The sequence below is a fragment of the Cibotium barometz genome, chromosome 42, assembly GCF_041138505.1.
Source record: "Cibotium barometz isolate CiBa-2024 chromosome 42, ASM4113850v1, whole genome shotgun sequence".
NCBI classification, from domain to species: domain Eukaryota; kingdom Viridiplantae; phylum Streptophyta; class Polypodiopsida; order Cyatheales; family Cibotiaceae; genus Cibotium; species Cibotium barometz.
Window position 1 is genome coordinate 22,379,774 of NC_141087.1, and position 144,179 is coordinate 22,523,952.

Below are 144,179 nucleotides of genomic sequence, written 5' to 3' on the forward strand. Positions count from 1 at the left end.
TTGCTCTACATATGGCTGCCTTCCATTAAACAAAGGTAGGAGCGAATCAAACATGTCCTCTAAGCATACATTCTGCTATTTTTTACATGAAAGCATGGGCTCAACTGAGTTTACATTCTGCTGTTTTTTACATGAAAGCATGGGCTCAACTGAGTTTTCGACAAAAACAACATCTCTACTTACCAAAATCCGCTTTGAGGCCGGATGGTAGAGTCTATATCCCTTACTTTTTGAACTGTATCCCACAAATATGAATATAACTGCCTTATCATCAAGCTTATTACGTTGTTTCTCAGGCACAAGAGCATTAGGATGACAACTAAAAACATGCAAATGAGCCACAGAAGGCTTCCTGCCATGCCAAGCTTCATAAGGAGTTTTAGACTGCAAGGCCTTGGTACGGCATTGTTCAACATAAAGTTTGTGCACATAGTTGCCTCTAACCAAAAACCATGAGGTAAATCTTGGGCTCTCACCATACATCGTGCCATCTCCATGAGAGACATGTTCTTCCTCTCAGCCACACCATTTTGCTGAGGTGTGTATAGCACTCTACATTGATGCCTTATGCCTTTTTCAACCATATATGCATGAAATTCCTTGGACATGTACTCCCCCCCCCCCCCCGATCTGAACAAAGGGTGCCAACTTTATATTCACATGCATTTTTAGCCATGGATACAAAGTGCATAAAGCACATAAAAACCTCTGACTTCTGCTTTAATGGATACAAAGTGCACATAAAAACCTCTGACTTCTGCTTTAATGGATACACCCAATTATACCTGGAGTAATCATCAATAAAAGTGACGAAGTAGAGATATCCCCCAATAGATGGTGTCCTCATAGGACCACATACATCACTATGTATAAGCTATAATTTCTTAATAGCTCTCACAGATCCATCCTTTGGATATGATGCCTCATGCATTTTACCAAGAATACACATGTCTAGCAGGGGTCTTAAGAGTTGGCAACTCAAACACCATATCATGCCTTTGAAGGCGTAACAAACTGCCATAATTCAGATGGCCAAATCGTGCATGCCATAACTCTGCATCACTCATAGCACGAGTCATAGAGACTGGAGCAAGCATCATGCTGCAACTTCTTGTATAGGCCATGAAACAAGGTACCTAAGGCAATGATAGAATGACCATCATCTCTATTGTGAACTGTACATCTGTCATCCACAAATTTCACCATCAAGCCTGACAAGGCTAAGGCTAAAACAACTGACAGCAAGTTCTTCTTAATGCCTGGCACATATAAAACTTTAGAAAGAAAGAATTCCCAATCTATAATTGTTTTGTTTGTTTTGAAGGTGAATTTTATATTGGAGCTAAGCTTACATCTTGCAAGTGTTATGTGACTCCCACATGTATAATGAAAGAGAGCATCATCCTTGGGGAGGGGATGGATTATAACCATTGATTAAGTAGTAAGTTGGCAGAAAAGAACTGTAACACTTGAGCTTCCCTGTGGAATGGTTATGGCACCCCACACCTATCAACATCCCAAGTCGCATCCTCCACTTACAAGCCATCACCTCAGGTAACCCCTAACACTCAACATTATTCTCACCTCGTTGTGTCAACCACCACCCCCTCAAACCACCATGGAGATCCAAAACCTTGGCAGCAATGACCTCCAAACCTCAACCTCAACAACCCTTCAAGAGGTCACAAAGAAGGAGTGGATACCAAAAGTACCTTGGCTAGCCAAGGAAAGTACAATGCCCATGTAAAGACCAATAGCCACCATTTAGCTAGAAGCCTACTCATGAGCAAAGCTCTGCCAAGCGAGAGCCCCATGCCATAGAGTTTTACCCAAACCCTAAGCCTCATTGGATCCCTATGAAGATGTTAGAAATTCAAGGCTTTTATGAGGGAAACCCTTCTATTTGGGACTTAAAAACGTCATGGACCACACCCTAATCTCCAAATCTAAAGAGAGTTAGCATGCAACCTTTGAGTCGAGCCCAGTAGTAGCCGACATTTTGTTAAGTCCCAAACAACTTGTTAGAAGCACAAGGCTTCTACAAGGTAACCCCTACATTTGGGTTCTTTAAAGTCAAGAAAACTAATACCACAAGGCTTCTACAAGGTAACCCCTACATTTGGGTTCTTTAAAGTCAAGAAAACTCATACCATAAGCCTTTGCAATCATGTTATTAAGTTCTAGACCAAAGATAGAGTGGAGACCAAAAGCCATGCCTCTGATGCCAACCCCAAAGCTTAAGTAGGAATGGAGAATAGTGGGTTTCATCTCAACTTATGTGTCAACACCAACTTCAAAGAAGTCGAAGAAGTTTGTGGACACACTAAGCAGCAAGAGGGAATATCTTACCCATGTGCAGTGGCTTTACCACAATATCAATTTCCCATTAATGAGAGCCATCCATAGTGCCAAACCCTAAAGAGTGTTGTGCATGCACTTCCTCCAAAAGAGAGTAAGAGAAAAGATGATAAAAAGATCAAAGAAGAAAGAAAAAGAGAGAAAGAGAGCAAGAGAGCAAGAGAAAATAAGAGAGAGAGAGAGAGAGAGAGAGAGAGAGAGAGAGAGGGGGGGGGGGGAGGGACGGAGGCAAGAGAGGCCTTCCCCCAAGAAGAGAACCTAACTAAGGTGAAGAGCCATTAACACAACGAAAGTTGGCAAGAGCCCAAGATTAACCAGGCTCCACATCTCCCTCCAAGGTGCAAAAGATGCCCATAATCATGCTAATCAAATGAGGTAGAGATGCCCAAGTCAATGTAAAGCTACACGCCATGGAAATCTAACATTTCACCTCAAAGCAACGCAACCTCTATAATGGTTCGCTTATTTCTACCAACATCGCCATGCTTCAAGCAAGTGGTCACCCACAACACTTGAAAAAGAGGCTTAAAAAAGCACCTCGAATCCATTTTGACGAGGTCCGACAAGTTGGTCATGGTCTGTGGTTTACGTATGTACCTATCATACGAGGTGTCCTAAATACTTCCATTCTCATGGACAACCCAACCTCATTCACACATACCTTATCGGTAGCCCCGTTACACATTAATAGCCAATTCCCTCTCTTAAACCATGTGTAAGAGCCGAAGACAATAAACAAAAAATATCCAAGAAAGCAGAGTTTTGGAGTTTTCACTAGAAGAACCTTCTACACAGGCACACCTTTTGCCTAATGCCCATGTACGTCACCTATAATATCCACCACAGGCTCTACATGTAATAAACACATGGGCACTGTTGTTTCATGAACCTACATGAGCCAACCATCTAGGTACATTTTTGAATGGGGAGACCATAGCTACGTGTGTAAGTCTAGCCCATAGTATGACCCATCACTTGGACCTTTCTCAAATCAAGAACCTTCTACCATCGTGGCCTCTCTTCAACCACACCACCCATTTGATCCACACTACCTCTATCCCAAGTGCTCAACAACACCTAATTCTTTGAGCCACAAAGGCCTCTAGCTCCATTGTAGTGTGGGCACAACCATGCATAAGTCCGCTCTGTTATGCCTCAAACAATCTAATAATCTTAACTCCCCAAGAAAAGGGATGTGTTAATCCAATTCTAGGATTAACAAGAGCTATCACCATTATCTTACATCAAGGAGTCATGGTAGATACACCAAAGGGTTATACATTCAAGATATGAAGCAATAGTGTCCAAAACTACAACTTGGACGTGCACCCGTAATGGTGTGACAGAGTATTTATGGCGATTCCCGCTTCAAGAGCGTGTGGTAGCAAGTTAGGATGAAGTCCTAAGTAATGTACTTCATGGATATATTATGAGAGTAGTCATTGTAATAGCATTAGGCCTCTTATGAGCCTAAAGTGCCCGGCGGCGGACCACCATAGTTTAAGTGAGTGTGAACACTTATGGCCATGTATATAAGTGAATTTCTCTCAAAATACAACATACTCTCCCATTATGCAATTGAGTCTTTCTCTTGCTAATCCTCTTGCTAATCTCTCTCCCCTAATGCATGCTAGTGAGTGTGTGTGAGTGAAGTGAGGTGAGAGGAGGGACGAGGACCTGTAGTGTAACGCGGCGGTGTGACAACGCTTGTGGGAGACGCGGTGGAATTGCTTCTCAAGGAGTTGTAGAGCTTGGAGACCTCAAGGGTTATGAGCTCGGCCATTGGAAAGATCCTCAGGACAGTTACGGTTCACCAAGTAATCTCTTTTTGGATGTAGGGTGAGCCTTAATATTTTTGGCACCGCTCGGGGAGCCATCCCTTGGCTTTTTCCATTATTTTGTCTCTAATCTACACATAACCCATTGCATATTATCTTGATATGGTTTACCATGAAAAAGATGTGTATTTGATGGTGATTTGTGCGAGACTTGGTGTAGAATAGCTCTCTTTTTTGTTTTTGAGAAGAATGCTTTTTGCTTAATTTTTAGATTAATTTATTATTTTTGTTGTTGTTTTGGTGGTTTTTCATGTTCTTAGGGCTTTCACATAGTTTGTATTAGGCTTAGTTTGCATCCATTGCATCAAACAATGCAAGAGAAATGTTAGCTCTCTTTAGTTTAAATATAGATCTAAGATCATTAATTCTAGTTTGATTGTGTGTTTTTTTGTTTAAATTGTTTGGATTAGAGTGTTAAAAACTATTAGGAGCAGCTTAATCTTTCAAAAAATTTCTTAAAACTATTAAAAAACCCTTGAATTTGACTAATTTCTCTTAATGGACTGGTTTTTGTCATTAAGGGTGATTAATCTTGTTTAAGAGGCTGTTCAAGAGGCTAAAATTTTAGAAAATGTGTTAATTGGGGTCTAAATTGATCATATTAGTAGTCGAAATTGAAATTTTTGAGTGTTTTGAGAGCATCTAGATGCATCAAAACACTTAATCACATCAATTTTTTGATCAATTGGAGAAATTTTACCTTAAAGAGGAGACTATAATTAAGAGTCTAATTAATCTCCTAATTTAGATTAATTTATACAATGGTTGATGCACAAAGATTAGATTTTTCTTGCTCTATCCAATGGTGTGCTCAATTGTGTGAATTAATTAGGGATTAGTGGTTAATTAGAGTCCTTGATTAGTGTAAAAGAGGGAAAGATTAGTGGTTAATTAGAGTCCTTGATTAGTATAAAAGAGGAAAAGATTAGTGAAATGATTAATCTTGGATTAATCCTTAATCACTTTTTAACATGACTGATTAAGGCTCATGAGCATTCAATGAGAAGATGCTCATGAGTTGTCACTTTGTCCATTTTGGGGGTCATTTATGAAGGGTGTAACGGATGTCATTTATGAAGGGTGTAACGGATGTCATTAAAAGGTTGACTTTTTTGATTCCACTTACCTTTTTTTGAAAAATGCCCATATCCCTTTCATTTTAAATTCAAAAAATCCCCCCTCCCAAAAGGAAAATTCGTATTTGCCACTAGACTCAAAAAAAAATCTCCACATGAATAGAAATCCGACGTGAATGGAAATCTGACGTGAACGAAAAAACCACGTGAATGGAAAAATGAAGTGAACGAAAATCCAACGTGAATAGAATAATGACGTGAACGGAAAAATCACGTGAATAGAAAAATGACGTGAACGAAAATCCAACGCGAAAAAAATAATCAAAATTTAATATCCACGTGAAGTCCGGTTCACACGTGACAGCGTAAAACAGCAGTTCACGGTGGGGGAAAAAATCAAAATTTAATTTCCACATGAAGCAGACCGGTTCACGCGTGACAACATGAAACAGCACTTCATGCAGGAAAAAAAAATAAAATTTAATATCCACGTGAAGTCAGGTTCACACGTGAAAAGTGTTTCACGGCGTGAAACAGCAGTTCACGTGACAAAATTAAAAAAAAGTTCAAAATTTAATTTCCACGTGAAGTCCGGTTCACGCGACGGTGTGAAACATTAGTTCACGCAGTAAAAAAAACACCCCTATTTGAAGGCCCTTATCTCCTAAACCGTATATCCGATGAAGGAGCTCTAGGGCTCATCGGAAAGCTCACATCGAGCTCTTCGACTTTGGACTGGGTCATCCAAAGTCAAAATCGATCAGCTTGGCCTTCGACAAGCAACCTCAGAATTCGAGGCAAAAAAACCACCCAAAAATCACAAAAAATCGTAAAAAAAATAGCGCGAAAACAACGATGCGGCCATATACGGGCTACTTCTTAAGGGTCTAAACGACAAAATCACAGACAACTTTAGGAAACAAAGTCATAATACTCCAAAAAAATATTACAACTCTCTCATACATAGTTTTTCAAAAGTCTTTTTGGAACACTCTAAAAAACGTGCTGCGCAACATGGAAAAATAACTCAGAAACTTTTTTCATCTTGAGACTGATGAAAAAGAGGTTTTAGGACCTCCTCTTCCATCTGGGAAGTTCCTAGCATACACTTTTTTCGAAAAAATATCTCAGAGGTCGTTCACGTGCGTATAGCGCCTAAGCTAATTAGGGCAACGTAAAAAAAGCGAAAAAAAAATTATAATTGCTCATTAGGAACATTTAAGCACTCTGGACGGCCACAATAGAGGGAGTACCAGGGATTACACAAGGACTGAACCCAATGGGCTGACATCTTCAAGCCATTGAGATCTACGCCACAAATACACCTCCCAATGCCATTGGCCATGCCTATAAAACAAGCATGTCATTGGGTTTTACACCCCCTATGACTTCAATCCCACCGGGCTTTGGTTCCTTGCCTAACATTCTCGCAAATCCTACAAGTACTAACTGTTTTCTAGATGTCCACACCTTGGACATACTGAATAGTCTAGGAAGGGGGGTGGCCCAAGGACTCAGTAAGTCTCTTCCAACAAGAGCACTCACATAATATAACCTCAATGACTCATACAAAAATACGGCAGTACAAATTTCTAAAATTATGGGCAAATACGACGGAACAACAGACCCTGTTCAATTAATTCAAATGTTTGAACAGAGATGTTAGGCCTTTGGAAATCCCAACTGCCCCACTAAGGTACATGCGTTGAACTTATGCTTAGAGGGAAAAGCTAGTCGAAAGTTCATCGCATTGATGCCGACGATCAAGACCAACTTCAAAACCTTGAAATTAGCCTTTATACATGGCTTTTCCAGACAAGGTAATCGATGGAGTGCAGTAACAGAACTCTATTCAATTGAGCGAATTCAATTGAGCGTCAACCAAATGAATCCATTAGAGACTTTATCCTTTGAATAAAACTCTTGGACTTACGTTGTGAGTCATGGGAAAAATTAAACGATGTTCAATTGCGGAGATGTTTCATGATGGGCTTGAAGAATAACAGCTTACACAACTTGATCATTGTATCCAATCAGGAAACATTCATTCGAAAGAAGTAATACATTTAGATGACAACATACTAGAAGATGATCATGCTATGAGGTGTTCCTCATCTAAACCAAGTGAAGCAATGGCAAAAGAAAGATTGATCTCGAAATTGACATTCCCAGAATTTTATGTAGCCTTGCTTAAAACATTATAGCAGACATCTGTAAGAGAGGATGTAAACCTTCAAAACCGAACATCCTTAATGCCTATAAAAGTGACGAGCGAAATGCCTTGTGTTAAATGCAATCACTATGACCATCCCAATCCTCATTGTGCATACAAGGCACCTGTTTTTCTATATTGCATATATTGTAAAACCTTTGACCATGATACTAAAAAGTGTCCCGCTTCATCCACAATGGACTCAAAACCTCCATCTCCCGTGCACCAAACAGAAATAGTCCAAAGGGTAGAAACTGCTCAGGAAGCAGTTAATCGGACACATGTGTTTCTATTGTCGTGGACCTCACAAGGTGGCAGACTACACAGTTTGGAATACTTCCATGCCCCTTGTGAACCAATGTGTGAACGATGTGGCATAGATCACATGTTCCAAGATTGCCCGAGACGAGTTGCAACTTGTCTCACAAAATACAACTCTTAACATCTTAATTATACAAAATGGGCAATTGTCCACAGTGCCATTGAATGTGCTTACACGTTTACAAGCCAAGGCACGAGAAACAAAAGGAAAGCAAAAGACAATACCTCAACATGGGTAGAAGAACATGCTTTAAAACAGAACCCAAAAGAGAAAACAAAACCTTCTAAATTCAAGAAAAACAAAAGACAACAACCTGTCGAAACCAAGTTCAAGTTAAAAGATAGGGAAAAGGAGTCTGTAGAGGACATAAACCCAAAAGGGGACATAATCCCAAAAGAGCCAAAACCTTTACATGATGCAGATGTATCCACCTCAAAGACCACCACATAAACCTCAACACCCATACGTGCGACACAGGATACAAAAACCCAAAAGAAAATTTGATCTCGTCGCATGGGTAAACATAATGAATAACTGGCATACAAAAGAAAGTCAGAGAACGAAATAAGTTCTAGTACATCACTAAGTGGGCATGAGACAATTTCTTACTCTTCCCTCAGTGTACCATATAGACCAATGGAGAAACTAAAACCCACCCAACCACCCAAATGGATAATAATGATCACATGACATATACAGAATTGAAAGAGCAAACGTGAAAGTCCAAGACATGAATCTACAGACGTGAAAGTCCAAGACGTGAATATACAAACGTGAAACTGCTGGGACTGACATGGGTCATGAATTTACAGTTGTGTTTGCACATGCTTAGAATGGATCATTTATCATTTCCAGAGGGTGACAAGAGCATTGTTATTTTGTTCTTGATGTGCTCTTAAGTCTCCGTATTTGATCTTGAATTTGTTGCTGAAATGATGTCGAGGCAGTAGGGAAGATTGCTGATTATTTGCTTGAACAGACAAGCTCTTGTGTTGGTTCTGAATGCACATGCTTAGGATGGATCATTTATCATTTCCAGAGGGTGACAAGAGCATTGTTATTTTGTTCTTGATGTGCTCTTAAGTCTCCGTATTTGATCTTGAATTTGTTGCTGAAATAATGTCGAGGCAGTAGGGAAGACTGCTGATTATTTGCTTGAATAGACAAGCTCTTGTGTTGGTTCTGAATGCATGAGAGTGGTTTTGTTTGCTTGCTGTTGCTTGGGCCTCCATTCCAGACATGGCATGTTCAAATCTTGTGTAAAGGTAATCCTTTTAGGATGGGCTGTGAGTGTTGGTTGACCTAACAAATCCTATAGCTCTAGGGTCATGAGATTGTGTTCTTGTGTTGGATAAAGCTGTGCTTGAGTTGTGGTGATTTTATTTGCAATTTCCATTCTAACCAAAATCCTAGGAATCTTTTCAGTAAGATATGTTGGAAGTTCCAGATCGTGTAATGTTTCTTCCTCCCGTATAGCAATTGTACATTGCATGCAGGAGTGTTCAAGGTGAGTGTTTGCATGGATTCATCTAGTGAATACAACGATTCACTTATCCAAGGTCTGCCACAATGATGACATCATACTCAAGGGAATCTAGGGTGACATGAAATTTAAATTCCATATCTCCATCGATTGTTCGAGTAGTGTATCTAAAGTAACCTGGAACTTCAATGTTTTGTTCATTGGTTCCTTTTGCAAGACTATTGCTTGTCGGGGTGAGTTTAGGTTGTCCCAATGACACCTAAGTGTTAATTGTGATGATGTTATGACTTTCATCGAGGGCTAATCAATGCGCGTTTGCACTGAACATCATTGCCTGTAGGGAAATCCAACCATACCATGATAGAATCTTCCAAAGGAACCATGGGTGTTTCGGTTATTGTTTTAGCTTTAGATCCTGTGTATGTTTCATATTCCCATTCATTTTCATTCTCTGTTTGGGTCTCAGCTTTTGTAAGAGTACCCAATGCGTACAATGGCACACTTGGCCCTCTGACAATTCTTAATGAGGGTTGTTTGGAAACTTGCAAATCCTGACAGTCTTGTTTTACGTAGTTCGTTATGTATAACTCAGGTTGAGCCATTGAAGGTGTAAGTGTTGATATCACGCTGGCTTCATCATGAGAGGAGAACATTTCTTCGAATAATGAGGTTTTGAGAGACTGTTTTAATTTTGTAAAGGAATTATCGAATTCCTTATGTGCTTTCTCAAGCCTATAATTTGTACAATCTGTCTCAAATGACTCTTCTGTAGAGAGTATGTCTTCCTCTTGAAAGGGAAAGTGATACTCCTCTAGGCTTTGTATCTTGGTAGCTGGTGTGTAGGTTTGGCATTATGAGGCTCAATCACAACAACCGGCGACCCTGTAAGACATTTAACCATGCTAAGCATGCACTCGAGCTCGTTTTTTGCGTTCTACATATGTAATGTGATCATTATTATCCATTTGGGGTGGTTGGGTGGGTTCTAGTTTCTTGATTGGTCTATATGGTGCACTGAGCGAAGAGTAAGAACTTATCTCATCCTCACTTAGTGATGTACTAGAACTTGTTTCGTTCTCTGACTTTCTTTGGATTGTCAGTTTTTCACTATGTTTACCCATGCCACGAGATCGAATTTTCTTTTGGGTTTTTGTATCCTGTGTCGCACGTATGGGTGTTGTGGTTTGTGTTGTGTCTTTTGATGTGGATGCTTTTGCTTCACATATAGCTTTTGGCTCTTTTGTGTTTATGACCCTATTTGGGTTTATGTCTGTCTCACAGACTCCTTTTCCCTGTCTTTTGACTCGACCTTAGTTTCGATAGTTTTTTGTCCTTTGTTTTTCTTGGTTTTAAAAGGTTTTGCTCCTTCTTTTGGGTTTTGTTTTAAAGCATGTTCTTCTACCCATGTTGAGGTGTTGTCTTTTACATTTTTTTTTACTGTTTGTCGTGCCTTAGCTTGTAAGCGTGTAAGCACATTCAATGGCACTGTGGCCAATTCAAAAAAGTCAACCTTTTAATGACATCTCTTACACCCTTCATAAATGACCCCCAAAATGGACAAATTGACAACTCATGAGCATCTTCTCATTGAATGCTCATTAGCCTTAATGAGTTATGTAAAAAAAGTTATTAAAGATTAATCCAAGATTAATCATTTCACTAATCTTTTTCTCTTTTACACTAATTAAGAACTCTAATTAACCACTAATCCCTAATTAATTCACACAATTGAACACACCATTGGATAGAGCAAGGAAAATCGAATCTTTATGCATCAACCATTGTGTAAATTAATTTAAATTAGGGGATTAATTAGACTCTTAATTATAGTCTCTTTTAAGGTAAAATTAAGCAAAGAGAGTCAAATTTCTCTAATTAATCAAAAATTGATGTGATTAAGTGTTTTGATGCATTTAGATGTTCTCAAAACACTCAAAAACCCCAATTTCGACTACTCATATGATCAATTTAGACCCCAAGTAACACATTTTCTAAAAAATTTTAGCCTCTTGAACAAGATTAATCACCCTTAATGATAAAAACCAATCCATTAAGGAAAATTAGTCAAATTCAAGGATTTTTTTATGGTTTTAGAATTTTTTTGAAAGATTAAGCTACTCCTCGTGCTTGCTAACACTCTAATCCAAACAATTTTTACAAAAAACACACAATTAAACTAAAACTAATGATCTTAGATCTATGTTCAAACTAAAGAGAGCTAGCATTCACTAAAAAATGCATTCTCTTGCATTCTTTGATGCAATGGATGCAAACTAAGCCTAATACAAACTATGTGAAAGCCCTAAGAACATGAAAAACCACAAAAATAATAAATTAATCTAAAAATTAAGTAAAAAGCATTCTTTTCAAAAACAAAAAAGAGAGCTATTCTACACCAAATCTCACACAAATCACCATCAAATCCACATCTTTTTCATGGAAAACCACTAATCAAGATAATGGGCAATGGGTTATGCATAGATTAGAGACAAAACGATGGAAAAAGCCAAGGGATGGCTCCCTGACAATGGCGCAAAAAATGTTAAGGGTCACCCTAACCCTCCTTGAAACACATCCAAAAAGAGATTACCTCGTGAACCGCAACTGTCGTGATGAGGATCTTTCCAATGGCCAAGCTCGTAACCCTTGAGGTCTCCAAGCTCTACAACTCCTTGAGAGCAATTCCACCGCATCTCGCGAGCGTTGTCACACCGCCGCGTTGCACTATGGGTCCTCGTCCCTGCTCTCACCTCACTTCATTCACACACACACACTAGTATGCATTAGGGAGAGAGATTAGCAAGAGGATTAGCAAGAGCAATACTCAATTGCATAATGGGAGAGTATGTTGTATTATGAGAGAAATTCAATTATATACATGGCCATAAGTGTTCACACTCACTTAAACTGTGGCCGGCCGGGAACTTTAGGCTCATAAGAGGCCTAATGATATTTCAATGACTACTCTCATAATATATCCATGAATGTACATCACTTAGGACTTCATCCTAACTTGCTACCACATGCTCTGGGAATCGCCACCATAAATACTCTGTCACACCATTAGGCGCCCATCCAAGTTGTAGCTTTGGACACTATTGCTTCATTTCTGAGTTGGGTGCTCTTTAACTCGTGCTCAAAGTATCCTCTTTGTTTTCACTTAGCTCAACTCTCCTCGTGATTAGGAAACTTAATCGATTTTTCATTGAAGGAAGTTAACTGCATCTAGATGGCACTTGATATTGATCATCCTTCAATGCACTCTCTTCATATAAAGGGTTATTTTCTAATCTTGCATCCTAAACATACGTACATCAACTTTGGATTTGAAAGCAAGAAAACATGGTTTAAGGTCTAGGTAGGCTCCTAAGGTAGGGCCACTCTAAAATTCATAGAAAGCAACTTTGAAACTTCACATGTTTTTTTTTAAATCAACGCGTAAGTTGTTAGGAATAACAAGTACTTTATTGAAATCAATGCATTGGTAATTTTTGCCAAAAAACAATATAACGTGTAAATTTCTAACACTAACGTGTACTTTATCAGAGAATAACATGCATTTTAATGCATATTTTTTTCACTATTTCTATGTGCTCGACCTTTTTCGTCTTTAATGTGTAGTTTTTACTGTTAACACGAAAAGTTAGACTTTACATTATTTTGTTGCCCCAAATTTTTTTCATCTTTTAATGTGGTCTTTTTTATTTTTAACATTAACGCATTATTTTTATCTTGCACCGCAACATGTAATTCTTAATACCATCGAACGAACACCTTTTTTGAATTGCGACACATGTTTTATGAAGAAAACACTAATTTTGGAGATTTTTCTATGATTTTTGGATTAATTCCTCGTTTAATGCTTTTGATAACAATACTTGAAATAATCTATAGTTCCTAGGCTATTTAATGATGCATGGAATGCAAGATTTACACATATGAAGTGGGATTAATGTCTTAATTAAACTCTTTACAAACCTAGCATTAAAACATAGAGTAGAATCATTTAAGAATCCCATAAAAGCAAGGTTATCAATAGGGCATGGGACCTATGTGAGTGAGTGGATTCATGTTGATTACATGAGAGAGAGAGAGAGAGAGAGAGAGAGAGAGAGAGAGAGAGAGAGAGAGAGAGAGAAGATACATCAATATTAAGGTTTACTAGGGAAGATTAAGATTTTTTTGGGTGTGCATATTAATTAACGCCATTGTGGTGTTAATTAATATATATCCTAAGGTTACTAAAGTAATTAATATATATCCTAAGGTTACCGAAGTAATTAATATATATCCTAAGGTTACAGAAGTATTTCACAAAGAATTAAAGTCTCCAAATGTATAGAAGTACAAAATGTAAAAAAGTCTATGCTCACATTAAAAAAGCTTATACTCAAATACCCACTGTAGCAAACATGTTGTAGGTGATTAAAAAGTGGAATTTACAAACACATATCCACTTGGAAGATAAATCCCACAAATGACAAAACTCATATTTACATCGGGAATCATTTTGCAAACTATAAGTTTATAAAAAACAAGCATCTTGTGTTGCGAGCCTGACATTTTTATTGCGACGAGTATTAGGTGACAGAGGTATGTAGTCCTCGCCATTGAAGATTGCTTCTTTGAACCTTGCTATTTTCTGTTGCATAGAAAAGTATCTATTACTAAAGTCTTCTTCTTCATTTGTTCCTCAACATCGACTACCACTGGTGGATTCTGGCGAGTGCTTCCTTCTTCACGATCTTCATTTCCACGATCATTTGTCGGGTTGTTGTCTTCTCTATTTTTTGCAAATAAATATCTTCTTGCTGGTGTGTCCATGTAGAAGATCGTCTATATATCAATACATTGTGTTAGATGTGGTATTTTCATCACCTTCCATATGGCAGTTGCTCTTCGTCTATCTATACCATTGCCTGTTTTAGGCATTATTGAGGATGTTGCTGGATAATACTTTCCAGTTTGTACCATCTAAAGGAGAGTGTTCTCCAACATGGAACCTATCTTATTTGGAATATAATTATGCATAAAAACGTAGGCTCTCTCAAACAGATTGATCAGTGATAAGCATACCTTGTTTTTCAGGTCTCCTTGGCCATATAAAGCATATAGCTGTTGCCCATGTGTTATTTCTTCACTTGACACACTGTGGCAGAAGAATCTAAAGTGAGATTTATGTAAATCTTTCATATAATAACCTAACATACCCTCGAAAGTGTGCATCCGTACTTCCACAAACCTTTGCACATTACTAATCCTCCTTGTGGCTTCATCCAATCCCATTGCATGTATCTTTTCGACACTTATCAAAGATGGCGCCATGATTGAAACCACCATTTGGAAATGAAGATAACTTAGTGTCCCACCTTTTTTAAGTGTAAACATCCCTTTGCAGATAAACTCTTCTAGTGGTTCCTAAAATGACAAATCCATATCGCCATTTCCAACCCCTTCGTCATAAAAGCCTCAATGAGCTTTGTTTTTGGAGGAGGAGGAAAGTTAGGGCACTTGCTGACAGGTGGATTTGATTGCTGCTTCTTCCCTTTGCCATCAACAATTTCAGAGTTTCCTAAGGAAAATTCACAAATCGATTAAATTACTAAAGCTAGATGAAATTTATTTGAACAAAATGTTGGAATTAGAGTTGCATGAAAGCACACAAAGCTTGGAGAAGAAGAAGCAAGAATGCACACAACACAAAGTGTAGTAGATTGTGTCAATGTACAAAAGATAAGTTAGCCCTAGAGTTATGGGCGTATATACAAGCCGGGGAAAAAACCTCCTAAAGAGGGAAAAAGTACCCCGGCGGTCCTAAGTGTGTTCACACACATCACTGCCTATATATATATATGGCAACAAATCCCCCCTGGGAGTGATGGTGTGAACGAGAGCTGGCACTCATGTATAGGGGAGTGCCATGCCCGAAGTAGATCAGTCCACAAAGGGGAGCAAGCCCAAAGCTTTGCGGAAAGCTTCGAACTTCTCACGAGGAAGCGCCTTTGTGAAAAGATCGGCGAGGTTGTTCTGTGTTGGCACATAGGCCAAGCTGATCTCTCCTGCTGAGAGTCTCTCCCTGACATAGTGATAATGCACCTCAATGTGCTTTGTGCGAGCATGAAAAACTGGGTTTCTCGCAACTGCCAATGCACTCTGGCTGTCAGTGAAGATAGAGGTGGCAAACTCCTGTCCAACACCCAAGTCAGCCACATAAGCCGTCTGAGCCACACACACTCAACCGTAGCTGTGAAAGTTGCCCTGTACTCAGCTTCACAACTAGAAGTGGCCACAGTAGATTGCTTCTTGCTCAACCAAGATATGCATGAGCTACCGAGCATGAAACAAAAACCACTTGTGGACACTCTTGTGTCATAGCAACCAGCCCAATCTGAGTCCGAAAAAGCATGTAAATCTGGCGGCAACGATCCCCCCTTGGGATAAAACAACCCAAGATGTATGGTGCCACTCAAGTAGCGAAAGATGCGTTTAACTGCCTTCCAATGCTGAGACCCTGGGCTATGCATAAACCTGCTCACCTGTGAGACTGCAAACTGAATGTCCGGCCTCGTAATGCATACATAAATGAGGCAACCAACAGCTGTCTGATAGAGTGTGACATCAAAGTGATCTCCAGCATCATGAAGACTTAACTTCAAACCTGTCTCCATTGGAATAGCAATAGGCTTGCAGTCTTCAAGGCCAAATCTCCGCAACAATGTCTCAATATACTTTGTCTGACACAAAGCAATACCTCCATCACACTGCTTAAATTGTATCCCCAAATAATGATGCAAATGTCCCAAATCTGACATCTCAAAAGAGGCATTCAAATCAGCCTTAAAATCAGCAATATGACTTTCATTTGGTCCTGTGAGCAGCATGTCATCGACATAGAGAGCAATGATTAGATGTACACCATCCACATGTTTAACATACAAAGTGCTTTCTGTTGGACTATTCTGAAACCCATGTGCAGTCAAATATGCATGTATCTTTTCATACCAAGCTCGTGGAGCTTGCTTTAAACCATATAAAGCCTTTTTCAACCTGCACACTTTGTTTTCCTGCCCTCTTTGAACAAAACCACGAGGCTGCGATACATACACCTCCTCATGCAAATCTCCATTCAAGAACGCAGTCTTTATGTCCAGCTGATGTACATTCCAACCATTATGAGCTGCCAATGCACAAATGCTACGAATGGTAGTCATACGACAAGTGGGAGCAAAGGTCTCATCAAAATCAATGCCCTTTTCTTGAGCATAACCCTTTGCAACAAGTCTAGCCTTATAGCGATCAACACTGCCATCTGGCTTTCGTTTCAACTTAAAAACCCACTTACATCCAATGGCCTTTTTACCAATAGGCAAATCACACAAAGACCATGTACCATTCTTCATTATAGCATCATATTCACTTTGCATTGCAGCCAACCAATTTTTTGATTTTTGTGCCTCATCAAATGAAAGAGGTTCTTCCTCTTCACACATACTAGACACAGCCAAAGCATAACAATCTGATGCATAAGGGGCATGCTGAAAACCTGAACGAGTACAACTAGATATAGGTGCATCAATTTTACTATCACGCAAGGTTTGCACCAGCCATTTAGGCTTATTTCTAGCCTACTCATTTTCAGCCCTATCCTTAGAAATTACATCCTGTAAATCTGCATCAAAAATAGGCTGATCTATGATGTCGTTTGAAATCTGCATAGGCTGAATATTTGCCTCATTAGGACTTACATTTGAATTCCCACCTGTAAACAGAGGTAACAATGTATCAAATACATCCCGTGAGCTCACACCTGTCTCTTTGGTACATGATAACAAAGGCTGCACAGCATCTTCCACAAAAACAACATCTCGACTAATCAAGATACGCTTTGACTACGGATGATACAATCTGTAACCCTTGCTCTCAGCACTGTAACCAACAAAAATGCATTTGACAGCCTTATCATCCAATTTTCTACGTTGTTGCACAGGCACTAAAGCATAGGCCAAGCAACCAAAGACACGCAAGTGACCAATAGAAGGCGTCCTGCCATGCCAAGCTTCGTATGGAGTAATAGACTGCAAGGCCTTAGTGGGACACCTGTTGAGTACATATGCAGCACACATGACAGCCTCAAGCCAAAACGCATGTGGCAAAGCTTGGCTCTTGACCATACATCATGCCATCTCCATAAGTGACCTGTTCTTCCTCTCAGCAATACCATTTTGCTGAGGGGTATATGGCACTGTACATTGGTGTTTTATCCCACGACTAGCCAGAAATGCATCAAACTCGTTAGACATGTACTCCCCCCCTCGATCAAAACGGAGGGTGCCCACAGTACAATTGGATACATTTTCAACCATAAGCATAAACTGTTTGAAGCACAAAAACACTTCGGACTTTGCCTTCAGTGGATATACCCATGCATGCCTTGAGTAATCATCAATGAAAGTCACGAAGTACAAGTGTTTACCAAATGACGGAGTTTGCATAGGCCCACATACATCACTATGTACAAGTTGCAATTTGCGAGTGGCCCGCACAGAACCATCCTTTGGAAACGCAGAACGCTGCATTTTGCCCAAAATACAGCCTTCACAAACATGTTTCAATGGTGCCTCAAGAGGGGGCAATGAAGCAACCATATCAAATTTCTGCAAACGCAGCAAACTAGTAAAGTTCAGATGACCAAAACGAGCATGCCATAGTTTTGCATCTAAAACTGCCTTTTCATTCAGAAACTGCATTTGCTGAATCTTCCACACACTTGTCATAAGAATTGAGCCTATACAGCCCACGAAACAAGGTGCCAGATACAATAATCGTATCACCAGAAGTCAAATCATGAACAGTACATCTGTCATCCACAAATTTGACTACGAGTCCAAGTCTAGCAAGCGCAAGGACAGACAATAGATTCTTCTTTATCCCTGGCACATACAAAGCATCTGAAAGTGTGAAAGTGCTGCCATTTGCAGCAGTAAGCATAATTTTACCAATGCCCTTCACTGGGTAAGAAGCATTATTGGCACATGTGACAGTATTCCCATTAGGGACAGCCTCAAGAGAAGTGAACATATCACGATGCGAGGTAATGTGCTTTGTAGCACCATTGTCAAAATACCATACATGAGAGTCAACAGAAATTGCCAAACATGCATCATGTACAGATGGGTCATACTGGCAATACACGCTAAACGCCCATTCTGTATCCTGCACAACATTTGCAGAATCTGCATTTGTAGAAGTATCCGCTATTGTGGCTGCATTTGACTCTTTCTTCTTTGCCTCTTTAGCCTTTAGCTTAGGGCAATTCTTAATGACATGATCATTTGCCTTACAATAGTTGCACCTGGTCTTTTTCTTGCCTTTATCAAGAGCCTTCTCAGACTTATTGTTGCTACCTGTGGAAGGAGAAGAAGTTACAGACCTACTAATAGGAGAAGAAACAGTGGAAGGGGCTGCCTTACCACTTCTTCTCTGCGCTGGGCAGCAATAAATGCTTGATCAACTGTACGCTGCCTGGCCCTGTTTTGCCTGGACTGCGCTTCTTGCAAGAGCTTGTTGACTAAAGTATCATACTTGACAGCATCAGGTCTGTCCTCATTAAGAAGTCTCCACGTGGAAGCAAAAGTCTGATATGTCTCAGGTAAAGCATCAAGAACAGTCTGCACAAGAGAATGATCAGGAATAATCTCACCTGCAGAAATCAACTGTTCTTTGAGATCTTTAATCTCAGCAATAAAAACATTCATGTCATCATCTTCTTGCATAATCTTCAATTCTAGCTCTTTACGAAGGTAAGCGATTTTTGCCTCGTTACGACCTGCATACAAACCAGCTAGAATATCCCAAGCCTGTTTTGCTGTTTTAGCTGAACGAATATGTGGGGTGATGTTACATTTGACAGAAAGTGCAATCAAGGCATGAGCTAACGCATCTTTACCATCCCAACGAGCTTGTTCAGCAGTGGGTAAAACGGCGCCAACAGTAGAGCTGCTAGAACCTGCAACATCCTCAACAGATCCTACATCCACAGAACCTGGACGTACATCCATACCCTGCACAATGTTTCACACTCCTTTTGCAACCAAAACATGCTGCATCATGTATGCCCAAAGTGGGTAGTTGCTGTCGCCATCCAGTTTGTCTTCAGCAGACAACATGCGAAATACATCATTGTTGTTATCAGCCATGGCCACTGACTGAAACTGGTGCAAAAGCTACCTGTAATGAAGCAAAGACTGAACAGAGAACAACTCGTGCTATGTAGCACGGTCCACAATAGAATACGTATGCCTGTTTTGTAGAAAACTGCATTGTCGAAATTTCTGCAGAAAATGACGAAAACACCTGTGCAAAACTTGAAATGCAAAAACGGAGCCCGAAACGACCTCAGATGCAAATTCTGAGAACGCAAAGCCCTATGGGCATAGTTGCAGAGTATAGGGACCTGCAAGCGCTCGTGAAAGCTCACCTCAATCGGAGAACGTGAGTCGGAGGGTGCTGGCGGTGTAGCCCTGGAAGCCGATGCCTGCTCTGATACCAATTGTTGGAATTAGGGTTGCAGGAAAGCACACAAAGCTTGGAGAAGAAGAAGCAAGAATGCACACAACACAAAGTGTAGTAGATTGTGTCAATGTACAAAAGATAAGTTAGCCCTAGAGTTATGGGCGTATATACAAGCCGGGGGACAAAACCTCCTAAAGAGGGAAAAAGTGCCCCGGCGGTCCTAAGTGTGTTCACACACATCACTGCCTATATATATATATATGGCAACACAAAAAACATTTCAAATGTTCTTATGTGCAACAAATTGCATGAATCATAACAATGGAAAAACTAGATGAAATTTATTTGTAAAAAAAAATATCAAATGTTCTTGCGTGCAAAAAAATGGATGAACCAAAACAATGGAAAAGCAATTTTGTGTTGTTATTCTATGCCATTGAAACAAAAATAGCAGGAGAATTTAAATTTAAAAAAATAATTCACTAGATTTAAAAGAAGTTTGAGAAATAAATTCACTAGGTTGGAAATAAGTTTTGCTTATCATGAAAATACTAGAAATCTTCTTTCGGCCAGAAAAAAAGATGCAACATAACAATCCATGCGATTGAAATGAAAACAGTTGGTCAATTTTATCAAAAAATAAAATCACGAAACTGTAATTTTTTCCTTCTCATGCAACTAAACAAAACGTGCACATGTAGAAAGCGAAAGTCCGTACTTCTGCTAGGCATAAAAACAAACAGAACCTGGAATTCTGTTTGCTTATTTTTAAAAAGCCCGAAACTAAGGACAAGGTCCATAAAAGGAACATGTGAACTATTTATAATATGTTTATATAGTCAAAGGAAGCAAGATTTAGAGTAGCATGCGAAATAAGGACCCGAAAACATATACTATATAGCCAAACTGTATTACTTTAGACCAACCAACTCGGTTCATATCTATTGCATGCAAGTGACATGGACGGTGTCAAGATAGCGTTATCCTTCAGCTGCAAATCAAATACCAGAAGAAAATATAAATTAAAAGCGTTAACTACATAACGTGGAAGTAAAATTAACGCAGTGATGTAAATAATTTAAAGTGAATAAAAAACTAAAAAATAATATATAGCAAATACGAAAAAAACAAAGTTGTACCTCTAGATCTTGCCAGCCTCTTCAACGACACAACATTGCGAACGAATCCACGCCCTTTAGGAGGAGTCACTATATGTGCAGGCATTGAATTATAATTTGCTACTTCTTGTCTAGGAACAGTAGTAGCTATATGCTCTTCTTCGTTGCAGAAAAAGGATCCTTGCACACGAGGAGGGGTTGAATTTGTAATATCGCGGAGGGCTGAACGTTTAGGAGCCATGGTGAAAACGATACAAACAACAACAACAGCAACATATTTGTAGGCGGGGCCAAGTGTCCCATGGTGGAAACGTTGAACAACATATTTGTAGGCGGGGCCAAGTGTCCCATGGCGGAAACATTGAACAACAGCAGGCCATTGCGTGTCAGGCATGCAAAGCTTTCGAGAAGCCATTGAGAAGCACCAGAAGCACAGAACCTTCATATCGACAGCGCATGCACAACTATAATTATTTAAAGCGCATGCCCAACGAAGAGAACATGAAATCATAAAACATCCAGAACGAGAGTAGAGATAACAGATATCGCCCACGAATCCACGTATGCATGTTCCAGAGGCGGTCTTCGTGCAAAAGAAGCCAAAAAAAGCTAAAAAAAAGAAATAAAACATCCAAAACGAGAGCAGAGAAAACAGACATCAACCACAAACCCCAGCATGCATGTTCCAGACGCCGTCTTTGTGTAGAAGAAGCCGAAAAAAGGTCAGAAAAAAAGAAGTGTCCCTCGACCAAAAGAAGGCAAAAAGAACAGACAAAATCCGAATGCGAAAAAAGCGCAATAAAAACCAAAGGAAACATTGAAATGAAAGGTGCAAACATTGGAACCCATGCCACGTGTTTTTTTTTTGTGCATGATCACCACCCATTCGAAATTAATAAATCTAGAAAAACATTTGGGGTCCTTATAATTAAGGTTTACTAGGGAAGATATAAGATGGTTTAGTGGGTTAATCCTTTAGGTTAAGGCTTTCGAGGTGTTATTAATAAACAAGCTTATTGATTCCTTGGTGATCCACTTCCACTTCCACTTTCACTTCCGCGTCCGCATCTTTCTTTACCGGGTTCGAGCTCTCGGAGGTGCCTGAGGAGAGAAGCTCATCGTTTCTGGGTCTTCTCCAACACAGTAACCTTTCGAACTCTTTGAGCCTGCTTTTTTCAGCTCTGTGCAAAAAGGGAACTGGGTTTCTTTGCTTTTGCTGAACTCTACATGAGGTACCCGAGCTTCACTTCCCTAATCACCCATAATTTTTACCTAATCATATGCCCTAACCAGATTTTGCTGCCCAAAACCTGCTTTCAAACAGTACTCATATTGAGTTTCCGCATTGTTGCCCGTTCCCTTGTTTTTTTTGGTCAGCAATAAAGATTATAAAACAGAAAACCCATTAGGATGAGGTTTATTGCTAAAAAAAAAAACCCAGCTTAGGCACTGCATTTAAGTGTGAATGTTTAGTTGCCTGTGCAAAAATATGCCAGGTTATTTCACTACACACCATGCTTTATAAGAAAGACAAGGCTATTTTGCTGTTAAGGCTATGGACCTCAATCAATTGCGCCACAGCTACACATCTTGATCCAGTTTTGCAGGTTGTCTTTGTGAGGGGTTAAAGAGAGCTCCCAGACAGGTTTGAAGGGAAGGGAAGCGAAGGTGACAAAAAGATACGGTGACGATGAATGGTAATTCTGTGCTAGAGCTGCAGAGAGCAGAGGAGCTGAAAGCAGCTGCGAATGCAGCCTTTCAAGGTTAACCACTCGAATTCCAATTCCATTATTTGATGTTTTGTTTAGCCCTTTTTTTTGTATATGTATGCCACATGCATCCAATTGAGTGTTCATAATAGAGGCATAACATTGATGTTTTGCATAGACCATAGTCCTAACATTATCAATAAAATTTGACATTTCAGATTAGTGTGTTCCTTATCTAAAAGATAACGTGTAGTGCCATCTTGTGAGACTTCTTTCGATTGTAAGCTCCTCAAATCCAACAAGATAATTTCTTGAAAGAAAATGTTTCTCGGTATACTTGCCATTGATTTTTGGATGGTAGAAAACTAATAGAGGGTCTCATGTACTTTTGAGAGAGAGAGAGAGAGAGAGAGAGAGAGAGAGAGTGATATTCGTCTACGAAGGACTCAAAGGGTCTATGAGACAAAACAATAGTAGTACATCTCCATGAAAATATAGATCCATACACCCATGTATAACTTCGGTGTTCCATTCCACAAAAGCCTAGCCCGAAGGCCTTTGACGCGCCAACCTATGTTGTGCACAACATGAGCATGTCTGCTCTCTTGGTTCAAGCTAGACCTTTAGTAGTGCATTCGCACAACTGTTTCTCATAACAACAAGGTCCTCACTTATATAGTGATAACTATGCCATAAATAGCTAACCTGCTATCAATAACTATTAAGTGTGTTTTATTAATCCAAGAACTCTAGCCAAGTATGTGCATGCTAATCCCTAATTTTGAGGCCCCCTAAACTTGCAAGGTTAGGTCCTTAATCCCTAGACTAGTATCTAGGTACATAACAGACCACACATGGGCTGAAATTTTCTCATCATGCAAGTGATGTACATGATGAATATGCAGTCCATGATATTCATGCCTTAAGAGTATTCTCATGAGCAAGGAGATATCAGAAGGGATGCACCCATGTATACAAGAAGGGCACCGTTGCCAAGGCAGAGATATAAGAAGGGATGGACCCATGTATGGAGGAAGGGCCCTTTTGCCAAGGCTACCTACTCGGAGAGCACATGCATCATATCCTGCTAATGATGAGTCCAGAACTGCCCCATTGGAAACCAAAACATCAAGGTGAAGAGAATTATGCCAAAAAGTAGAAGAAATTCACGGCCAGCGCGATAAGTCAATCAAATTTGAGACATATCATGGTGAGTATGATGCTAGCAAGGCATTGGCTTTTATTGCACAATTTGATATTGCCCTTAGTGATGACGACTTCACGGAGAAGTCTAAGATCCACATGTGAGAATGAGTAGCGGAAATGTTACAAACAATTGAGAGAAAAGAAACGCAGAAGTGTTGGAGAGAGAAGCGTTGTATAAACTCTACTATATACACGATATCCGATACAACTGAGTGTTGGGGGGGAAGCGTGGTATATATACAACTTGGGGCTGCTGGTTAGCTAGTATAAAACAAGCATGAAAAGGGCCCACGACTAGGCTATGCCTAGTTGGCTAGCAACAAACCTGGTCAGCTAGCAAAGGCTGGTCGGCCAGGATACAGTCAGCCCTTCCTTGCCAGCAAAACACCTATAGCTGACCAGGGGAAAATATGGAGAATGGGAAAAATGGAGAAACACACACCGGGCGGGCACACCCACGACATTGGCCCTCACTCCCTACAGTGTAATATGGTACAGACAGGAGATAACTACTAACACCCCCGCTCAGCTCCTGGATGTGGAACCAACCCCAGTGAGCTGGAGTGCTGACGGAGCATCTGCTGAGGTAGAGGCTTCGTGAGAGGTCTGCCACGTTGTCCTTCGTTGAACAAAAGACTAGCAAGATGTCATTAGGCAAAATCTTGTCACCAACAAAGTGATATTGTATCTCTATGTGCTTGGTCCGGGCATGGAAGGCTGGGTTCTGAGCAATAGCTATACAGCTTTGGTTGTCGCACACCGTGGGTTCCTTTGTGGAAACTCAATCTCGCCAAGTAACCTCCGCAGCCACACCACCTCGCAAGTAGCACCTCAAGCAGCTCGATACTCTGCCTTAGTAGAAGACAAGACAATGGCTGCCTCTTGCTGCACCAAGAAATGGTTCCTGAGCCAAGGGTAAAGCTGTATCCTGAAGTAGATCTCCTCGTGTCTAGATCTCCTCCCCAATCAGACTCACTCCAACCTCGGAGACTGACTCGGTCCTTCGTTCTCCCTCCAGTGTTATAAAAGAGTCCAAGATCCTTCGTACCCTGTAGGTATCGCAAGATCTGCAATCCTGCATCCCAATGAGTCTTTAAAGGTGTCTGCATAAAGGAGCTCAACAGTCCCATTGGAAAACTCAAGTCCAGTCTGGTGTTCGGTAACCAAATCAATGAATCGACAAGCTTCCGATACAAGGAGGCATCAACTTGCTCACAAGGATCATGTACAATAAGTTTGGTATTCGGGTCCATCGGAGATGAAACAGGCTTGGAGTTCTCCATCCCAAATGCCTCCAGCAACTCATGAACATACCGTTGCTGAGAAACAAAGAACCCCCTCTAGATCTGGTAAATCTTCAATCCTAAAAAGAAATGAAGTAAGCTTAAATATGTCATCTCAAATTCCTCTGACAAGGCAGCCCTGGTCACAACTATGTGCTCCACATGATCGCCAGTGAGAATAAGATCATCCACAGAGGATAATCAATGTGACCATACAACGTTCCCGAAAGAGATCTAAGTTCGGATCTGCAATTGATCTTTGGAAACCCTTTCTCAGAAAGAAAGAATCAATCTTCTGGTTCCAAGCCCTGGGAGGTTGTTTAAGACCATACAAGGCCTACCACAACATGTAAATCATACTTTTTGATCTCGGAACCTCAAAGCCTGGAGGTTGCTCAACATACATCTCCTCTTGCAAGTCACCATTCAGGAATGTAGATTTCACATCCATCTGATACTCCGGCCATTGCTAAGAAGAGACAAGGGCAAGAATTGTCCAAATTGTGGTCATCCTAGCTGTCGGTGCAAAAGTGTCCTCATAGTCGATGCCAGGCCGTTGAGAATAGCTCTTAGCCACAAGTCTAGCCTTGTGCTTGTCCACCGACCCATCGGACGTATACTTGGTCTTGTAGACCCACTTGACACGACCTTTGTGACGGCCTCGGTACCAACTCCCAAGTTCCATTCTTCTCTATGGCTTCAAGTTCCACTTGCATGGCTTTCCTCAAAGTCTCTTGGGAAAGAGCTTTCTTGACTTGCGGAAAGCTTCAAACTTCTCTCGAGGCAATGCCTTTGTGAATAGATCTGCAACATTGTCCTGTGTACTATGTAGAGCAGTAAGATAATGTGATCTCCCTTGCATGAATCCTCTCTCTGACACAGTGATAATGAATCTCTATGTGCTTAGTGCGTGCATGAAACACTGGGTTTCATGCCACGGCTATAGCACTCTGACTGTCACTGTGTATGGTGGTGGGTGTCTGCTGACACTCACGAAGATCAATCATCAATCTCCTCAGCCATACACAATCTACTGTGGTTGTAAAGGTTGCCCTGTACTCAGCCTCACCAGTAGATGTGGCAACAATGGGCTGCTTTTTGCTAAGCCATGATATGCATGAATGCCCCAAAAAGAAACAATTCCCACTGTTGGACTGTTGTGTATCATAGTCACCAGCCCAGTCTGAATTACTATAAGCATGTAACTGCAAGCTGCCCCCCTTGGGATATACCAACGCAAGATCCAGGGAGCCTTGAAGATAGTGGAAGATCCGCTTCACTGCTTGCCAATGCTTTGTACCTAGGCTGTGCATAAATTTGCTACATTGGGAAACCCCAAACTGAATATCTGGGCGTGTGGCATAAATATATGAGGCAGCCCACTGCTTGGCTGTAAACACTCATACCAAAAGGCTCTCCAACATCATACATGCTCAATTTTAGCCCTGGCTCCATCGGAGTAGGGATGAGCTTACAATCTTGAAACCCGAATTTGTGCAACAGCTTTTGAATGTACTTCGATTGGTGTACATAAATCCCAACATCTGTCTGCACAAATTGTATTCCCAAATAATAATGCAACAATCCCAGATTTGTCATCTCAAATGACGATTGCAATTGAGCTTTGAATGCTGAAATTTAATCCATGTTATTCCCAGTTAGCAACATGTCATCCACATGAAGAATGAGCATAATCAAAGTACCATGATCCTCTTTCACATAGAGGGTGCTCTTTGTTGGACTATTGCAAAATCCCTGCGTGGTCAAATAAGTATGGATCTTCTCATACCGAGCTTGAGGAGCTTGTTTGAGACCATAAAGTGCTTTTCGAAGCTTGCATACTTTGTTTTCATGACCATGCAACACAAAACCAATGGACTGATTTACATACACTTCTTCTTGCAAATCCCCATCGAGAAAAGTTGATTTTATGTCCAATTGATGCCCTTTCCATCCATGATGGGCAGCCAATGCAACAACACATTTAATTGTGGCCATACAAGAAGTGGGTGCGAAAGTGTCATCATAATCAATGCCTTTTTGTTGGGCATATCCTTTGGCCACTAGCCCAGCCTTGTACTTGTCAATGGTACCACCAGACTTTCTTTTTAACTTGTAAACTTTACTTTGTGCCAATGGGCTTCTTGCCAGTGCTGTCTACCAAGTCCCAAGTGCTGTTTTTATGGATAGAATCCATCTCATTTTGCATGGCTTGCATCCAATGGTCATCCTCATGAGCCTCTTCAAATGAATCTGGCTCATTTGCATCACAAAGTGTCCTCATGCAAGCAACATTTGTGTGCTCTCTTGCATTATGTGAACCAACCCGTGTCCTACTACCAAGTGGAGCTAAAAGTTTGCTCTCATGTAAAGTACGGAGCAGCCAATGAGGCACAACTCTAGCCTCCTCCATTGCTCCACTGCTTCCTCCACATTTTGAGGTGTAATGAGCTCATTCGTGGGCTGATTTGGAGCACCCAAATGCTGTCCATTGAGCAAAGTTGGTGGCTGATCTGTAGAGCCATCAATTCCCAACGGGAGAAGTCCTTCAAACATGTTATGTGGGCCCGAAGGTGGCTGTCCAAAAAATTCAGCCAATGGCTGGTCTGAATTTTCAGCAAATACATCATCTCTGTTGACCAAAATCCTTTGTGTGGAAGGATTAAAGAGACGGTAGTCTTTACTGCCACTGCCATAACCCACAAATATGCACTTAGTAGCTTTGTCATCAAGCTTAACTGTCAACTGCTGAGGTACATGTGCATATGCTATACATCCAAAACCCTAAAGTGGTCAACTTTAGGTTTCCTTTTGTGCCAGGCTTCATATGGCGTGCTGGTTTTCAATGCTTTGGTAGGGCATCTGTTCAACACGTGTAGCACACATTATTGCCTCCATCCAGAATTATGTGGGCTGTGTAGACGGGCCAACAAACTGAGGCGGGCAGGAGATGCCAGGCGGCGACCAAGATGCAAGCACACGGTAAAGCGCCGGACGGAGTGCTGTAGGCGGTGACGGCCACGGCACGGACAAAGCGACAGAAACTCGCTGCCATGGCACGTACGAAGCAATGAAAAACCGACTTGATTTTGGCCAAAACCCGGGCTTTGCCACGTAAGCCCAAAAGAGGGATGAGCTTTGCCCTGGGCCGCCTCACGGGCTTCGAGTGCCGCCACGGGTGGGGTGGTGGTGGAGCCCTCCCCACTAGCTCCACCCTCTGTGGAGGCTGAAAAGGGCGGTGGACGCCAACTAGGCGGAGGTCGGGTGGAAGGGCCGCGGAGCAGGGTGTCGGACGGACTGCATAGGTGACGGACGAGTTGCCAGACGGACTGCGAGACGGAAAAAACGTAGGGAACTTGCCGAAAGCGGGCGCCAGAAATTGCACATGCAGAGGTTGCAAGTTGGCTCTGATACCACTGTCGAGGATTAGGATTTCAGAGAAACAAAGACGCACACAAAGATGGTACACAGCAGCAAGCTCTCACGAGAGTGAGAGAGATGGTGATTGGTACTCAAAGTAGATAGATACAAGATGTGTGGAGCAAGGGAGTTGACTCCACAATATCATAATACAATCTCACGAGAGTGAGAGAGATGGTGATTGGTACTCAAAGTAGATAGATACAAGATGTGTGGAGCAAGGGAGTTGACTCCACAATATCATAATACAATCAAATAAGTGAGGTGTCCTTTCACACCTAATATCCAAGGGGAAAAACCCAAAGGGAGAAAAGTGCCCTTGGTTAGCCCATGTTCACATGTGCACTACTCATAGCATATGTGGCATAACTCATAGCATATATGCCAATAAGACATCAATGCATAGTTTCCCTGTAAAGGCTCCTCTGATTGACTTTTATAATGAACTCTGTGCGATCTTCGAGGTCCATTCTCTGTGGTCCACTGAGAGGGATACTTCGTAACACTTGACTCTTGAATGGTATCCAACCACCACTTTGGTACTCGAACAGAATGCGGAGCCTCTTGCTATTGTTGTGGCACATCTCCAACCTCGGGCTCAACCTCTACGACTGACTGAGGCTGGCTAGCTGGAACAATAGCTTGGGATTCATCCTCAGACACATCTAGCTCTCCAAGAAGCGGTGGCTCCTCAACAGTGGAAGCTGGAACATGCTCATCAAAGACAACATCTCTGCTGACAACAACCTCATTCCACTCCGAGTCATATAACCTGTAACCTTTGGAAAGAGAGTTATATCCTACGAAAACAAGCTTCTGGGAAGAGTCAAGCTTCCCCCTCTGCTTCTTTGGAATGTGAACATAGACATCACTCCCAAAAACATGGAAATGGGAGACATCTGGTTTCCTACCAAAATAAGCCTCAAACGGAGTCATCTTAGGAATTGAAGTCGTCGGAGATCGGTTGAGGATATGGACAGCCGTGGGCACAACCTCTCCCTAAGTGGACGAGGAGGGTCTCGATGCTCCAACATCGTCCTCGCCATCTCCACCACAGTCTGGTTCTTTCGCTCAACTACTCCATTTTCTAAAGGTGACCTTGTATTGGCCAGCTCCCGATTGATGCCATGCTCTGCACAAAACCGCACAAAAGCATTAAAAGAAAACTCCCCTCCTTTGTTAGCCCGAACAGTCTTCACCTGCAATCTAGACTCCTTTTCCACCAAGCATGCCAGTCCTTGAACTGAGCAAAGGCTTGGTCCTTGTGTGGCAGAAAACACCCATGTAAACTTGCTACAATCATCCACAATCATCCACAATCAGCATGAAATACAAGGCTCCTCCCAAGGATGAGGTCTGCATAGGTCCACACAATCTTGCAAACCTCATGCACTGACAAAAGATGAAAGTGTCACGTGCACTCTGCACTGTACTGCATGGTGACAAGATGGCTCATCATCATTGCAACACTGTATAGCAGTAGAACCCTTTAGGATTTGATATTTGTCGTACGCCATGACCCCATTGTAATCCTCAGTCCAGGATATGTCAGGCACGAGCTACGTTGGTCATTCCTTAGCCTTAGAGAATCAGTCAGTCAGTTAAAGTCCCTTAACCCACTTGGAGAGAATCATTCACGCATATAGAAGTCATTAGAAGCCTTAGGGTTTGCATCAGATCATGTTTGCATTTTGCATATCATTCATCCCATATCATCTAGGTATATAATTCAGCTGTATTAGCGGACATGGAGATTTCACATCGTGAAGTTTTCGTCCGAGTTGCGGCTAGTTGATATTGTGCTAATTCTTTCTATCTTTCGCGGTGCATTTACCCTATCAACTACTTATTTGCTGGACTAATTCTTTCTATTTGCTACTTCCCTTAGTGCTAGGCTTCATTATGGTTGAGTCTGTCTTGCATCTCCGGAGGTTTGACAGAAAATATATGCTCTTATGTGTGTGTGTGTTTGTGGAGTGTGTGTGTGAGTATATCTTGAGACAGAGTTCTACACCCACTATTGGGCACTGATGACGTTAGTGGGGATGTCGTAGTATCTAGTCCATACTATGCATAATGGAGTTGATAGTTATGTAGTTGTGGGTTGACTACCATGAGTATATAACATGTACGTGTTAGCAGTCATCTCCTGTCTAGATATTTACACCAGGGCCTCTATTGTGGGTGTGCCTGCCCAATTTAGGTGTTTTCTCATTTTTCCCCACTCTCCATATTTTTCCCTATTTTTCCTTAGGTGTGGGAGGCTGTCCTGTGGCTATTGGCTCATCCAGGCTGTCCCTTGTAGCTGGCCGACTTGACCTGTGTGCTGGCCAACTGTGAGTAGCTGGCCGACTTGACTGTGTGCTGGCCGACTGTGAGTAGCTGGCCGACTGGAGGATTGAGTAGGTTGTGCGATGGTCTTGTCGGCTGTCTTTCTATTGGCCGACTAGATGATACGGGCCATATAAAATGGCCCCTTGGCCCCCCACACATTGTATTCTGATCTCGGGATTTTCTTGTGTATATAGCAGAGCTACACGCCTCTCTCTCTCTCCCTCTCTATTGCTGTGTTTGCACTTGCTCTTGTGTTTTTAGATCTTGTCTTCATCTCTGCTGCATATTCTGACATGGTATCAGAGCTCTAGGCTCTTGGAAGATCTTGCAAGCTGTGTGAGCAAGAGGGGGGCTGTTTTGTTGGTGATTGGAAGACTGTTTTGGGCCGTACGGGAAGAGGAGAAGCAAGCAGAAGGCGGGCTGATTTGCTGGACAGCCACTTGCAGGTTTAACGGCCGGAGTTAGAGGAAGGGGAGTTACCCTCGATTCGGAAGGAACGTGAGACACAGGCACAGTTATGGGATCGTGTCAATGCTAGAGTCCGTTCTTTCATTTTCCTCAATCGCACACCACAGGTAATCAATCATATCAAGCATAGTGGGAAGTTCAGATGCGGGTGATGAATCCCGCAAAGTCGTCGATGATATGGGAGCACATCAACAAGCAGCAGGCTCTTCAGCAAGAAGTTCTCCATGCTGGGAAAGAGATATCATAGGAGGATATGGCCATAACGTTGCTGTCACATTTGCCCTCTTGGTACTCAGCATTTTACTCTTCGTTGATTACCAGTGGGAGGCTTAGCACCATCACATGGGAGGAGCTTGTGCCCATGGTCTTGGACCAGGAGGAAAGATTCACGAACCCTCCACAGGGCGGAGGTTCGGAGGCCTTAACTGGCCAACGGTCGAAAGGCGAGAATAACAACAACAAGGGCAAAGGGAGGTTTTCATCGGAAAAGTCTTCTGAGAAGAAGCCTGACGCACACCGAGAGAAACTGAAGGCCGAGAGGACCTGCAATTATTGTGGCGAGAAAGGCCACTATTGGAGGAAGTGTCCCAAGCGGACTGGGAAGAGTACTGATTCTTCAGCTTCAGCTGCAAAGACTCCAGCCTTTGTGCACTTAGAGATGATGGACACAGATGCTTCATCTTCTTCGAGTGAGGAGGTAGTTCCCTTCACCGCAAAGGATACTCGGGAATGGATTCTCGATAGTGGTGCTTCCAGGCACATGACTCCTTCCCGTGACTTCTTTCTGGATCTGAAACGACAGTCAGGTCGCATTTTCATTGGCGACAATTCCACAATTCCGATACACAATGAGGGCCGGATGGAGATCATTCCCGATGGTAGAGGGGGTATGCATTCCTCCCGTGTTCTTTACATCCCAGCACTTGGTTTTCATCTATTGTCAGTGCATGAGGTATGCAAGACTGGCTTTCGGGTGGAGTTTGAGGAGCATTTTGTTGCTCTACGGGACCGCGAGACTGGCTAGGTTGTTTGGAAAGGAGGTGTGGTGAATGGTATCTACAAACCAAGGTTGTTAGAGGCGTCAGAGGCGTTTGGTACGAGGCGGGTATGGCAAGGTTGCAGCCGTACGCACGTACGGATCTGTACGTTTATTTTAAAAAAAAACCCCCTTTTTGACCTTCAACGTGCGAATTTGGGCTTACTTCGGAATTTCGCCTGTAGTGCTCTGTTTCGCTCTGTCTCTGCACACTGTGCACATTGCAACCAGGTAATTCTCACGCTCTCGCGCGCTCATGGCCTTGGTCCCTCATGATGCATCTCTATCTGGTACTGTTCTCTCTCTCTCTCTCTCTCTCTCTCTCTCTCTCTCTCTCAACCGCGAGCGGCCAATGTACTACATGATTAATCTCGTCTCTCTCTCACTCCCTCCCGAGTCCCTCTCCCTCTCTCTCTCTCTCTCTCTTTCCTCCTTTGGAGTATGCTCTAAGCTCTCCCTCTCTCTCTCTCTCTCTTTCTTCCTTTGGAGTATGCTCTAAGCTCTCTCTCTCTCTTTCTTTGTGTCACAGAGCTTCCAGGATCCAATATGCCGAAGCCATGCAACCCCTACTGGCAAATGTCATCCATGTTATTAATACGCCGACCCAAGCTGGTTCTCGCACGCGTAGATGGCAGTGCAAGTATTGCAACTTCGAGCTCACGAGCACAATTTCTCGTGTCGTGATACACTTGACAGGTATTGGCACCACCGGCAATTGTGGTGCGTGCAAGCAGGTGCCGCAGGATATCAGAGACAAGCTCATTTATGAGAATTCATCAACAGCAAAGGGTTCAAAAAAGGTAAGGGACAGCCAGCACACTCAAGATGCACTTCATGATGCGCTTGTGGGGGAGATGGGTGATTCTTCCACACAGGATAGCCAGCCTACAGGGGGCAGAAAGAGTGCCCGTGTCATGCAGGAGGGTGATGAGGATGATGATGCACATGTGCTGAGACAGAGTACTTTGCCTTCACGTGTGTCATCTCTTTCGTGGGTGAAAGAGAGACAAAAAGTGGCTGAGATGGAGATTGCTTGCACTCTTGTGGAGTGCAACATCTCCTTCAATGTACTGAGGACTGATCAATGGAAGAGAATGGTGAGGGCCATAGCAGAGGTTGGCCACACAGACTCGTGGTCCGGGGTGGAGTATAACAAATGCGTACCACGATGCTTGAAGAGCAGAAAGCCTTGATAGACAAGGCATTGGTACCTGTCAAGGCAGGATGGCAGTCTTTTGGGTGCACCATCATATCTGATGGCTGGAGTGATATGCGTAGACGACACATTATCAATATTTTGGTGTCCTCATGTCTTGGCACATACTTCTTGCGGGTTGTGGATGCAGGAAAGGCAGGAGAATCCATCAGTGCTGAGTTTATCTATCACCACATCAGACAGACAATTTTGGATGTTGGGCCAGAGAATGTGGTCCAAGTGGTGACAGACAATGCTTCAAATTGCAAGCGTATGGGTGAATTGGTCGAGGCAGAGTTTCCTCGCATTGCTTGGACTCCTTGTGCTGCACATTGCTTGGACCTGCTGATGGAGGATATTGAAAAGTTGCCATGGGTGCAACCTGAGGTTGCAGATGCCATGAAGATTACTACATTTTTCCGAAAAAAACATCAGGCTTTGGCCATCTTCAGGAGCCATAGTGCACTTGATATGGTGCGACCCTCGAAGGCCAGGTTTTCTTATATGTTCCTGGTCTTGCAGAGGCTTTTTAGATTGCGGGACCCACTACTACAGACTGTGGTGGACCCGAAATGGAGGTTTATGCACCATGCGCAGACAGAGGCCACTAGATACATTCAGCGGAAAGTGCTTGACGAGGCTTTTTGGACAGAGGTACAGAGTTTGACGGTGGCATTGCAGCCTATCCATGTCCTCCTCCGAATCACAGATATGGAGGGCTCTACTCTTGGACTGGTCTATCATCTCTTCATGGAGATGAAGCGCCATATTGCCGCCTGTACGACATTGACGGAGTCTCGGTGAGTGTACACTTGGATATTGTTCTTGGCTGATTATATTAATATTAAATAATATGCACATTGCAACAATATGTTTAAAGTTATATTATATAATGACTGTTGGAATGTTGGCTTGTCAATTTGTAGCCGGGGTGACATCCTGGCTATTGTAGAGCGGCGATGGACATTTATGAGCCGTCCCATTCATGGGATGGCTGCATTGCTTCATCCCTTCTACAAGAAGCCAGAGTTATTTAGTGAGAGCACTCTGCTCACGCAGAAAGACCAGTACATCAACATAATGTACGACGAGGATGAGCAACTTGAGGTTGATGCAGAGATGGTGAGTTTTATGAACAATCTAGGACCATCCTTTGCTAGAGCGGTGGTTTTGAGAGAGGAGGCGACGAAATTTCCTCTCACGTGGTGGCAGAGCTATGGAAGACAAGGTCTTCCAAAGCTGACTCATCTTGCTTTCCGAATCCTCTCGCAGGTACTCTTGACTCTTTCACAATTGCATCCATCTTTAAAGTTTAATTCAGTAAGGGTTTTGACTCCAAAATCGTATCGTGATTCGTGATCGTAGGATTGTTCTGTTGGTGCTTGTGAGTGCAATTGGAGCGCCTACTCCTTGGTTCACACGAAGATCCGCAATCGACTTAGTACCGCTCAGCTGGAGCGATTAGTGTATTGCCGAGCTAACATGAAGCTCGTGCGAGATTATCATGCTTTGGGGGCACCCAAGCAGGTATATTTAATTGTCGTACGTCTTTTGACACATTTCAATATAATTAAGTCATTTCTTGTGGTTCTGACTTGTCGGATTTTGCTTTTCCACAAGCAGATCCGACCCGTGTGAAGATGGTGCCAACCTCTACTGAGGACGACGTGGAGCAGCGTGTCAGAGACGAGCAGGCAGATATTATACGACTCCTTCATAGAGAGTTGGAGAGCATCGATCGCCGTGTCACAAGGTCACGCGCACGGGATTCAGAGAGCGCTAGACGGAGGAGCATTCGTCGGGGGAAGCTGCTTGTTCGTACGCAGCGGACTCGGGCGAATGAGGCTGTCACTCTCATTCATACTCAGAGTGAGCCAGGAGATGATGATGTAGCACATGGATCTCATGATACATCTTTCACATCATCACATGTGCTTGTGATGGCAGAGCCTGAGTATGACGACGAGGGCAATGTCCTGACAGATGGGGACTTGCTCTCTTCTGGTGCATCGTCATCATCATCATCATCATCATCTGATGAGGAGTTTTGACTCTTAGATCACGTTTCATTGTGGAGTCTAGACTCTGGACTAGCCCTTATGGGCCTTTTGAGGACATTTCTATGATGTAGTGTTGCAGCTTGCTATGTGGTATGCGCATTGTATTCAGTTTGTTTTGATGCATTTGCAGTCTTTTAACATGGATGAGAGTCGAGACTTTTGTTGTGTAAACACTGATTCATCAGTTTATATAGAGCTAAGAGTGGTGATTGGTGATTGAAGATTGATCTCTGATTGAAAACTGGTTTTGGTATCTGATGTTTGATTTCTGAAGTAACAAGTTTTACAACGTGCGGCAAGGGTTTTGTGATTACTAATCAAATGCGTATTAGCAAAGACCTTATTAGATTGTCTTGTAGGTCTCTCTCACAATTTAAAATGTATTTGGATCTTTTTATGTTTATTTTGATATGAAATGCCATATAGAATCTAGATTGATATTTTTTAGAATGATACGTATTTTTACGTACACAAAATTTTTATCTATACGGAACAACGTACAAATACGTACCGTACATTACGTACAGTACGTACACATCAACCTTGGGGTATGGTATGTGCCTCGAAAGACTCGTATTTTTTAGAGACGTTAAGTGTTAGAGGCGTCGTTATATATATATATATATATAGTGAAAGTTGAGAGAGAGAGAGAGAGAGAGAGAGAGAGAGAGAGAGAGAGAGAGACTAGAGTGTGTATGTATGAGCCTTGAGGGAGGGAGAAATAAAATGTTATATTAACGTCTTCAAAAGGCCAAAGTGACCTATGAGACCAAAGTTACAACCATGTGACATCTGATACACTGTCTGGAAAAGAAAAGAAAGAACTGAAGGTAAGTATCTAGCCCTACAATACATCAGTAGGGAGCATCCGGAAGCAGCAACTAGGGAGAGTGGGAAGCTAATGCTACTAGTCAAAATGGGGTACATGAGTACATGGATACATGAATACATGAATATGGGGGAGTACAAAAGTAAGAGTGAGTACAACAGTATATGGCTGGAGTGGTAATCATCCTAGGAGCTCTAGCATGGGTCTCTGTCGGATGGCCTGGATATCTGCCATAGTGAGATGCTTGGTCGGACGAGTCCGATGCCTCGCAATGATGCTCGGAGAGAGAGGGTGTGTATGAGAGAGGAAGAGAGGCTGTGTATGAGAGAGGGAGAGAGAGTGTGTGTGTGAAAGAAAGAAAGCTGTATTAAACGTCTGCAAAAGGCCAAAATGACCTATGAGACCAAAATAGTCCATCCTCATCATGTGGATACATCATCAAGATTCAAGGATACAAAGTAAAATGAAATGAACTGAAATGAACCGGTAGAGTAGAGAGAGCTCCAAAAGTGGGTATAAAAAACATCATCATCCTAGTGTGTTTAAAGTTTGAAGTTTGAACTTTGGGTCTTGAGAAAGGCTTAAGGGAGGGAGGGAGAGAATGAGAGAGAGAGAGAGTGTGTGTGAGAGGGGCTGCCTTGGGCCCTTAAAGCCCTTGTCTAAAGATTCAAACCAACAATTTTTTTTGTTTTTTTTTGTGGAGCCTCGATCAAGCAGTTGTGCGCCTCGAACGCCACGAACGCCTCGAACTGTTAGAGGCGCGCCTCGTAACAACTGTGCTACAAACTCTCCGCACTCTCCTCTTTGACATGTTCTCAGGTTGGTGACGTGTGGCACTTTCGGTTTGGCCACTTAAATGTGGATGTGTTGCGGCGAGCTTTTTGGGACCAGATGGTGGTTGGCTTGCCAGATGTTGGCAGCAGGCAAGGACACTGGAGTTCTTGCATACGTGGTAAGCAGCATAGGGAATCCTTTCCGAAGTAGGCTTCCAGGCGGGCTTCGAAACCATTGGAGTTGGTACACACTGACTTGTGTGGACCTATGCAAACAGCAATGCATCCGAATCCCGTGAAGCACTTGATTGGCCCCTCGAATTCGGCACTTCCAATGGGTTGCCCTGGCTGTCCATTGAATTAAGTGTTTGTGCTTGCTTCTGATCTCCAAAACTCCGTGTCTTCTCTTGAGAAAGAGAGACGACTGGGCTCTGATACCAACGTGACCGCTCCCTACAGGAGGCCTACAGATCGGAGGACAATATACACATATTTAGAACACTTAATCTAATTATTATTAATCAATGGAAACAACACCAGCAACACAAACACTGGAAATATTGAAAAATACAAATGACACCAGCACTGGGGCTGGAAATGACCGCCCCCCCCCTCAATACTTATTGTATTTCTTGGAGTATTTATATTTGTACAAGTATCATGGGCCTGAAAAGGCCAGATTCTTCCACTAGGGAGTGCAAATAACCAAACAGATCTGGTTCAAACCGATGAAGAAAGTGTTGGTCGGAGTAGCCTTAAATCAGAGGCTTGTTCCCACCTTCACTGGGTGTACACTTGCCTTTCACTGGTCTTCCGGGACCGTGCACAAATGGGCACGCCCGTACTAACGCAGGCAACAGTGTACACCGCGGAGGGAACATTTCTCGGTTCTCCCAATTAAGCTTTGTACTTGGTTTTTCTCATACCCTCTTGACCTTCACTGGCTCCTCTATAAATGAGGGCGCGGTTAGGGCAGTCATGGGAGAAACCTCTTCCCAATGATCTTCTAGAGTGTATGCAACTAGAGAAGAAACTTACCTACACAAAGCCTGAAATAACAACATTTAACTTGAATTATTATCTGAATTTGAGATAAAATATTGAAATAAATACCTGGCATGGATTTTAATTCAAATCTCAGTAGTGAAGACCATTTCCCTTGTTTTGTACTCCAAAATGGAAGCTTTAGCTACTGTAAACAAAGCAACCAGCCGGTACAACCAACAGGTACACGTGGGCAGCCAGCAGGTACTTGTCAGGTGCATGTGGGCAGCCAACAAGTACTTATGAGCAGCCAGCAGGTACAGCAGGTACACAAGGCAACAAATAGGCGGGTACTGTAGGTGGTACAACAGGTACACAAGGCAGCAAAATAGGCGGGTACTGCAGGGGCAGCACACAGGTGAGTGTAACCAGCGTGGAGGTGTCGTGAAGGGGCAGCTACAGCAGGCGTGGAGGAGAAGGCGGGTAGCAGCCGTGTAGAAGGAAAGATCTGCCACCAACCCACACATGGTTTTTTTTCCCAAATGAGTTCCATGCAAAGCTTTTATTTAAAGGCGATAAAACCTTTAATCAAATTATTACTTTGGGCCCCACCCTCATTAGCAAGTGTCCAGTCCCTATTTAAATTGAGTGTGAACACAATACCTTATAAATATTAAGGTTCACTCAAGTTTATGGATTTAACCATTTAAAAAGGCGAAAATGAAAATACTTACCACCTGTTCACATGCCACACCACCGAGTCAGCAAACAACACTCCACGGTACACTGGGGGCGTCCCCGTCCAGTGTATTGGCACGGCATAACAAGCAGACACACGCAAACATGTCATGCAAAAAACAAATTTATGCATCGAGGCATAAATGCATGTGCATAAATAATGGACGAAATCTCCCTTTCATATGAAACTTGTACAAGAGGTTCCTATCGGGCACAAAAGTGGTGTGACAGATATAAATAAATATGTCATGGTCTTCCTATGGAGTGACAGTCCCATAGGTAAGACACCATCCTGGCCATACACGGGTTGCACCAACAGGCTCCCGTCCATACAACACAAAGCAAGTCACACATGGGTGGCACGAAATTGGTTCCCGTCCATGTGACGCAACACTGGTCACTTACGGGTGGCACTGATTTGGCTCCCGTCCATGTGACACCATAAGACTGGCCCTTTCACATGGGACACTGGCCTGGCCCCATGTGAACATGGCACAAATTTGGCCGTTCTATGGAGTGACAGTCCCATAGAAGTGGCTCCAGAAATGGAGATGGTATTAGAAGTCATCTCCTGTCCAGTTGTATACACCAGGGCCTTTGTTGTGGGTGTGCCCGTCCTTATGAGGTGTTTTCCCATTTTTCCCCACTCTCCGCATTTTTCCCCTATTTTTTCCCATTTTTCTGAGGCTTGGGAGGGCTGCCAGAGGGTGCCAAGAGCAGTACAGTGCTGGCCGACTGGATGTTTATCAATCGTGGGCACTCTTGCTGCTGGCCGACTGGTTTTGATCAGTTTTGGGCACCAGATTGCTGGCCGACTGCATTTATGCAGTCGTGGACCTTTTTATCAGTCGTGGGCTTTTTCTTATGCTGGCCGACTGTCCTCTAGGGGAGTATATATAGGTCCTCAGCCCCCATACCTCATTTGTATCATTCCTCGGGATCTTCTTGGACAGCAACGTTATGGCCATGTCCTCTGACGATATCTCCTTCCCAGCCTGTAGAACTTCCTGCTGAAGAGCCTGCAGCTTGTTAATATGCTCCCGCATCGTCGACGACTTTGCAGGGCTCATAACCCGCATCTGTACTTCCAAGGAAATCCTCTTCATGGGCGATACCCTGTTGTAAAGTGAGGCCAAATGCTGCCATATACCTCTGGCCAGCGTCATGTGCTTTACATGATTGATTACCTGCGGTGTGCAATTGAGGAAAATAAACGAACGGACCCTGGCGTTGACGCGATCCCACATCTGCGTCTGGGCCTCCCGGTCCTTTCGGGTTGACGGTAACTCCCCTTCCTCTACTTCCGGCCGTGGAACACCAACAACGACGAAATCGGCGAGATCGTAGGACTCCAAAACGGATTCCATCATCACCTTCCATATGCCGTAGTTGCTCCCGTCTAACTGACGGTCCACCGGGAACGTGGGGAGTGTCGGGATCTTCACATGTCTCTCGGCCATCTCAAACAGATCTGCCATAGCGGGGATGTACTCTGAAAAGGGTGGGTGGGTGGGAACAAAGAAGAACTGATACCTGCAAGTGCCTGTCCAGCAAATCAGCCCGCCTTCCTCTTGCTTCTCCTCTTCCCGATCAGCCCAAAACAGTCCACCAATCAGCCACAAAACAGTCCCCCTCTTGCTCACACAAATCCCAAGACCTATCTAGAGCCTAGGGCTCTGATACCATGTCAGAATATGCGGCGGAGATGATGACCAAATTTGGGAACACAAGAGCAAAAACGCAGGCAGAAAAACAGCACAAGAGAGAGACAGATGTAGGCGTGTAACTCTGCTCTATATACAACATTTGCCCTCTTCGTACTCAGCATTTTACTCGTCGTTGATTACCAGTGGCAGGCTCAGCACCATCACTTGGGAGGAGCTTGTGCCCATGGTCCTGGACCAGGAGGAACGATTTACGAACCCTCCTCAGGGTGGAGGTTCGGAGGCCTTTACTAGCCAACGGTCGAAAGGCCGTAACTCAGGCAAAGGGAAGGCTTCATCGGAGAAGTCTTTTGAGAAGAAGTCCGACGCTGACCGCGAGAAACTGAAGGCAGAGAGGACCTGTAATGATTGTGGCGAGAAAGGCCACTACTGGAGGCAGTGTCCCAAGCGGAAGACCGAGAAGGGTGAAGACTCCTCAGCAATCATGAAGACTCCGGCTTTTGTGCACCTGGAGGTGATGGACCCCGATGCTTCATTTTCTTCAGGCAGGGAGGAGATTGGAGGACTCTCCGCAACGGATACTCGGGAGTGGATTCTCGATAGTGGTGCTTCCAGGCACATGACTCCTTCCCGTTCCAGTTTACAGGATCTCTGCAAGCTTTCTGGTCATATTCTTACTGGGGATACGTACACTATCCTAGTTCACAGTGAGGGGAGGATGGAGATAGTTCCCGATGGCAGAGGGGGGAAGCATTCCTCCCAGGTGTTGTATGTTCCGGCACTTGGTTTTCATCTTTTGTCAGTGCATCAGGTTTGCAAGACTGGCGTACGGGTGGAGTTTGATGAGCATTTTGTTGCTCTCCGGAACAAAGCAACAGGCCAAGTGGTTTGGGAAGGTGGAGTGGAGAATGGAGTTTACAGGCTTTCAGCACTCTCTCTCCCAGGTCCTCAGGATTGTGATGAGTGGCAGTCTGGTAATGGCCACTCAAGTGTGGATACGCTGCAGGAGCGGGCTTTCCGAGACCAGGTGGTGGATAGCTTGCCAGTAGATGGCAGTAGTTGGCAAGAACTTTCTAGTACTGATGTTGGTAGTTCTTGTGTTCGTGAGTCATAGGAAGCTGAACAGGTCACTTATGCTCTGATGTCTTGTAGTGTTCGGGACATAGAACTTCCAGTAGTTGAGGATGTTCTTTCCACGGGGACCTTTCAGAAAGTCAGGTGGCAGGTGCTTACTTGCAGAAGGAGGTGGTTTCTCCGGGCTTTGTGGTTCCGGATTCAGAGGGGGTGGTTGACAGGTTTCATCAGGTTTCCAGGACTTGCTTGTGCACCGTAACAGGTGTTGATCCTTGTGAGCAGTGTGATGTCTCTGAGACTCAGAAGCTGTATGGTTCATTGATCTGGTTGATGGACACCAGATTGGACGGGAGCTTCCTGATGAGGCGGTTGAGCTCATAGTTGCAGATGTCTCTTTGTGAGGCAGGATCGCGTTTCCTGTGGTTTCTGCGGCATGCGAAGGATCATGGACTCTTGTACACAGGAGGGGGATTGTTGGATGGAGTCCGACTCCACGGTTGGAGTGACTCGGTTTGGGGAGGAGATCCGGACACGAGGAGATCTACTTATGCCCCAGGAGCAGTTTTATGGAGCAGGAGGAGGTTACATTGCAGGTTTGGGCTTCCACTAGAGGAACCCTTGGTCATCCAGAGGCACTTTGTTCGTGAACAGATTGTTGCTGATGACATCTTGCTGGAGTTCTGTTCGACGGAGGACAGTACGGTGGACCTCTTCACGAAGTCGCTCTCTCAGGACTTGCTCAGGCGGCACCCTAGCTCCCAGTGGTTGGTTACACAGCCAGGAGCTGAGAGGGGGTGTTAGAAGTCATCTCCTGTCCAGTTGTATACACCAGGGCCTTTGTTGTGGGTGTGCCCGCCCTTATGAGGTGTTTTCCCATTTTTCCCCACTCTCTGCATTTTTCCCCTATTTTTTCCCATTTTTGTGAGGCTTGGGAGGGCTACCAGAGGGTGCCAAGAGCAGTACAGTGCTGGCCGACTGGATGTTTATCAGTCGTGGGCACTCTTGATGCTGGCCGACTGGTTTTGATCAGTTTTGGGCACCAGATTGCTGGCTGACTGCATTTATGCAGTCGTGGACCTTTTTATCAGTCGTGGGCTTTTTCTTATGCTGGCCGACTGCCCTCTAGGGGAGTATATACAGGTCCTCAGCCCCCATACCTCATTTGTATCATTCCTCGGGATCTTCTTGTGTATATAGAGCAGAGTTACACGCCTACATCTGTCTCTCTCTTGTGCTGTTTTTCTGCCTGCGTTTTTGCTCTCGTGTTCCCAGATTTGGTCATCATCTCCGTTGCATATTCTGACAGATGGACCAAATGGTGACATTTGGTGCTTCTACAACAATGTACAGTTCAACCCAACACTTGGTCTTCAGAGGTATTGCGTTTGGCTTATCGTCAGTCTCTCTAAAGATAATAAAGCAAATACTATCTCGGTGATGGGATAGGGGGCTCTTCAGTGGGTAATTTGGGACCCCATACGGTGTACAGTTCTCATCTCTCTCTCTCTCTCTCTCTCATATCTCTTTACAATTTGAAGTCATTAAAGTGGATTGCTAAACTTGCAAAACTCAGGATACAAAAGACGGTGTGAGGATTTGTCCGACAAGATCCTCCAATACGAATACTTCCGCTGCATGTTACATTGGTATCAGATTCAGCTTGTCCACTATCCTAGCGTGAGGGCATCCTTGGATGGTCAAATTGCGTTTTGGCACAACCATCAACTTCAGCATCATGTCTACAGAGGAGAGTACCCATTAGCCGGAAGAAGTCTCTCCCGAAGGAGACCTTGCTCTTCCGACTACAACAGACACCGTAGCTCTTCTTAGAGCTGAGAACCAGCTGCTCATGGAGCGTCTCCAACTCTTGGAGGCAGTAGCAGCACGTTTCCTTTGCCTCCAGCAGCTCTCCCTCTTCTTTCAGATTGAACAACAAAGAAGACAAGACGAGGCCCGAAGGAGAAGAAAAAGCAGAAGCAGAGCAACAAAACAACAAGAAAAAGCAGAAAGACGGAACTATGAGGAAGCCCAGCGCAGGATCGACAGAGACTGGCGTCAGGTTGAACTCGCCGCTCGGGAGCACCAACGAGAGCTCGATCGAGAACGTATGTTACTTGAGCACCAAAGGGAAAAGGAGGCCATTCATCTTAGATACCAGCACCTCTCTTCAGCATCCCCCGCCTCAGGTACCACCAGCCAGTAGTCCACAGCCATAGTTGTTTCTCGTACCGGTATGAATGGGTTCGTACGGTACGGTTTGAACGGTACGATCTTGATTGGTAGGATGAGAGAATCCTGCTGCATCACTTCGGGATCCCTGGTATAGGTAGGCTAGACAATTAGATTCTCAAGTTATGCACGAGGGAGAAGATTTGGACATGGCCATTTTGATCTAGAGAGGAGTCCCTAAACTTATCACCCTAGATGCACTCCTCGTATTTGTGCAAGGACGGTCCCTTAGTCATAAACGCTACATTGGGAGACCTTTGGTATTGCATTACCCATCCAGGTTCTTTTTTGGAGACAACCGGGAGAGACACATATCCATATTCTGGTTCCTCAAGCACTGTAGACTCCTCCCCTCCCAACCTTCCCTCACATTCAAGCTTGAAGCTCCATAGGTTGTAAGTGTAAAAAATAAAAACCGTATTTTATCGTACGGTATCCGAAAATTTCATATCGTACCAAAAATTCGGTATCGTATCGTACGGTATCGTATTTTCGTACCGTGACAACCATGTCCACAGCATTAACTACCGTCATTCGCAGTCAACCAAATTTCAGTAAGTATAATGGTAAGTGTGATCATTTGGCAGTTAATCAGTTTATTCATCAATTTACTGCTCATTTTCCATTAGCTAGGATCACAGATCCTCAGGATAGAGTCCACGTAGCGGCTCCCTATCTCACTGGTGAGGCAGTCACCTGGTGGCAACATTGGTCTAATCTTTATATAGACCTAGACCACAGGTGTCACAGCTTTTAGCTGGGATACCTTTGTCCATGACCTGAAGACCAGATTCCTCCCGCCCCAATACATGACCGGTTTGGCGGATGAGTTTTATGGACCGAGACAGAACGTATCCCCAGTGCTTCAGTTTTTCGGCAAGGTTATTACTTTAGTATAGCAGTTAGGACTATCTGTGCAGGCCAAGATGGAGCAATTCATTCGTGGATTGGATCCTAACATTCGGTTCACAGTTCATAACTTTAAACCCAGTACATATGACTGGGCTTTGACTCTCGCTCAGAATGAAGAAATGAAGATGAACGGAGGCAAGTCCAAGCAGTCATCCCAGTCCAGTACCAAACCCCAACTAGGGAAAGGTCTAAAGACACTAAGACATACAACAATCCTAGCTCTAGTTCAGGGGGTAAGGAAGCCAAGACTAAGAAGACCCCTGAGGAAAAGGCTAAAGCAGGCATCACTGGAGGCTATCTTCTTCCAGAGGAGCAAAGACAATATCAGTCAGAAAACCGATGTTTTTTCTGTCATACCATTGGGCATGGTAAGAAGGATTGTCCAAAAAGACAAGCAGAGCAAGTCTCCAAAGAGCCTTCTGCCAGAGTTGCTGCAGTATCCCCCGCCTGCTACTGTCAGAATACGCAGCGGAGATGATGACCAGATCTAGGAACACGAGCAAAAAACGCAGGCAAAAAAACAGCACAAGAGAAAGAGAGATGTAGGCGTGTAACTCTGCTCTGATATACACAAGAAGATCCCGAATATGATACAAAGAGTGGTATGGGGCTGGGGGCCTATATAAATGCCCCCACATCAGCAGTCGGCCTGCTGTAGGGCAGCCGACTGGACACAGGAACCTCCACGACTGGATAATCACAGTCAGCCAGCATCTGAATGGGTCGGCCAGCACCAGTAGAGTCCCACGACTCATGCACTGCAGTCGGCCATGTCACAGATGCAGTCGGCCAGGCTCAGGGTCCTCCTGCCACTACTAGACTCTGCCTCCCATGCCACAGAAAAATGGGAAAAAATAGGGGAAAAATACGGGGAGTGAGGAAAAACGGTAAAACACCTGATGAGGGCGGGCACACCCACAACAAAGGCCCTGGTGTATAAATCTAGACAGGAGATGACTTCTAACACCCCCTCTCAGCTCCTGGCTGTGAAACCAACCACTGGGAGCTGGGGTGCCGCCCGAGCAAATCCTGAGAGCGACTTCGTGAAGAGGTCCACCGTACTGTCCTCCGTCGAACAGAACTCTAGCAAGATGTCATCAGCAACGATCTGTTCATGAACAAAGAACCTCTGGATGACCATGGGTTCCTTCAGTGGAAGCCCAAACCTGCAATGCAACCTCTGCATCCTCACCACCTCACAAGCAGCATCACAAACAGCCCGGTACTCTACCTCTATCTGCGACAAGGCAAAAGATGAATGTCTCTTACTGCTCCTGGGCCTGAAGTAGATCCCCTCGTGTCCGGATCTCCTCCCCAAACCGAGTCACTCCAACCGTGGAGTCGGACTCCATCCAACAATCCCCCTCCTATGTACAAGAGTCCATGATCCTTCACACTGCTCACAAGGATCAACACCTGTTACGGTGCACAAACTTGTCCTGGAAACCTGATGAAACCTATCAACCACCCCCTCTGAATCCGAAACCACAAAGCCCGGAGAAACCACCTCCTTCTGCAAGTAAGCACCTGTCACCTGCCTGGCTTTCTAAAAGGTCCCCGTGGAAAGAACATCCTCATCTACTGGAGGTTCTATGACTTGGTTACGACAAGACATCAGAGCATAAGTGACCTGTTCAGTTTCCTCTGAACTCCCAACATCAGTACTAGAAAGTTCCTGCCAACTGCTGCCATCTACCGGCAAGCTATCCACCATCTGGTCCCGGAAAGCCCGCACCTGCAGCGTATCCACACTTAAGTGGCCATTACCAGACTGCCACTCATCACAAACCTGAGGACCTCGAAGAGAGAGTGCTGAAAGCCTGTAAACTCCATTCTCCACTCCGCCTTCCCAAACCACTTGGCCTGTTGCTTTGTCCCGGAGAGCAACAAAATGCTCATCAAACTCCACCCGTATGCCAGTCTTGCAAACCTGATGCACTGACAACAGATGAAAACCAAGTGCCGGAACATACAACACCTGGGAGGAATGCTTCCCTCCTCTGCCATCGGGAACTATCTCCATCCTGCCCTCACTGTGAACTGGGATAGTGGACGTATTCCCAAAAAAATATGACCAGAAAGCCTGCAGAGATCCTGTAAACCGGAACGGGAAGGAGTCATGTGCTTGGAAGCACCACTATCGAGAATCCACTCCCGAGTATCCGTTGGTCGGACTTCTTCTCAGAAGACTTCTCCGATGAAGCCTTCCCTTTGCCCGAGTTACGGCCTTTCGACCGTTGGCCAGTAAAGGCCTCCGAACCTCCACCCTGAGGAGGGTTCGTGAATCGTTCCTCCTGGTCCAGGACCATGGGCACAAGCTCCTCCCACGTGATGGTGCAGAGCTTGCCACTGGTAATCAAAGAGGAGTAAAATGCTGAGTACGAAGAGGGCAAGTGTGACAGCAACGTGATGGCCATGTCCTCTGACGATATCTCCTTCCCAGCCTGAAGAACTTCCTGCTGAAGAGCCTGCAGCTTGTTAATATGCTCCCGCATCGTCGACGACTTTGCAGGGCTCATAACCCGCATCTGTACTTCCAAGGAATTCATCTTCATGGGCGATACCCTGTTGTAAAGTGAGGCCAAATGCTGCCATATACCTCTGGCCAGCGTCATATGCTTTACATGATTGATTACCTGTGGTGTGCAGTTGAGGAAAATAAACGAACGGACCCTCGCGTTGACACGATCCCACATCTGTGTCTGGGCCTCCCGGTCCTTTCGGATCGACGGTAACTCCCCTTCTTCTACTTCCGGCCGTGGAACACCAACAACGACGAAATCGGCGAGGTCGTAGGACTCCAGAACAGATTCCATCATCACCTTCCATATGCCGTAGTTGCTCCCGTCCAACTGATGGTCCACCGGGAACGTGGGGAGTGTCGGGATCTTCACATGTCTCTCGGCCATCTCAAACAGATCTGCCATAGCGGGGATGTACTCTGAAAAGGGTGGGTGGGTGGGAACAAAGAAGAACTAAAACCTGCAAGTGGCTGTCCAGCAAATCAGCCCGCCTTCCTCTTGCTTCTCCTCTTCCCGATCAGCCCAAAACAGTCCACCAATCAGCCACAAAACAGTCCCCCTCTTGCTCACACAAATCCCAAGACCTATCTAGAGCCTAGGGCTCTGATACCATGTCAGAATACGCAGCGGAGATGATGACCAGATCTGGGAACACGAGAGCAAAAAACGCAGGCAGAAAAACAGCACAAGAGAAAGAGAGATGTAGGCGTGTAACTCTGCTCTGATATACACAAGAAGATCCCGAATATGATACAAAGAGTGGTATGGGGCTGGGGGCCTATATATATGCCCCCACATCAGCAGTCGGCCTGCTGTAGGGCAGCCGACTGGACATAGGAACCTCCACGACTGGATAATCACAGTCGGCTAGCATCTGAATGGGTCGGCCAGCACCAGTAGAGTCCCACGACTCATGCACTGCAGTCGGCCATGTCACAAATGCAGTCGGCCAGGCTCAGGGTCCTCCTGCCACTACTAGACTGCCTCCTATGCCATAGAAAAATGGGAAAAAGTAGGGGAAAAATACGGGGAGTGAGGAAAAATGATAAAACACCTAATGAGGGTTGGCACACCCACAACAAAGGCCCTGGTGTATAAATCTAGACAGGAGATGACTTCTAACAGCTACCACCAATGCGGTTCAGATCTTACCTTCTATGCATCCCATGCCATCCGTGGTACTTGATGCTAAGCAGGAGGGTGAGGCTACAACCACACAGAAAAGCCTGATCCGAGCTTATGGCTCTACCAAGGGCCACCAGTTTATAGTCCTATTCGATATGGGCAGTTTTGAAGACGCCATCTCTCCCCAGTTGGCTAACAAAATGAGCTGCACATTAGTCCCATATCATCTGGATGTGGACGGGTTCACACCTGGTCTCCGCACCCACATTTCGCAGAAGGCACAACAATTTGCCTTTGATGTTTAGAAGGCCTCATTCCAACGAGATTTCATTGTCTCGCCTCTGTTGGAGTGTGACATGATCTTAGGTATGAACCTATTCCTAATTGGGGACAGGACACCTTTATTATCTCTAAAGGTTTTCCTGAGCCTGTCACAGTGTCATGATTCGGGAGATAGGAGCATTCTTGGCATTCCTATGATTTCCCATCTCCAGGCCCGACGAGCTATCCGCAAGGGAGCAGAAGGAGCATTGATTTATGCTTAGACAGCTTCTATCTCATCGATAACAACTATCTCATCTTCTTTAGTCCCTCAATTGGCAGATCTCCTTTCTCATTCAGACATTTTTAAGGATGATCTCCCACCCAGTATACAACAGTTAGCAGAACCACCTAGCAAGTTTTCCTCTTGTCTTTCCAAGACTTTCAAGGGCAAGCTAGAACAGCAGTCAGTTCTCACACATTTGAAACTTATTCCTTATGGACGCATTCTCACAGTCATCACAGACCACCAAGCACTTAAGTGGCTCCCGACGATGCCAAGTGCCCAGTGGAGTGATCAGTACACTAGACAGGGTCAGCTCTTCCACCAGGTTGGAGGAATGATCAAGTATATCCGTGGTCAGCACACCCCAGTAGCAGATGTTCTTAGTAGAATGACCAGCATCCAGACCAGTCAGGAGTCTACCATTCTCAAAATCTCTGGAAAAGACTTAAATAGTATAGAAGATTAGTATGTCGATTCCGCAGAGCTTGGTACTCAACCCAGTTTGGTCCTCAATTTTGAGCATGGCCATTATTCAGTTCACAGACAGGCAAGTAAGTTTAGACGAGATATCCACTTCAAGAAGGGGAATAGGGTCTCTTTGCACATCATGAAACAAGTGGGCAAATGTTGTCCCAAGCTTTCATTTCGTAGTTTTGGACCTTTCCCAATAGTTACAAAGTTAAGTGATGCCTCCATGAAGTTGAAATTGCCTAACATTTGGACGATGCATGATGTTTTCCATGTTTCTTGGCTAAAACCATATGTTGGACCAGAAGTGTTTGATGTTTCAGATGAACAGCAGCCAGACGTGGTAGACGAAGCAGAAGTCATCGAGCCCGAGCAAATCCTTCTTCATCGTTGGAAGCATGGTTCCGATCGACGGATACGTCAGTTCTATACGAAATTCCAAGATCGAGATACCCACGAAGCCGTATGGCTAGACGAGGAGTTCTTTCAAGAGTACCCCCAGTTGTTGGCGGACTACTTGGAAGCCATGAACCTGCCGCCAAGCTAAGTAGGAGGGAATGTCACATGCACTCTGCACTGTAGTGCATGGTGACGAACTGGCTCATCATCATCATCATCATCAGTGCAACATTGTAACAGTATTAGTACCATTCAGAATGATAGTTGTCGTACGCCGTGACCCCATTGTAATCTTCAGTCTAGGATAAGTCAGGCAGGAGCTACGTAGGTCATTCTCAACCATAGCAAGTCCGTCAGTTAGTCTAAGCCCCTTAACCCACTTAAAAAGACGCATTCATGCATATACAGTCAGTAGAAACCTTAGGGTTTGCATCAGAAAGCATTCTGCACATTGCACATCATTCATCCATTGCATTTAGACCATGGCAAATATCCCAGATATCATCTAGTATTTATCAGGATATTTACTAGGATTTTTATGGTATTTTTTCCATCATTTTCAGCATTTTTCACATCATTTAGGCATTTATGGTGGACATGAGCAGTCGGCCAGCTTAGTAGCCAGCCGACTGGCTCATGGTGTCCATATAAATACAGTTCTTGCATATTCAGCCATTCATTCATCATATTCAGCAAAGGAGCATTCAAGCGCTTGTCATCCTCAGCACTAGGAGCATAAGCGATTGCAGTTTCAGCCATCTTCTCTCAGCGTTTTCCTCCTACAGCAATAGGCGCATCAACGCATGAGCATTCAGCCATCTTGCATCAGCAAAACGCATCAGTTCAGCATTCAGCCTACAGTCCACCTTGCATTTTCTACATCCATACAGTTTTCAGCATTCATCATCTCATCGTTTTGCTCTAGCCACTTGGTGAAGGTAAAACACAGCATTCATATTCATTTTCAGCATTCATACTCAGTCTAGAACAGTCCCAAACAACCCCTCTCTCAGCCTCAGCTTTGCATCCCCTTCTCATTCCATTGGGAAGAGTGCATAGGCTCGAAATTGGACATCTTTGGTGCTTCTACAGCAGTGTACAGTTCAGCCCAACACTTGGTCTTCAGAGGTCTTGCGTTTGACTTATCGTCAGTCACACCGTCAGTCTCTTTAAAGATAATAAAGCAAATACTATCTCGGTAACGGGATAGGGGGCCCTTCAGTGGATAATTTGGGACCCTATACATTGTACAGTTCTCATCTCTCTTTCTCATATCTCTTTCTCATATCTCTTTAAAGTTTAAAGTCATTAAAGTGGATTGCTAAACTAGCGAAACTCAGGATACAGAAGAAGACGGTGTGAGTATTTGTGTGACAGGATTCTCTAATACGAATACTTCCGTTGCATGTTACAGTAAGATAGGTGGAAGCACCACCTTGCCATAGAATATCTCAAACGGAGCCTTATTTGTTGAAGAATGCACAATCTTATTGTACGTAAACTCAACCAATGGCTAATACTTTTCCCAATCTGACTTCTGCTCAGATACATAACACTTGAGCAAATCAAGTATGGCTAAAGTTGCAATTTCACTCTGACCATCCGTTTGAGGATGATAAGCTGATGAAAAACTTAGCTTTGTGTCCATGTTATCAAACAATGCCCGCCCAAATAAACTGGTGGTCCGAGGATCTCTATCCCCTACAATAGACTTGGGCATGCCATGATGTTTGAAAATCTGAGCCAAGAACAACTTTGCCATGTGCTATGGTTTGATTATTTTCCTCACAGGAATAAAGTGTGCCTGTTTGCTAAAGCGATCAATGATAGTCAATATAGTATCATACCATGTGCCGATCTCGGCAAATCCATAATGAAATCCATGGCAATGCTTTCCCATGGTTCCTGTGGAATGGGTAAGGGTTGAAGCAAACCAGGGGTCTTGTGCTTGTTAAACCCGACTTTTTGACACACTAGTCAATCACGAACAAAAGCTTCAATATCCCTGCATAAAGCTGGCCAAAAGAAATATCTTTTGAAACCTGTGTAGTAGCTAGAATACCACGATGACCTGCGTATGGAGGAGCATGACACTCTTCTATAACCTTTTGGCGCAATTCGTGGACCACACAAATACGGTTTTGCATCATTAGAAAACCATCTCGAATTGAATAAGATGGGACAGCAGTACCCTACTCAAATCAGCCCAAATAAGCTGAAAATCTATGTCCAAAGCATACATATCTTGCATTCCTAACAAGTCCTGATGATAAGCGAAAGTCATTGCATGCACGTGAGGCCTGTGTGACGAAGCATCCGCTACCAAATTCTTCTTGCTCGGAGTATACAAAATCTAAAAATGAAACATGGACAAGAAATTTGCCCACCTTAGATGCTTTTGTGAGGGTTTAGGTTGTGTAAGAAAGTGCCATAAACTCTGATGATCTGTTTTTACCATAAATTTAGTCCCCAAAACATAATGCTTCCAAGTTTGAAGGGCATGAATAACGGCCAACAACTCTTTCTCATAAACTTGCAAATACAATTTGGCATGTTGTAGGCGGCGGCTTTCAAAAGTCACTGCATGTCCCTCTTGATTTAAAACAGTCCCCAAACAATCTCCACATGCATCACACTGTCACAAACGGGTGCGTGATTATACAAAATTTAGTATTGAAATCACAAGTCTATCATCCTTGATCACTGCCATATCCCACATACACAGCCATAACGATTGATTATACAATGTGAAAGTACTGAAAAGAAATGATACTGCACTAGGGATCAGAAGATGGGCTGGTCCCCACGCCCCCCCCCCGCTCCCTTGAAGGATATGTATTGCCTTAAGGGAGTAAGAATTTCACAAGTACATAAAACAGGTGGCTTGGCCCAGCCATACACCACCATTTCTTCCAAAATGATTGAACATGAAAACAACTTACAAAAACTGAACTTGCCCACAAGTAGCCCAGCTACAAGCTAGCAATATGGTGCCCAACACCCTTCACCAAGATTGCCCAGCAATCCTGATTTCTGCAAATGTAGCTTAACTTCAATGAGATCAACCATCTAGTGGCTGAAAATCAGCCTTAGGAGAATGCCCAGCACTTCCCAAGGGTTCTCCCACATAGAACTTGTAGCAACCGGAGCCAAGATGATTCTTCCACAGCTTCAATCTTTAGAAATAGTCTTCTTTTTCTTCTTCTAGCTTGAATGGAGACTTTCAATTCTGGAAATTAGAATTCAGCCAGGTTCTAAGTGTTTTGGATGATAGAATGTGCAGCGGAAGAAGGGAAAGTGGAAACACAGGAGAGAGAGAGAGAGAGAGAGAGAGAGAGAGAGAGAGAGAGAGATGGAGAGGAAACACAGGTGAGAACCTGCTCTCAATATCATCATCAAAAGGAATACATGTCCCGAGCAAGAGGGGAGAACCTCGTAAGTGAGGGACTGCAGCCAGACAAGCTAGGCAAGCAATGCAAGCAGTGAAATATGAGGGAGGCATGCCGGCTATATATGCCTCTACATGAAGGCAGCCGACTAGTGATAAATACCTCCACGACTGGGGAAAAACCCAAGACCATAAAATGGGGAATAAATATGGGTAAAATATGAGTGAGGGGTGACCAGCCCCTTTGACTAACATGGTCATCCGTAGAGGCTAAAATAGGACACCGAATAGGAAGCCAACAAGTAGGGGATGATGTCTAACACCCCCTCTCAGCACCGGATGCTGAGCAAACTCCAAGAAGCCAGAAACGCCGTCCTCGATCAAAGATGAAAGATTGTAGACACAGGTACCAAGAAAGCTCCACAAGCAATCTCCTCAGCAACTCAGCTACAAAAGCAACAGAACAAGCTGCCAGGTACACCGCTCCTTTGGAAGAAAACAACCATATAAGCTGCGACGTGCTGCTCCAAATAATGGTTCCAAACCCAAGTGTAAGAACACTCCCCGAAGTTGAATGTCGTGTATGCAGCTGTCACGTGCATCCCGCACTTGGATGCCACGTAGACATTTCTGTACAGAAGGTGCAGGACCTGGGATGGTGAACTGGTCCCATGTGAGCCCAGTCTGGGACGAGTCAGCCAGGGATCCATCTCGGTCGTCCGAGGTCAGGTGTGCATTGTCCTGCACATGAGTCCAAGGTCAGGTGTGCATTGTCCTGCACATGAAGCAGTGCCAGTTCGCGTTGTGAGTCTCCCTCTGGAATGATGTCAGATGTTCTGTGTGTCTAGTTTGCAACTGGATGCCAGACCTCTGAGGGCATATAGGTTTGCATGTAGATATGGGGCCAGCCCATAGGGCTACCCAGTGCGAAGGTTTGCACTTGTAGTGTGGGCATGGGGGAGGTGTAGAACCACCCCCAAGGGGCCAGGAGGGCCCAGGCTGTGCCCACCAGCCATGGCACGGGCTGGAAGGGCTGTCGGCCAGCCCTAGTGCTTCTGGACAGGCAGCCGACAGGGTTAGAAACCCTACCCAGCAGGTCGGCCAGGTGTAGGGGGCAGTCCCACACCCATGCACAGAGTGCCCAGCAGCATGGTACTGTCCCACACAGGCATGCGCAGAGTGGCCAGCAGCTTGCCTAATGTGAAAGCATTTTATTGCTAAAAAAACTAGTCGTGGGGCTTTTATAAAGCTGGCCGACTGGATGATAAAGGGAGTATAAATACTCCAGCCAAGAATCATTGAAGCCATCTCATAATTCACCAAGTGCTCAAGCAAAAAAGGGCTAGGACAGCCAAGAAGTTGCTAACGCAAAGGGGTGAAGGACTGAAGGTCAAGGGCAGGATTCTCCAGCCAAGAAAAGGTCAAGTTTCTGTATTTGTTTTCAGATTTACATCATTCTAATAAAGCAAATACACCATCCGTGGTGGGGGCCCTACAGAGGGTAATTGGGACCCAATACTGTGTCCTCTCCATCTCCCCCTTCTCTCTCTATTTTCTGCACATCTCCTTTCAGTTTGTGCGTTAATTCCATCGCGAAAAGAGTGCTGATTTCTGAGTTTTGAAGTACCGATCCTTCTCCGAAGCTTCCGCATATTACAGTGGTATCAGAGCTCACTTCAAGGACAAAGATTCAGCAAAGAAAACCAGAAAATTTTTTCGCTCGTGTGGTTGGTTTTTAGACGCCGGTGGACTACCCCTTTCGGAGTGACTCCTGTCCCTCGAAGGACGGTTGGTTTTTAGCCTCCGGAAGCCTCCGGAATCTCCCACACAGATAGTGGATGGTCAGTTTGCGTTCCGGAAAGGAATTGCATTTTCCCGCTATGGCGAGTTTCGGCGACGAGAGAGAACCAGAACCATGGGACCAGAGTGCACCAGGCAGCCCAGCTAGGGCACCCGGCTTGAGTGTCACAGACATGTTCCAGCAGATGATGCGAGCAATCGCAGACCAGACAACCAAGTTGGATGAGCAGAAGGCGCGGATTTTGGCTCTGGAGGAGCGTTCTCGCTCTCCAGCGTCGCGTTTTCCATCTCCTCCTCCCTCTCCTTCCGTATCCCAGATACCAGATCCTCGTCACAGGGACCCTCTCGCGGGGTCACAGCCGCAGCCAAGCTCCTTGCTTGAGATGCAGATGCGTGCATTGGAGATTCGACAACGAGAAGACGACGCCATGCGACGAGTGGAACACGAGCGTTACCTCAGAGCCTTGGGACACCGGCGGCGCCCTCGAATCATTTTCCCGAGAAAATGAATTTCAGTAAGTATAATGGTAAACTCGATCCCACTACTCTTTATTCATGGTTACATCAATTTGAAGCTTACTTTGCCGCAGTTAGGAAAACAGATACTGACAAAGTGATCTTAGCTAGTTGGTACTTGGAAGGTGAGGCCATTCCTTGGTGGACTCAGTGGGCTCATGCCCACACCAGAGCAGGTATGGCAGCTTATGTGTGGGACGAGTTCGTCCGCGACCTTAAGCAGCGGTTTCTACCGCCCCACTACCTTGAGCGACTCGAAGACGAGTTCAGGGGAGCGCGTTAGAACGCGCAACCAGTCCTTCAGTTTGCCAATAAAATTTCGACCTTGTGTCTACAGTTAGGCTTATCTGATACGGACAAGAAAGGGCAGTTTTTGTATGGCCTGGACACGCAAATCCAATGGGAGGTGCGTATGTTTAGGCCAGCCACCTTTGAGGACGCACTCTCGCTTGCGCAGAGTGCAGAAATGAAACACAATGGTGGCAAGCCCAAGACTTCCCAGCCGGCTTCTCCCAAGCCGGCTTCTCCCAAGGCTAACGCCTCGGGGGGCAAAAGCCAGAACTAGACAGGGTCTTCCCCAGGACAGAGCCCGGGAGCCTCTGGCTCCAAGAACTCGAACAATGCGTCTAAGCTTACTCCAGACCAAAAAGCGGAGGCAGGCAAGACAGGTGGCAAGTTGAGTGCTAAGGAGCTTTCTCAGTATAGGAAGGAGGGTAGATGTTTCTTTTGTCACACAAAAGGACATACTTCTCGGGATTGTCCGAAGAAGCTCCAAAGGCTGCCGCCGCCTCCACAGCTTCCGTGGTGGTTAGCACAGCTCCCACACAGACCCCAGCGGCTACCCCTAGTTCTTCAACCCCCGGTGCTTCAGTTGGAGCAATTATTAGCCGGGGAGCTCGAAGATAAGCAGAAGGGCGCCCATGACCAGGAGTATGAGCGCAACGAATTGCTCAAGTCCTTTGGCTACATAGGTGGCCAGAGAGTCGTTGTCTTGTTTGACAGCAGTAGCACGGAGGATGTGATCACGGAACAGGCCGCTAGGCGTACCCGTTTCGAGCTGATTCCGGTGGACAAACAAGTTGAGGGTTTTAGCACAGGTATGACAACGAGCGTCAAGTATGAAGCTCTAGGTGCTAAGTTAGTGATTCAGGGCATAGAGTTTGTGCGTGACTTTATGGTTGCCCCTCTTGTAGGAGCAGACATAATCCAGTGGTTTCACAAGTTTCTTCCTGATGTCAAGTGGGACAAGCACACGTTCCAGATCGATCGGAATGTGTCAAACACCCCGGTGACCATTAAGTGTGAGCCAGGTATTCCAAACTTTCCGCTCATAAGCCACTTGCAGGCTAAGCGAGCAGTCAGGAAAGGCGCACAGTGTGCGATGATTTACATCCAGACAGCCCAGACGGTGGCCAGTGCTTCCGAGAAGTACTCGGTTCTCCATGAAAAGTTCCAGAAGATTTTTCTTTGGGACAGTCTCCCTCCCCAGCTCCCCCCGTCCAGACCGGAGGATCACAAGATTGACCTCCTCCCAGGCTCGGAACCCCCAAGCAAGTTTCCGTATCGCCTTTCTAAGGCAATGGAATCGGAGTTGGACCGCCAACTCCAAGAATTGTTGCAAGCTAGCTTCATCCGCCCCAGCGTGTCGCCATTTGCAGCACCGATCTTGTTTGTCAAGAAGAAAGATGGGTCTTCTCGGTTGTGTGTCGATTATCGTGCACTCAACAAGCTGACTATCAAGAGCAGATTCCCGATGCCTCGAATTGACTATATTCTCGAGAGGCTGAATGGAGCTAAGGTGTTCTCCAAACTGGATTTAAAGAGTGGGTACCACCAGGTACGGATTATAGAGGGGGACATCCCCAAGACAGCCTTTCGTACAGAACGGGCCCACTATGAATTTGTGGTTATGCCATTTGGATTGACGAACGCCCCAGCTACATTTAACCGCATGATGATGCGTATTTTCCGGGAGTTGATTGGAGAGTGTGTGTTCATATTTCTAGACGATATACTCATATTTTCAGCTACAGTTGAGCAGCATGACATTGATGTGGAGAAAGTCCTTAAGTTGCTAGAAAGCAACGAGCTCTATGTCAATGAAAAGAAGTCAGAATTTTATCTGTTCCAGGTACATTACTTGGGATATATAATTAGTGCCGAAGGCATTCGACTTGATCCGGCTAAAGTGGCCGAGATTGTTAACTGGGAAGTACCTCAGACAGCTTATGACATTAGATCATTTGTGGGTATATGCCAGGCATATTCCACCTACATTGACAAGTTTTCTGATCTCTCGGCAGATCTCACCGATCTCCTAAAGGGAGTGAAAACAAGACGGCAAAAGATTCGAATGACTCCACGAGCGTTGGAGGCATTCCAGAACCTCAAGGTGGCTTTGTCAGAAGCGCCTTGTTTAGCCCTTGCCTTGTGGGACGAACCATTTCAAGTGATCACCGATGCGAGTAACATCGCAATTGGAGGTGTATTGCAACAAAATGGTCATCCGGTAGCTTACATGTCTCGTAAGTTACTGCCCGCCGAAAAGAACTACTCGGTCTATGATCGTGAACTCCTAGCAGTTATACAGGCCTTGAAACATTGGAAACATTTCCTGTATGGCCGTTACTTCGAGGCTCGCACTGACCATCAGGCATTGCGTTGGATTCAGACGATGCCAAGTGCACAGTGGAGTGATCGACAACACCGCTGGAGTCAGATATTCCAGCAGTTCGGTGGTATGATTGAGTACCTTCCAGGAAAGGCCAATCTAGTGGCCGATGCTTTGAGCAGGAAGGGACAAGTATCTGCGATTCAGACCACTAGACTTGACCTTGTTGGTACAGGACTAGAAGACATGAAGCACACGTACGCGGATTCCGAGGAATTCGGTACATAGTGGGAACAGGCATTGGATGCCACAGGACCGTGCCATTTTCTGATACGCGATGGTTGGCTTTTCTACAAAGGCCGACTATGTGTCATGAAATCATTCCGGGCAGCTCTTCTCCATGATGCCCATGACGCCATTACAGGTGGTCATAGGGGCATGAATTCGACTCTGGAGAAATTAGAACGGCAATACTATTGGCCAAAGATGAGGCGTGATGTGTTTACATATGTACAACGCTGTGACATTTGTCAAAAGGTGAAAGCTCCTCGTGGAAAGAAGATGGGGTTGTTACAGCCTTTGCCAATTTCTGAGGATCCTTTCCAGGACATTTCGATGGACTTTGTCACAAATCTGCCTCCCAGTCCGAGTAAGCGTAATACGCAGTGTTTAACTATTGTTGATAGGTTCAGCAAATTTGTTATGCTTATTCCTTGCAGGGCCAATGTGACCGCCGAGGATGTTGCCCAGCTATTCATTCGGCATTAGTACCCGATTGGCGGGATTCCTAGGACCATAGTGTCAGACCGAGATGCCAAGTTTACCAGTCATTTTTGGAGGGCATTGTTTGATAATTTTGGTACTACGTTGAATTTTTTCAGTGCATTCCACCCACAGACAGATGGCCAGACAGAGATATACAACCAGTTGGCCTTTGATGTGCTGAAGTGTTATGTCCACGATCAGCAAGGTAAGTGGGAATCGTTTTTGCCTTTAGTTCAAGCTGTTTTGAATGACTCTTTTTCTTCAGCTATTGGCAGAACTCCATATGAGGCAGCGTTTGGAAGGCCGTTCCAGTCGTTGTTAACCAGGACTTCGTCTTCAGTACCGGAGGCGAACAGAGTGACGGAGTCTTACCAGGAGATCCTAGAGTCCGTTAAAGACAGATTGGCTAAAGCGCAAGAGGCCTACACTCGACAGGCCAATAAAGACCGAAGGGACATGAAGTTTTCGGAAGGGGATTGGGTGTATCTTCGGATTATGAAGAAAAGATTGAACCAGGTGGGCAAGCGATGCCCAAAGTTGTCTTTCAGGAGCTTCGGACCATTTCCCATCCGGAAAAAGATTAATGAGGTGTCTATGTAGTTAAAGCTACCTCCGAGTTGGACTATGCACGATGTATTTCATGTCAGTTGGTTAAAGCAATATGCAGGTCCATCCCCTTCAGAGGGCAAAGACAAAGCGGAACCAGACATTATTGATGAAGCAGAAGTAATGGTTCCAGAACAGATCCTTCTGCACCGTTTCAAGCATGGCTCAGGCCGAAGACTACGACAGTTCCTCACGAAGTTTCAGGACCGAGGAACTCATGAAGCGGTATGGCTCGACAAAGAATTTTTTCGAAGACTATCCGGCATTATTGACGGATTATTTGGAGGCTATGCAGCTTCCGTCAAGTTAAGCAGAAGGGGATGTTACGTGCATCCCGCACTTGGATGCCACGTAGACATTTCTGTACAGAAGGTGCAGGACCTAGGATGGTGAACTGGTCCCATGTGAGCCCAGTCCGGGACGAGTCAGCCAGGGATCCATCTCAGTCGTCCGAGGTCAGGTGTGCATTGTCCTGCACATGAGTCCAAGGTCAGGTGTGCACTGTCCTGCACATGAAGCAGTGCCAGTTCACGCTGTGAGTCTCCCTCTGGAATGATGTCAGATGTTCTGTGTGTCTAGTTTGCAACTGGATGCCAGACCTCTGTGGGCATATAGGTTTGCATGTAGAGATGGGGCCAGCCCATAGGGCTACCCAGTGCGAAGGTTTGCACTTGTAGTGTGGGCATGGGGGAGGTGTAGAACCACCCCCAAGGGGCCAGGAGGGCCCAGGCTGTGCCCACCAGCCATGGCATGGGCTGGAAGGGCTGTCGGCCAGCCCTAGTGCTTCTGGACAGGCAGCCGACAGGGTTAGAAACCCTACCCAGCAGGTCGGCCAGGTGTAGGGGGCAGTCCCACACCCATGCGCAGAGTGCCCAGCAGCATGGTACTGTCCCACACAGGCATGCGCAGAGTGGCCAGCAGCTTGCCCAATGTGAAAGCATTTTATTGCTAAAAAAACTAGTCGTGGGGCTTTTATAAAGCTGGCCGACTGGATGATAAAGGGAGTATAAATACTCCAGCCAAGAATCATTGAAGCCATCTCATAATTCACCAAGTGCTCAAGCAAAAAAGGGCCAGGACAGCCAAGAAGTTGCTAACGCGAAGGGGTGAAGGACTGAAGGTCAAGAAGATCCCGAATATGATACAAAGAGTGGTATGGGGCTGGGGGCCTATATATATGCCCCCACATCAGCAGTCGGCCTGCTGTAGGGCAGCCGACTGGACATAGGAACCTCCACGACTGGATAATCACAGTCGGCCAGCATCTGAATGGGTCGGCCAGCACCAGTAGAGTCCCACGACTCATGCACTGCAGTCGGCCATGTCACAAATGCAGTCGGCCAGGCTCAGGGTCCTCCTGCCACTACTAGACTGCCTCCTATGCCATAGAAAAATGGGAAAAAGTAGGGGAAAAATACGGGGGTGAGGAAAAATGATAAAACACCTGATGAGGGTTGGCACACCCACAACAAAGGCCCTGGTGTATAAATCTAGACAGGAGATGACTTCTAACAGCTACCACCAATGCGGTTCAGATCTTACCTTCTATGCATCCCATGCCATCCGTGGTACTTGATGCTAAGCAGGAGGGTGAGGCTACAACCACACAGAAAAGCCTGATCCGAGCTTATGGCTCTACCAAGGGCCACCAGTTTATAGTCCTATTCGATATGGGCAGTTTTGAAGACGCCATCTCTCCCCAGTTGGCTAACAAAATGAGCTGCACATTAGTCCCATATCATCTGGATGTGGACGGGTTCACACCTGGTCTCCGCACCCACATTTCGCAGAAGGCACAACAATTTGCCTTTGATGTTTAGAAGGCCTCATTCCAACGAGATTTCATTGTCTCGCCTCTGTTGGAGTGTGACATGATCTTAGGTATGAACCTATTCCTAATTGGGGGCAGGACACCTTTATTATCTCTAAAGGTTTTCCTGAGCCTGTCACAGTGTCATGATTCGGGAGATAGGAGCATTCTTGGCATTCCTATGATTTCCCATCTCCAGGCCCGACGAGCTATCCGCAAGGGAGCAGAAGGAGCATTGATTTATGCTTAGACAGCTTCTATCTCATCGATAACAACTATCTCATCTTCTTTAGTCCCTCAATTGGCAGATCTCCTTTCTCATTCAGACATTTTTAAGGATGATCTCCCACCCAGTATACAACAGTTAGCAGAACCACCTAGCAAGTTTTCCTCTTGTCTTTCCAAGACTTTCAAGGGCAAGCTAGAACAGCAGTCAGTTCTCACACATTTGAAACTTATTCCTTATGGACGCATTCTCACAGTCATCACAGACCACCAAGCACTTAAGTGGCTCCCGACGATGCCAAGTGCCCAGTGGAGTGATCAGTACACTAGACAGGGTCAGCTCTTCCACCAGGTTGGAGGAATGATCAAGTATATCCGTGGTCAGCACACCCCAGTAGCAGATGTTCTTAGTAGAATGACCAGCATCCAGACCAGTCAGGAGTCTACCATTCTCAAAATCTCTGGAAAAGACTTAAATAGTATAGAAGATTAGTATGTCGATTCCGCAGAGCTTGGTACTCAACCCAGTTTGGTCCTCAATTTTGAGCATGGCCATTATTCAGTTCACAGACAGGCAAGTAAGTTTAGACGAGATATCCACTTCAAGAAGGGGAATAGGGTCTCTTTGCACATCATGAAACAAGTGGGCAAATGTTGTCCCAAGCTTTCATTTCGTAGTTTTGGACCTTTCCCAATAGTTACAAAGTTAAGTGATGCCTCCATGAAGTTGAAATTGCCTAACATTTGGACGATGCATGATGTTTTCCATGTTTCTTGGCTAAAACCATATGTTGGACCAGAAGTGTTTGATGTTTCAGATGAACAGCAGCCAGACGTGGTAGACGAAGCAGAAGTCATCGAGCCCGAGCAAATCCTTCTTCATCGTTGGAAGCATGGTTCCGATCGACGGATACGTCAGTTCTATACGAAATTCCAAGATCGAGATACCCACGAAGCCGTATGGCTAGACGAGGAGTTCTTTCAAGAGTACCCCCAGTTGTTGGCGGACTACTTGGAAGCCATGAACCTGCCGCCAAGCTAAGTAGGAGGGAATGTCACATGCACTCTGCACTGTAGTGCATGGTGACGAACTGGCTCATCATCCTCACATCATCAGTGCAACATTGTAACAGTATTAGTACCATTCAGAATGATAGTTGTCGTACGCCGTGACCCCATTGTAATCTTCAGTCTAGGATAAGTCAGGCAGGAGCTACGTAGGTCATTCTCAACCATAGCAAGTCCGTCAGTTAGTCTAAGCCCCTTAACCCACTTAAAAAGACGCATTCATGCATATACAGTCAGTAGAAACCTTAGGGTTTGCATCAGAAAGCATTCTGCACATTGCACATCATTCATCCATTGCATTTAGACCATGGCAAATATCCCAGATATCATCTAGTATTTATCAGGATATTTACTAGGATTTTTATGGTATTTTTTCCATCATTTTCAGCATTTTTCACATCATTTAGGCATTTATGGTGGACATGAGCAGTCGGCCAGCTTAGTAGCCAGCCGACTGGCTCATGGTGTCCATATAAATACAGTTCTTGCATATTCAGCCATTCATTCATCATATTCAGCAAAGGAGCATTCAAGCGCTTGTCATCCTCAGCACTAGGAGCATAAGCGATTGCAGTTTCAGCCATCTTCTCTCAGCGTTTTCCTCCTACAGCAATAGGCGCATCAACGCATGAGCATTCAGCCATCTTGCATCAGCAAAACGCATCAGTTCAGCATTCAGCCTACAGTCCACCTTGCATTTTCTACATCCATACAGTTTTCAGCATTCATCATCTCATCGTTTTGCTCTAGCCACTTGGTGAAGGTAAAACACAGCATTCATATTCATTTTCAGCATTCATACTCAGTCTAGAACAGTCCCAAACAACCCCTCTCTCAGCCTCAGCTTTGCATCCCCTTCTCATTCCATTGGGAAGAGTGCATAGGCTCGAAATTGGACATCTTTGGTGCTTCTACAGCAGTGTACAGTTCAGCCCAACACTTGGTCTTCAGAGGTCTTGCGTTTGACTTATCGTCAGTCACACCGTCAGTCTCTTTAAAGATAATAAAGCAAATACTATCTCGGTAACGGGATAGGGGGCCCTTCAGTGGATAATTTGGGACCCTATACATTGTACAGTTCTCATCTCTCTTTCTCATATCTCTTTCTCATATCTCTTTAAAGTTTAAAGTCATTAAAGTGGATTGCTAAACTAGCGAAACTCAGGATACAGAAGAAGACGGTGTGAGTATTTGTGTGACAGGATTCTCTAATACGAATACTTCCGTTGCATGTTACAGTAAGATAGGTGGAAGCACCACCTTGCCATAGAATATCTCAAACGGAGCCTTATTTGTTGAAGAATGCACAATCTTATTGTACGTAAACTCAACCAATGGCTAATACTTTTCCCAATCTGACTTCTGCTCAGATACATAACACTTGAGCAAATCAAGTATAGCTAAAGTTGCAATTTCACTCTGACCATCCGTTTGAGGATGATAAGCTGATGAAAAACTTAGCTTTGTGTCCATGTTATCAAACAATGCCCGCCCAAATAAACTGGTGGTCCGAGGATCTCTATCCCCTACAATAGACTTGGGCATGCCATGATGTTTGAAAATCTGAGCCAAGAACAACTTTGCCATGTGCTATGGTTTGATTATTTTCCTCACAGGAATAAAGTGTGCCTGTTTGCTAAAGCGATCAATGATAGTCAATATAGTATCATACCATGTGCCGATCTCGGCAAATCCATAATGAAATCCATGGCAATGCTTTCCCATGGTTCCTGTGGAATGGGTAAGGGTTGAAGCAAACCAGGGGTCTTGTGCTTGTTAAACCCGACTTTTTGACACACTAGTCAATCACGAACAAAAGCTTCAATATCCCTGCATAAAGCTGGCCAAAAGAAATATCTTTTGAAACCTGTGTAGTAGCCAGAATACCACGATGACCTGCGTATGGAGGAGCATGACACTCTTCTATAACCTTTTGGCGCAATTCGTGGACCACACAAATACGGTTTTGCATCATTAGAAAACCATCTCGAATTGAATAAGATGGGACAGCAGTACCCTACTCAAATCAGCCCAAATAAGCTGAAAATCTATGTCCAAAGCATACATATCTTGCATTCCTAACAAGTCCTGATGATAAGCGAAAGTCATTGCATGCACGTGAGGCCTGTGTGACGAAGCATCCGCTACCAAATTCTTCTTGCTCGGAGTATACAAAATCTAAAAATGAAACATGGACAAGAAATTTGCCCACCTTAGATGCTTTTGTGAGGGTTTAGGTTGTGTAAGAAAGTGCCATAAACTCTGATGATCTGTTTTTACCATAAATTTAGTCCCCAAAACATAATGCTTCCAAGTTTGAAGGGCATGAATAACGGCCAACAACTCTTTCTCATAAACTTGCAAATACAATTTGGCATGTTGTAGGCGGCGGCTTTCAAAAGTCACTGCATGTCCCTCTTGATTCAAAACAGTCCCCAAACAATCTCCACATGCATCACACTGTCACAAACGGGTGCGTGATTATACAAAATTTAGTATTGAAATCACAAGTCTATCATCCTTGATCACTGCCATATCCCACATACACAGCCATAACGATTGATTATACAATGTGAAAGTACTGAAAAGAAATGATACTGCACTAGGGATCAGAAGATGGGCTGGTCCCCACGCCCCCCCCCCGCTCCCTTGAAGGATATGTATTGCCTTAAGGGAGTAAGAATTTCACAAGTACATAAAACAGGTGGCTTGGCCCAGCCATACACCACCATTTCTTCCAAAATGATTGAACATGAAAACAACTTACAAAAACTGAACTTGCCCACAAGTAGCCCAGCTACAAGCTAGCAATATGGTGCCCAACACCCTTCACCAAGATTGCCCAGCAATCCTGATTTCTGCAAATGTAGCTTAACTTCAATGAGATCAACCATCTAGTGGCTGAAAATCAGCCTTAGGAGAATGCCCAGCACTTCCCAAGGGTTCTCCCACATAGAACTTGTAGCAACCGGAGCCAAGATGATTCTTCCACAGCTTCAATCTTTAGAAATAGTCTTCTTTTTCTTCTTCTAGCTTGAATGGAGACTTTCAATTCTGGAAATTAGAATTCAGCCAGGTTCTAAGTGTTTTGGATGATAGAATGTGCAGCGGAAGAAGGGAAAGTGGAAACACAGGAGAGAGAGAGAGAGAGAGAGAGAGAGAGAGAGAGAGAGAGAGAGAGAGAGAGATGGAGAGGAAACACAGGTGAGAACCTGCTCTCAATATCATCATCAAAAGGAATACATGTCCCGAGCAAGAGGGGAGAACCTCGTAAGTGAGGGACTGCAGCCAGACAAGCTAGGCAAGCAATGCAAGCAGTGAAATATGAGGGAGGCATGCCGGCTATATATGCCTCTACATGAAGGCAGCCGACTAGTGATAAATACCTCCACGACTGGGGAAAAACCCAAGACCATAAAATGGGGAATAAATATGGGTAAAATATGAGTGAGGGGTGACCAGCCCCTTTGACTAACATGGTCATCCGTAGAGGCTAAAATAGGACACCGAATAGGAAGCCAACAAGTAGGGGATGATGTCTAACACCCCCTCTCAGCACCGGATGCTGAGCAAACTCCAAGAAGCCAGAAACGCCGTCCTCGATCAAAGATGAAAGATTGTAGACACAGGTACCAAGAAAGCTCCACAAGCAATCTCCTCAGCAACTCAGCTACAAAAGCAACAGAACAAGCTGCCAGGTACACCGCTCCTTTGGAAGAAAACAACCATATAAGCTGCGACGTGCTGCTCCAAATAATGGTTCCAAACCCAAGTGTAAGAACACTCCCCGAAGTTGAATGTCGTGTATGCAGCTGTCACGTGCATCCCGCACTTGGATGCCACGTAGACATTTCTGTACAGAAGGTGCAGGACCTGGGATGGTGAACTGGTCCCATGTGAGCCCAGTCTGGGACGAGTCAGCCAGGGATCCATCTCGGTCGTCCGAGGTCAGGTGTGCATTGTCCTGCACATGAGTCCAAGGTCAGGTGTGCATTGTCCTGCACATGAAGCAGTGCCAGTTCGCGTTGTGAGTCTCCCTCTGGAATGATGTCAGATGTTCTGTGTGTCTAGTTTGCAACTGGATGCCAGACCTCTGAGGGCATATAGGTTTGCATGTAGATATGGGGCCAGCCCATAGGGCTACCCAGTGCGAAGGTTTGCACTTGTAGTGTGGGCATGGGGGAGGTGTAGAACCACCCCCAAGGGGCCAGGAGGGCCCAGGCTGTGCCCACCAGCCATGGCACGGGCTGGAAGGGCTGTCGGCCAGCCCTAGTGCTTCTGGACAGGCAGCCGACAGGGTTAGAAACCCTACCCAGCAGGTCGGCCAGGTGTAGGGGGCAGTCCCACACCCATGCACAGAGTGCCCAGCAGCATGGTACTGTCCCACACAGGCATGCGCAGAGTGGCCAGCAGCTTGCCTAATGTGAAAGCATTTTATTGCTAAAAAAACTAGTCGTGGGGCTTTTATAAAGCTGGCCGACTGGATGATAAAGGGAGTATAAATACTCCAGCCAAGAATCATTGAAGCCATCTCATAATTCACCAAGTGCTCAAGCAAAAAAGGGCTAGGACAGCCAAGAAGTTGCTAACGCAAAGGGGTGAAGGACTGAAGGTCAAGGGCAGGATTCTCCAGCCAAGAAAAGGTCAAGTTTCTGTATTTGTTTTCAGATTTACATCATTCTAATAAAGCAAATACACCATCCGTGGTGGGGGCCCTACAGAGGGTAATTGGGACCCAATACTGTGTCCTCTCCATCTCCCCCTTCTCTCTCTATTTTCTGCACATCTCCTTTCAGTTTGTGCGTTAATTCCGTCGCGAAAAGAGTGCTGATTTCTGAGTTTTGAAGTACCGATCCTTCTCCGAAGCTTCCGCATATTACAGTGGTATCAGAGCTCACTTCAAGGACAAAGATTCAGCAAAGAAAACCAGAAAATTTTTTCGCTCGTGTGGTTGGTTTTTAGACGCCGGTGGACTACCCCTTTCGGAGTGACTCCTGTCCCTCGAAGGACGGTTGGTTTTTAGCCTCCGGAAGCCTCCGGAATCTCCCACACAGATAGTGGATGGTCAGTTTGCGTTCCGGAAAGGAATTGCATTTTCCCGCTATGGCGAGTTTCGGCGACGAGAGAGAACCAGAACCATGGGACCAGAGTGCACCAGGCAGCCCAGCTAGGGCACCCGGCTTGAGTGTCACAGACATGTTCCAGCAGATGATGCGAGCAATCGCAGACCAGACAACCAAGTTGGATGAGCAGAAGGCGCGGATTTTGGCTCTGGAGGAGCGTTCTCGCTCTCCAGCGTCGCGTTTTCCATCTCCTCCTCCCTCTCCTTCCGTATCCCAGATACCAGATCCTCGTCACAGGGACCCTCTCGCGGGGTCACAGCCGCAGCCAAGCTCCTTGCTTGAGATGCAGATGCGTGCATTGGAGATTCGACAACGAGAAGACGACGCCATGCGACGAGTGGAACACGAGCGTTACCTCAGAGCCTTGGGACACCGGCGGCGCCCTCGAATCATTTTCCCGAGAAAATGAATTTCAGTAAGTATAATGGTAAACTCGATCCCACTACTCTTTATTCATGGTTACATCAATTTGAAGCTTACTTTGCCGCAGTTAGGAAAACAGATACTGACAAAGTGATCTTAGCTAGTTGGTACTTGGAAGGTGAGGCCATTCCTTGGTGGACTCAGTGGGCTCATGCCCACACCAGAGCAGGTATGGCAGCTTATGTGTGGGACGAGTTCGTCCGCGACCTTAAGCAGCGGTTTCTACCGCCCCACTACCTTGAGCGACTCGAAGACGAGTTCAGGGGAGCGCGTTAGAACGCGCAACCAGTCCTTCAGTTTGCCAATAAAATTTCGACCTTGTGTCTACAGTTAGGCTTATCTGATACGGACAAGAAAGGGCAGTTTTTGTATGGCCTGGACACGCAAATCCAATGGGAGGTGCGTATGTTTAGGCCAGCCACCTTTGAGGACGCACTCTCGCTTGCGCAGAGTGCAGAAATGAAACACAATGGTGGCAAGCCCAAGACTTCCCAGCCGGCTTCTCCCAAGCCGGCTTCTCCCAAGGCTAACGCCTCGGGGGGCAAAAGCCAGAACTAGACAGGGTCTTCCCCAGGACAGAGCCCGGGAGCCTCTGGCTCCAAGAACTCGAACAATGCGTCTAAGCTTACTCCAGACCAAAAAGCGGAGGCAGGCAAGACAGGTGGCAAGTTGAGTGCTAAGGAGCTTTCTCAGTATAGGAAGGAGGGTAGATGTTTCTTTTGTCACACAAAAGGACATACTTCTCGGGATTGTCCGAAGAAGCTCCAAAGGCTGCCGCCGCCTCCACAGCTTCCGTGGTGGTTAGCACAGCTCCCACACAGACCCCAGCGGCTACCCCTAGTTCTTCAACCCCCGGTGCTTCAGTTGGAGCAATTATTAGCCGGGAGCTCGAAGATAAGCAGAAGGGCGCCCATGACCAGGAGTATGAGCGCAACGAATTGCTCAAGTCCTTTGGCTACATAGGTGGCCAGAGAGTCGTTGTCTTGTTTGACAGCAGTAGCACGGAGGATGTGATCACGGAACAGGCCGCTAGGCGTACCCGTTTCGAGCTGATTCCGGTGGACAAACAAGTTGAGGGTTTTAGCACAGGTATGACAACGAGCGTCAAGTATGAAGCTCTAGGTGCTAAGTTAGTGATTCAGGGCATAGAGTTTGTGCGTGACTTTATGGTTGCCCCTCTTGTAGGAGCAGACATAATTTTGGGTATCCAGTGGTTTCACAAGTTTCTTCCTGATGTCAAGTGGGACAAGCACACGTTCCAGATCGATCGGAATGTGTCAAACACCCCGGTGACCATTAAGTGTGAGCCAAGTATTCCAAACTTTCCGCTCATAAGCCACTTGCAGGCTAAGCGAGCAGTCAGGAAAGGCGCACAGTGTGCGATGATTTACATCCAGACAGCCCAGACGGTGGCCAGTGCTTCCGAGAAGTACTCGGTTCTCCATGAAAAGTTCCAGAAGATTTTTCTTTGGGACAGTCTCCCTCCCCAGCTCCCCCCGTCCAGACCGGAGGATCACAAGATTGACCTCCTCCCAGGCTCGGAACCCCCAAGCAAGTTTCCGTATCGCCTTTCTAAGGCAATGGAATCGGAGTTGGACCGCCAACTCCAAGAATTGTTGCAAGCTAGCTTCATCCGCCCCAGCGTGTCGCCATTTGCAGCACCGATCTTGTTTGTCAAGAAGAAAGATGGGTCTTCTCGGTTGTGTGTCGATTATCGTGCACTCAACAAGCTGACTATCAAGAGCAGATTCCCGATGCCTCGAATTGACTATATTCTCGAGAGGCTGAATGGAGCTAAGGTGTTCTCCAAACTGGATTTAAAGAGTGGGTACCACCAGGTACGGATTATAGAGGGGGACATCCCCAAGACAGCCTTTCGTACAGAACGGGCCCACTATGAATTTGTGGTTATGCCATTTGGATTGACGAACGCCCCAGCTACATTTAACCGCATGATGATGCGTATTTTCCGGGAGTTGATTGGAGAGTGTGTGTTCATATTTCTAGACGATATACTCATATTTTCAGCTACAGTTGAGCAGCATGACATTGATGTGGAGAAAGTCCTTAAGTTGCTAGAAAGCAACGAGCTCTATGTCAATGAAAAGAAGTCAGAATTTTATCTGTTCCAGGTACATTACTTGGGATATATAATTAGTGCCGAAGGCATTCGACTTGATCCGGCTAAAGTGGCCGAGATTGTTAACTGGGAAGTACCTCAGACAGCTTATGACATTAGATCATTTGTGGGTATATGCCAGGCATATTCCACCTACATTGACAAGTTTTCTGATCTCTCGGCAGATCTCACCGATCTCCTAAAGGGAGTGAAAACAAGACGGCAAAAGATTCGAATGACTCCACGAGCGTTGGAGGCATTCCAGAACCTCAAGGTGGCTTTGTCAGAAGCGCCTTGTTTAGCCCTTGCCTTGTGGGACGAACCATTTCAAGTGATCACCGATGCGAGTAACATCGCAATTGGAGGTGTATTGCAACAAAATGGTCATCCGGTAGCTTACATGTCTCGTAAGTTACTGCCCGCCGAAAAGAACTACTCGGTCTATGATCGTGAACTCCTAGCAGTTATACAGGCCTTGAAACATTGGAAACATTTCCTGTATGGCCGTTACTTCGAGGCTCGCACTGACCATCAGGCATTGCGTTGGATTCAGACGATGCCAAGTGCACAGTGGAGTGATCGACAACACCGCTGGAGTCAGATATTCCAGCAGTTCGGTGGTATGATTGAGTACCTTCCAGGAAAGGCCAATCTAGTGGCCGATGCTTTGAGCAGGAAGGGACAAGTATTTGCGATTCAGACCACTAGACTTGACCTTGTTGGTACAGGACTAGAAGACATGAAGCACACGTACGCGGATTCCGAGGAATTCGGTACATAGTGGGAACAGGCATTGGATGCCACAGGACCGTGCCATTTTTTGATACGCGATGGTTGGCTTTTCTACAAAGGCCGACTATGTGTCATGAAATCATTCCGGGCAGCTCTTCTCCATGATGCCCATGACGCCATTACAGGTGGTCATAGGGGCATGAATTCGACTCTGGAGAAATTAGAACGGCAATACTATTGGCCAAAGATGAGGCGTGATGTGTTTACATATGTACAACGCTGTGACATTTGTCAAAAGGTGAAAGCTCCTCGTGGAAAGAAGATGGGGTTGTTACAGCCTTTGCCAATTTCTGAGGATCCTTTCCAGGACATTTCGATGGACTTTGTCACAAATCTGCCTCCCAGTCCGAGTAAGCGTAATACGCAGTGTTTAACTATTGTTGATAGGTTCAGCAAATTTGTTATGCTTATTCCTTGCAGGGCCAATGTGACCGCCGAGGATGTTGCCCAGCTATTCATTCGGCATTAGTACCCGATTGGCGGGATTCCTAGGACCATAGTGTCAGACCGAGATGCCAAGTTTACCAGTCATTTTTGGAGGGCATTGTTTGATAATTTTGGTACTACGTTGAATTTTTTCAGTGCATTCCACCCACAGACAGATGGCCAGACAGAGATATACAACCAGTTGGCCTTTGATGTGCTGAAGTGTTATGTCCACGATCAGCAAGGTAAGTGGGAATCGTTTTTGCCTTTAGTTCAAGCTGTTTTGAATGACTCTTTTTCTTCAGCTATTGGCAGAACTCCATATGAGGCAGCGTTTGGAAGGCCGTTCCAGTCGTTGTTAACCAGGACTTCGTCTTCAGTACCGGAGGCGAACAGAGTGACGGAGTCTTACCAGGAGATCCTAGAGTCCGTTAAAGACAGATTGGCTAAAGCGCAAGAGGCCTACACTCGACAGGCCAATAAAGACCGAAGGGACATGAAGTTTTCGGAAGGGGATTGGGTGTATCTTCGGATTATGAAGAAAAGATTGAACCAGGTGGGCAAGCGATGCCCAAAGTTGTCTTTCAGGAGCTTCGGACCATTTCCCATCCGGAAAAAGATTAATGAGGTGTCTATGTAGTTAAAGCTACCTCCGAGTTGGACTATGCACGATGTATTTCATGTCAGTTGGTTAAAGCCATATGCAGGTCCATCCCCTTCAGAGGGCAAAGACAAAGCGGAACCAGACATTATTGATGAAGCAGAAGTAATGGTTCCAGAACAGATCCTTCTGCACCGTTTCAAGCATGGCTCAGGCCGAAGACTACGACAGTTCCTCACGAAGTTTCAGGACCGAGGAACTCATGAAGCGGTATGGCTCGACAAAGAATTTTTTCGAAGACTATCCGGCATTATTGACGGATTATTTGGAGGCTATGCAGCTTCCGTCAAGTTAAGCAGAAGGGGATGTTACGTGCATCCCGCACTTGGATGCCACGTAGACATTTCTGTACAGAAGGTGCAGGACCTAGGATGGTGAACTGGTCCCATGTGAGCCCAGTCCGGGACGAGTCAGCCAGGGATCCATCTCAGTCGTCCGAGGTCAGGTGTGCATTGTCCTGCACATGAGTCCAAGGTCAGGTGTGCACTGTCCTGCACATGAAGCAGTGCCAGTTCACGCTGTGAGTCTCCCTCTGGAATGATGTCAGATGTTCTGTGTGTCTAGTTTGCAACTGGATGCCAGACCTCTGTGGGCATATAGGTTTGCATGTAGAGATGGGGCCAGCCCATAGGGCTACCCAGTGCGAAGGTTTGCACTTGTAGTGTGGGCATGGGGGAGGTGTAGAACCACCCCCAAGGGGCCAGGAGGGCCCAGGCTGTGCCCACCAGCCATGGCATGGGCTGGAAGGGCTGTCGGCCAGCCCTAGTGCTTCTGGACAGGCAGCCGACAGGGTTAGAAACCCTACCCAGCAGGTCGGCCAGGTGTAGGGGGCAGTCCCACACCCATGCGCAGAGTGCCCAGCAGCATGGTACTGTCCCACACAGGCATGCGCAGAGTGGCCAGCAGCTTGCCCAATGTGAAAGCATTTTATTGCTAAAAAAACTAGTCGTGGGGCTTTTATAAAGCTGGCCGACTGGATGATAAAGGGAGTATAAATACTCCAGCCAAGAATCATTGAAGCCATCTCATAATTCACCAAGTGCTCAAGCAAAAAAGGGCCAGGACAGCCAAGAAGTTGCTAACGCGAAGGGGTGAAGGACTGAAGGTCAAGGGTGGGATTCTCCAGCCAAGAAAAGGTCAAGTTTCTGTATTTGTTTTCAGATTTACATCATTCTAATAAAGCAAATACACCATCCGTGGTGGGGGCCCTACAGAGGGTAATTGGGACCCAATACTGTGTCCTCTCCATCTCCCCCTTCTCTCTCTATTTTCTGCACATCTCCTTTCAGTTTGTGCGTTAATTCCGTCGCGAAAAGAGTGCTGATTTCTGAGTTTTGAAGTACCGATCCTTCTCCGAAGCTTCCGCATATTACACCAGCCTAGAGAAGGTATGAAAAACCTCATAACCAACCAAGATCAGATCTTGTATATAATCAATCCTGGGAGAAGCAAATTGCTCCTCACTAGAACCCTCAAAAGAAATAGAGTCAATCTGCTCCAACTCTGTACCAAGAGTAGCCAAGTGCTGTATAAAAGCATCCTCTGAAAAGGTCGACATCGCAAGATGTAAAGACTCTGTAGAAAATATGGGGTCCATCTGCTCAAACTGCATAACATGAGTTGCCCAATGCTGTACATAAGCACACGCCACTGAGGTGGGCATCGCAAGATGAAAGGACTCCACATCCCCCTCTGAAAAATGATATCGTCGGATTGGTACAAGCCCAACCTGATTCTGATCCAAATCCAAAAAAGTCTGGAAGTACCAGGCACGGTTAGCAACCACAGATCCAAAGCATCCCATCGGGTCCAAAAAACCATCCTCCAAAACAACAAGCCATCACAACTGGCAGGGGGAGGGGTACCTCAGAAGCATCACAAAGAGAGGCAGAGGTAGACTCCTCACAATGAGGAATATAAACTGCAGTGGCAACAAAGTCCTCAAAAGCATCACGGATAGCAGAAGACTGTTCCAGAAGTAGAACCAGATCCCAAGAATCAGCAACAGATAAAAGATCCATGTGAAAGGATCACACCGCAAAAGGGCAAAACACCCTCCTTGTTCTGCAAATACTGCAAAGAACACAAGCTCGGACAATATAAACTCTGCTCAAGATCTCTGAAAAGATCACTGCTCTCCTCCAAATAACTATAAACTCCTGTCAAAGAAGAATGTCTCACACAGCTCTCGAAACTGATCCTCAAGTGAAGTAGCTAGAGAAGGGCCCCCTCTGAGTGTAGAAAACTCGTGGGGGAAGCAAAACGCAGCCAAAACACTGCTATCCAGCAAAAATAGCACTCCACCGCCAACAGAAGGCAAGGAACATGTAGAAACCGGGAAACTGTGTAGGCCAGGAACAAAACACAGGTATAGATGCTTCAAAATCAGCAAAACGTTGACTGAAATCTGAAATTCAGAATCCTCCTCAAGTACCAAACTGCCTCCAAAGCCACAATCCAATCAAGAAACCCCCTCTGCAAGTGATTTGTGTCCATTGGAGAAGAAAACGCAGCCAAACAAGGGCTACAAACCTGAAAATTCAGGCCAACCAGTGTCCACACCTCCTATGAGGAAAAACGCTGAAGAGAAGGTACCTTCGGGTCCAATAGATGAAGCCAAGTTGAAGGTAGAGCTACCAGCAAGTTCGGTTTTGAAAAAACGCAGCAACCATGGCTGCAAATCTGAAAACGCAGAGGCATAAGGGGCTGAATATGGAAACGCTGAAGAAATAGGTACACCCAAGCCTCAGATCAGCAAATCAGCATTAGAAACCTGTAGAAGAAAAAAACGCAGCAAATATGCTGTTGTTGGCCTGTACAAAACACGCGACTAGCACTACCGGGGGGGGGGTGTTATGAATGCCGAGAACTGCTGAAAACTGTTGTAGACAGGGACCTGAAGAAAAACGCAGCAATCTATGTGCTGCTGCCCTTGCTGAAAACGCAAAAACGCAGGTCTGTCCAGGGGCGGAAAAAACGTAGATATGAAGAGGTGTAGGAGGGAGCATCCAACGCTGAAAATCACCGGCGCTCTGATACCATGATAGAATGTGCAGCGGAAGAAGGGAAAGTGGAAACAGAGGAGGGAGAGAGAGAGAGAGAGAGAGATGGAGAGGAAACACAGGTGAGAACCTGCTCTCAATATCATCATCAAAAGGAATACATGTCCCGAGCAAGAGGGGAGAACCTCGTAAGTGAGGGACTGCAGCTAGACAAGCTAGGCAAGCAATGCAAGCAGTGAAATATGAGGGAGGCATGCCGGCTATATATACCTCTACATGAAGGCAGCCGACTAGTGATAAATACCTCCACGACTGGGGAAAATCCCAAGACCATAAAATGGGGAATAAATATGGGTAAAATATGAGTGAGGGGTGACCAGCCCCTCTGACTAACATGGTCAAACCTAGAGGCTAAAATAGGACACCAAATAGGAAGCAAGCAAGTAGGGGATGATGTCTAACATTGGAGAGGTAAAAACACTATGGTATGGTTGGAAAAATATGCTATGATAAGTGCATTAGATAGAGCAATAAACAAAGGCCAAGAAGTGTCTTGAATGAGGCTGGAAATCTGAATTTATAGAGCCTAGAAGGAGGCGCCTACAAGAAGAGAAGGGGTGGATGATATTGCTCATAAAAAGATGTGGTAGAGAGAGATTTGTGCAAGTCTTTTGATCACAAAGGATGGCTATTAGCAAAGTAGCAACTCGTGTAGCTAAAAGAGGAGGAAAAGTTTACTTCGCATCCTTTTCTTTTGTTGACTAGCTTGCATGACTCTTTTGGATAAAAAGTGAGCTTTTTGGTGCATGAAAAGATAAAGCATTGCATGATGCATGCATGTAGCTGAAAAAGCTTGCATGTCGCATGCATGAGGGTTTCTGACCATGCATGTCACATGCATGGGGGTTTCTAACTATGCATGTCCCATGCATGAGGGTTTTTGAAGTTTATCAACCATACTGAGCTAGACTGTCATGCATGCATGCATGGAGATAGAAAACCCGTATAAGAGTGGGCTGTCTTCAAAATGTCAATTGTTCCTGCACAAATCCATCAATACAAGTTAATTGAAGATAGGTTATGCAACATACTAACCCATGGATGCAATCTAGGCATCCCCATATTCATGAGCTTCTCATGCAATAAAATCCAAGCATTGTCTAGGCAAACAAACAATATACGCAAATAAAAATAAGCCATGCATACAAATGTATGCATTTAAACACATTTTTTGGAAGAAAGCCCATCTATTCATATGTACTTGATATTTACAAGGGCTATGGTATTTGGCTCTCCAAGATTCATCAAATATCCATGGCATTATGTATTGCATTTAGTTCTCTAAGATCCATCAAGTGCTTAACATGCTTCTATGCAGCCAGGATCTCGTAGATACAGCTAGCATACACATACATGGGAAGCTTAACCATAAACATTCCATGGCTACATGTAGTGTCCAACACCCATGTCCATGGATAATAGAGAATTTACAATATGAATCTTGAGAAATTAGGGAGTAGTTACATCACTTGACCACAAAAGGTCTATGGCAATTTGGAATAATAAGAACAAGCCTTGAGATGATGGCGTCCTTCAACTTTTGGAAAGCTGTCTTTTTTGAATCAGACCAATGGAATGCAACTTTCTTCTTCGTCAAATCATGCAATGGAGAAGCCAAGAAAGCAAAGTGTCGAATAAATCAACGATAGTAAGAGCATAAACCAATGAATCTCCTAACTTGATGAACATTCTAAAGTTTTGGCCAGTCCTTAATAACTTGAATCTTTGCGGGATCCATGGGTATACCATCTTTTGAAACAATATGCCCCAAATAATGAATCTTTGACAAGAAGTATTTACTCTTCCTTCCATTGATGAAAAGCGTGCGTTTCCTAAGCTCTTCAAAAACAATGGCGAGATGCTCTTTATGCTCAGCCTCACTCTTTGAAAAGATAATAATATCATCAAAGAAAGTTCTTGTGAACTTGCGGCGAGGTCTAAAAATTCTGTCCATCATTCTATAAAACAATCAGCATATTTACTTAAGAAATCAATCTTATCTTGATCTACGGGATTTACAGCATCATGCTCAACATTATCACATACAAAGACCAATTAAAAACAAGCCCATTTCTTTATTGCCTTGGAAATAGAAATGTGGCTTTCAACGGGTATGAGACTCCTAGTAGTACTCTCATCAATACAAACTTCCCTATCCCTATGAGTAAATATAACTTTCTTCTCTTTGTGCAAAATCTTGGGATCCAAACGATAATGCCATGGTATCCCAAGTATCACATCACATCTCGTAAGTGGTGCTACGAGGAAGTTCAATTCTATGCATAAATTTGATAATGCAAAAAGAGGAATTTTCATCATATTATTCTATGCATAAACATTTTAACGCTAAAAGAAGGATTTTTGTTACATTTTTGAAAATACATTTATAGTATGTATGCTTAAATGCCTAAATAGTAAAAAGAGGAATTTTTGTTATATTTTAAATATTATCTGTGTGCGAAGCTTCCCGATGATGGGAGTGACCTTGACTTCCTTGCCCTCAAAGACAACATCTGCATGAAAGTCTATGTCCAATTCCTCGGGCTTTAGCCCAAGAGCAGTAGTCATCTGAATGGAAATAAAGTTATGTGTAGAGGCATTATCAAAAAGGAATAAAGCTGTTTGATCCTTTAACTTGCCCTAAGCTTTGCATAAAATCATGCTCTTTGGCTCATGTGCAATATTACCCTGAACATAGGGTATAACATTCACACTAGGTTTTGCATCCTGCACATTATTCTGCACATTATTCCTTTTGGGATTTTGGGGACATTGAGATTTCATGGGATCCTTGCTCCCACATAAGAAGCACTTCCCTTCTCTCATGCAATAAAAAATGTGCTGTCTAGACAACTTAGGATCATCCTTTTTACCCCCTGGCTTCATTTCCGAGCCCCCTTTTGCATCCTTGGACTCATTGGGCATAAACTTAGGTGGCTGTTCATTCTTTTTTTGCTCATTTCCAGCTCTGAATTTTCCCTTGTATGAGCTAAATTCTTGTCTTTTTGTTGCTCCCTTGCCATGTAGCTCCTCATAAATAGTAGCTGAATATATGAGCTCTTGTAGAGTGTTGTGGGGATACACTACAAGGCTCTTCTGAATGATTCTTTGTAGCCTTGACTCAAACTTTCTTTTCTTCTCGTCCTCACTAATCGTCATGAAAGGTGTGACCGAGAGAAGAATCCGCCAAAACTTTGAGCCATAAGAGGAGACGGATTCGCCTTCATCCTGTGTTAGCCAATCCCATTCCTTTCGTACATCCTTTTGTAAGTGAGGAGGAAGGAACTGATCATAGAATTGCTCTTTGAAAGCACTCCATGTATGAGCAACTGTCGTATCAAAAAGCTTTACCATCCACCAATCACTTGCAGTCTCTTTAAGATGCATATCCACATGCGTGAGCATAGATTTCTCGGTGAATTCCTCAGTGCAAAAGGCTATTTCAAATTGCCTTATGAAAGCAAGTGCCTTGGTGGTATCCAGCTTTCCATTATAGCTCTCGAATTTGATGTCTGTCACATGCACTCTGCACTGTAGTGCATGGTGACAAATTGGCTCATCATCAGCAGTGCAACATTTGTACATTATTAGTTCCATTTAGGATGATATTTGTCGTATGCCGTGACCCCATTGTAATCCTTGGTCCATGATAAGTTAAGCACGAGCTACGTAGGTCACTCTCGGCCATAGCAAGTTAGTCAGTCAGTCAGTCTAAGTCCCTTAACCCACTTAAAGAGACGCATTCATGCATATACAGTCAGTAGAAACCTTAGGGTTTGCATCAGAAAGCATCTTGCATATTGCATATTGCACATCATTCATGCATAGCATCTAGATATTTTTTCCATTATTTTCAGCATTTATACATTATTTATGGACATGAGCAGTCAGCCAGCTCTGTAGCCAGCCGACTGGCTCATTCAGCCCATATAAATACAGCCCTTGCATAATCATTCCATCATTCATCATATTCAGCAAGAGAGCAATCAAGCGCTTGTCATCCTCAGCCTCAGGAGCATAAGCGATTGCAGTTTCAGCCACCTCTCTTCAGCATTTGTCTCCTACAGCCCTAGGCGTCTCAAACGCATGAGCATTCAGCCATCTACATCAGTAAAACGCATCAGTTCAGCATTCAGCCTTGCGTTTTGTGCATCCATACAGTTTTCAGCATTCATCATATCATTGTTTTGCACCAGCCACTTGGTGAAGGTAAAACGCAGTATTCATATTCATTTACAGCATTCATACTTAGTCTAGAACAGTCCCAAATAGCCCCTCTCTCAGCCCTAGCTTTGCATCCCTTCCTCATACCATTGGGAAGAGTGCATAGGCTCGAGATTGGACATCTTTGGTACTTATACAGCAGTGAACAGTTCAGCCCAACACTTGGTCTTCAAAGGTCTTGCGTTTGGCTTATTGTCAGTCACACTGTCAGTCTCTTTAAAGATAATAAAGCAAATACTATCTTGGTAACGGGATAGGGGGCCCTTCAGTGGGTAATTCGAGACCCCATACGGTATACAGTTCTCATCTCTCTCTCTCATGTCTCTCTAAAGTTTGAAGTATTAAAGTGGATTGCTAAACTCGTGAAACTCAGGATACAAAAGACGGTGTGAGCATTTGTGTGACAGGATCCTCCAATACGAAGACTTCCATTGCATGTTACATTGGTATCAGATTCAGCTTGTCCACACACATTGTATCCTAGCGTGAGAGCATCCTTCGATGGTCAGATTGTGTTTCGGCATGACCACCGACTTCAGCATCATGTCTACAGAAGAGAGTACTCATTAGCCGGAAGATGTCTCCCCTGAAGGAGACCTTGCTCTTTCGACATTTGCAGACACCATAGCTCTTCTTAGAGCTGAGAACCAGCTACTCATGGAGCGTCTCCAACTCTTGGAGGCAACATCAGCACGTCCTCCTCCGCCTATAGCAACACCCGACTACATCTTCCTCCTCCGCCTATAGCAACACCCGACTACATCTTCCTCTTCTTTTAGATGGAACAACAAAAGAGAGAAGAGGAGGCTCGAAGGAGAGAAGAAAAAGCGGAAGAAGAAGCTAGAAAGCAACACGAAAAAGCAGAAAGACTGGACTATGAGGAAGCCCAACGCAGGATCGACGAAGATCGATGTCAGGCTAAACTTGCCGCTCAGGAGCACCAACGGGAGCTTGATCGAGAACGTATGTTACTCGAGCACCAAAGGGAAAAGGAGGCCATCCATCTTAGATATCTGCACCTCTCTTCAGCATCCCCAACCTCTGGTGTCACGACTCACCAGCCATCAGTCTGCAGCATCAACTACCGTCATTCGAACTCAACCTAATTTCAGCAAGTATGATCATTTAGTAGTAAATCTGTTTATTCATCAATTTATTGCTCATTTTCCATTAGCTAGGATCACATATGCTCAGGATAGAGTCCACGTAGCGACTTCCCATCTCACTGGTGAGGTAGTCACTTGGTGGCAGCATTGGTCTAATCTTTATACAGACCAGACCACAGGTGTCACAGCTTTTAGCTGGGATACCTTTAACCATGACCCGAAGACCAAATTCCTTCCGCCGCAGTACATGACCGGTCTGGCAGATGAGTTCTATGAACTCAGACAGAACGGATCCCCAGTGGTTCAATTTTCTGGCAAGGTTTTTACTTTAGCACAACAATTAGGGCTATCTGCGCAAGCCAAGATGGAGCAATTCATTCGTGGATTGGATCCTAACGTTCGGTTAACAGTTCGTAATTTTGAACCCCGTACATATGACCGGGCTCAGACTCTCGCTTAGAAAGAAGAAATGAAGATGAACGGAGGCAAGCCTAAGCAGTCATCTCAGTCGAGTACCAAACCCCAGCAGCAACAATCCACTGCACAGCTAGTGAAAGGTAACGCATTTTCTAAAGATGCTAATAAGGACGACAGTAATAGCTCCAGTTCAGGAGGTAAGAAAGACAAAGAATCTAAGCCTAAGAAAACCCCCCATGGAAAGGCTAAAGCAGGCATTACTGGAGGTTATCTTCCTCCAGAGGAGCAAAAGAAGTATCAGTCAGAAAACATATGTTTTTTCTGTCACATCATAGGGCATGGCAAGAAGGATTGCCACAAATGGCAAGCGGAACAAGCCGCCAAAGCTCCTTCTGCCACAGTTGCCACAGCCTCCCCAGCTTCTCCAACCCCGCCTCCTAACACCAATGCGGTTCAACTTTTACCTTCTATGCATCCTATGCCATCAGTGGTATTTGATGCTAAGCAGGAGGGTGAGAGCGATGCTGCACAGAAGAGTCTCATCCGAGCTTATGGCTCTGCCAAGGGCTGACAGTTTGTAGTCTTTTTCGATATGGGTAGTTCTGAAGACGCCATCTCTCCCCAGTTGGCGAATAAATTGAACTGCACATTAGTCCCATATTATCTGGATGTGGACGGGTTTACACTTGGTCTTCGCACCCACATTTCCCAGAAGGCACAGCAATTTGCCTTTGAAGTTCAAAAGGCCTCATTTCAACGAGATTTCATCGTATCGCCTCTGTTGGGGTGTGACATGATCTTAGGAATTCAGCGGTTCTATCAGTATGAGCCTATTCCTGATTGGGGGCAGGACACTTTTACTATCTGTAAAGGTTTTCCAGAGCCTGTCATGATTTGTGGGGATGGAAGCATTCTTGGCATCCCATTGATTTCGGATCTCTAGGCAAGATGAGCTATCCGCAACAGATGGAGCACTACTTTATGTTCGTGCTCAAACAGCCTCTACCTCATTGGTAGCATCCATTTCATCTTCAGTCCCTTAGTTAGCAGATCTCCTGTCCAGACATCAGGACATTATGCTCAGGGACGATCTCCTGCCCAGTCTCCCACCCTCTCGCCGTGAGAACCATCATATTGATTTTGTCCCTTGATCATATCCTCCTAGGCAGGTTTTCCTATCGTCTTTCCAAGACTTTAGAGGGCGAGTTAGAAAAGCAATTAGCTGAGCTTCTCCGAGCGGGATTCATTCAGCCTTCTTCCTCACCATTTGCTACACCTATCCTATTTGTCCAAAAGAAGGACAAGTCTGCACGCCTTTGTGTAGATTACAGGGCATTAAACAAACTCACCATCAAGAATAAGTTTCCTATGCCAAGGATAGAGTACATTTTGGAGTGTTTAGACGGTGCTAAATTTTTCACTAAGATCGACCTCAAGAGTGGTTACCATTAGGTCCGCATTTTTGAAGCTGACATTCCCAAAACAGCTTTCCGGACAGAGCGTGGTCACCACGAGTTCGTAGTCATGCCTTTTGGGCTTACAAATGCACCCGCAACCTTCAATAAGATGATGTCTAGGATTTTTCGCAGTCCACATTGGGAAGTGTGTTTTCATATTCCTTGATGACATACTAGTCTTCTCAGCCACTGCGGAGCAGCATGAGAAAGATGTGGAGAAAGTCTTGGAACTTTTGCGAGATAATCAGTGTCACAACCCCCTATATTCTAGGGACATGCGGATGCGTGTCAGGCCTAGAAACATGCGGATGCATGTATGTATTATACCTGGGCATGTGTATGGATCATATGAGTGGATGCATATGAGTCCAAGGACATGGCAGGACATTTGTGGACTTTCGGGCGGTGCCCGTGTGGATTCCGGCCATGCACACATGGTGTGTTATGATGGCAGGCGGAATATTTTCAAGTACAAGAACGATGATAGGTGGTTCTCCAAGTTTACATGTGCACAATGCATAAATGATGCATGCCATAACTTTATTTTACTTTGTGTGACATTGTCTTGCTGCCTGGACAATGCTTGTTATTTTGGCTTGTGAAGTCCGAGGGACCAGGGACGCCCGGGCACCTTGTGGACACGTGTGTGCACTCCTGTTTGGGCCTAAAACTGTGGGCTTATGGGTTTTGCAGGTGGTAAGTGCGTCCACACTCAATTTACAGCTTACTTCATTTACTACTAAGGTTTATTGGTTTGCAGGTCCACACTCATTAATAAGTGGCCGGACAACTTATAATGCGTTCGCATTTGGTTGGACCAAAATTAATGAAGTCCGGAGAGCTTATGGCCATTTCCCATTTGGTTGGACCTAAACTTATAGAAACAGGACAAATGGAGCACTATGGGCTGGACACCTACCTGGACACCTTATGTGGACACATGTCAACCAGCATGTGTACCCACCAGGCCCCTGAGGTGGCACCTGAAAAAGGCGCCTCCCTCAAGAGGCCCTTTTGGGCTGTTTTACTCATTATTCAACATATTGGAGAGCTGGTTGGAGCTTTGGGAGTTGCTACAGGGCTGGTTGCTTGCTTCCCGGACTCACACAAGCTTGGACAACGATCCCCACACTCTTCTAAAGGGCTGGTTGGTAAATTTCAGACCTGCAATTTTTGGTTATTGCGAGTTTTGGGCGGGTTACAGGTGTCCAAAGTCAACTTGGACGGTACAGGACAGCTCTAGGGACCTCCACAGGGCTGTAGGACCCTTTACAGGTGGATTTCTCGCGACAGAAAGTTGCTGTTTTGGACTGGTTATTGCACAAAACAGGCCGGACAACAATGGAATATGTGAGCATGGATGTGTCTCAAGGATTCCTGGTATAGCAGGTGCTTAGGGCAAGCATTGGGGACACTTGCTCGCGGAGAACACTGGGTTCTGGATCAGTTTCTCGCGTGGAAACAGGGCCTAAAGATCCATTTACATCTTGTGCAGGGCGGAGTACCTGTGAGGATTGTGATACTCTTGTGCAGGGCGGATGTACCTGTGAAGAGGCTTGTGCAGGGCGGATGTACCTGTGTGTAGGGCGGATGTACCTACAGATTCTCTTGTTTGAAATGTATTCATTCATAATGTATTTGGAAGAATCAGGTGCAGGCTGGTGGTGAATCCCCAGGCACCCGTAATCTTGTACTTTGCAGACTCTTTTGGTAATATAACCTAAAGGGGGGGGGTCAGTCTATCATCGGCCCCTTTATGTGGTGTACTGTCATTTTCAGCTTTGTGGTTGTAATGCTCAAGTGTTAAGTGCTCATAATCTTGTTCACATTTATACGATTGCAATACACGTGTCCGCCTCCCGTTACATTGGTATCAGAGCTCAGTTTTTCCCCTCATTGGAAAACGGTCTGAGGCTTGGAATCATAACTGGTGACCTGATTTGAGTGTCATGGACAGCCACATTTATGACAGTATGGAGAACACACAGGACCGTGAATTTCATGGTACAAGGGATGCAAGAGATGCTGCAGGCAATGATGTCTATGGAGATGCAGGTACTCATGACACTATGCATTCTGATTTGGAATCTTTGAGGCGTCAAGTGCGACGCTATAGGGCTGAAACCGAAGAGCTCAGGTCATTGAAAAATGACCTGGATGTACAAAGGGTGTTGGCTGCGAAGGCAAAGGCTTCGGTCCATGAAGTCACTTTTGAAGCAATTGCAAAGGAAATGAATGTTGAGAAACCCCGAGAGCTTGCACTTGCATACCTAATGGTTAAGGGTGATGTATACACCGAAGCAGATGGTAGATTGGCTTTCAAGAAGCCACCCCTCATGGCTGCCCGTGATGGTGCACATGATGCACAACAAGCAGGAAGAGCACAGCAAGTGCCAAATGCTGAAATGACAAGAGTCCCTGGTGCTAGGCTTGATGCAGGTCAAGAGAAGAGTAAGGATGAGGGATCCTCTACTCATTCCCGCTTTGCTCCAAGAAGACATATCCGTTCTCGTGTTGAGCTTTCCGCTCATTCAGAGAGTGTGGCTCAAGAGAGAACGAAGAGGGATCGTGAATCTTCATCGCGACATCATCACCATGGAGATGAACAGGATGTACATAGGGATGCACATAGAAGGAAGAAGCCTCGAGAGTTCAAGTCCGGTGACAAGGATGTAAAGTTTGAAAACTTTCAGGGACGGATGGACTCTACCAAAGCACTTGCTTTCATTAGACAGTTTGAGATAGCTTTTTGCAATGAAGAATTTTCGGAAAAGTCTATGCTCAGGCATGTGGGAATGCATCTCAAGGATACGGCAAGTGATTGGTGGCTTGCAAAAATACTTGATGGAAGTGCTGCCCCAACTTGGTCTTCTTTCAAAATTCAGTTTTATGATCAATTCTTACCACCAAACTTTGCAAAGGATGTACGCAAGGAGTGGGATTGGCTGTCCCAAGATGAGGGAGAGTCCGTTGCTTCATACATAGCAAAGTTTTGGAAAGTCCTTCTCAAGGTTACTCCCTTCATGAAGATTGGAGAGGACGAGAAGAAGAGAAAGTTTGAATCGGGGCTCCATCACATCATCCAACAAAGCTTGGGAGTGTACCCAAATAAGACCATACAAGAGCTTATACACTTAGCCATGATTGCGGAGAACTTGCACATGAAAGCACCCACGAATAAGCCATTTGCAAGTCAAAACAAGAGCAAATTCAGGGCTGGTTATGACCAGAAAAAGGGTGGACAGCCACCTAAGAATGCTCCCAAAGATGGCCGAGATGCAAAGGATGACTCCGAAAAGAAGCCGGGGGGTAAACGCCACAATTTTGGGCTCTCAAAACAGCAATTGGAAGAGTACAGGAAGGCTGGAAAATGCTTTAAGTGTGGCAGTAAAGATCATATATATCCTAAATGCCCACAGAATCCTAAGAATGCTGAGCCTAATGTGGAAAAGCCTCTTGTGAATGTTGTACCCGATGTGCAGGGTAATACAGGGCATGAGCCCAAGAGTAGAGTCATATGCAAGGCTTGGGGCAAATTGAAGGATCAGCCCGCTTTGTTTCTTTTTGATGATGCTTCCACAGATAACTTTATATCCGTGCAGATGGCTGTTGCCATAGGTCTCAATGTGGAAGACATGGGAATGCAAATGAATGCAGATGCCGTCTTTGAGGGCAAACAGGTTGATGTAACTCCGGTCATTGGTAAGCTCCGTGTACATATATAGGACTACCTCGACCATGAGAGCTTTTTAGTGGCTCCTCTTACAGGTTGTGATGTTTTGTTGGGGATGCCCTGGCATCACCGTTTAGAGCCTACAAAGAGAAGAAAATCAGCTTTGTACATAGAGGCCGTGAGCACTCTATAGATGCTGGTACTATTGGAAGTACCATACCTCTTGTAAGCCATGTACAAATTACTAAGGCAATAAAGAAATCAGCTTGTTCTTACTTGGTTTTTGTACGTGATACCATTGAACATTCTAGTATTGATGTTAGTACATTAGATCAAGACAAGCTTAACTTTTTGAATGAGTTCAAAGATTGTTTTGCGAATGCTTTGCCAGCAAGGTTGTCACCCGAGAGGCCGGAAGATCATGGCATAGATCTAATTCCCGGTAGCTCTCCACCTAATAGGCCACCATACAGGGTGAGTGCTAGTCAACAAGAAGAGATTATGGCACATGTGAATGAACTTTTGGAAAAGGGTTTGATTCGGCCTAGTTCCTCGCCATATTGCTCGCCGGTACTTCTTGTTCAAAAGAAGGATGGTACATACAGGATGTGTGTTGATTACTGTGCCCTCAATAAGATAACCATCAAGAATCGGTTTCCGATTCCGCGCATTGATGACATCTTGGACAAGCTTGAAGGTTCGGCATGTTTCAGCCGAATAGACCTCAAGAGTGGGTATCATCAAGTGAGAGTGGCACCTCAAGATGTACACAAGACTGCATTTAGGACAGCCTTTGGTCTTTATGAGTTTTTGGTGGTGCCTTTTGGCCTTACAAATGCACCCGCTACCTTCAACAGGATGATGGACAGGGTGTTCAGAAAGCATAGAAAGTTCACGGATATATTCTTTGATGACATTATTGTATTCTCAAAGAATGAAGCCCAACATCGTGAGCACCTGGCTATTGTGTTTAAAGAGCTTAAGGAAAATCAGCTCTACATAAATGCAAAAAAGAGTGAATTCTTCCTCCCAGAGATTTACTATCTTGGTCACATTGTATCAAAGGATGGTGTGCGCATGGATCCCGCAAAGATACAAGCCATGCAAGAATGGCCAGAGCTGAAATCAGTCCATGAAGTGAGGAGCTTCCTTGGTTTATGTGCTTACTACAGGAGGCTCGTCAAGCATTTTGCTTTCATTGCCGCTCCGTTACATGAGTTAACGAAGAAGAAAGCAATCTTTAAATGGACACAACAAGAGAGAGATGCCTTTCAAAAGTTGAAGAGTGCAATCATCTCGGGACCGGTACTCATTATTCCAGATTTGCACAAACCTTTTGTGGTGGAATGTGATGCATGTGGGGACTGCATAGGGGCTGTTTTGAACCAAGAAGGGCATGCCATTGCCTATGAGAGCAGACGCTTGCAACATGCAGAGCTTCACTTACAGGTTTATGAGAAGGAGTTGTTAGTTGTAATTCATGCTCTTACTATTTGGAAACACTATCTTTTAGGGGCTGATTTTATGGTCAAAACTGATCATCAAAGTTTGAGATACTTTTTGACTCAAAGTAAGCTCTCAGAGAAGCATATGAGATGGGCATATTTCCTCTCAATGTTTCATTTTCAGATTTTACACACTCCAGGGAAAAAGAATGTGGTGGCAGATGCCTTATCTAGACGACCACAGGTTCATGCTATTACAGTTGCATACCATGAGGACTTATCGGATATGCGTAATACTTATCATCTGGATGAGGATTTTGCACATGTATGGACTGATTTGCAAGAGGGTATTGTTGTCCCATCTTATGTCATAAGAGATGGATATCTCATGATGCAAAATCGTATGTGTGTGGTAAAGAACCTTCGCCATAAGGTTATGGATGAGTGCCTTGCTCCTCCATATGCAGGTCATAGAGGCATTTTGGCCACAGCACAAGCTTTGGAGAGGTATTTCTTTTGGCCAGATATTCGCAAGGATATTGAAGCATATGTACGTGAATGTATGGTATGTCAAAAGGTCAAGTTTGACCGACATAAAGCACCTGGATTGCTTCAGCCTTTGCCTATACCAAATGAACCATGGGAAAGCATTGCTATGGATTTCATTATGGATTTGCCAAGGACGCCACAGGGAAATGATGCTATTTGGACCATCATTGACAGGTTTAGCAAGCAGGCACATTTCATTCCCGTGCGCAAGACAATAAAGCCAGATCATATGGCTAGGATGTTTTTGGCACAGATATTCAAACACCATGGCATGCCTAAATCTATTGTGGGGGATAGAGATCCTAGAACCACAAGCTTATTTTGGCGCGCATTGTTTGACAATATGGGTACAAAGCTGAACTTCTCATCAGCTTACCATCCACAGACAGATGGGCAAAGTGAAATAGCAAATTCTGCCGTCCTCGACTTGCTGAAATCTTATGTATCCGACCGCAAATCGGATTGGGAGAAGTATTTACCACTTGTGGAGTTTGCCTACAACAATACGGTACATACTTCTACGGGCAAGGCGCCCTTTGAGATTATCTATGGCAAGGTGATACTACCACCCATCCTTCGTACAAAGGATGAGATTTTTGCAGTAGATGACTATGTCAGAGACTTGGATACTGCATTTGCACAGGTACGGACAGCCATAGAGAGGTCTCAAACCAAGAATAAAAAGGCAGCTGATAAGCATAGAAGGGATGTACAATTCAAACAAGGTGATTGGGTCTTGCTGAAATTTGAAAAGGCACGCCTTCGGAAGAGGCCAGGGAAAGAGGGAAAGTACCCTAAGCTTTCCAACAGGTACTATGGACCTTTTCAGATCTTGGAGAAGATCAATGATGTTGCATTTCGGCTTGTACTCCCAGATCATTGGAACATGCATAATGCTTTTCATGTGAGCCTATTGAGGCCTTATGTGGGACCGACACCGTTTGAGCCGGTTTTGGAAGACCCACCCGAGGTGGATGAGCTGGAAGAGATTCTTCAACCTGAACAGATTGTTTTTCACAAGGAACGAAAGCTTGCGGGAGGCAAACTTGTTCGTAGGTACCTTGTGAAGTTCAAGAATTATTCAGCTTTGGATGCGAAATGGATGGATGAGGTCTACTTCGACGATTACCCAGATCTTTTGAAGGCCTATCTGGAGGCTTTTCAGTTGCGGTCAACTGATTAGAAGCCGGGGGGAATGTCACAAACCCCTATATTCTAGGGACATGCGGATGCGTGTCAAGCCTACATACATGCGGATGCATGTATGTATTATACCTGGGCATGTGTATGGATCACATGAGTGGATGCATATGAGTCCAAGGACATGGCAGGACATTTGTGGACTTTCGGGCGGTCCCTGTGTGGATTCCGGCCATGCACACATGGTGTGTTATGATGGCAGGCGGAATATTTTCAAGTACAAGAATGATGATAGGTGGTTCTCCAAGTTTACATGTGCACAATGCATAAATGATGCATGCCATAACTTTATTTTACTTTGTGTGACATTGTCTTGCTGCCTGGACAATGCTTGTTATTTTGGCTTGTGAAGTCCGAGGGACCGGGGACGCCCAGGCACCTTGTGGACACGTGTGTGCACTCCTGTTTGGGCCTAAAACTGTGGGCTTATGGGTTTTGCAGGTGGTAAGTGCGTCCACACTCAATTTACAGCTTACTTCATTTACTACTAAGGTTTATTGGTTTGCAGGTCCACACTCATTAATAAGTGGCCGGACAACTTATAATGCGTTCGCATTTGGTTGGACCAAAATTAATGAAGTCCGGACAGCTTATGGCCATTTCCCATTTGGTTGGACCTAAACTTATAGAAACAGGACAAATGGAGCACTATGGGCTGGACACCTACCTGGACACCTTATGGGGACACATGTCAGCCAGCATGTGTACCCACCAGGCCCCTGAGGTGGCACCTGAAAAAGGCGCCTCCCTCAAGAGGCCCTTTTGGGCTGTTTTACTCATTATTCAACATATTGGAGAGCTGGTTGGAGCTTTGGGAGTTGCTACAGGGCTGGTTGCTTGCTTCCCGGACTCACACAGGCTTGGACAACGATCCCCACTCTTCTAAAGGGCTGGTTGGTAAATTTCAGACCTGCAATTTCTGGTTATTGCGAGTTTTGGGCTGGTTACAGGTGTCCAAAGTCAACTTGGACAGTACAGGACAGCTCTAGGGACCTCCACAGGGCTGTAGGACCCTTTACAGGTGGATTTCTCGCGACAGAAAGTTGCTGTTTTGGACTGGTTATTGCACAAAACAGGCCGGACAGCAATGGAATATGTGAGCATGGATGTGTCTCAAGGATTCCTGGTATAGCAGGTGCTTAGGGCAAGCATTGGGGACACTTGCTCGCGGAGAACACTGGGTTCTGGATCAGTTTCTCGCGTGGAAACAGGGCCTAAAGATCCATTTACATCTTGTGCAGGGTGGAGTACCTGTGAGGATTGTGATACTCTTGTGCAGGGCGGATGTACCTGTGAAGAGGCTTGTGCAGGGCGGATGTACCTGTGTGTAGGGCGGATGTACCTACAGATTCTCTTGTTTGAAATGTATTCATTCATAATGTATTTGGAAGAATCAGGTGCAGGCTGGTGGTGAATCCCCAGGCACCCGTAATCTTGTACTTTGCAGACTCTTTTGGTAATATAACCTAAAGGGGGGGGGTCAGCCTATCATCGGCCCCTTTATGTGGTGTACTGTCATTTTCAGCTTTGTGGTTGTAATGCTCAAGTGTTAAGTGCTCAGAATCTTGTTCACATTTATACGATTCCAATACACGCGTCCGCCTCCCGTTACAATCAGCTCTACAAAAATCCAAAAAAGTCTGTCTTTGGTGTTAAGGAAGTTCAATGTTTGGGCTGTATCATCGGTTCCGATGAGATTAGACTGGATCCATCAAAGGTTTAGGAAATCTTAGATTGGGACATTCCTAAGACCGCCCAAGAAATCCTCTCATTCCGAGGTCTTTGTCAGGCCTATAGTATCCATGTCCATCAGTTTTCCAACCTTGCAGCACCTCTTACCGACTTGCTCACGGGAGTGAAGATTCACAAGCAGAAAGTCTCAGTTACAGGTAAGGCACTTGATGCATTTCGTGCACTCTAGAAAGCTGCCTCAGAAGCCCCTGTATTAAAGTTAGCATGTTGGGATGAACCTTTCGAGGTCATTACCGATGCAAGCAATGGAGCCATAGGTGCAGTTCTCCAGTAGGACAATAGACCTGTGCCATATTACAGTAGAAAGTTGGATGTCGCTGAAAAGAATTATTCGGTATATGCCAAAAAGCTTTTGGGTGTGATCATAGCGCTCAAACATTGGAAGCCTTTTCTTTATGGACAGGTTTTCACAGTGAAAACGGACCACCAAGCGCTTAAGTGGCTTCAAACTATGCCCAGTTTTCAGTGGAGTGATCGACAGGCCAGGTGGAGTCAACTCCTCCAACAGTTTGGAGGAATGATTGAATATATCCCTAGTAAGCATAACCCAGTAGCAGATGCTCTTAGTCGAAAGGCCAGCATCCAAGCACTCCAAGAATCTACCATTCTTGAAATCACGGGGAAGGACTTAGATAGTATGAAAGATCAATATGTCGACTCCCCTGAGTTTTGGTACTCCGTACAGTTTGGTCCTCAATTCTGAGCCTGGCCACTATTCAGTACATAACGGTTGGTTGTTCTACAAGAACCGCCTCTGTGTCATTCGGGAAAAGCGATCAACTCTTCTCCATGATGCCCATGACTCCTTAGTTGGAGGACATAAGGGTATCAACAGTACCCTCGAGAAATTAGAACGGTCCTTTTATTGGCCAAAGATGAGGCGTGATGTCTATTCACATGTGCAAGCCTATAAGATTTGTCAAAAAGTAAAGATTCCACATACAAAGAAGGCTGGTTTACTTCAACCTTTGCTTATCCCCGATGGACCTTTCATCGACATATCTATGGACATTGTAGGGCCTCTACCAGCATCCACCGAATCCTGTAACACTCAGTGTTTCACCATTGTGGATCGCTTTAGTAAATTCTGCATGCTCATCCCATGCAAGCATACGGCCACAGTCGAGGACGTAGCCCGTCTGTTTTTCAAGCATTGGTACCCAATTTGTGGTTTACCTAGTACCATTATATCAGATAGAGATTCCAAGTTTACTTCGCATTTCTGGAGGGTATTATTTGAAAACTTCGGAACTAAGTTGCAGTTGTCTAGTGCATTCCATCCACAGACAGATGGCCAAATAGAAATTTATAACCAGTTGGCCTTTGATGTTCTCAAGTCATACTATCATGACCAGCAGTCCAAATGGGAACATTATCTTCCATTGGTCCAAGCTATCTTGAATGAAATTCATTCATCCAGTGTCGGACGGACTCCATATGAAGCAGCCTTTGGTCGCCGTTTCTCTTCTCTTTTGACAAGATTGGTGTCTCCATTTCTAGAGGCTAATAAAACCACGGAAGCATTTTCCGAGATCATTGAGTCAGTCAAGGACCGCTTGACCAAAGCACAGGAAGCATATAGCAGACATGCGAATAAGTCTAGACGAGATGTCCACTTCAAGGAAAGGGATTGGGTCTATCTGCGTATCATGAAACAACGATTGAAACAAGTGGGCAAACGTTGTCCCAAGCTTTCATTCCGTAGTTTTGGACCTTTCCCAATAGTCAAAAAGTTAAATGATATCTCCATGAAGTTAAAATTGCCTACCAGTTGGACGATGCATGATGTTTTCGATGTTTCTTGGCTAAAACCATATGTTGGACCATAAATGTTTGATGTTTCAGATGAACAACAGCTAGACGTGGTAGACGAAGAAGAAGTCATTGAGCCCGTGCAGATCCCTCTTCATTGTTGGAAGCATGGTTCCGGTCAACGGATTCATGAGTTCTATACGAAATTCCGAGATTGAGGTACCCACGAAGCCGTATGGCTAGACGAGTTGTTCTTTCAAGAGTATCCCCAGTTGTTGGCGGACTCTACTTGGAAGCCATGAACTTGCCGCCAAGCTAAGCAGGAGGTAATGTCACATGCACTCTGCACTGTAGTGCATGGTGACAAACTGGCTCATCATTAGCAGTGTAACATCTGTCGTACGCCGTGACCCCATTGTAATCCTCAGGCCAAGATAAGTCAAGCACGAGCTATGTAGGTCATTCTCAGCCATAGCAAGTCAGTGAGTCAGTCTAAGTCCCTTAACCCACTTAAAGAGACGCATTCATGCATATACAGTCAGTAGAAATCTTAGGGTTTGTATCAGAAAGCATCCTGCATATTGCACATCATTCATGCATAGCATCTAGACCATTGCAGGAACCCCAGATAGCATCCAGTATTTATCTAAGATTTTTCTGGTATTTTTTCATTATTTTCAGCATTTTTCACAGCATTTATACATTATTTATGGACATGAGCAGTCGGCCAGCTCTGTAGCCAGCCGACTGGCTCATTCAGCCCATATAAATACAGCCCTTGCATAATCATTCCATCATTCATCATATTCAGCAAGAGAGCAATCAAGCGCTTGTCATCCGCCCGCAGCCTCAGGAGCATAAGCGATTGCAGTTTCAGCCACCTCACTTCAGCATTTGTCTCCTACAGCCCTAGACGCCTCAAACGCATGAGCATTCAGCCATCTACATTATTAAAACGCATCAGTTCAGCATTCAGCCTTGCGTTTTGTGCATCCATACAGTTTTCAGCATTCATCATATCATCGTTTTGCTCCAGCCACTTGGTGAAGGTAAAACGCAGCATTCATATTCATTTACAGCATTCATACTTAGTCTAGAGTAGTCCCAAACAGCCCCTCTCTCAGCCCTAGATTTGCATCCCTCCCTCATACCATTGGGAAGAGTGCATAGACTCGAGATTGGACATCTTTGGTGCTTCTTTAGCAGTGCACAGTTCAGCCCAACACTTGGTCTTCAGAGGTCTTGCGTTTGGCTTATCGTCAGTCACACGGTCAGTTTCTTTAAAGATAATAAAGCAAATACTATCTTGGTAACGGAATAGGGGGCCCTTCAGCGGGTAATTCGGGACCCTATACGGTGTACAGTTCTCATCTCTCTCTCTCATCTCTCTGTAAAGTTTGAAGTAATAAAGTGGATCACTTACAAGTGTGTGTGAACCTGCACCCATAATTGTTAATATGTGAAATCATAAAGCTATAAATTGGATTTTTAGGGACACTTACCACCTACAAAACACATGTAGACCACCTGCTAGTCCCAAACAGGTGTGCACATACATGTCCACAGGGTGCCAAGGCGTCCCTAGCCCCATGGACAAGGCAGGCCAAAATCTTAGCCATTGTCCAAGCAAACAAGACAAGTCATCCAAATATAAAATCAAAGTCATGCACACACGAGTGCAGCTAGACTGGAAGAAACACCCATCTGCTCAGTTGTATCAACTAAAATATCCAGGGCTCATGATCCTTCCGGAGCTTACATTACCACATATCTATACCACACTACCTTCCCAGAACATAAATACAGAAGATCTCTAGGATAGCTAGTCCCAGTGAATCACATCATGTCAGGCTCCATATGCAACACAGACACACCATGTTAGGCTCCACTAGCCATACATGTATGTCATGTTAGGCTCCATATGCTACACATGAGGAGTAGAAAAACAGAAGCTCTGAGGAATTTTGTGACAACCTGTGTTTTCAGCCTTCATGCAAAAGTGCATCTGTACATATCATCGTTTTGCTACAACCCTATCGGTGAAGGTAAAACACATTCATTCATTCATTTACAGCACATAAACACAGCTTGGAACAGTCCCAATCAGCCCCTTCTCTTAGCCTCAGATTTGCCGCCTTCCTACATTCCATTGGAAGTGTGCATAGGCTTGAGATCGGTTATCATTGGTGCTTCTACAGTCGTGTACAGTTCAACTTGACTCTTGGTCTTTCAAAGGTCTCGTATATGGCTTATCTACAATCCCAAGTTAGTCCTTGATTCATTCTCTTCAAAGATAATAAAGCAAATACTCCTAGCAATAGGAGGGGGCCCTTCAGTGGGTAATTTGAGACCCAATAAGATGTACAGATGCATCTCTCTCTCTCTCTCTCTCTCTCTCTCTCTCTCTCTCATCTCTTAAAGTTTGAAGTAATAAAAGTGGATTGCTAAAGACTCGCGAAGCCCAGGATAAAGAATCCTTCATTACGCATAATTCCGTTGCATGTTACAGAAAGCCAAGAGATGGGACATAAAGAACCTGGGTGGAATGCTTCTCCCCTTTGCCATCAGGAACGATCTCCTTCCTAGCCCGAAGAGCCTGGAGTTTATTGATGTGCTCTCGCATCGTCAAAGACTTTGCAGGATTCATCACTCGCATCTGTACCATAGTCACGAGAAACGTTTTGAGGTTTTGAAGGTTTTTTTATGAAAGGTTTCGTCCGTCACTAAAAAAACTGCAGGTTTCGAAAATTTATAATTATAGAAATAAATTATAAATTTGTTATATATATATACATCATACATACATATTACAAAAAAATTATAATTCACAAGATAGATGCACAATTTCAAAGACTTTCATGCAATCTACAAGAATGACAAGTCACAAGATTCATTATTCAAGATAGATTGAAACTTAAAAGTATCAAAGACCATAGATCAATCATCATAGATAACATCATCCAAAATGCATAATACAGATACCATGGACCATGATTCATGATGCATCAATGTCAAATGATCATATGAATCATGATATATCATCATATGATCGTCAAGATATCAAAATCACCATAGAAACTAGAAACCAAAAAGATATAACAATACTCAAAGTCGTCATCTCAATGTCAATGTCAACAGTCATACTAAGTAGTCAATGCTCAAAAAATCTAGGAGCTAGTTGCTATCCCCTCTAAGTCTCTTGAGCTATCAGTGCCCGAGAGACTCGTAGAGATAGATCTCTCTCTCTCTCTCTCTCTCTCTCTCTCTCTCTCTCTCTCTCTCCTCATCTGATGGCATCATCTGTTGCATGACAAAAGAGCATGCTCTTCCTCGACCTTTGGGTCCTCTGCCACAACCCCGGCTGCCATGGCGGCCGGTGCCTCCAGTGTGTCTCAGCTAAACGCTCGAAGAAGTACCCACCTCTAGGGAAGAATGAAAATCAAGATCAGCACCCTCCGGCTCGGCAGCAGTAAGTAGAGTAGTAGCTCGAGACTGAGCTCGTGTAACACACCTTAAGCTTGCCTCATCCTCTCGAAGAAGCTCATATGCAAGATCCTCGTCATTGCACCTTTGAATAAAGCAAGGTCAATCTGCTCTCCCCGCTCCAATCCTCGCTCTAACTTTGTGAGGATCGTGACGTCAATCTCCTTCACCTTCCACTTGAGAACTCCTCCTTTCTCAATGCTCCCATTGGTTTCCTTGAGCTTCTCAAGTAGGCGAAGATTTGCGTTTACATACACCAACTTATCTAGTTTGGATGTGCTCAAGCTGCAACATCAAGATTCAAGCATGCAAATAAATTTATGTACATACTCCACATAACACAATCATCAATCGTGTCTCGACTCTTGAGTCCTGAGTCTTAAGTTATTACGTTTACCTGTTTCTCTTTTTTGTGATGTCCGCGCATTTACTCCAAATGCGCTCTGCGGCACCACTAGTGCGCTCTTGGGAGAGAGTGCGAAGAGCCAAGGTCTGCAAAGTGGGAGTCAATCGCCCATTGATTTCCCACCATGAGCTCTCTCATGGTGATCTCCTGTGCAAATTTGTCACGATCTTGAGAGAAGAGAAGCGACTCCTCAATGCTATTCAAAGAGCACAAACCAAACATATAAGTGAATAGTTATTAGTACTTGTTACTTTGCACACTCAAGAGAGAAGTCCTGTAAGTAACAAGCTTATTAATACTTACATGGACTGCTCCTCTGTAGCATATACTCTATCTAAATAAGATGTCCACCCGCAAACCAGCTTTATATTATGCCAAGGATTTGCATCCTTGAAAAGAGGATGAAGCACCATGTGGATTGGTTTATGAAACCAAATCCACCTTTCGTTCCAAATCCGAGAGAGATCCGAAACCCTGCACGTAGTCATGCATTAGCAATTGCCCAATTTATGTTTTAACGCTCATCAAGACTCATGATTACATGATAGATCATAGTAGTATGTACTAACTTTGAAGTGAAAAGTACATACCTCTCAAGTGACAAAGCTTTGCATGTGGTTATGCATTGCTATAGGCGTTGCATGTAGTGGTATACCAAGCTCATCGTACACCCCTTGTGATCAAAAAGACGCAACATGAAGTAGAGGGGTGAAACGGCTTGCTTTATGGCTTCCGCCTCATCCCAAAAATCATTACTTAAAATATAAGTAGTGATATTTTGGCCTCCAGCTTTTGGCTTCCGGCCCACCTGGATAGCAACAAAATGTTCATCAAACTCCACCCGCGTGCGAGTCTTTCAATTCTCATGCATTGACAAAAGATGAAAGCCAAGAGATGGGACATAAAGAACACGGGAGTAATGCTTCCCCCCTTTGCCATCGGGAACGATCTCCAACCTGCCCTCACTGTGAATCGGGATAGTGGACTTGTCACCAATAAAGATGTGACCTGTTTGCCTCCGAAGATGCTGTAACAACTCTCGAGAAGGAGTTATGTGCTTGGAAGCACCACTATCTAGAATCCACTCTCGAGTATCTCCAACGGTTAGACCAATCGCCTCCGTGCTTGAAGAAGATGAAGCTCCGATGTCCATAATCTCCAAGTGCACAAAAGCTGGAATCTTTGCGGCTGCAACGGAGGAATCAACAACTTTCTCGGTGCTCCGCTAAGGACATTTCCTCTAGTTGTGACCCTTCTGGCCACAATGGTTACAGGTCCACTCGGCCTTTAAGGCATCACGATCTCAGTCAGGCTTTTTCTCATAGAAGACTTCACGTGTGAAGACTTCCCTTTGCCCTTGTTGTTGTTGCTATTGCTGTTGCGGCCTTTCGACCATTGGCCAGTCAAAGCCTCATAATCTCCGCCTTGTGGAGGGTTAAGAACCCGCTCCTCTTGGTCCAAAACCATTGGCACAAGCTCCTCCCAAGTAATGGTGTTGAGCCTCCCATTGGTGATCAAAGAAGAATAGAAAGCTGAGTATTGAGGGGATAGATGAGACAACAAGGTGATGGCCATGTCCTCTGATGATATCTCCTTCCCAGCCTGAAGAACCTCCTGCTGAAGAGCCTGGAGTTTGTTGATGTGCTCTCGCATCGTCAAAGGCTTTGCAGGATTCATCAATTGCATCTGCACTTCCAAGGAAATCCTTTTCATGGGCGATACCCAATTGCACAAAGAGGCCAAGTGCTACCAAATCCCTTGAGCCAGCGTCATGTGTTTGCTATGATTGATCACTTGGGGTGTGCGATTGAGGAAGATGAAAGAAAGCACACGGGCATATTGACACGATCCCACAACTGTGCCTGGGCCTCCCGCTCTTTCTTAGTGGATAGTGGAGGTTCCTCCTCCAACTTTGGCCTTGGAACTCCAACTATGATGAAATCAGCCAAATCATAAGACTCCAAAATAGACTCTGACTCCCATCATTACCTTTCAGATGCCATAGTTGTTCCCGTCCAATTGTCAGTCCACCGGGAACGCCGGGAGGGTGGGGATCTTCACATGTTTCTCTGCCATCTCGAGCAAATCTACCATCTCGGGGGTTCACGAGGTCTTGTGAAGGGAGGGTGGGTGGGGAAAAAAAAGAGGCTGCACTTGCTTGCCTGTACGGCCCAAAAACACTCCAATTAGCACCAAAGACAGCAATCCCGAATGTTCTCACTATCTCGAATGCTTCAAGCCACCTGGGGCTCGGAAATGAGACAAACAACTGAGACAAAAGAAATGCAGAAGCGCTGTAGAAACTCTGCTATATACATGATATCTGGTACAACAATGATGTGGGGGGCAACTGCCCAATATATATGGGCAGGGGCTGCTGGTCGGCCACTGCAAAACAGGCCGACAGCCTCATAAGAAGAGCTCACGACTAGGATATACCTAGTCGGCCAGCATCTAACCTGGTCGGCCAGCACACAGTCGGCTCCTCCTGGCCAGCAAAACACTTACAGCCGACCAAGGAAAAAGATATCACCCCATGACTAGCTAAAATGGGAAAATGGACAATGAGGAAAAAATGGAGAAACTCACACACGGGCGGTCACACCCACAACATTGGCCCTCACTCCCTACAGTGTAATATGGTAAGACAGGAGATGACTGCTAACAGATAAACCCCCATTCCCAAAGCTTGTACGCATATTTTTCGGAGCTTATATCACATTTGGTGACACCAAATGTTCGCACTATCAAGGAATTCAACAATCTGGAAAACAGTTCCCTCGTGCACAGATGGAACAGGTTTCCCAAGGAATTGCTCATGGGCAGAACAAGCTGTCCATGGGGTTACAAAGGGTGTGCAGAGGTAGATAGATTGCCCTCAGGTAGAATAACAGAAAAGGAGGGTTGCATGGCTGCTACAAAGGGAGGAGCAGAGTGGAACTTAGGTGGAGCAGCCGAGGGCTTTGGTGATGTGGTTCTGCAAGGCATCAGACAGGGAGGTGGCAGGTATTGCAGAGCATTAGGGCAGTCAACCATCCTTTTCCGAAGGTGGTGAATCGTATTTTGAAGGTGGGAGTGGGTATGCATGCATCACCCGTGTGTAGGTGAGGTGGGCCCCATGTGTGTGGAGGCATCCTTTTACCCATGATGGGAGCTCCTTTTGTAAAGTGCCTGCCCTCTTATTTAAATGAGGTGTGAATCTTTGAGTATAAATTTAAACAAGAATATAGAATGGGGTTGTAGACACACTGACCACTTGTTCACATTGATAATCCCAAGTCAGATACACACACTGCAAGCACTAAGGCGCACGCAGGCCTTCCCCGGCCCCGATGGCCATTACACGTGTGGTAAGAACTGGTAAGATCCTATGCAAAATGATGCATTCATTCTAGACGTTTTCCATGCATCAAACGATATAAATGATGCAATGCACATATTGTATTGGAACAATCCCCCATTCTCAATAGCTTGTACTTGACATATTGGTCTCATGTACAGGTGCTAAGACCCTTTTACATTCTTCAGAGTCCAGTTAAATTGACTAGGAGTTCACTCAAAACCAGTAAGCATGAGGTTTATGTCCAACTGGTGACAAACCCATACCAGTATATGGAATTTGGATATTGCTAGCCGGGGCTCTCCATATGCAACGGGTAAAGCTCTAAGTGGAAACTCTTTTCATGAAATTAGAAGAAAGAGAGGTTATAACATGTACAGGGCTGTTACAGGAGATAAGTTTTGCTTGGTGGCAGTTTGTCCAGCTTCTCACTGTTGATGGTTGGCCAAATCTGCCATAGGACCTCAGCATGGCGGGGCTTATGGGATGTCATAGAACCTAATCTTTGCTATGCACGTGTGAAGTTGGCTGTTTGAAGTAAAGATTGCAGTTTGTTCTTGCTGAGTTTTGGAAATCTTTACATTGTTGTATGTATCATGTTGTTGTGGACTTTTTGATAGGTTTTTAAGCCCCTAATTGCTTTTGCTGTGGGTCCTAATGAATTTTCTCACCTCTTCAGCTCACAAGTTCTCAAAAGCAGTAGACCTCTACACTCAGGCTATAAATTTGAACAGCAACAATGCTGTATACTGGGCAAATCGTGCATTTGCCCATACAAAACTTGAGGAATATGGCAGTGCAGTTGAAGACGCCACAAAAGCTATAGAGATTGATCTACAATATGTGAAGGTAAGCACTTCCGTTTTCTTGTAGTATTCAAATTTACAAGTGTTTTCGATCTGAATAAAGATTCAGCTCTGTTCTCTGTGGTGTCTCAATTGTTGCTAGTGTGTTAATCATCTTGTAGGATCACCTGATGTAGGGATACTATCGGCGGGGAGCCGCATTTCTAGCAATGGGGAAGTTTAAGGAAGCTTTAAAAGATTTCAAGCAGGTGTGCTCAAGTGGTTAAGACTGAGCTCTGTTAAAATGTATGTGGATGTGTGTCACTTGCATTGGAGCCATTATGGGGGAATCTCTTACATTATGTGCTGCTGGCAGGTAGCTAAGATAGTACCCAAAGATCCAGATGCTATGAAAAAGCTCCGTGAATGCGAAAAATCTGTGCAAAAGATGAGATTTGAGGAAGCGATTGCAAGTAGCGAGTATGAAAAGATATCTATCGCAGAGACATTGGACTATCATTCCATAGGTAATCTCCTTTCATTTGTCCTCCCATGTGCATTGGCACGTCCCAGAGACAAGGACCAACTTTCTTGCTGATACTAATACTTCTTTTATCGTGCCCCTAGACGTGGAAAAGTCTTACAAAGGGCCCAGGTTTGAAGGCGAGACTATCACCCTCGATTTCATAAGGACAATGATGGAGGATTTCAAACAACAGAAAAAAATACACAAACGGTGTGTGTATCGGTGCTTAGGATATGCAGTGGTGGTGCTTATGCCTTTTGTCTTCTTTTTCTTTCATGATCTTTTTGCTCATTAGTGACATTATTCTTTTGGGCTGCCCGTTTTGCTTGAAGATTTGCTTTCCAAATTCTGCTTCAAATGCAGAAGATTCTAGTTGCCCTTCCGTCTCTAGTGGATGTTACAGTTCCTGAAAATGGCCAATTTACTGTTTGTGGTGATGTTCACGGTCAGGTGAGTACCAACTTTTGTGTTATGATTGGATCTCAGTGCAATGTAACCTTCTGATTTGGTCATGCATGCTATAGTGATAATAATTTTTTTCTCTTCTTCTAAAACCGAGTGCAGTATTATGACCTGCTGAATATTTTTGAACTTAATGGGCTTCCGTCTGATGAGAACCCTTATCTTTTCAATGGGGACTTTGTTGATCGAGGATCTTTCTCAGTGGAAGTCATCTTCACTCTCTTTGCCTTCAAGTGCCTTTATCCACAAGGTGGTATTTTATGCTGTTTTGACATGGTCTAATCTCTAGGCTTAGTAATAGTGGCTTCAGACCAAGGCAACCCCATCCGGGGTTGCCGTCTGATTAAGTGGCTTTGAAGGGCGCCCCTCCTGCCGAATGGGTTGCCATCTGCTGGATTGTGTCACTTTAATGCAGCTCTGGTGGGTGAGCGCTTGTCTGATTTCTTGCTAGGTCAAACCTAATATAAAATTAAAGAAGGCCTTTGTTTCAATGATCTGCAGGTGTTCATCTCTCAAGGGGTAACCATGAGAGCAAAAGTATGAACAAAATTTATGGATTCGAAGGGGAAGTGAAGGCAAAGTTCAATGAAACGATGGCAGAGCTGTTTGCTGAAGTCTTTTGCTGCTTACCATTGGCGCACTTGCTGAATGGGAAAGTATTCGTTGTACACGGAGGCCTTTTTACCAGAGATGGTGTCAAGCTCTCTGATATACGGAACATAGATCGATTCATTGAGCCACCTGATGAAGGTATGTTGCATGTGGATGCATACCTGAGTTTTCATACACTATACAAGTGATCTGATTACATGATGGAACTGGGATTATAGTTTTGGCATATGATGCTTCATTTCTATTCAGGACTAATGTGTGAGCTGCTATGGAGTGATCCCTATCCCGGTTTGGGTAGGTCACCAAGCAAACGGGGGGTTGGTGTAGCTTTTGGCTCAGATGTCACGAAGAGTTTTCTGCAAGAAAATAATCTAGGTAACCATGAGCCTCTGAGTTGAAACTTGATTGCATGACATTATGTAGTGTTGGCTTATTGGCCAGACAGGGCTAGGATTTGTGGCCAAAATGGCAAATTTTATTGTATTGCATATGCCATGACCTTGATGAGATAAAATGAGCACCTTACTTAATTATTAAAGATCGAAGTTGTCTCACTGTTTTAATTTTGGAAGGTTTTATTTGTTTAGTATGGCAGGATAGTTGTGTGGGGAAGCTTTAGATAATAGAGCTATGCTGCTTTCAAATTTGAGAGAGAGAGAGAGAGAGTTATATTAATGTCTACAAAAGACCAAAGGGTCTATGAGACCAAAGTGTTACAATGTGTCCATAAAGTGACAAAATCTTTGAAAAAAACATGATAGAAAAATCCAACTAAAACTGAGAGAAGAAACAACAGCCCTGTAAGTGCCTCTGGTACAATGCTACAATGATACAACGTGAGGGGATCCAAGTGGGTCCTTGAGATCTATGACTATATAGAGGCTCTCCCACATCCACTGCCTGTTGAGGGGCACTCCTATATCTTTGGAGGATCTCTTGGATCTGAAGCTGTCGGGTGGAGAATCTCCTTGTACCAATGGGTCTTGGCTGTCTAGCTTGCTGCACCTGAATTGCTCTGTCTTGGGAGATGCCTTTTAGGCGGGGTGGCATCCGTGGCACATGTGCTATCAATGCGCGTTGCCTGGTCTCTATCGAGTAGTCTCCGTTGAGTAGGGGCATCCGGGTTAGGTATCTCATCGTTACCGGCGAGGGCCTCCATCTTGGGTTGGATGAAAGAAACTTGTGATGGTGGGCTGTGAGGTATCTGCGGTCTGCCTTCGTGCCTCTCTGCATAGCTGATCTTTGTGGTGGTGTAGCCCAGCCCATCATTGGTCAAGGAAATCAATGAGGGGAGAGATGTTGGAATGGTGCCAAAGGTTGCAACACACATAGATGCAACAAGCAAGGAGAGAGGAGAGAGAAGCACAACACTAGTAGATTGATGAAAATGAGTGAAGTACAAGTGAAGTGACATGATAAGGTCACTTACACACTTATAAGAGTGTGTACACAGTGTACACGCTCGAGAGAAAACCTCCTAAGGAGGGAAAAAATGCCTCGATCCATTATTAGCCTATGTCCACACCACTACCATATAAATGGCTACAAATCCCCCCCGTAGTGATGATGTGAACTCGTGGTTGATCTATCCCCAAATGGCAATAAGCCCAAAGCTTTTCGAAAACTCTCGTGAGAGAGCCTTTGTGATGGCAGGTGTTAGAGTGGTAACCACATGAGCATCATGCTCTCTCTCGTTAAACCTATCAAGCTTGTATAACCCATGATACAATGTGCTAGATGTGACTAATGAATAGCCACTTTCACGGTCCCTGACTGTGCACCTGTCGTCTTCAAAGCTCACTGCATATCCTCTTCTAGCATAAGAGAAGACTGACATTTAATTCTTTTTAATCCCAGCCTCCAGGTACATACAATACATTTAATTGACATAAGTTTGCTCCATCTGCTATTGTGAGGTTCACCTCACCAACTCCCTTGACTGGATAAGAAGAATATTTTGCACATGTTATTGTTTTGCCCACAAGGGCAGCCATAAGCATCTTAAACAAATTCCTTTGAGAGGTTGTGTTTAGAAGCACCACCATGTGTCAAGTCTTTCATCGACACTGAGAGACACATGCTTTAATGATGCATCATAACTGCAAGTAAGAAAAGTCCACTCTTCTTGCACAAGAGACGCATCATCTTTCATTGCAGGTGATGAAGAAGAATCTACAACCATGCTGGTTTCCTTTTTCTTCTCCATTGCAAGTCGTTTTCTGCACTCATTTACATAGTGACCCAACTTTGTGTAGTAGTGACATTTATCCTCTTTCTCGGGCTTGTCTGCATCATTCTTAGCCTTTTGTGAAGACTGTCTCAAATCAGCCTTCGGCGGAAAATTGCTTTTGGGTTTACCCTTGCCTTGGGCAACAAAAGCCCCATCACTGCCACGCATGATGGAAGATTCATTCTTTCGATTCTGCTCCTTCTGTAGCAACAAATCAACTAGCTCTTCAAACAAGATTGGTTACAGGTTTTCCTGTATAGATAGTGAGTGATTTGTGGAAATTCAGATACGTTTTTTTGGCAGTGATGATAGTGTCCTGGAGGTTGGAGACCAACTCCTTTTTGGGAATGACCTCATCAATGTTAAGCAATTGCTTCCGAAGATCTTGGACCTTTGTAAGATGATCAACCATGCTGTCCCCATCGTTCATGGACACATTTTCGAACTCCCTTTCAAGAAAGGCAACTCTAATCTCATCTCAAGCTCGCTGTGAGGTCTTGCAAGACTTGCTATGCGGTATTATTGATCGCTTTACTGGCAAAGCAATCAAAGCCATCGCTTGGGCATCACGAGTATCCCAGCTCTTCTGCTCTTATGAGGGAGGAGCAGTTGGTGTAGCTTACTGAGCACCACGGCCAGGTGTATTAGGTGCTATGTCTGTAGGGTGTACATCTTCACTTGATACGTAACCCCGTAAACCTTTGGCCACAAGAAGGTTTCAGACCATGAAACTCCACAAGGAGTAATTATTGCCATCCACTTTGTCCTCCCCATTATATCAGTTGTATTTCTAGCCATAATGATGAAATCTCTGTGCTAAGAGATATGCAAACACTTGCAACCATGTATGCTGTAAAAAGCACCTGCAAGCAAAAACCCAATGCACCGGAGTGCTATGCTAGGCAATCACAAGTTCCTTAGCAAACTTTTTGCCTCAAATACAAGGTTGCAATAAGTGTTTGGAGTGTCCTGAAACGACACGTGCAATCCAAATCCTTGCACATTCATTGCACAAACATCCAAACAAGGCTTGTAGAATGAAAAGCCCCAATTTTTTGTGCACCACTGAGCTATATGATGTGCCAATTGCGCACAAATGGGAAAAGCTCCAAATTTTAATGCATTGTTGGGCTGAATTTTGTGCCAATTGCACATAAATTGCATAAGTCCCAAAATTTTGTGTAATTGTGCAATTAAGCACAACTTTCAAAAAATCTCCAATTTTTATTGAACCTTGCACTTGGAATGTTTCATTGTATTGTTGCTTGCACTTGGAATGTTTCATTGTATTGTTGCTTGCACTTGGAATTTTGCACGGAAGCATGTAATTCACAAAAGCCCGAAAAATAGAAATCCAAAGTAGTACTTTTGAGATGGTGGAGGGGGGGACGGGTGACCAACTATCACAACAGAGAAGTAGCACTCTGAAGGTGTTGATCTCGGGGTTCAAGCACAGTAGCAGCTAATGGGCAGTGAAGATCAGGCTTGGAGCAGCCTAGTTGACGGACGTCGACCACACGCCTAAAGCTTGGAGAGTGCGACGCTGCATGGGAAGGTGCCCTGAGACGGAAGCGGTGGGGTCCTTGTGGTGGCTTGCAGCGAGGGAGGCTTGTGGAGGCAGCGGATAGCAAAGATACCAACGGTTGCCACTTAGAAGTGATCGAGGCAGGAACGACGAAGTCGAGGGACGGCACTTGCAAAACGGCGACAGACGGAAGGTCCCCACAAAACTTTAAATGTAGGGCTATGCTACGCAAGGCACAAAGTGGGCGGAGCTCCACCTGTGGACTGGGCAGTGGCGGAACTCCCCACAGTTGTGCCGTCGGGTTAGCGGGCCAAAACGGGCGGCGGGTGGTGCAGGGGGTAGTGGGGGCACTAGGCAAGGGTGGCTGAAGCAACGTCAGCGGCTAGGCCGGACGCCCGCTGGCGAATAGGTCTACGGTGAAGGGGCAGGTGAGCAACTCCGTCCAGAGGGTCCCTGAAGTCCCCCGGTGGTGTCCAGTAGCCCCTGCAACTTTGATACCATTGTTGGCCTTGGAGGGGAGCAACTCCTTCCAGAGGGCCTCGAGCGGCGTCCAACAGTCCCTGTAGCTCTGATACCACTGTTGGCTGAGGAGGGGAGTTGCACCCACACACAGAAATACATAGCACACTAAGATCACAGAGATGGTGAGAGATGGAGATGCAAATGTGGATTGCATTGGAAATTGGAATTTGTGAAGAATGTAGGTCAACTCCATAATATCATAATACAAATAAAGTGAATGGTGTTCTTTCACACCAGATCTCCAAGGGGAAAAACCCAAAGGGAAAAAGTGCCCTTGGTTAGCCCAGGCCCCATGTTAGCCATGAATCTCAATACAAGCAGCTACTCCTTCGAAAAAAATTTAGTGCTAACTTCCCAGCTTGGCAAGCTAACTTCTAATGAGGGAAGGGATTTGGAGCATTGTCAAAGGTAATGAGGAAAAATCAGAGGGAACAGCGACATCTCTGGAAGTGAAAGGAGGGATCAACCAAAATGATAAAGCTTTGGTACATACTGGTCTCAGTCTCGCCAATAATCTCATACACCACCTCGACTTTGACAAATTTGCAAAAGAGGTATGGGATAAGCTTGATAATTTGTTTGGAAACAAGATAAATAAATCTAAGGTACTTCTCAAGCAGAAGTACTATACTTTAAAAATGAAAGAACATCACACTCTCTAACAGTATCTCGGCACAATAGGCCACTTCTACAACAACTCATAGCATTAAATGCAAAATTTAATGAGGATGATAAAAAGGCAGTTCTCTTGTCTAGTCTAGAAGCAATAGACAGATTCAAGGAAGTGTTGTCTACATTCCGAGTGTCTCGTGAGATGGCATATGACAGGATGGTGACAATTCTCATTGATGAAGACATACGGCTTCAAGACCACAATGCCACTAGTCTTGACTTGGAGAAAAGTTTCTTCATCAAACAGAAGGACAAAAATAAAGGGGGAACTTTCAAATGCACCTTCTACAAGAAGTTGGGTCATATTGAAGACAAATGCTTCAAGCGTCTGGCTAAAGAGCAAGAAAAGAACCACACCAACTTAGTTGTTGAGGTTGAAGATGAAGATGAGATGAAGGAACTAAAGATACCCCGAGCAAGTCAAAAATCTCTACTACAAAATCAAAAAAAGCTTTCATTGCGTTTTCTAATCTTTCTATCTCAAAGGAAGATTCTATGTGTGAGTCAAGGGTTCTTTGCTTGGGATGTCCCCCGAAATTTGAATTATATAAATCTTGTGTGTTTTTTCTCTTTTATATGTTTTGAGTAGACTAATGTAAGTTAAAGTAATGAGTGGTCAAGTTCCATTTGTAGTTAAATTTTTAATTTTGTTTTTCGAGCCGGGGTCAGAGATTTGTAGTTAAAGTCATGAGTGGTCAAGTTCCATTTGTAGGTTTGATTGTGATCTTTTGTATCATGTCTGGTATCGCCACTGTGATCTCTCGCATCACGTGGCGCCAATGAGCCCAAATCACCGTGCCTATTGAAGGCCAATCTTGATACATCTCCACCTTCGCGCCCTATAAAAGGCGAGACCCAAACGTGGTCATAGGCATTTGATCCCTCCCAAGTTGGGGCCAGGTCTTTGGCTTGTAGCCGCCCTGAGAAAAGGCTTTGCCTTCACCTTTTTGATTGACAACGAATGTTTGATCTGAACAATTATCTGCCTGAACAACCCATCTACGGCTATCTCTGGAATATATCCTTCCTACTGCCCCCGTCCTTTGCTGAAATGAAGTCCTGATGCGTTGGTCTTTGATGCCTCTGGATGCTCTTGCTGATGCATGGGACTTGCCTGCCCAAGCTTAGAGTCAAATGATGAATTAATGAGGTCACGGGCCTATTTACAGGGCACCTTTGCACCCTTTATGCTGTCGAGAAGCTGCATATTTCCTTTTACCTGATCTGGCCTGATGTCTGGTGCCTGACGGTGTAATAAGCTGCCAGGCACAGGGAAGTTGCTTGGACCTTACCCACAACCTACCCTGATGGTGACTGGCCTGACAAGTCCCTGAACTAGGGCTTGATGTCGGGACAGAATGTTCATCGCTAACCCTGATCTTCACATAATCATGTCTAGTTTGTCCATGTGGCATGCAAGTGGGGGGTGCATGTGACAGCCAGCTACCCCAAGTGCTGGCTGCTTGAACAGTAGGTAAGAGGAATGTGGGGAGTGCTCCAAAGGAGGGAGGCGGCCCTGCTTGGCTAGTTTGGCCAACATTACTTCGTGTGTCCATACTTGCTGCCTTGGCCACCTTCAAGTGCCCAAACATGGCATCAACCTGATGCTGTCTGATGCTTATTATGCCGCATACAACATCAACTCATTGCTTCATTCTTGATCTGGCCATTAGTCTATTGTAGGAAACAAGGAATGCATTGTTTTGCGTTTGCATCATACGTTTCCACGATAGAGACACACATGAGGTCGTGTGGTTGGCCAAGAATTTCCTTAACTAATGTTTAGCTGTAACTTGACAGACTAGCCTGATGAGCCTTACTGTGCCCTGCAGTTCCATTCTCCTATTCCTTGTATGCATGCCTGGAGCAGCCTACAGGCCAGAAAACACAAGGCAGGTCCAGAAATCAGGTGACGTAGGGATGAAGGGACTGTAGAGCGCTGTTATATAGAGGCTAGGGGGAAGGAGAAGCTGGTTGGCTGTGTGAAGGACCGACCGACTTGTAGCCCAAAAATCATTATTGGCTTGCGTTTCACACGTGATCCTCCACGGTTCTTGGTATTGTTCCTCAGATGGGTTTAGACATAGTAGGGCTCCCTGGGCCTAGACATTTGATACTGACTAGTACCCGTGCCAATAGGTCTAATAAGTGTGTGGGGCACCAATACATCATTCAAGAGGGTTACATCGATCTGCGGCACTAGCAAGACTGACGTGTGGGGGACGTGCAGAACTGACCCTGACACACCTGCAGTGGCACATTGGCTAACACATCCCTGGACAAGGTCTCACAACGAGGAAGGTGTCCGACCACAGGGTCTTGCACTTTTCCTGTATAGTCATGTCCATGGCACACAAGCGCGGGATGCATGTGACAACCCTCCCAGTGCCAATATATCGAAAGTCCAGGCACATGTATAAGCCTTCTCTGTGCCAACATATCAAGAACCTTGGTATCTGGAAAACCCGTTTCTATGCCAACACAAGTCAAATCCTTGGATTCAGGCACTGACTCCAACAAGCCTCTCTGATCCATCAAGTTTCGGGCATTGACTTCAAAAAAATCCAACATGTGTATTGGAAAAGGCAGTCCAACATCTTGCGGTTAATGTTTCTATGTGAAATTAATATATTAAAAAAAACCCCCACTTACAGCTCAATTCTTTTTTTGTTCTTGTTGATTTTACTTAACATGTTTTGATTTGGTGTGCTGTTTTCAGAGCTTGTCGTCAGATCACATGAGGTCAAGGATGAGGGCTATCAGATTGAGCATGATGGCAAGCTGATTACAGTATTCTCAGCCCCTAACTATTGTGATCAGGTAACAATCACTTTAACCCCTCTGTTAATAATCTTTATTAATTGGAAACATTCCGAGGCTGCCTAGAGTCATTAGATTGACATTAATTGTGCACTTGCAGATGGGCAATAAGGGAGCATACATAAAGTTTAAAGCCCCAGAATTCAAGCCAGATATCAGAACCTTTGCTGCAGTTGTAAGACATGGCTTTTTTTGTGGATCTTAGAATTAGATATTGGGGTTCAAACTTGCTAATTTCCTCATTTCTTTTGACTTTGTATGGCAGCCTCATCCGAATGTCAAAGCAATGGCCTACGCAAATAATTTGCTCAGCCTATTTGGCTAGCTGCATCCCCAAGTTTTCCAATTGCTTAGAATGGCTGAATCTGCAGTGTTTGTATTCCTGTGCCATTGTTCTTTGAGGCGAAGTCGAGGTGTGCCCTGCAACGTGTGACAGATTCCATGCTCACTTTCTATGGCAGTTTCAGCTTCCGTCAGCTGCACAAAGGAGTTCAGCACTCTCCTATGAGAAGGCTGGCATGTTCATTACTGTTTGGATAAATGCTGTGCATTCCTAGTAGAAACATGATACATTCCATGGATTCCTTCATGAAGCCAGCTTGTAAAAAACAATATTCATAATTTTGGCACTACCCTGAGGTGGAGGTGATGCTAAAAGCAGCTGCCATGTACTCTCCTGTTGCCTTTGTGATTGTATTATCCCAGGTGATCAACTTCCCAGTGTGCTGAGGACAAGGGTGTATTGTCAGATCTCATGCAGGCAAATTTTACTGCTCTGGCAAAAACCCTCTAAAATGGGAGTTGTCGTAACCTGTAGTATGCTGGGCATTTGATCTCCATGTCACATTCTCCTGACCGAGTGCGTATGTTGTGCACAGAGAATGGTCTAGTTACATTACTTTAAGTTGTCCAACAAATCCTCCTGGCATGTAAATTGAATGCACAGTTAGTTTGAAAAGTTATCATATAAGTGTCGTTAGAATGGTGGTAAGTAAGAGTTTGCATTCATGGTCACTGACGGAGCATGTATGGTCTTCAGTCTTCGAGAAGATGATAGCTGTTGGTGGATCCGACTCGATATACAACTTTTGCTTGTGACCCTATAATATTAGTTTGTTTCTCTCAGTCTCACAGGTTCAAACAAAGACTGAAGGGTCTGTTAGGCCAAAAAGTGTTGCAACGAGTCCATGAAGTGACTTTATCATAAAAGAGGCAAATTTAGTTACCTACCATATGAATGACAGAGGTACAAAGTAGCCCCTATGATGGCTGAAGCATGTGGTGAGCTAACTCTGCATATCTTAAGTACAAATGCCTGTCTGGAAGAAGGGGGTCATTCTGTAGGCACTGCATCTGTAACTTAGTACTTGTTTTCTATTTCTACAGTTTGTGGGGGAACATTCCTGGTCTGTCTACTAGGGGCATACTATCCGAGGGCTCTCGTGATTGCTGCCTGTTGTCTCCGTCTTGGGTTGAATGAAAGAAACTGGCGATGGGAGTCATTTGGAATTTGGGTCGAGGCCTCTTGATAGAAGAGATCTCCATGTTGGCGCAGAGAGACGGGGGCAGTGTGACGTTAACTGAAACATCCACAATGGTGTGCATCAAAACCTAAGAAAACTCCAATAAAAGAAGCAGAACAGAGGCTAAATTGTAGCTGATGCAGACAATGCACCATCAGAAACCCTTCATTGAGCCGTGACTATCTTCCATGTATAACCATAAATCTGCTGCTTGTTCAGTACGAAGTCTCAAATGCCTGCTGAGCAGTCAGGTTACCACCGGCCCCAGAAACACACTGTTTTTACCAGCTTCTTGCTGTAGTCTTGGAGGAGGGCTGCTTCTTTTCTGTAAGCTATTTTTGTCCCTCATTAGCTCCTCTCGAAGCTGTGTAGTCTCAAGAATTCAAATATACCTAGACACAGATACCGAATGAAGAAAGGGCCCAAAACCCTTTGAAAAAGGTAATTGTACCTACCTTTGTTCTCAAACTATACTGTATCTTCCTAATCTCACGAAGGCAGCATGTGTTGCTGACTGTCCATGATTGTGGATCACCATAGAGCCTTGTCTCAATTCCGAGATGGTGGGAGCTAACCAATGATGATTCTCCAAGTGTGACATGTGCTCTTGAAGACAACCAGGGCTGTAAAAGTCCATTTGTGTTGGGAGATATGTAGGCACGGTCTGTGATTATTCATAGTGAACCATGATATTATCCTTCTTGAGATTGGGGCGGCATTACTTTGAGGGGCCTGTTACTTATCTTTATCCTATTAGATCTCTTCTTTTGATCTTCTCCCTCAGATAGCAATTCTTTCACGCATCTTGCAAATTCTGGGAGGGTTCGGTACCAGTCGCCAGCAGATGGTTCCTGTTTCTCATTATCCACGTGGATAAATTACCAGTCTTTGATGATATATTTGATGCCTCTACTGTTCATCTAATATATAGAAGGCTATAACAACCCAAATCAACACAACTCGCTAATCACATGAGGTGAGAAACCAATGGCCAGAAAAGTATTTTTTACGCGGTATAGTGTCCAAGGTTTTAACAGCTCAGGTGACAAACCAAGATCCTTAAACCTATAATATAGTTTCTTGCACAAGATAATGCAGAAGTCCTTTTGAAGATAAAGACTTTTTCAGACCTAGCATGTGCTTCCTCAATGATGGTCCTAAGGGTAAAGATTTGATCCAATACATAGCTGAGCTTGCCCTTCGGTCCATTTCTTATTCCTACTTTCCACAAAGCTAATCACAAGGGATTGTTAGGTAGAGGTTTATATGTTAGCCATCTTATAATCCACCATAATGGTCTTGTAGTTACCAGCTTTATGGATGGTGACATAGTCTACTATACTTGAATGCCCTTAGATGTGGAAAGCAAGTGACCACCAGATTTGGGAGAAATGATTAACCTAACATGGACATGTCGTGAAGTAATAGCATGCTGGATCAAGATGAGGGCTACTCGTGCTGATATGGTAGTGGATGGGTGCTTGGCTTTAGGCATGCAATGTTTGGTGACCATCCCCTATCAATAGTTGTGTTGAAGAGAGTATCTAACTGGGATACATGGCCGATATCTTCAAAGCACCAAATCTATTGCAATGTTGCATATTCTTTGTATTAAGAAGTGCTTGTGATTGATGGGTGGTCTCTCTAGAAGTCATCAGTCGCTTCACCTTGAGGATGAAGAAACCCATTGACCTTTCATAGGGGAATTGAATAAGTTGTACCCTAAAATAGATTTTAGATACACACAATCTCAAAAGATAGTGATCTTGTATTTTTTACATTTAATTGTGGATCCCTAATAGCCTTGCCTTGCACCACAAACTATATGAGCAACAACTTGACATATTGATGAATTTAGGACATAAAATTGGAGCCGAGAAATGGTAGTCCTTGTCAATTTTGTGTGTGAGAGAGAGTGAGTGAGTGAGAGAGAGAGAGAGAGAGATTTATTTGTCTACGAAAGACCCAAAGGCTCTATGAGAGCAAAAGTAACATGTGTGATATGTGCGCAACTGTATGTCAACAAAACATGGAAGGAAAAAACTAGCTAGGACCCATGAACTACATGAGTCTGGCATGTACAATAATGCGATCAGCCCAACCAATCATATGGTGTCCTCATCCAATAATGGTGCCAGCCTTCTCCATGTCAGATTTTGGAGTTGTGATGATGTCCACCACTTGCGGTGGAGCTTCTCCATGTTGTTGGAGTATGTCCACAATTTGGTTGCAGGTGGAAGGTCAGAGTATGGAGGGGCAGGGGTGTATGGCTGGACGGCTCTCTTTCCCGAAGTATTCCACGATCTAGAATGTAGTTGATACCCTTTGTCCCGATGGTGGCTGAGTGGCATCCCTTGTCGTATGTGGGTGTAGTCTAAAGAAGTATGCGATGGAGGTTTGAGAAAGCATTGCACTAGCTCGAACACCTTGTGTGTTGTCTGAGCAAGGCCTCCGAATGATGACAAAGCTCTAATAAGAGTATAAACCCAAGTATTTATGATCCGCATACTACATAACCCTTGAGAAATAAATATCCGCATACTACATAACCCTTGAGAAAGGGATGAACCCATCTCCAAAACGAAATGGAATCTCTTGAGAATCTCATAGTAGGGTCTACATGTAGTGCTCCTCTCTTCCACCTCTCTAATTGTGCATACCCTACATATATGTGCTGTATCCAACGGGAAGGAGCTAGGCACATGGTACACCATTCAAAAGATGATTTTTGACCTCCCATTAACCACTCCCATCTTCCAACTCTTCCGACTCAGATGAGGAGGAAAATAATCATGTTAGACACACTATTAAAGCTACCTTGCGTGCTCAAAATTCTCGAAAAGACAACCCACCTCAACCCACCTCCCAGCCAGCCACCAACCAACACTTCAACCTTACCAATTCCACCTCCCGTTTGACAACCGTTTGACATAAGACATAAGAGCTATGAAGTATGCAAACAAAACATTGAAATTGATCTGAAAGGAGTCAAGGATGGCAACATATCCTATACTCTTGTAGCACATTGAGCTGCACCAAAGCATACAGAACCTTAGAATACTTCATCATTTTCATCTTCCAACACAGAAATTTCATATAGCCTAATAAGCATTTAAATAGGCTTCATAATGAATCCATCCTTGAAAACTTGCAGGAAGTGCCCTATGTAAAACTGAAGTTTCATAGAGAGCATACACCCATGCAAGACCCATGTGCAAACTTTTCAGTTCAAGAAGGATAAGCAATTGGTCTCTTTTTTGAGGATATTACAAAAGGTGAGTCGTGAGGTTCTATTGGAAGGGGGGGAAAGTGGTCCATTTAAAGGCCATGTGAGTCAAACCAACTAACCATTTGTGAATCTAGGAACTAAATGCCAATTGTGGGAGGTAGGCTACATCTACCCTCTAGCCTATAGACTTGATGTATATGAGTTGTATGAAAAAGTGCATCTATGACTAGGGGAGATGATCCAAACTCAGGTAAGATGATATTACACGGCATTAATGGCCTACTCCAAATCATACATGAAAGCATTATCACTTGTTATCTCTATGTCCTACTCCAATCATCCTTTCCTAGATTTGATCCCTAGAAGGAGGTGTCGTGCATCAGTCTTGGGTGCATCAAAGTCAACACTTAGTGCATGGCTCTTAGAAGTGGGCCTGAAAGCACTCTCTCCAAGCATGCTAGAAATATAATCTCCAAGGATTATATTATACTCCAAGGTACACATAACATGAGATGATGTCCACTTGGGCTCCTCTCTATATAGAAAGGACCATCTAGATGTACGTCACTATGCTGTATTAAAGACCATGATCTTGTTTTTTCTATGAATTGATCACGACGTCTCTCTCATCAGAAAACCTACGCAATGCATCCAAGTGGTGTCTCTTTATCCCCTTTGTGTGGAATATGAGATTATGAATGTCGTGGGAGCTACCACATATGCCAATTGTGAGCTTATCCCCCCAATCTGCCCCACATATGACAAGATATCATAGTCCAAATAATGTGGGTAGAGTAGGCATCCTTGTTTGACCCCTAAAGTATTGCTAATATACCTTGAGATCCCTTCTAGAGCTCGGACCTTGCCAGTCATGGCCTCACATAATTCCATCACTAAAGTGGGCATCCTTGTTTGACCCCTGACGTATTATTAATATACCTTGGGAGCCTTTCCAGAACTCGGACCTTGCTGCCAGTCATGGCCGCACATAATTCCATCACACCCCATATCATGTTTAGTGAAAAATGAATCTCTTCATCTCCTAAAGAGTAGAGATATGCTTGAGAGTAGAGTAGTCCCTCAAGCCTGCTCACTTGTGGCTCCTTGTTTGGCCCTATCTCACTTTTCGAAAAAAACTAATCTCGCCCTTCAATACAACTCCATAATGGTATTGATGGTCCAAGGAAGGGGGGGAAGCCTTTATATATTTAAGAGTTTTACAAGAATGGGGACTAGGGTAGTATGCCCACATGGAAAGTTTTTTGCATGAATATCCTCATTGTCGTTAGCCGAGACATTGTGCAACTTTAAGATGACACCATATGAGACGGTCTGTGATGGGAGCAAGACCTGGAACCTCAAGGTTCACTCCCATAGGAAGCGATCAAACCATGTCGAACGCCATAATGTTTCAAACATTTGGTGTAGATCCTGAGCTGGGTTTATCCCTAGACCATCATGGATAAGTAGCCTAACAACCTTAGTTACAATACATAGGATATGTTCCATAGTACATGTAACAAGCGCACACAATGCAAGCAAGAGTCCCACTCTATAGAAGTGCCTTTCCCATAGAACCAAGTTCCAGTTCTTCTTTGTTTGGATGAGGGAACATGGAATGCAAGAAAGGGTAAAGAGCCAGTGTGTCAGGTACTACCTCATCATAAAGGGATCCACAACACGAGTATTCACAAAATGTGTCCTCAGTTGCACACAATCGCACAGTGAGCCTGTAGACTCAAGGCGAGGTTGGCAGAGGACATGTGCTATTGGAAACCATAAACCCAACCCCATAAGGCAAGAGATCCTATACCCTAAAATAGAGGGATTTGTGCAACCATCTCCATTTCCCTGCCACGTAAAAATGCAGAAGACATGCTAAGAATGGCATTCGAAATGGGAAGGATGGCGCGGACATAACACATAGAAGCTCAAAGGTGGGCAAAACCAAGCCAATCCACATCTCAAGGATGATGACCAAATTTGGTGGAACTAGAGATTCCATTCAGTACCTAGAGAAGTTTGATCAATTTTGTAAAGCCATGGTACGGATTGGTGATCCCACCAAGATCTGCTCGTTTGAACTTTACCTTGAGGTCTTGAGACACACTTTCATAGCAGGATTCTTGCCCATTAGAGCTAGATGGACCCCCATTGCACATATATACAAAAATGGGAAGGATGGCGCGGACATAACACATAGAAGCTCAAAGGTGGGCAAAACCAAGCCAATCCACATCTCAAGGATGATGACCAAATTTGGTGGAACTAGAGATTCCATTCAGTACCTAGAGAAGTTTGATCAATTTTGTAAAGCCATGGTACGGATTGGTGATCCCACCAAGATCTGCTCGTTTGAACTTTACCTTGAGGTCTTGAGACACACTTTCATAGCAGGATTCTTGCCCATTAGAGCTAGATGGATCCCCATTGCACATATATACAAACTCATGTAGGAGGATGAAGAAAGGATGCGAGATTATATTTCTAGAACCAAGTATCTCCATACGAGACTTAGAGAGTCCAGAACAGGAGAGCTATGAGTCATATGACCAATATGACTCATAGCCATATGATTCATATGAGAGTCCAGAACAGGAGAGCTATGAGTCATATGAGCAATATGATTCATATGAGTATCCAAAGAAACCTTCAACCATAGACTACACGTCTCTGTTCGAGGCCATGGTGCAATAAAGAGTGAGAGACCTTAACAATATGGCATGCAGGCCAGCGTTTGTAATGTTTCCATTGTAAGGGCCCACACTGTGTGTTACCGAGTGTCCCCTTAGAGCCACCATCGCACCAAGTTTCCCAACTCAATCCCATGAATCCAGTGCTAAATTCCAATGTTATTCCATATAGAGGCACATGTTATAAGAGTGGATTCGAGCATGCCTTCAAGGATTGTCCCAACAGAGTGACATATCACTGGAGCATCAGCCGCTTTGATGAGCCTTATCTTGCTAAAGCTTACAAGGTGGGCTTATTCATACAATCCCCCTTAATGCTACCATAAGGGTCAAGGCCAAGTCGAGGGTAGTTGCCAAGGAAACATCCAAAGTAACATAGAAGCAGAAAGCTCAAGCTTTGACCTCAAAGCTAGTAGCCCAAGAGCTAGAGATGCAAGCCCCAAAGCCTATATCAACCCCTAAAAAGGCTAATGAACTAGAACGAGAGGGTCGAGAAGAAGAACACCTTGAAGGTTATAACAACCCCTAAAAAGGCTAATGAACCAAAACTGGAGGGTCGAGAAGAAGAACAACTTGAAGAGCACAAAAAAATGCAACGCACGATCAATTGTCAAGGGTAACAACATCGTTGTTGAAATAATACACCAAAATATCATGTGACAATGGGCATATGATTCATTAGGTCTGCAACCAACTTAGCGTGAACACTCTAGGTCTTAGTTAGAGTCAAAAGATATGGCTTAGTGCCTATAAAAGGGTTTTGTACTTGGTGGTTTATTCATATCAATCATAATACAACCAAAAAAACCCTCGATTTGCCCCTCCAACGGTGCTCTACAAATCTTTGCTATGCCCAGTTATTAGAAAATTGCTTTCACTAATAGCTATGAGGTTTATTAATGGTTCATATCTCACATTCAAGTATTGCTAAACCTTTGTAAAGCATCAAATTAGATCTGCCCCTTGATTTGAGTGATCAATATGTTACTCAAGAACATGATATAAATCTACATTAGTATTACTTGGGATGATGGTTGATAATGCTAAGACCTTTTTAAGCAGATTTAAAGCATTATCATCTGAAAGGGATTTGCATGATCATTATGTTAGGCTTCATGAACACATTGAGAACATGATTTATCTTTACCTACATGGATTTCATAACACAATAAAATCAAGGACGAAGAAAACCAAGAGTTGCATATACATCAAGATCTACATCAACATGAAGAAGATCAAGAGCTACATCGACATCAAGAAGATCTTTATCAACGTCTTGGTCATCGAGGGGGGATTCTTTCTCCATAATTATCTATTTTCCTTTTTATGTTTGAGTGTTGGGTCCTCTACTCGAGAAGTCCCCCAAAATCTAAATATTTTGGATGCCATCTCCTTTTAGACCAACAAGGGCCAGCCCACCTATGATCACCCCTCTATCCTAAGTGAATTGTAACCATATATCATCATGATTGGCATTGTAAACTACCATGAGTAAGGCCTACGAGCACTTGGATGAACATCATAAATAGCATTGTAAACAATAACTAGAGCTAGCATTGACATCATAGTAGCCATGGATATTTTATTGACGGAGGGTGTTGAAATAATATACCAAAATATAATGTGACATTGGGGATATGGGCATATGTTTCATTAGGTCTATAGCCAACTACTCTAGGTGTGAACTCCCTCTTAATTAGAGTCAAAAGATAGGACTTGGTACCTATAAAAGGGTATTGTACTTGGTGGTTTATTCGTCTCAATCATAATACAATCATCTTATGTTGTGCCCTCTTTGCTCTCTTTGATGTGCTTAAGCTTCTCCCTATCTCTCTTCTTCATAGTCCATAGTCATGGAGATATTCCATTCTCCATAGCTCCATGATTGATCTCATGTTCTCCATGATTGCCAACAATTGTGACCATTGAAAGTGGTTAGGACGATAGCTCCAAAGCTATCTTGCTTAAGGAGAGAATGAATAATCTCCAACTCAGACTAACTCTTTCCAAGGAGAGGAAACCTATTGACTACAAAAAACCCTTCCAAAAATACTCAAAGAATACCCCAACCCCATGTTGGAGAAAGAGCGAATGAAACAAGCCCGAGTCTATGAGGAAGGTATATGCTAGACTAGAGCTAGTATTTAAGCAAGTGGTTGAGTATGAACCACTGACCCTACTTGAGCAGATCCGTGACCCCATCCTAGAGCCAATCATAGAACTAATGAGGGAACCTTAATGCCTACCAAAGGCCTTGACCGAGACTGTAACCATTCTAAAGAGGCCTCAAAAAGAACCAATTCTAGAGCGTTTACCACTGGAACTAATGCAACTAGATTTTGCATTGCTAGATGCAGTGAAGGACTCCTCAATGGGAAGCGAAAGTTGGCCTTCTATGGGTCATCATAGTCACCATAATATTTTCTTTGATGTAATAGGTAAATACTTCATTTTGATACCATCAAAGGCACTACCTTGTAGGGGAGGATTGGTGCAGATCCCTTATACCATCAAAGAGGCACTACATTAGGAATGATTAAACAAACACAAAATACTTGAAAACACAATAAGTAACGTCAAAAACAACTAAAAATGCACACATTTACACTTTGCACATTGGCACGGATATTCCCCATGCATCACCTCCATATTCACTACGAGCATCACAATTTTTCACTTCTCACATCTCACGGCACTACGAATGAAAATGTGTGTGAATATGTGGGTGTACATAGGTGTACACGTGTGCACGAATGGGTGAGCGGGGTGCATTTGCGTGGGTGCTCATATGTGCATATGCATGCATAGTGTGAGTGATTGAAAATGTGGGTACATGCACGAGGTGGGGGCATGTGTGCAAGAGGTGCAAATGTGTGGATGTGCATGAATGATTGTGCACGCATAGGGGGTGGGGTGCATGAATGAACACGAATGGGGGGTGGGGTGTGCACGTGCACGTGCTAATATGTGAATGGGTGAGTAGGGTACATTGACGTGGGTGCATACGCATGCATGGTGTGAAAACAAAAGGTTGTACAGAGTGCAAATGGGGGTTTGGTGAATATGTGTGTGTAAATGTGTGAATGTATGTGCATGCACACGTGTGCACTAGGTGAATATGGGGGATTGGTGCACACACAAGTGCACATGCATACAAATGGGTATGTGTGCATGGACGAGTGGTTCTAAGGTGTGTGTATGTGCATACACGAGGGTGTCCTCACATGCACAAATGGGTGTGTGCACTCTAGTGTAAATGGGTGAAGCTATGTAAATATGTGGGTGTGTGCATATGTGTAAACGGGTGGGTGTGAATGGATGTGTGCATATTAGTGTAAACAGGTGGGTGTGAATGGGTGGAGGTGTGTAAATATATGGGTGCATGCCCATTTACACCCTCGCACCTATGAACCTAGCACATGACACATGCACACACATAAGCATGTGGATGTGCACACACTTACACCCTCTGCACATGTACATTCATTCATTTTACGTGCACACGCCCTACACGTACACATGTACTCCCATTTACACCACATGCATGGGCCCCGACCATTCGTATTTGCACATGCATACATATGCCTAAGTGCACATGCACCAACTCTTACACATACACACACTCGTATTCCATTTGGCCCATACACACATCATGCACATGCACATGCACTCACCTTTACGTATTGTGCACGTGCACTCAACTTTGCATATTGCGCATGTGCACTCAACTTTGCACATCGTACACATGCACACCTCATGCACACATTGTGCACCTTGCACTCCCATTTATCCCCACTCGCATACACACACTCGCATTTTTACATGCACACACCCTGCCTGCACATGCGCATATGTACACACACACACACACTTGCGCACATGCATCCACATTTATTTATGCATGTACACCCCACACATTATGCATACATGTGTGCACATGAATACTACTACTGTTGTCACAAAAAATGACAACTTATCTATCCACTGATAGACCCAAATCTGCAAGTAGCTTTCTCAACCAAGCTACCTCACATGCTGCCATAGCAACTCCTCTGTACTCGGCCTCTGTACTGGATAAAGCAACCGTAGGCTGCTTCTTGCTGCTCCAAGTCACAGCAGCACTCCCCAAAGAAAACATGAATCCACTGGTAGATCTTCTATCTGAGATACTACCAGCCCAATCAGCATCTGTGTACCCATGTACACATATCTCTGTCCCAGTCTCATAGAATAGTCCACAATGCAAAGTAGACCTCACATACCTCAATATGCATCTCACTGCATCCAAATGCGGTTTCCGTGGAACCTGCATAAACTGACTCACCAACCCAACAGCATAGCTTAAATCTGGTCTGGTGATCGTCATATAGATCAAGCTTCCCACTATGCGCCTATACATAGTAGGATCCTCCAAGATCTCTCCTGAATCTGCACTCAACTTGCCATTCTGATCCAATGGCACTGAGATAGGCTTACAGCCTATCATACAATACTTGGACAACATGTCCAAGCCATACTGTCTCTGCAGTAATCCAATACGATGTGGAGACCTAATCACCTCAATGCCCAAGAAATATCTGAGCTCCCCCAGATCCTTCATCTCAAACTTCTGTCTAAGCAAGATCTTTACATCAAAGATCTCTGAATCATGGTCCCCCGTAATGATCAAGTCATCTACATAGATGACAAGTACAACCCCTCTATCACCATGTCTCACATACAGTGAGAAATCTGCATTGGCTACATGAAAGCCAATAGTGACAGGATATTCAGAAATCTTGTCAGACCATGCTCTGGGTGCTTGTTTTAAGCCATACAAGGCTTTCTTCAGCCTGCAAACATGCTCGGGGTGACCCACATCCTCATAACCAGGTGGCTGCAACATATACACCTCTTCTTGCAAATCCCCATGCAAGAATGCATTCTTTACATCCATCTGATGTAAAGACCATTGTTTTGACGCAGCCACTGCTATCACAACTCTCACTGTTGCCATCTTGGCAACTGGGCTGAAAGTTTTCTCATAATCAATGCCATATGTCTGCGCATATCCTTTGGCTACCAACCTAGCCTTATACCTGTTTATGCTTCCATCACTGTTATGTTTTACTTTGTACACCCACTTGCATCCAATGGCTTTCTTGCCTTCAGGCAATTGCACTAAGTCCCAAGTTTCATTTCCATATAGTGCATTCATCTCCTCATCCATAGCTTTCTCCCAACACACATTTCCAACAGCCTCATCAATGCATGTGGGCTCAACAACCTCCACAACCTTTGCCATATATGCATAGTGATGTGCCACATAACCATCATAGGTAAATCTCTGCACAGGATTTTTCACTCTCCCAGATCTTCGCAGCTTTTCATTCATGGCTTCCATAGCCTTCTTTACACCAGCAGGTGTTCTCATAGCTGGGATCCCAAGCTCCTCATCAAGGCTCATATCTGAACCACTAAACTCTCCACCATCAACATGAAAATGCCCTGCAGAAATATCAGGCATACCAAGGGGCTCAACCACTTTCTCTTTTCCTTTACGTGATGTACTAATCACATTTGCAGGACTGGTATTATGACACAGCCTGCCACTCCATGGTCTATCAACAGACCCACTAGATGAGGACTCTCCTGGTCCACTCAAAGACTGTGATTGCTGACCTGCATTCTGTGCAACCACACTTCCACTCACATCAGCCCCAACAGCTTCTTTTTCAGCAGCATACCAGTGCTCAAATCATGTCAAGCACACCACGATGTTTCAAACATTTGGTGTCCAATGCCATCAACTTCATGAAAAGGAAATTACACCATCTTATCTTTGGGCAAAGCTCCAATGAAGGAGTAGGACACTAGAACTAGAAACCTCAAGGTTCACTCCCTTAGAAATTTCTCAAACCATGTTAGATGCCATGATGATGCCTCAAACATTTGGTGTCAATCTTGAGCTAGGTTTATCCTGAAGCTGGCCATGGCAAAGTAACCCAGAAACCGTAGTTGCATTAATTAGGACATATCTCTTTTATTGCACCTTTATTAAGGATGAGCGTTCCACAAAACAGTGCAACAAGTACACACAGTGCAAGCACCAATCCTACCTCATATAGGAGCCCATTACACAAGCTTCTTAACCATAGAATTAAGTTCCAATTCCTCTCCATTCGGACTAGGAATAGTGAAAACAAGGAAGGGAAAAGAACTAATAATAGAAACTACCTCAAACCCAAGGGATCCACAAGAGCATTCACCTAATGTATCCTTATTTTAGTAGCGTAGTTAGCCTGCAGCCTCAAAGCTAGGCTAGTGTAGGATAAGTGCCATTGGAAATTGCACAGCCCAAACCCATGGGATAAGAAACTCTAAACCCTAAAATAGAGGGATTTGCTTAACCTCTCCCTTATGTTCCACTGCCATGTGAATATGTAAAATATATGTTTAAGATGGCATTTGAAATGGGAAAGGGGATCGCCACAAACATAGCACCTAGAGGCTTTATTTTATGGGAAAAACTAAGCCAATCCACATCTTAATTATGATGACCAAATTAATGGAACTAGAGATCCCATTCAATGCCTAGAGAAGTTCGATCAAGTTTACAAAGCCATCGATAGAATTGACGATCCCACGAAGATTTGTTCATTCGAACTTTGCCTTAAGGGGCTAGTGGTTTAGGTCTCGAAACCCACTTTAAAGGTCTTAAGACATAACTTCACTATGAGATTCTCACCCACTAGAGCTACATGTGCAAAAATCTATAACCTCCAAGAGGAAGGAGGAACAATGTGGGATTACATTGCTGGAACTAGATATCTCTGTAATAAGGATGACTTGTCGCTTATTGATCAATTTATGATTGGTCTTAAGGCTTCATGAGATCATCTCTATAGGTCTAGACACTACATCTTTGATTAGTGTATAGAACAGGTAGAAAATCTACAAAATAAGGATGTAGAAGTCATCATCCACCCAAATAAAGGGATAGGGGACAACACTCATCTTTGATGAGTATTTCCCTCAAGGTAATAGAACAAGTAGATAATCTACAAAATAAGGATGTAGAATTCATCATCCACCCAAATCAAGGGATAGGGGATGCATCATCTAAATCCTCCGTTAGCAAAAGAAGTCCAACTATCACTAGCAAGAGTCCTGTCAAGGATATAAGCATGGACAAGTTGGCAAAAAATTCCCTCAACAAAATAATGCAAGCAATGGTAGGAGGGCCAGCCCCAAGGGCAACCTCAAGGCCACCGACACCATTCAGTTCCTCAAGTTAGATAAGAAAGCAGTGGTAGGAGGGCCAGGCCCAAGGGCAACCTCGTCGACACCATCTAGTTCCTCAAGTCATACAATTTTACTTATTTTCATGAAGAGATATGATTTAGTGTGCAATTGGTTGCTAAAACCATACGAGTGATCTCTTGCTTAAAGCAACTCTTCCCAAGGAGAACAAACTCATTGACTATGCAAACCTTCCAAAGAAAGTCTAAGAGCAAACTCAAAGAGCACCCTAGCCCTATGTTGGAGAAGGAGCGTATCCCAAGAGCTTGTGAGGAAGGTACATGATGAAGTAACACCCATCCTTGTGCAAGGGACCAAATACAAGGCATTGATCCTCCATGTGTATATCCTTGAAATTTTTCTATAGTTAATCATAGAACAAGTGGAGAACCTTAAAGCATGCCAAAGGCCTTGACTGCACCTTTGACCATTCTCAAGAGGCAACAATAAAAGAGCAAGTTCCAAAGCCTCTACCTCTAGAATTAATTCACCTAGACTCCACATTGTTGGATGCAATGAAGGAGGACTCGGTGTGGGAGGTGAAAGTTAGCCTTTCCATGGGTCATCAGAGTCACCAGATTATTTTCTCAGAGGTGAAAGTTAGCCTTTCCATAGGGTCATCATAGTTGGATGCAATGAAGGAGGACTCAGTGTGGGAGGTGAAAGTTAGCCTTTCCATGGGTCATCAAAGTCACCACATTATTTGCTCAGAGGTGAAAGTTAGCCTTCCATTGGTTATCATAGTCACCATAATATTTTCACAGAGGTGAAAGTTATCCTTCCATGGGTCACAATAGTCACGATAATATTTTCTCAAAGGTGATTTAGCGATGACTTCGTTTTTATCCCTTCTAAAGACACTATCTCCTAGTGCAGATTATTCAATGCACATCCCTTACAAAATGGCTTTTCTAAGCCCACCTCGGAGTGAATATGAACCAAGTGAGTGAACAAGTTAGCATGACTATCACTTGCAAGAATGATAGCAAGTCTCACAATCTTCTTGTCCTCAAAGGTCCTCTCTTTTACAAGTAAATTCTCAACTTTGGAGAGATTAATCTGATTGGATGTATCTAATTGGATGACTTGGAACCTAATAGTCCACACAATTGAACTTAAAGAGGAAAAGTATGAGTCATGCCACATAAAGTTCTCTCATTCCATACCCAAGACTAAAGGACAACCAAAAGTGCCCATGAACAAGTTAGGACACTACTTCGAAGCAACGAAATGAATGATGTGTTACCTATTACTTATATAGGAATGATAGTCTCTCTACAATCTTACCTATTATTTATATAGGAAAGCAATGAAATGAATGATGTGTTACCTATTATTTATACAAGAACGACGATCTACGTAATCTTATAGATGGTGGCATTGGTGTTAGCATAATCACCAAAGATTACTGAGAGGCCCATGAACAAGCTATTTATATAGGAATGGTAGTCTCTACAATCTTATAGATGGCGGTATTGGTGTCAGCATAATCACCAAAGATTACTGAGAGGCCCATGAACAAACTATTTATATAGGAATGGTAGTCTCTACAATCTTATAGATGGTGATGTTTGTGTCAAGATAATCACCAAGGATTGCTAAGGCTTGGGGAAGTCCACCACCATGGACACCCTTCCATAGAAGCTTGGTATGCATAATTGGGAGAGTACCAAAATCACATCCATGTTTGTGCTATGCATTTGAAATACAACTAGCAGTGGAACCTACCCATCTTGAGCTAGAGTTAGCTAGAGTTCCCCCACCTAGTTGCATGGCCACAGCCTTAATTAACATTGCAGTACAATGTTTTATCTTGGAGAGGAGGACCTGAATAGGCCATCCACCCCTCACACCATCCATAGCTACCATCATCCACCCCTCACACCATCTTGGAGAGGACCTGAATAGGCCATCCACCCCTCACACCATCCATAGCTACCATCATTGTGATAAACGATTCGCAATCCATGATCGTTAGTTGCTTTAAAGAAAAATTTTACATACGATCTAAGCTTGCATCTTGTAAATTTATGTAACTCCCGCAGTACAATGAAAGAGAGCATCATCCTCCCAAGGGGGTGGATTGTTGCTGCCATTGATTGTGTAGTTAGTTGGTAGAAAGGACTTGTAGCACTCGAGCTTCTCGATGGGATGACGGGATGGTTATTATACCCTTAATGGACAAGGACACCCCAAACCTATCAACATCTTGAGGCTCATCTTCCAAGTTCAGGCCATTATCTCAGGGTAACCCCTAACACTTAACACTCCTCTTACCTGAGTGTGTCGATTACCCCCTTAAACTATTATGGAGATCTAAATCTCACCAACAACAAAGACAACCCTGAAATGTCAACCTCAACAACCCTTCAGGGAAGTCACCTAAGAAAGAGTGGGTAAGAGTTTCCTAGGAAGGTACTATGCCACAACAAAGACCTAGCAGTCACCATTTAGGGTACCCTAGCTAGCCAAGGTAGGTATGATGCCAAAGCAAAGACCTGGCAACATCCAGATGCCTATTCTTGAGAGAGGATCCCACCAAGTGGGAGCCCATAGCAAAGGTGTACCGTGAATCCTATCCCCACTAAGATGTTAGAAGCTCAAGGCTTCTATAATGTAAACCCTTCCATTTGGGTCCCAAAACCTTGTGGTCCACACCCTAATCTCCAAAGTTAAAGGCGGCGACCTTGAATCCCAATTTAAGCCCACCACAAGTGAGATTTGATTGGGTCCCATCCAAGATATCAAAAGTGTAAGGCTTATACAAAGGGAACCCCTATATTGGGGTTCTAAAGTCAAGAAAACTTGCACCACAAGTGAGATTTGATTGGGTCCCATCCAAGATATCAAAAGTGTAAGGCTTATACAAAGGGAACCCCTATATTGGGGTTCTAAAGTCAAGAAAACTTGCACCAAAAAGCCTCTACAACCACACCATCAAATGCTAAACCAACGTTGTGCCTCCGATGATGATGCCACCCATAAAGTTTAAGTAGGAATGGAGAGAATTGGCTACTCCCACCTCAACTCATGTGTCAACACCACTTCTAGAGAATTCAAAAGAGTATGTGCACACCAAGCAACAAGAGGTAACTCCTCGCCCATGTGCAATCACCTGACCTAACCGTGTCCCCATCAAAAAAGAGCCACATGGTGCCAAACCTCAAAGAGAGCTATGCACACACACTTCCTTGGCACTACCAAGAGAAAATGATCTACACCCACAACAACCAACCCCACCCAAAACCAAATACTTCATCATGTTCCTCTTCACCCAATTACCATTCTTCACCCAATTACCATTCTTCATCTCATCTCATGGTCCCCTTTTTGGCCTGAGAGGGGGTGTGTGACCGCCAGCCCAAAAGGGCACCATAATATTATCTTTAAAAAACATTTTAAAGATAATCTACACAACACTAACAATCTCAGCATCGGCTCCACACACAACATAGCCCGCAATCATCTACACAACACCAACCATCTCAGCGTCAGCTCTACACACAGTAGCAGCACAGCCACCGTGCGGACCATCAACTTGGTGCTCATAGTTCCTGTGCATCATACGATAGCTACAGCCCGGCTCATCAACACAGATCATCATCTATGTTTTGCCTTCAGCGCAGCTTCGGCAGCTGCCTAGCATCTTGTTTCTGCTTCATCAATATTCAGTAGCATACTTACATCTACTATAGTTCTGCATTTTACAGTCTCTACGCACACAAAGTGCCGCCATTGTCCTCGACGCGAACCTTCGTCACCGACCAAGCCTCTTGCTTTGACTTCGTCTCTACTTCCTCATCACTCTACTACTCAGAGTGACCTCACATCAGAGGGTCTCTTGTATTGGATTACATTCACCATTATACACGCATTCATCCATCCATTACATGTGTTGATTTGCTCTGATCTCTCGCACATTTGGTCCTTACCTTCCATAAGGGGAATAGTGTGTTTAACCACCTCCGAGGATATACCCTTCACGTCAATATATTTGTAAGCAAAGTAATCTTGGAACTCTATGAGTAGATCAACGAGTTCTTTTTATTCTTCTAGAGATAGGTCCTTCCCAATGTACATGATGGGTTTGGGATCCTCGTTTAGGTCCTACTAGGTTGACCTCCTTAACCTCAATTGGTTCATCATTACATGTGTTAGGCTTCTAGTCAGGGGTTCTCTTAGCCTTCTCAAAGTGTATAAAGCTGTCTACCCAAATTATACATTTTGAAATGTTCAGGCACCTATCTAAGGTCATAAGCACATGCGTTCTCCTACAAAACACACTTCGCTTCTTTTTCAGCCATCTGCTAATGCTTTGTTGTTCTTTTCCCTTCTTGCAGAGCGAGAGAGTTTTATAGACTCATTCGATCCTATAGGTTCAGCTCTATGTATGGCTAGCTCTCTGTATGGCTATTAACCTAACCAGCACTTTAGAAATATTGAGCTCCTTCTACCACCACTCATGGCAAAAGTCTACATGGGAGTCTATGGCTTCAATGTATTGAAGCCAATGGTCTTCTTTTTTCCCTAGAAAAGATGTAGGCCATCTCTTTTTTATCTTTTTGGGCCTCATGGTACCACCTCTTGGTCATTGTATATCGACATGAGAGTCTATGGCTTCAACGTATCGAAGCCAATGGTCTTCTTTTCCTCCCTATAGAAAAGATATAGGTCATCTCTTTTTTATATGTTTGGACTGCTACCACTTCTTGGTCATGGATATATCATCTTCAAATTTTGGTACACGTTGCATTATTATGCAGTGCTTAACATATATATGGGAGTGATTTCCTTACCATCTGTTGTGATGTATCTTGTGTCTCTTGTTAAGAGGATGTCCATAGTTTCAATGATGTGCATCCAATTTTTCAGAGTCTTTTGACTTTGGAAAGTGAAACAAGCTCCGAGCTCTCACATTCCTTGTGTAACATTTTATGACAAGTTTGGCACGTGTTTAGCTCAGTGGTGTTTTGGGTGGTTATGGAGTCTTTGTTGGCAAAACCTCCACCACTCATAGGATGAGTTTTCCACATTTGTATTTTTACCCTTTAGGGTTTCATTCCTTTTCCAAATGTAGATGTGGTATGTGTCCCAATCATGGACCATTTACACTCTCATAAAGGGCAGGTCTAGGATGTAGTCATAGGAATTCAGTTGCTGTGAGAAGTTCATCACCACAAAAGAGAGGCAAAAACTTAGGCTAAAATTTATAATTCTCAAATTTTATAATAGCCCCCACCATGGGCTTTGATGTGGCTCCATCAGCGAGCTTGACTATCAATTTGGTAGTGTCAAGTGACGGTTGCCCCCACTTTTCCCAGCACTACTTTTGGTAATGATGTTGACCTAGCCTCTCCATCTAAGATGGCGGTGACTTGGTTGTCCTTGTATTTTATAGGGAGGATATCATTCATGTCATCACTTTCAAAACAATGGCCTAGCTTATTCATCGGTACCTTTGGAAGGCCTGGCACAGGTTGGTCATCCTCTGACTTATCCAAGGAGTCTTGAACCAGTTTTCCTTCTATTCCTTATTTTAACTTTCCATCCATCGAATCATTTAATTCCTTCCATAGAAACCAAGATAAATACGTACTTGGGAGGAAATGAAGGTGATGAGTCCAACTATGTCTCTAGGTGTTTGTTCATTATATCACTCACATAGCGTTCAGGGCTGGTAATGGTGTATGGAATGTGTATATGACCCTTTTGAGTGTGGTGCTCTATGGTCCAAGAGTTTGGAGACCATGGCATCAAAGCTTTTGTCTTCATCCCCTAATCCCTATTCTAAGTTTTCTTAAGTTTTGGAATGGATCCCTAGTCTTCTCTTGAGCAAGGTGAAATTGGTCTCTACATTGGTGTCCTCTCCAATAGTGGGGACTACTAGAGGTTCAGCCTCTGTTTGTGCTTGGCATGCTCTTACCAATTCTTGGGTCACTTCTAGCCTGCTTTTTCCCTCAAAAGGATTGGGATATTTTTTCCTCTATGTTGGTGTCCTCTCCAATAGTGGGGACTACTAGAGGTTCAGCCTCTGTTTGTGCTTGGCATGCTCTTACCAATTCTTGGGCCACTTCTAGCCTGCTTTTTCCCTCAAAAGGATTGGGATATTTTTTCCTCTATGTTGGTGTCCTCTCCAATAGTGGGGACTACTAGAGGTTCAGCCTCTGTTTGTGCTTGGCATGCTCTTACCAATTCTTGGGCCACTTCTAGCCTACTTTTTTCTTAATAGGATTGGGATATTTTGCTAGCTTCTTAGGTAGGTTCCTAGGATCTATGACTAGTTCTTCTAGGAATCTCGTGGGCTAGGGACTCAATTCTTCCTTTGAAGAGGATGAAGAGATGTTAGAAATTGTGTTCTCACCTAATCCCTCTTGAACTGTCACACAATCTTCCCCTTGTCCTATCCCTCTTGAGCTGTCACACGATCTTCTCCATGTCCTATCTTCTTGGTTCTAGTTTTAGGGGCAACTCTAGCATGTTTCAAAACTTTGTCCGGTTGGTAGGACTCTAACCAATTTGTCATGCCCTTTGAGTATGGGAATATAAAGCCTATTTGGCTTCATGAGCATTAACTCTTCTCCTATTCTACATTCTAGCCATGACATTGAGAGGAACCGCTTATAACAGCCCATCCATGATGCCTAGAAAATTAAGATTTGTATTGGGTTTGTGCTCTTGGGCTAAACCTATATTTGATGCTCTTAATGGGAAATCCTTTTACATGTAAGGATGTGGGTTGGTTGATGCAGCTCTGCCACCATAGCCTTCTTAATGGGACACTCTGCCACCTAGTGAGGTCCCTTAGTGGCAGCACTGCAATGATCACATTGTAGTGGCATACGGGATCCTAGGGCATTGATTTCCCTCCCCTTATTCGATTGTACTGTGGCTATATACACACAAGGTAGACACTATCGCCAGCTTTAATATAGTGACTTAGGATTTGACTTGGGGACTCTAAGCCTCTAATGGTTCACATTCCTTCTTCCTCCCCTCTAGGGATTTTCTTCAAGGTCAATTGGTTTATGGAGGTCACTCTGGGAATGGGTGGTTGTTGTGGCAATACCAAAGGTGGTAGGGTAACTTCTAAAACTCTTAGAACTCCTCTTTAAGGCACATATTACCTCAGGTAAGGTGCGTTGGCAAGCATAGCTATTGCCAGTGGAGTTGGCAAAACCAGGTGTTGAGCAGGTGGAGTTGGTGTTGTGCAAATAGGGGTTGTTGCCTCTAAGGCTGACTCTTATAGTAATGGGTAGTATCATGGTTTCCCATCCTCATGCAAAATGTACACTAGATTCCTCCTTGTCTCGGTCTCAAGACTAGGCATTCCGTGCTTGTGTGGTTTGGCATAACATATTGAACACACTAGACTAATTACTCACATCTGGGGTACAGATGCGGTTGGCATATCTTATCTTTTCTTACCCCTACCTTCCATTGCTCGGTCATTTACTACATGAGCGCGACCGTTAGGTCTTCTATGGCTAGTGTATCCTATGGCTCTTTCCCTTTAATGCTGACCTTTGAAGGCACTGTGCCAAAAAGGATGTTTCAGAAGGGGTTCCAATAAGGAGATGGCTTAGCTTTATCGAAGGATGTGTCATTGGGTCTTGTCTTCGTGCTACAAATGCAACTTCCCATGTGGGTGCACTAGCTCATCCATTGCATCCTCACTCCATTGTCACACTTGAATACTCCTTACCAAAGGGGTGAAGGGAGAGATCTCAATGCTTAGATGGGGGCAAGAAGAGATGGGCCTTACCAAAGGGGTGAAGGGAGAGCTCTCAAAGCGTAGATGGGGGCAAGAAGAGATGATCCTTTGAAGAAGTTCCCATGAAGTTATCGTGAAAGTGTATGCCACTTCTACACCATGCCTCAAAGTTTTTATGCTTTTCTGAGTACAAGGCATTACGCAAGTTTGAATCGAGGATTCCTTCCAGGAATCTCCCTGTTAACTATTTGTCACACAAAATTTGTCATTATCTGAGCATTGTGAGTAAAGGTATCTCACTTTGTTGATGGTCTTTAATTAATTCTTTCTCTTGGTGTTTGACATGGTAAAGTTGATTAATTGGGTTAAATCAAATTCCCTAGCGGGAATACCCAATTGTGAAAGCAGTCTCTTCATGGTGTCAAAGTCAGCCTTATCTTTTGGTTTCAATTGGCCCACCTTTCCTTCCATGGTAAGGCTGAAGGTACTTATCCATACACGGTCATCATAGGCCGACTGCATGTGGCACACATCTAATTAAACACTTCTAGGTGCGTAATGGGGTCTCCAGTCCCATTGAGCTTGAGCACAAATTTTATGATTTACATTGGTTTGATAGTATTTTGGTGTGTCTAGGGTTGGTCCTAATGGCCACAACTAGTGGTGGTGTTACTGTTAGCCCTGTTGCTACCCCCTCCCTATTTCGGTTGTTATCCTCAAGATATCTTCACTAGTACCAAAAACATCACAATTCATGTGGCTTACCCACAAGACCTCTCCATTTGTGCCTTTTTAGAATGCCGTTTTCAAAATCTTGCATATGAAGAGGATGGCTGTGAAGACTCCTCAGAAGGCAAATAGGGCAGGGGGCTGAGCATTAAATAGAAGTGAAGATCTACAAGCCGATGAGGCACACTCGTCTAGTAGTTTGGGTGACAAAGCAAAACCTAAGAAGTAAATCAAAACCCCACACTATCTAATCCTAAAGAAACCCCACTAACAGCTCCACTTTGTGTAGACTAACACCCCACACAAAATCCTCTGGTTAGTCCTCATGCATCATTATCATCCATGGGATTCTCAAGCTTCTTCCTCAACTTAACCACCTCATCACACCTAATCATTGAACCATCATTCCATAAGGGGCACCCGACCTCAATGTGTGGCACCATCACCAAACATCGAGAAGAAGAGGCCAATGAAGATTATGGGAAGGACCCATGAGTGTCCTTATTCATGCATGAACATCAACTCATTTACCCACCCAATGTGTGGGACCTCACCTTCCAAGGAAACTTCCTTGATAGCCTTGACACACCCTTTGATATGGCAAAAATTCGACTAGAGAATCAACACATGGATAACCTATTTGCCCTAGTGGAAGATCGACCACACACCAAAGGAGGATGGCAATTCATTGATCCACGGGACTATGAAGCCGCAATTCATTGATCCACGGGACTACGAAGCCGCAATTAATCTGGGAGTACAACCCAAGTGGTGAAAGTACAACCCAAGTGGTGAAAGTTTTACCTCTTAAACAATCTAGATGTGGAGAGAGTACATGGATGTGAAAAGTCTGCATGGTTGCCAATCAAATGAAGTGGTGGTCCTTGTGCAAGTTCTTGAACATGGAAGAAAAAGGGCCCTTGATTATGACTTTCCTTACATAGATGGCTCCACACTAACCACCACGGAGATGTGGCTCTAAATGAAAAAGTTCAATAATCTTTACTACAAAGGTCTCCGACCCAATTGCCACGCGTTGCTTCTTCTAGCTCATCATCCTCATCCTCAAGGAGGTGCCAAAGGACCAATGACAAGTTAAATAATTCCTCGTCTTCAACCTTAATGGAGGCCAAAATTTTCACCAGCAAAAGACCTCTCTTCATGGTCAAATACTTCCATGATGGGGGGCCGCAGGCTGATCACCTTCGAAGACATGACAGGGCTATTAAAAGACTAAGGTCATGTAAAAGGGTAGGAGAAGGGTGTGTGTGTGAATGGACTTATGGTCCACTAGCTCACCTATTTAAAGGTCAAGCTAGGAGGCATTTTGTATTTATTAAAAGACTAAGGTCATTGCAAAAAGGTGGGTCATTTGGTAAATAATTGTTGGATCAAATATCCCAACAAAATGAAATGTAACAAGTGTAAACAAACGGGACATATCACTTCTAAATGTCCTAACAAAGAGTCAGAGGCTAACTTTGTATCAATCTTTGACTCCTCTGAGCACCTATTTTAAATCTCAATGTAACAACACCTATATTCCTAAACCTTGTACGCCTAATAATATAAAGGCAACCTATGTCCAATACCACCTATTCCAATTCTTTCATAGTTGGTATTGAGGGAGGGTATTAAAAGACTAAGGTCATGTAAAAGGGTAGGAGAAGGGTGTGTGTGTGTGAATGGACTTATGGTCCACTAGCTCACCTATTTAAAGGTCAAGCTAGGAGGCATTTTGTATTAAGCAAGGCCAAGTTGTACTCATAAACAACTTAATAAACAAGATATTTTCTTGTATTCTTTGAGTGAATCTCCTCCACATATCTTCTCCACCACGTTTTTCTCAACAAGGGCCACATCGTGGTCACCTTCAAAGACATGATGGGGCCACATGGCCTTCAAAGATATGCTTGGTATCGGGTTCTAAAAACCCTTAAACATCATACGATGGTCTGGTCGTTGGCTTTCTGGCAAGCCCTTCATCACTTCCTTGTATGAGACCGGTAGTATCTTTGGCACCAATGCAGGTTGGTAAGCCTCATTGTCATGTTGAGCCCTACTACTACTTTGGATTTGTTTATGGGCCCAAAGAAGGTACAAAACCCTCGTGTGAACAATGCAAAGAAGGGCATTGCTAGAAAGGTAAATGTCAAAGAAAGCAACAATAAGAGTCAAAGAAAGTAAAGAGTTGGAGTAATCACATGGAGGAGTACACACACAACCACATCCATGACACCTGTACAAGAGCTTTGCATGCATTTCACGAGCACATATAGGCACTCACAATAGCTAGCACCTACACAAAGACACTTCATAGATAATGGCCATCAAGGTAAAACTTTGGATGGGGGTCCACACCATAAATAATGGCCATCCATGTAAATCTTTGGATAGGGGGCCATGGTGGGCGAAAGCCTGGTCCATGGTACAACCCATCGCCTGGATCCTCTTTAAGCTTTGCAAGAACCTCCCAACTTCCTCAATGAGAACAACTCGTTGTGTAGTCTTTATGAGACCATTTGCCTCTTCTTTGGCTATTGTCACTATTAATAAGCACCTCACCACCAAAGCGCAATAAGAAACCATGAACCACCTCAGTCTCTAGTTTCACCATGAGATATAGGAACTATGTCTTGTCATGCCAAAGCTTTCATAACCACCATTGATCATTTGCCAATCAAATGCAAGTGATATTGGTGCATGAATATGTAAGCAAGCCACATGCGCTGTTTCCTTGTGTACGGGTCCACAATCAACAAGCCCAAAGATACTCCAGTAATGGACAAATAAATCTTTTTTTTTTCTATTTACATGAAAAAGCTTTTTCCACCCACCTACTTGCACTCTATTCTTTCACCCTTACAATAAGCATATCAGCTCACCAAAACTTTATTTTCACAACCTTTGTTCCCTTCACAAGATTTTCTTCACCTTGAATCTATTAAGGATCTACACAATCCATGTTCTAGCATCTCTCTCTCTCTCTCTCTCTCTCTCTCTCTCTCTCTCTCTCTCTCTCTCTCTCTCTCTCTCTCTCCATATTAATACTATTTTCTACTTATCCAACTATGTATGTGTTAATGTGTTTGCACTGGTATGCATGATAAAATATTACTTTGGCATGTTTAAAAAAAGGACCAAAACATCTTTTGCATTCTAAACTTAAATATTTTGCAAGTTGAAAAATGACAACACTGTTAACATGTACAACATTTCTTAATGATAAAAGGATAAAGACCCTGATAAGTATCGATCAGAAACATGTTCAAAGTGACATAAGAGATGCATCAACATTTATCCTTCTTGCAATTTGGAAAGGAAGACCTTGATAAGTGTTGATAAGGCACATGTTCAAAGTGAAATATGAGATGCATCAACATTTCTCCTTCTTATAGTTTGTTTTGGAATATAGAGAAGTGCCATGCAAAGTGAGGTACATGACCTTTTTAATCTAACAAGCAGAGCTTATGAATGCTATCATTACTATGAAGCAAATGTATAGGGCTACATAATAATGACCTTTTTGGTCTAACAAGAAGAGCTTATGAATGTTATCATTACTATGTAGCAAATGTATAGGGCTACATGTACAAAAATCAGTGTGTATGCCACAGAATAGTCATTGTGTTGGGAGAATAGTGTTGTTATGGTTCTAGAATAGTATCATTATTTGCATGATGTAGTTACATAGCAAACAATCAATAGCATTATCTACATGATGTAGTTAAATAGCATAAAATCACCCTTTGATTTTTACATACTGTAGTTACATAGCGTATAATCACCCTCTAATTTTACACACGCGTGCATGCGTGCGTGCGTGTGCGCGCACACATATACATGCACACATGCATGCATGCACGCGCACGCACACACACACACATGCATGCGCGTACATGGCACACACGCACACAATGCATGCATGTGTGTGTGCGTGTATGCATGTGTGTGCAGACACGCACACACACCTGCACACATGCATGCACACTTGTATGTGTGCATACACACACACACACTGTGTGTGTGTGTGTGTGTGTGTGTGTGTGTGTGTGAGAGAGAGAGAGAGAGAGAGAGAGAGAGTTGAACAATCTACTAAAGGGGTGTATGTAGACTTACACTGTCTGTTAACATTGGGCAAGGACTTCTCTTAACATTGGGCAAGGACTTCTAGGACATGAAAGAATAATTCAACATGTTCATTTGCATCTACGTGTTTAATTACGTGTTGGAGAGATATCTACAAAGAACCTTTAATGCTCTCATATGTTTGTGACTCACAATTTTAATTCAGTCCTAAAATATGAAGGGCAGCCCCAAATTTTCATTTGAAGGGCTTATAATAAAACCCATGTCTTTGTGAAGAGGATTAGAAGATCATACTAATATTATTATTTTATTTTTTTAATAATATTTTTAAACCCTTTTTTTCAAGATAAACCACCCTTGGAAGTTCTAGGTTCCCACCCAAATTTTCATATTTTTTATTTGATTAAAAGACCCACAATTTGAATTTGTGAAGATTGACATTTTCAAAAACCTCCATTTCTATGTGAAGTGATTGGAATGGCATACTAATAGTTATTTTCCAAAATTGTGTTTTTTTTGGGTAATTCTTCTCTACAAGAGTCTCTTCACCTTGACTCTATCAAGGACCTACACAATCCCATGTCCTATCAATTTTTTTTTGTTTTCACTCTCTCTCTCTCTCTCTCTCTCTCTCTCTCTCTCTCTCTCTCTCTCTCTCCATATTTATATGCTCCAACTTTGTATGTGATTAGTGTGTTTGCATGGAAAATTATCACTTTCACATACTAAGGTGCATATTCTAGGAAAAGGCCTAAAACAACTTTTACATTCTAGACTTGAATATTTTGCAAGTTGAAAATTAACAACATTGTTTACTTGTGCAACATTTTTCAACGAAAAGAGAGTATAAAAGTAACAAATTTTCCATGGTACAAAGAACATGTGTGAAAATGAAGGACTTGATAAGGCACATGTTCGAAATGAGAAATATGCGATGCATCAACATTTTTCCTTCTTACGATTTGTTTTAGAACATGGAGAAGAGTCTTTGGAAGTGAGGTAGATGACAAGAAGCCTTCAAGGCTTATCCGAGAGAGAGAGAGAGAGAGAGAGAGAGAGAGAGAGAGAGAGAGAGAGAGAGAAATAGAGAGAGAGAGGAAGAAGACTCTTTTAATGTCATAAGAACAATCCCAAGAAGCCTTCGAGGCTTATCCGAGAGAGAGAGAGAGAGAGAGAGAGAGAGAGAGAGAGAGAGAGAAAGAGAGAGAAGAGTTTACTAGAGTAGACTTACACTACCTGTTAACATTGGGCAAGGACTTTTCTAAGACATGAAAGAATAAGTCAACCTGTCCATTTGCATCTACATGTTCAATCGCGGGCTCATCTTAAACCTCCATTTTTGTGTGAAGAGATTGGAAGGGCATAAAAAAATTTCCCCAAAATTTTGCTATTTTGGAAGGGAAACCGAAGAAAAAATCCCCAAAATTGTGCTTTTGAAAGGGTCTATTTTGGAAGGGAAACCTAAGAAAAAATCCCCAAAATTGTGCTTTTGAAAGGGTCTAACGCTTCTTTTCGAAGAAAAAGTCTCCTTGGAAATTCTAGAATTCCTATTAAAATTTTCATGTTTTTTTTAAATATGATGATTGAAAAACGCGTAAATTAATGGATTGACATTTTCACACTTTTTGACGGTTGACTGAATTACTGCTGAAGAAACTGATAATTAATGGGGAACAATAAAAGAAAAGCAAGGCCGGACGTCCTCATAGCCTCCTCCTCCTCCTTGGCAGCGCCAATTCGCCATCGCCACACTCCGATCGAAGCTTCTCTCTTCACCCTCGCCAGCGCCAAACCAAAACAGTTCCGTGGTGTCGCTGCTTGCCGCCGTTCTTTCATTCTCGACATCGCCAAACACATCCCTCTTTCTCCTCCTTTTCTACCCTCGCCATGTGTGGCATCTTCGCCTACCTTAACTACAATGCCGCCCGCGAGCGGCGCCACATAGTGGAGGTTCTCTTCAACGGCCTGCGGCGCCTGGAGTACCGCGGCTATGACTCCGCCGGCATCTCCCTCGACGCCGACCCCTCCCTTCACCCCTTCAAGCTCTCCTCCGGATCGTCCTTGCCCTGCCCTCCCCCCCTTGTCTACAGACAAGAAGGCAAGATCGAGAACCTTGTCACCACCTTCTACAACGGTAAGTGCATTTTCCCATAGGCTGTTGGGGTTTCACATGAAAATTATTCCGTGACTGTTTTCGCTCAATTTTGGCGACCTTCTGGTAAAATTTGAGGGTTCAGACAACATTAAACTGTGAAAAATTAGAGTTTGCTTTCTAATTAGGGTTTCCCAGGCTTAATGAAAGACAAACTTTCTTTACAGGAAAATTAGAGTTTCCCAGGTTTAAAGGAACATTTTTCTGTTGTGGAATTTAGGGTTTTAAGCTGAGAAAAGTAGGGCGTCCAGTATTGCGGTCAGGGCTTAGCGCAAGGTCAAACTCGTGAATTCAGAGCTAGCAAGATCAAATTTGAGGAAACTAGGGTTTTCCAGGCTTGAACTGAGATAATATTTGTGAAAGTTAGGGTTTTCAAATCGTATAGGATTTCCTTATCAGTGTCTTGTTGGAAAAGCTGTGGATCTGTTATGATGGAGCTTTGTTTCCATACTTTTGGTTTCTGCAAATTGGGATAATTTGTTTCCTATTTTTGCAAAGGATCTTTGCGCACAAGTTACATTTTTGGTGTGTATTGCTTAACAGAGGCTGATGTAACGGACTTGGATCTGCAAAAATCATTCCAGTCTCATGTCGGCATCGCCCACACACGATGGGCCACACATGGGCAACCATCTCCTACAAACAGCCATCCTCAGACCTCAGGGGAGGGAAACGAGTTCCTTGTTGTCCACAATGGGATCATAACAAATTACATGGTATGGTGCACAACCAAACCTACATTAATAGTGCATCATCTATCAAGCGATCTCCCATCATTCGCACACATGCATGTGTGCACATTGCTGTATCTACAAGCTGTACAACAATTAATCTACATTTTTCACTCAAAAATCAGTTTGATAAATGGATTCTTCAAACCTGCAAAGCATTAAGACACAAACACCGAAAGTCTTATGTAAAAGATAGGCAAAATGTGCATGTAATGTTGTTTTATTTCCTTCATTGATTTACAGCAGCCAGACCTCGTCTTTGTAACACAGGTCCTAAAAGAGACCCTCCTGCGGCATGGATTTCATTTTGAATCCGAAACAGATACGGAAGTCATTCCTAAGCTGGCCAAATTTGTACATGACAGCCTTAGAGAAGATCTAGCAAATAATGGAGGAGGTAACTTGCAGGATGTGCTTGGAACAAAATGCTCGTCTCTTATAGAAACACTTACAGTACAATGCTGATGTTTGTCTTTGTGGTTTGCAGGTGAGAAGGTTGTCCCATTCACTCAAGTAGTGATGGAGGTGATGAGGCAACTCGAAGGAGCATATGCATTGATTTTCAAGAGTCCATATTATCCTAATGAGTTGGTTGCATGCAAACGTGGGAGTCCACTTCTTCTTGGCGTGAAGGTAACTAATTCAAGCTCAGCTTTCTACTTGTACTCTGGGGAAAAGGGCGTGGGGTGATGGGGCATTTTTTACAGAGAATGAGTAAATTCTTTTGCAGGAAGTTGGAGACAAGAGGTCAGACACTTTTGTTGAAAGCGATCTACTCCTTGCCAAGGATCATGGGAAGCCCAAAGAGTACTTCTTAGCCAGTGATGCAAATGCAATAGTTGAACACACGAAAAGAGTACTTGTTATTGAGGATAACGAGGTAGTTCACATGAAGGTAGGGTCAAAAAAACATGACTTGATTGTCATCCACATATTTAAGTTGAAAGCCTTTAAAGCAACTTCATTATGGTTTCTACTTCACAAATGAATAAGATTAGGAAGGCAGATTATCCTCCTCGCAGCAAATATTTGACACACTGTTGTGCTTTGTCAAGTGCTTGGCTTCTTGAGAGGTGCTTTTTGGTAGGTGGAGAGTACATCGCACGCTTGCCTGCCAAGAGTTTTGTTGAAATTTTTCATTAAAAAAGGTCTACCAAAAGTATAGCAGAGTGCACAGTGAAGTGAAAACTAGTAATTTATGGTTATAATTAGTTAGGTTGTAGGTATCTCTAGCCATCCATACAAGCATGCTTCTGCATAATAGCTTGCTTTAATGTCATTCAGGAGGTTTGAAGCTTCAGCAAGTATGCTCATTATGATTTGATTGTTATCCAAAGCTAGTGTAAGAGTCGTCACGTGGATGTGTTTTCCCCTACTCTTACTTACCGGTAAGGATCTTTCATTCTTTTTACCTGCTGTCTAGGTGGGATAGTTGGTAGCTGATAGAAGCAAGAGACTTTAAGTGAAGTAGTCGGCCAGCTGCTATTACTATTTTGGAAACCAAAAACTAGGAAACAAAGAACGGGTACAAAACAGGACCAGAGTGGCAATTTAATATAAACTGCAATTTTTTCATAGAAGGTATTTATTGAGCTTCTTAATAGTACAAGAATTAAAGGCAAAAGGAAGGGAAAGAGTGGAGAAAGAAGAGGAAGTCTTAGAACTAGCACTAGGAGGAAAATAAGAACCTGAAAGAGTAGCAGCAAATTTTTTTCAGGCAAGTGCCTCTTCCCACGCATTTTTAACAATAACAGCTGTTTTCTGATGAGTTTCTTGCAGAAAGGACTATTTCATGCCACAGCATTTTCTTGCTGTCTCTTCCTGCTGTACTGTACCCATTTGCTGCTTCCAAGTTCCCTCTCCAAAGGGTAGTGCAATGGGAGAAAACCAACCTGAAAACTGATCAGCCATTGATGTGTCAATGTTGCTTTCACAAGTAAAAAGAACATGACTTTTGTGCGGTATGCAGCAAGTGCATTTGCTGCTGCTGTTTGTACAGTTATGGTATAGGAGGTGTGGATGATGAAAAGCAAAGGATTTCTACCAATGCTAGCTAGATTCATATCATTATTAATCAATCCCTTTCATGTCTGTACTAGGTGTATTCTCTGTTACTGGGATTTACCTAGCGATTACAAATGGATGTGAGTGATGGAACTGAACTTAGTAAGATTTTTTCAGAAGGTTCTGACAAATAATTTTTGAACCCTGAATGCTTCAGGATGGCATGGTGTCAATGTTCAAATTTGAATTCGACAAATCTAGGAGCATTGGTGGGATGCTTCGACCTGCCTCTGTTCAACGTGCGCTTTCCACGTTAGAGATGGAAGTTGAGCAGATCAAGAAGGGTAATTTTGAGCATTACATGCAAAAGGAGATACATGAGCAACCCGAGTCACTCACAACAACCATGAGAGGGAGGCTTACACAGGGAGAACTGAAAGCTAAGGGGGTTCTTTTGGGTGGTTTAAAAGATCACCTCCGGACTATTAGACGGAGTAGGCGGATAATTTTTATTGGTTGTGGTACAAGCTACAATGCAGCCCTGGCATCAAGGCCCATTGTTGAGGAACTTTCTGGTAATTAACCTTTTTGCTCCTCTTTATCATCTTCAAATGCACTGCGTTTAAACAGCAAGTATCAAATTTATGAGAAGTTCTTCTTCAATGCTAGGTGTTCCTGTAACCATGGAGATAGCGAGCGACCTGCTTGATAGACAAGGCCCTATTTATAGAGAGGATACAGCTATCTTTGTGAGTCAATCAGGAGAAACTGCAGATACTCTCCAAGCACTGGAGTATGCTCGATCAAATGGAGCCCTTTGTGTGGGTATCACAAACACTGTAGGCAGTGCAATCGCTCGGGGAACCCATTGTGGTGTACACATCAATGCAGGATGTGAAATTGGTGTAGCCAGCACTAAGGTTAGATTCTGCCCTGACAATAAGACTCAGCTCGAAACCTCATTAGGCTCTCAAATATGACCAAGTTTATCATTTGTTTCCTTGGTACAGGCATATACAAGTCAAATTGCTGTAATTATCATGCTGGCTTTGGCCCTAGGGGATGATTCTTTATCAAGTCAGCAGAGGAGAGAAGCTATCATTGATGATCTTTTCAGCTTGCCAAGTAAACTTGAAAACACTTTTGAAGGGTTATAGTAAGCATAGCAACTCTTTTTTGTTGAAAGTTGGTGCATTTATGCTGATTGGGCTAGTTCACTTTTGCAGGTAAAGTTCGAGATGTTCTGAAACTTGATCATGATATGAAGGAGTTAGCTAAGCTCTTAATGGAGGAACAGTCATTACTAGTGTTTGGGCGGGGCTATAATTATGCAACTGCGCTGGAATGTGCCTTGAAAGTGAAGGAGGTTTCACTCATGCACAGTGAAGGGATTCTTGCCGGGGAGATGAAGCATGGGCCCTTGGCTCTTGTTGATGAAACGCTGCCCATCATTGTTATAGCCACCCGCGATGCCTCCTCAAGGTAACAGTTCTTTGTGTTTATGTCAGTGCACAACATTTTGGCAGCCTTTGTGTTTATGTCAGTGCACAACATTTTGGCAGCCAGGAAAAGTTATCTGACCAATTATGGTTCTGGTCTGCCTTTGTACAGCAAGCAACAATCAGTCATACAACAGCTGAAAGCTCGGAAAGGAAGGCTGATAGTAATGTGCACAGAAGGCGATGCAGCATCCATGTGTCCTGATGGTACATGCCGTGTCATTGAAGTTCCTCAAGTACAAGATTGTCTCCAGCCAATAATAAACATCATTCCTCTCCAGGTTTGTGACT

At 44.1% G+C, this 144,179-nt stretch overlaps 4 protein-coding genes across 15 annotated transcripts in view; all 4 read left to right on the forward strand.

Moving 5' to 3' along the window:
- The first annotated feature begins 21,901 nt into the window (after window positions 1–21,901).
- LOC147614265 (serine/threonine-protein phosphatase 5-like) lies at window positions 21,902–111,207 on the forward strand. 12 transcript variants are annotated; one of them, XM_086780823.1, is made up of 15 exons: window positions 21,923–22,151; window positions 22,519–22,682; window positions 100,255–100,409; window positions 100,509–100,680; window positions 100,773–100,942; window positions 101,076–101,147; window positions 101,255–101,405; window positions 101,506–101,614; window positions 101,737–101,854; window positions 101,969–102,116; window positions 102,368–102,616; window positions 102,728–102,853; window positions 110,147–110,247; window positions 110,348–110,422; window positions 110,513–111,207. In XM_086780823.1, exons 6-15 carry the CDS (start codon window positions 101,109–101,111, stop codon window positions 110,570–110,572), a joined length of 1,176 nt encoding a protein of 391 aa, XP_086636949.1. In that variant the 5' UTR covers window positions 21,923–22,151; window positions 22,519–22,682; window positions 100,255–100,409; window positions 100,509–100,680; window positions 100,773–100,942; window positions 101,076–101,108; the 3' UTR covers window positions 110,573–111,207. The 12 variants fall into 12 exon arrangements, with proteins under 12 accessions (XP_086636948.1, XP_086636943.1, XP_086636946.1 ...); XM_086780827.1 differs by lacking the exon at window positions 100,509–100,680 and adding an exon at window positions 22,847–22,908 and having other exon boundaries at window positions 22,527–22,682; XM_086780822.1 differs by lacking the exon at window positions 100,509–100,680 and having other exon boundaries at window positions 21,902–22,151.
- On the forward strand, window positions 33,536–34,933 carry LOC147614266 (uncharacterized). The gene is made up of 2 exons (XM_086780433.1): window positions 33,536–34,370; window positions 34,497–34,933. The coding sequence occupies exons 1-2, from the start codon at window positions 33,544–33,546 to the stop codon at window positions 34,927–34,929; spliced, it is 1,260 nt and encodes a 419-aa protein (XP_086636559.1). The 5' UTR covers window positions 33,536–33,543; the 3' UTR covers window positions 34,930–34,933.
- LOC147614267 (uncharacterized) lies at window positions 34,976–35,773 on the forward strand. Its single transcript, XM_086780434.1, has 2 exons — window positions 34,976–35,097; window positions 35,194–35,773. Exon 2 carries the CDS (start codon window positions 35,211–35,213, stop codon window positions 35,619–35,621), a length of 411 nt encoding a protein of 136 aa, XP_086636560.1. The 5' UTR covers window positions 34,976–35,097; window positions 35,194–35,210; the 3' UTR covers window positions 35,622–35,773.
- A 27,963-nt stretch (window positions 111,208–139,170) lies between the features above and the next one.
- GFAT (putative glucosamine-fructose-6-phosphate aminotransferase) overlaps window positions 139,171–144,179 on the forward strand; it is a 5,975-nt gene continuing 966 nt past the window's right edge. Inside the window, exons 1-10 of the mRNA XM_086780815.1 lie at window positions 139,171–139,636; window positions 140,198–140,370; window positions 140,656–140,782; window positions 140,873–141,018; window positions 141,116–141,280; window positions 142,607–142,964; window positions 143,059–143,309; window positions 143,400–143,514; window positions 143,616–143,871; window positions 144,001–144,169. Coding sequence (XP_086636941.1) covers window positions 139,390–139,636; window positions 140,198–140,370; window positions 140,656–140,782; window positions 140,873–141,018; window positions 141,116–141,280; window positions 142,607–142,964; window positions 143,059–143,309; window positions 143,400–143,514; window positions 143,616–143,871; window positions 144,001–144,169 — 2,007 coding nt within the window. The 5' untranslated portion in view covers window positions 139,171–139,389. The remainder of the gene's footprint in view (window positions 139,637–140,197; window positions 140,371–140,655; window positions 140,783–140,872; window positions 141,019–141,115; window positions 141,281–142,606; window positions 142,965–143,058; window positions 143,310–143,399; window positions 143,515–143,615; window positions 143,872–144,000; window positions 144,170–144,179) is intronic.

Bases quoted from the DNA above. Each gene is read 5' to 3' on its own strand.
- LOC147614265 (XM_086780817.1), top strand. From the start codon at position 22,610: ATGAATGGTAATTCTGTGCTAGAGCTGCAGAGAGCAGAGGAGCTGAAA. The intron at 101,148-101,254 runs GTGTGCTCAAGT...TGCTGCTGGCAG, and splicing joins CTTTAAAAGATTTCAAGCAG to GTAGCTAAGATAGTACCCAA. The intron at 102,854-110,146 runs GTAACCATGAGC...TGCTGTTTTCAG, and splicing joins TCTGCAAGAAAATAATCTAG to AGCTTGTCGTCAGATCACAT.
- LOC147614266 (XM_086780433.1), top strand. From the start codon at position 33,544: ATGCTTGAAGAGCAGAAAGCCTTGATAGACAAGGCATTGGTACCTGTC. The intron at 34,371-34,496 runs GTGAGTGTACAC...GTCAATTTGTAG, and splicing joins ACGACATTGACGGAGTCTCG to CCGGGGTGACATCCTGGCTA.
- LOC147614267 (XM_086780434.1), top strand. From the start codon at position 35,211: ATGGTGCCAACCTCTACTGAGGACGACGTGGAGCAGCGTGTCAGAGAC.